The sequence below is a fragment of the Hibiscus syriacus genome, unplaced genomic scaffold, assembly GCF_006381635.1.
Source record: "Hibiscus syriacus cultivar Baekdansim isolate YM2019G1 unplaced genomic scaffold, ASM638163v2 tig00001120_pilon, whole genome shotgun sequence".
NCBI classification, from domain to species: Eukaryota; Viridiplantae; Streptophyta; class Magnoliopsida; order Malvales; family Malvaceae; genus Hibiscus; species Hibiscus syriacus.
In genome coordinates this window covers 1184837-1326765 of record NW_024061845.1, presented here as the reverse complement: position 1 = coordinate 1326765, position 141929 = coordinate 1184837, and the positions used below count along the sequence as shown (strand labels likewise).

General features: G+C 35.7%; 15 protein-coding genes, 1 long non-coding RNA gene, 1 other non-coding gene and 8 pseudogenes across 21 annotated transcripts; 10 read left to right on the top strand and 15 right to left on the bottom strand.

Annotated features, from left to right (window-relative positions):
- The first annotated feature begins 11430 nt into the window (after positions 1-11430).
- On the top strand, positions 11431-13192 carry LOC120122458 (F-box/kelch-repeat protein At3g23880-like). The gene is made up of 2 exons (XM_039141601.1): positions 11431-12905; positions 13020-13192. Exon 1 carries the CDS (start codon positions 11572-11574, stop codon positions 12838-12840), a length of 1269 nt encoding a protein of 422 aa, XP_038997532.1. The 5' UTR covers positions 11431-11571; the 3' UTR covers positions 12841-12905; positions 13020-13192.
- A 131-nt stretch (positions 13193-13323) lies between these two features.
- On the bottom strand, positions 13324-16416 carry LOC120122429 (H/ACA ribonucleoprotein complex non-core subunit NAF1-like). 2 transcript variants are annotated; one of them, XM_039141569.1, is made up of 4 exons: positions 15703-16416; positions 15451-15561; positions 14759-14836; positions 13324-14615 (listed from the first exon to the last, which is right to left on the bottom strand). In XM_039141569.1, the coding sequence occupies exons 1-4, from the start codon at positions 16252-16254 to the stop codon at positions 13434-13436; spliced, it is 1923 nt and encodes a 640-aa protein (XP_038997500.1). In that variant the 5' UTR covers positions 16255-16416; the 3' UTR covers positions 13324-13433. The 2 variants fall into 2 exon arrangements, with proteins under 2 accessions (XP_038997500.1, XP_038997493.1); XM_039141562.1 differs by having other exon boundaries at positions 15451-16416.
- Positions 16417-19095: 2679 nt separating this feature from the next.
- Positions 19096-21551, bottom strand: LOC120122443 (monodehydroascorbate reductase, seedling isozyme-like). The gene is made up of 2 exons (XM_039141578.1): positions 21277-21551; positions 19096-20840 (listed from the first exon to the last, which is right to left on the bottom strand). The coding sequence occupies exon 2, from the start codon at positions 20817-20819 to the stop codon at positions 19143-19145; it is 1677 nt and encodes a 558-aa protein (XP_038997509.1). The 5' UTR covers positions 20820-20840; positions 21277-21551; the 3' UTR covers positions 19096-19142.
- A 244-nt stretch (positions 21552-21795) lies between these two features.
- LOC120122466 lies at positions 21796-22738 on the bottom strand. Its single transcript, XM_039141610.1, has 3 exons — positions 22382-22738; positions 22038-22194; positions 21796-21998 (listed from the first exon to the last, which is right to left on the bottom strand). Exons 1-3 carry the CDS (start codon positions 22674-22676, stop codon positions 21923-21925), a joined length of 528 nt encoding a protein of 175 aa, XP_038997541.1. The 5' UTR covers positions 22677-22738; the 3' UTR covers positions 21796-21922.
- A 1704-nt stretch (positions 22739-24442) lies between these two features.
- Positions 24443-25918, bottom strand: LOC120122484. The gene is made up of 4 exons (XR_005516087.1): positions 25845-25918; positions 25104-25357; positions 24900-24975; positions 24443-24543 (listed from the first exon to the last, which is right to left on the bottom strand). It is a non-coding gene; the product is annotated as an uncharacterized LOC120122484 (long non-coding RNA).
- Positions 25919-26805: 887 nt separating this feature from the next.
- LOC120122450 lies at positions 26806-31037 on the top strand (annotated as a pseudogene).
- A 429-nt stretch (positions 31038-31466) lies between these two features.
- On the bottom strand, positions 31467-34820 carry LOC120122476 (cytochrome c-type biogenesis ccda-like chloroplastic protein). The gene is made up of 12 exons (XM_039141621.1): positions 34663-34820; positions 34490-34588; positions 34294-34349; positions 33929-34059; positions 33757-33842; positions 33619-33650; positions 32865-33026; positions 32368-32440; positions 32176-32264; positions 31962-32054; positions 31819-31865; positions 31467-31680 (listed from the first exon to the last, which is right to left on the bottom strand). Exons 1-12 carry the CDS (start codon positions 34751-34753, stop codon positions 31608-31610), a joined length of 1032 nt encoding a protein of 343 aa, XP_038997552.1. The 5' UTR covers positions 34754-34820; the 3' UTR covers positions 31467-31607.
- Positions 34821-35194: 374 nt separating this feature from the next.
- On the top strand, positions 35195-46097 carry LOC120122421 (annotated as a pseudogene).
- Positions 46098-60219: 14122 nt separating this feature from the next.
- Positions 60220-60845, bottom strand: LOC120120847 (dynein light chain 2, cytoplasmic). The gene is made up of 2 exons (XM_039140380.1): positions 60633-60845; positions 60220-60518 (listed from the first exon to the last, which is right to left on the bottom strand). Exons 1-2 carry the CDS (start codon positions 60768-60770, stop codon positions 60372-60374), a joined length of 285 nt encoding a protein of 94 aa, XP_038996311.1. The 5' UTR covers positions 60771-60845; the 3' UTR covers positions 60220-60371.
- Positions 60846-62632: 1787 nt separating this feature from the next.
- Positions 62633-62714, bottom strand: TRNAS-AGA. Its single transcript has one exon. It is a non-coding gene; the product is annotated as a tRNA-Ser (tRNA).
- Positions 62715-62889: 175 nt separating this feature from the next.
- LOC120122410 (universal stress protein PHOS32-like) lies at positions 62890-65428 on the top strand. 2 transcript variants are annotated; one of them, XM_039141543.1, is made up of 3 exons: positions 62890-63729; positions 65232-65274; positions 65383-65428. In XM_039141543.1, the coding sequence occupies exons 1-2, from the start codon at positions 63066-63068 to the stop codon at positions 65237-65239; spliced, it is 672 nt and encodes a 223-aa protein (XP_038997474.1). In that variant the 5' UTR covers positions 62890-63065; the 3' UTR covers positions 65240-65274; positions 65383-65428. The 2 variants fall into 2 exon arrangements, with proteins under 2 accessions (XP_038997474.1, XP_038997464.1); XM_039141533.1 differs by lacking the exon at positions 65383-65428 and having other exon boundaries at positions 62891-63729; positions 65232-65375.
- A 935-nt stretch (positions 65429-66363) lies between these two features.
- On the bottom strand, positions 66364-69939 carry LOC120122383 (G-type lectin S-receptor-like serine/threonine-protein kinase At4g27290). The gene is made up of 7 exons (XM_039141506.1): positions 68550-69939; positions 68297-68425; positions 67868-68031; positions 67462-67672; positions 67113-67350; positions 66850-67000; positions 66364-66758 (listed from the first exon to the last, which is right to left on the bottom strand). Exons 1-7 carry the CDS (start codon positions 69817-69819, stop codon positions 66450-66452), a joined length of 2472 nt encoding a protein of 823 aa, XP_038997437.1. The 5' UTR covers positions 69820-69939; the 3' UTR covers positions 66364-66449.
- Positions 69940-73164: 3225 nt separating this feature from the next.
- LOC120122400 lies at positions 73165-74853 on the top strand. The gene is made up of 4 exons (XM_039141522.1): positions 73165-73638; positions 73962-74127; positions 74362-74455; positions 74527-74853. Exons 1-4 carry the CDS (start codon positions 73259-73261, stop codon positions 74826-74828), a joined length of 942 nt encoding a protein of 313 aa, XP_038997453.1. The 5' UTR covers positions 73165-73258; the 3' UTR covers positions 74829-74853.
- A 556-nt stretch (positions 74854-75409) lies between these two features.
- On the bottom strand, positions 75410-77256 carry LOC120120466 (annotated as a pseudogene).
- Positions 77257-77773: 517 nt separating this feature from the next.
- On the bottom strand, positions 77774-80862 carry LOC120120458 (annotated as a pseudogene).
- A 6373-nt stretch (positions 80863-87235) lies between these two features.
- LOC120122391 ((+)-delta-cadinene synthase isozyme A-like) lies at positions 87236-89632 on the bottom strand. Its single transcript, XM_039141511.1, has 7 exons — positions 89382-89632; positions 89026-89296; positions 88527-88899; positions 88186-88404; positions 87966-88104; positions 87635-87883; positions 87236-87549 (listed from the first exon to the last, which is right to left on the bottom strand). The coding sequence occupies exons 1-7, from the start codon at positions 89511-89513 to the stop codon at positions 87256-87258; spliced, it is 1677 nt and encodes a 558-aa protein (XP_038997442.1). The 5' UTR covers positions 89514-89632; the 3' UTR covers positions 87236-87255.
- A 2866-nt stretch (positions 89633-92498) lies between these two features.
- On the bottom strand, positions 92499-94383 carry LOC120122373 (annotated as a pseudogene).
- Positions 94384-99147: 4764 nt separating this feature from the next.
- Positions 99148-100401, top strand: LOC120122363 (annotated as a pseudogene).
- Positions 100402-101679: 1278 nt separating this feature from the next.
- LOC120120448 (formin-like protein 5) lies at positions 101680-106152 on the top strand. Its single transcript, XM_039140083.1, has 8 exons — positions 101680-101856; positions 102489-103149; positions 103232-103748; positions 103830-104023; positions 104248-104483; positions 104572-105443; positions 105552-105562; positions 105599-106152. The coding sequence occupies exons 1-8, from the start codon at positions 101680-101682 to the stop codon at positions 106150-106152; spliced, it is 3222 nt and encodes a 1073-aa protein (XP_038996014.1).
- Positions 106153-107008: 856 nt separating this feature from the next.
- On the top strand, positions 107009-108450 carry LOC120122352 (21.7 kDa class VI heat shock protein-like). The gene is made up of 2 exons (XM_039141488.1): positions 107009-107584; positions 107981-108450. The coding sequence occupies exons 1-2, from the start codon at positions 107278-107280 to the stop codon at positions 108199-108201; spliced, it is 528 nt and encodes a 175-aa protein (XP_038997419.1). The 5' UTR covers positions 107009-107277; the 3' UTR covers positions 108202-108450.
- A 67-nt stretch (positions 108451-108517) lies between these two features.
- Positions 108518-109768, bottom strand: LOC120122333 (photosynthetic NDH subunit of lumenal location 3, chloroplastic-like). Of its 3 annotated transcripts, none has more exons than XM_039141480.1 (3): positions 109386-109768; positions 108978-109272; positions 108518-108804 (listed from the first exon to the last, which is right to left on the bottom strand). In XM_039141480.1, the coding sequence occupies exons 1-3, from the start codon at positions 109669-109671 to the stop codon at positions 108708-108710; spliced, it is 678 nt and encodes a 225-aa protein (XP_038997411.1). In that variant the 5' UTR covers positions 109672-109768; the 3' UTR covers positions 108518-108707. The 3 variants fall into 3 exon arrangements, with proteins under 3 accessions (XP_038997411.1, XP_038997405.1, XP_038997415.1); XM_039141474.1 differs by having other exon boundaries at positions 108978-109275; positions 109386-109767; XM_039141484.1 differs by having other exon boundaries at positions 108518-108795; positions 108986-109275; positions 109386-109767.
- A 741-nt stretch (positions 109769-110509) lies between these two features.
- LOC120122322 lies at positions 110510-113274 on the bottom strand (annotated as a pseudogene).
- An 834-nt stretch (positions 113275-114108) lies between these two features.
- On the bottom strand, positions 114109-130508 carry LOC120120436 (annotated as a pseudogene).
- A 1727-nt stretch (positions 130509-132235) lies between these two features.
- Positions 132236-136898, top strand: LOC120122291 (putative multidrug resistance protein). The gene is made up of 7 exons (XM_039141448.1): positions 132236-132709; positions 132786-132840; positions 132926-133113; positions 133201-133658; positions 133749-134289; positions 134376-136333; positions 136423-136898. The coding sequence occupies exons 1-7, from the start codon at positions 132527-132529 to the stop codon at positions 136805-136807; spliced, it is 3768 nt and encodes a 1255-aa protein (XP_038997379.1). The 5' UTR covers positions 132236-132526; the 3' UTR covers positions 136808-136898.
- Positions 136899-137758: 860 nt separating this feature from the next.
- On the top strand, positions 137759-139540 carry LOC120122301 (polyubiquitin). Its single transcript, XM_039141459.1, has 2 exons — positions 137759-137808; positions 138470-139540. Exon 2 carries the CDS (start codon positions 138470-138472, stop codon positions 139385-139387), a length of 918 nt encoding a protein of 305 aa, XP_038997390.1. The 5' UTR covers positions 137759-137808; the 3' UTR covers positions 139388-139540.
- Positions 139541-141929: the final 2389 nt, after the last annotated feature.

Here is a 141929-nt window from a genome sequence, read left to right as displayed (position 1 = left end):
ATACCCAAAGAATCAAAACTAAGCTTAAAACTCCAGAATTAACCAACTAAAATTAAACTTACCTTTGCCTTGCTCTCCCACGTATGAAGAAGAAGAAAGGAGCAGAGAACTCTGGATACTTCTCCAATTTCCCACGTTTATATTACCTTAAAAAAATTATAAAAATATTTCTGGTCAAATGACCATAATACCCTTAATTTCCTTTAATAATTACCAAATAACCTTCAATATATATTCAAATAATCATTGAATTCTTTCCTTCTTCTACTTTAGTCACCAAATTCTGAAACTTTACAATTTGGTCACTAACCCGGTATTGCGGATATTACATGCACCGAGCTTGAAATGAGGAGCAAGAGGTGTACTAACTGGTTTTGACTTCTCATTCATGCCAAAACGTTTTAGTACCTTCCTCAGATATTCTTTCTGAGACAAACAAAGCCTCCCCAATTTCTTATCCCTTGATATGTAACACCCTCAGACCCGTACCCGACTCGATTACGAGTCTGAGGTGTCACATTTACTTTTCAAACTTTGACTCTTGACCAAAATTCAAAGAAAATTTAAAACTTTCATTAAATAAAAGTGATTTATCTACATAAATTGACCAAAATAACCAAAATCGATCAGAGCATATTCAACTCAATCACTTAGTACATGCCAATTGTATTCAAATTAACCAAACACATTTAATTCATCTATTTTCTGATATGAAATTTTGTAAGGGAAATGCTGACTTGTCTTGTTCTTCTTCGCTTCTCTTCTCGCTTCTGTAACCTACGTGTGAAACAATCACACGCTAAGTCTATGACTTAGTGAGGCAACTAAACATATAATGCAAACTTTAACTAATAATCATACATAAACAATTACTACTATCATTCATACCATTCATACACTTTTACAGGTAACAAATACATATATCCACATATGTCATTATTATTCATATCTCTTATCTCAAGTTTCTATGATCTCTTATATTTATATCATTTATCTTGTAAACTTGTTACTATATCATCATGTAAATCAATTACAATCATTCACATATACTTTAACATATACTCATATATGTTCTATCATAAAACACATACACAGAAGCAACTATATCATCATCTTCATGCTTATCACTATCATTGATTCTGTAATTACCATTTGTACAATCATATATCACACATAACATTTTACAAGGAAACAAACATATCATCATATCAAGTTTATTAATATTATCTCTTTATTAGCCCATGTACAATGTGAGAACTATATATATGTGAGTCTATAGAGGTTGTGCACAAATGCTGTCACCACAGCTTGTATAAATGCACCGAAGTGCCGCGTAGAAATAGACCGTAGTGCCACGTAGAATTGCACCGAAGTTCCATATAAAATGTCACTAAGGACCACGTAGAAAATTCCTTAAGAATCATATACATATACAAATGATCAAGTATGTGTCTCAAAAGACATCACACATGTTCCAAGGAATACATATATGTCCCGAATGACCGCGTAGACCCTCGACTCTTGGCATGCCAACTATACCCCTAGCTCTCATTACACATAACATGGGCATTATTATTTAAGTCATTTCATATTCACACATTCATAACACTTATCTCTTATCGCATGTCTGATCTCTTATAATCATGTAATCACATAGCTCATGTCATTTCTTGTAAAATCATATATATCATGTAAGACATATCAGACATGTACACACAAATCACTTCCATATAATTCACATGATTTATTATCTCATAGATCATATCATATTTTCATACAATTTCACAAATCATTGTCATATATGGATATCACATTTGTACTTAATAATATAGATAATGTTATATAGCACTAAAATCCCACAGTTCCTATTTCGTAGCTTATATATATTGTTCTTATATCTTTTTATAGACATATAAACACCTAGATCATAAATCCCTAATTTATTGTACATAATCATATCATCGTTTATATTCATAACACCTAGCTCATATTTTGTTCTCTTATGCTTACATAGATCCTATAACGTATATTGTAGCATACTAACATATATCACTGATATAAATTCATTTATATATAAATTTATTATATTCTCTTAATTCAAGTTTACATTACTCTTATAACATTTTCCTATGACTTCATAGATCTTTACCATGTAATTTCTATATCATAGCTCATCTAAGCACATTAATCTTTCTCATACAACTTATCTCTCATATGATTATCATTATTTACATACAGATCTCCTAATTAATATTCTATTTTCATATTGTCCTATAAATCAATGCTAGTTAGTTTATCTCACTTTTCATTTAATACTATAAGTAAATTATAATAGTTTCCATAAACTTGACTCATGTAATTTATGTTTTTCTATTATATCTTCATCTAAACATATACTTACATGTTCATGATCACTTAACTTATTTTCTTTCTATGGTTATCACATACAACATTTACTATTATACATGATTCGTGACCTTATAACTTATTTCACATATTCATACAGCTCATAAGGTTCACATATAGTTACATATTTCGTTATCATATAACCCATATCATATAAATTCATACCTCATAACATATAATATGAACAAAGCATATACACATAATACAAACTTAATCATGCTTTTATTCATGCAAACCTAAAATATTGGAAACAAACTTATCACAAGTCTAATTTCCATATAATAATATGCACAATCTAATAATATGCACTCACCTTGGCCTCACTAAGTTCCAATCCACTTTTATAATTTCATTTCTTTTGATCGAATATTAGCTTGAGGATCGTTCCGGACCTTGTTCGTGTTCGATATATACATAATCATACATTGATACATATCAGTATTCCATTGATATACTCTAATCTATCATTTCTTAGACCAAAATAAATGTCTATTTCAATTTCCCTTGAAGTGCATCGATGCATTCTACAATGTATCGATGCATCCCTTAACATGTGCATCGATGCACTCCTTATGCATCGATGCATTAATTGCATTCGATGTTTCCATTTTTAAGGGGTGCATCGATGCACTTCTTGTGCATCGATACACACTGAACAATTTTTGGAAATTTACCCTTGATGCATCGGTGCACATTGAATGTGTATCGATGCACATAGCCCAGAATTCATTTTTAAGCCCGAAAATCCACTCAAATCAACTCAAATACTTCATCTTTCATCCCCTTTCATGTTCTTAATTCATATACACATCCTTAAACCAATTTATATTCATATAAGCCATCTTTAACTTCAAAATCTTATCCTCCTTATAAAATTCAAGAATCGTACTCAATTTCTAACATGTTCCAAATCCAATTTTATTACTTCATATCTCTTAATTAAATTGATGAAAAGTCAAATTTAACTTCCAATTCAAGTTATGAACTCTATTCCAAGATTTCTTCTAAGAACCTCAAATCTTTAATCCCTCCTAACTCCATCATACTTTGATTTTAAGATAACTTAAGCTTTCCTTAAGCTTAGTTATCATCTAATAATAAAAAACCAATCTTAAATTTAACCAAAAACCCAATAATCAGAAAAATCATATTTGGTTCTTGGTTTTCACGCGTGAAGGAAGAAGAAAGATGAAGAGAACTCTGGAACTTCTTTTCCCTCTTCCCTCTTGGTTTCCTTATCTTATAAGGGAAAATAAAAAATCTTTCATGTCAAATGATCATTTTACCCTTTACTTAATCTAATAATTACTAACAACTTTTATGATTTATTTCCAAATAAATCATTGAACTAATCCATTGTTCTACTCTAGTCACCAAATTCTGAAACTTTACAATTTGATCACTAACCCGATATTGAGGATATTACATTATATCTCCATGCCTATAATCTTCTTTGCTTCACCAAGATACTTCATCTCAAACTCCCTGTTCAATTGAGTCTTTAGTTTCGCAATTTCTGTCTGACTCCTGGAAGCTATCAGCATATCATCAACATAAAGAAGAAGATATATATATATGATCCATCTTGTAGGTTGCGTAAATATACACAATGATCATATTTTCTTCTTGTGTACTTCTGCCCTATCATAAACTTGTCAAATCGCTTGTACCACTGCCTTGGAGATTGCTTCAATCAGTACAGCGTTTTTTCTAATTTGTACACCATCTCTTCTTTTTCAGCAACTTTGAATCCATCTGCTGAGTCATGTAGATTTCCTCATCCAAGTCTCCATGTAAAAATGCAGTTTTTACATCCATCTGAACTAGTTCTAAATTCAACTGCGCTACCAAAGCCAACAAAATTCTAATGGAGGAATGTTTTACAACTGGAGAAAATACTAATGTTTTACAACTGGAGAAAATACTTCATTATAATCAACTCCCTCCGTTTGAGCGTAGCCTTTAGCAACCAATCTTGCTTTGTAGCGGATGTTATTCTTGTCAGGAAATCCATCTTTCTTTGCATATACCTACTTGCACTCAATTGCCTTCTTTCTCTTCGGAAGACTAACTAGTTTCCATGTCTGATTCTTTTGAAGGGATTACATTTCTTCATTCATGGTGATCCTCCACTTTTTATGTTCTGAACTTTGGACTGCTTCATTAAAGTGGCATGAACGTCATCAATTGCAATTGGTGATGCAAAAGAGACCATATCAGCATAACGAGCAGGTTGTCTAATGGTCATATTTCCCTTTCTGAGTGCAATTGATTCATGTTGCTGTGGAGGTTCTTGGGTCTGAACCTCTTCTTCATCTGACTCTTCTTCTACCATAAGAGAGTCAACATCAGTTTCTTTACTGGCTGGGACAATTTTGCCTCCTTCAAACTCCACCTGTTTTGGAGTTCCATCTGTCTGTTCCAATTTTTCTGAAGTCACCTCTCTCAACATGGTAGATTCATCAAAGGTAACATCCCTGCTGAAGATTATTTTCTTTGTTTCTGGACACCAAAGACGATAGCCTTTTACACCAGAGGTGATCCCCATAAAGATCGCATTCTTTGCTCTTGGATCCAGCTTTGACTCCTTAACATGGTAGTATGCAGTGGAACCAAACACATTTAAGGAATCATAATCTGTAGCAGGATCTCCAAACTATTTCTCTAATGGTGTTTTACCACCAATAGCAGTCGATGGTAAGCGGTTGACAAGGTGACAAGCATAGACCAAAGCCTCAGCCCAAAATTCTTTGCCTAACCCAGCATTAGACAACATACACCGAACCTTCTCCACTAATGTCCGGTTCATACGCTCTGCCACCCCATTCTGTTGTGGTGTATATCTGATAGTGAAGTGCCTGACAATACCTTCTTCTTCACAGACTTTCAGAAATAGATAATTTTTGTACTCTCCACCATTGTCTGTAAGGAGACGTTTGATTTTTATGCCTGTTTGAGTCTCTACCATCTTTTTCCATTTAAGGAAAAATCCTAGCACCTCATCCTTTGTCTTCATTGTATACACTCAAACTCTCCGGGAAAAATCATCAACAAATGTGACATAATAGTGTGTTCCTCCCAATGATGTTGTCTTGGAAAGCCCCCATACATTTGAATGAACATAATCCAAAATACCTTTAGTATCATGGATTGTTGTTCCAAATTTCACCCTCGTCTTTTTCTCTTTGATGCAATGCTCACAAAAACTAATTTGCAATCCCGAGCACCCTTCAATAATCCTTGATCTATCAACAATTTCAAGGATTTTTCACCAACATGCCCCAAACACATATGCCATAACCTGGTTGCTTCTGACTCATGTTCATCAGTATAAGCAGCCACTACTGTTGTCACAAAAATTATACTACCTAGAAAGTAATACACATTGTTTCTTTTCCGGATTCCCTTCATTGTCACCAGTGCACCAGAGATAATCCTCATAATCCCATGTTTTGCCCTCATTTCTAAACCTTTTGACTCTAAGGTTCCCACAGAGATGAGGTTTCTCATTAAATCTAGTACATAATGGACACCTGTTAAGGTTTTGATTGATCCATCCTGATTCCTCAAGCGAATTGAACCAATCCCAAGTGTGTCAAGAGGGTAATTATTTACTGTGTATACAATTCCACTTTTTAGTTCTTTAAAATCAAAGAACCATTCTCTATTGGGGGTCATATGATTGCTACAAGCTGAATCTAATAGCCATGAACTGGAACAACTGGTTGATGGCGTAACAGCGAATGCAAAATATGAATCTGCATCATCATACTCGACCACATTTGACTCTGAGACAGCCTTTCCCCTTTCAGGTTTGCCTTCATTCTTTAGCCTGGGACATTCTTTCTTCTAGTGCCCTTTTTCTTTACAAAAGGCACATTCATCTTTGCTCAATATGGACTTTGACTTCTATCTCCCTCTCCTTCCTTTATTCTGACTCTTCGAACGGCCTCTAACAACTAGAGCTTCTGCTTCGACACTTGTGCTTTCTTGTTTGTCTTTCTTTCTCAATTCATAACTATACAAGGCAGTTGTTACTTCACTGAGAGACACATCAACCTTCCCATAAAGTAGAGTAGTTTCAAGATACTCAAACTCATCAGGAAGTGATCCCATCAACATTAGAGCCAAATTTTCGTCTTCAAAAGTCACGTCCATATTCATCAGATCAGTCACCATCTGATTAAAGCTAGTAATGTGATCATTCATAGTGGTACCTGGTAATAGTTGAAGCAGAACAATCTCTTTTTCATGTAGAGCTTGTTCTGACCGCTTTTCTTCAAAAATTTCTCCTCCGGTGCCTTCCACAATTTACTTGCAGAAGTTTTCTTAGAAAATGCATACTTCTGCTCTCTAGAAAGACACGATCGAATAGTACCACATGTCAATCTATTGATCCTCTTCCATTCTTTCTCCTCAACATCATCCGGTTCCTCTCCTTCAATAGCAATGTTTAGACCCTGCTGAAATAGGGCATCTAGAACCTCACTTTGCCACATGCCGAAATGACTGGTTCTATAAAAAATCTCCACTGCAAATCTAACATTTGTCACAGTATTTCTTGCCAAAATTGAAGATGAAGAAGTTGTTGATGACGATTTGGATACTTTTTGTGTCGTTTGCCATTTCTGCTACAAATTCTATTTAATAGCTGTCAATGCGGAATGTTAATTAGCAAAAGGAAATTTTTTTCTGATGTGGAAAATCAGCCTAAGCCGCAACCACAGAGCATACTAAAATAAACCAAGAGCTCTTATGCTAATTGTTGTGGAAGACGGGTTAATTTCCACCGATAATAATAATTTCACCTTGAAAACTATATCTAGGTGACTAGTGTGAAAGTAATTAATAGGACAATAATTAACAACAACTATACCTGATAATAGCTATTAAATAGACATAAAAGAGAACACCAAAATTTAACGATGTTAGGCCAAAATTATGCCTACGTCCTCGAACACTACTAAAATAATATTTCACTAATAGAGGAAATATTACAAAGAGAGAGAAAGAGTACAAATAGCCTTTAATATAGAAGAAAACTTATATTTGTGAGATGCTAAACTAAGGAGGAGGAGGGCTCTATTTATAACAAAAGAATTTCCCCTCCTCCTTATACAAAACCAATGTGGGATTCAAAATTTGCAAAAAAAAAAAACAACAGTAAACACTTATAAACTTCAAAAATCGACATCGAAGCACTAGGGACACACATTTTTGTTAACGTTATCCATTCATGAATCTATTACTGCACTCGTAGCAGGTATTACAAAGAGAGAGAAAGATACAATAGCCTAATATAGAAGAAAACTATTTGTGAGATGCTAAACTAAGGGGAGGAGGGCTCTATTTATAACAAAAGAATTTCCCCTCCTCCTTATACAAAACCAATGTGGGATTCAAAATTTGCAAAAAAAAAAAACACAGTAAACACTTATAAACTTCAAAAATCGACATCGAAGCACTAGGGACACACATTTTTGTTAACGTTATCCATTCATGAATCTATTACTGCACTCGTAGCAGGTTGCTGCAATAGAAGAGCTAAACATAAATTCAAGCTTCGGATGATATTCTTATACTCAATGGGACTAAAATAGGTAGATTTCATGATTTCATATATACACTCGACATAAATCAAACCTTCAACAGGATTTGCCAAAAATCAATTTGGTGGAGCCTTCATGCTTCTTCCAAAGTTGTATCAATTAAGAAATTAATATTAATAATACCCCTTGGTGAATCCAATAACTTGTTTAGCTCCAACAAATGGTGAAAAAGATATCAACTCTATGAGGAAACGTCGCCTCCGCTACTGCTATTTTCATTCACATTCAAAAATTCCTAAAAAAAAACTAAATCCCTAAATTGTAAATACCAGAAAAACTTATGGTTCATGTCGGAGCTAAATTTCTTCTCTTCACTAGCTTCGTGACAAGCTCTTGACTCGTTCTGGTGTTCTAACCGAACGAAGCATTTCCTTATCCAACCAGTTTCGATGAGCCGAGCTAACTTGACGCAGTGTTGACCGCCAGTGACTTGAAACTCGCCGTTTTGGGTCCAGAACCCGGCGAGAAAAAATTCAAAAAAAAAACTTTATTCTTCCTTTAAAGAAAGCTTTTCCAGACCACCTTGATCACTCGTTCCAACAACAATCGCAACAAGTGGTGAAAGAAGAAAAATATATTAAAAATGGGTAAATTAGAACTGTGTCCCTAAATTACTTTAAATTTATAAAATGATCCCTAAATAGTCTTTTATCTAAAGTTCAAGGGTTAAAGTAAAAAATTAAACCCTTTTACTAATGCACCACATCATCAAACTAATGGAAATTAACATTTCAGTGATCACATCTTAATTAAAATAAAACGAAAGTCACTATGTATTATGTTTTTTGAATCTAGTGACCATAAATTTATAAAACTCAAATAAAAGTGATCAAATATGTAGTTTACCCTTAAAAGAATGATTACGATTTGGGATATAAACCGGAAAATGGATAAATGATGGCAAAGCTGATTTCAACCCAAACATTGAGAGCAGATACAGCCATGAACTGTGGACCACATACAAGTTTAACCAAGCCAAATGTGTCGTATGATTTCGGTAACAGGATTAATTACAAGATAACCAGAAAAACTAAATTGCAAATAAAGAAGAAGAGGCGAGGAATCTGCCTCAATGTCGCGAAATAATTTGGCTTGCAGCCTTTCCGTGACCTCAATTATTTGCACGGTTCGTATTTGTTACCTTTATTTTAGGGTTTAGCCCCTGCTTTACAATAATCAAGTTGAAATTTTATTATGAATTTCTGATATATATACACATGCTAGTATAAATTTAAGTATAGATCACATCATATTAGGCGAATGTTTTATTTTGAATCAAAAATATATTATTGAATTATAAATTTATATAACTGTAACATTAAATGTCAAATTTAATTATATTAAATCATTGTTAAATGTAAACAACCAAACAGGGAATTATATAACTGTAACATTAAATGTCAAATTTAATTATATAACTGTAACAATATATTAATGTTAACGATAGTTTTCGTCAATATAATAATTAGGTAAAGACATTGATTTGATATTTAAAATAATATTGTTTTTAATTAATAAATTATTTAATTTGTGTTTTAATTTTGTCACTAATATTTTAAAATATTTCAATTTTAGGCATTATTATTTTTTTATCGATCAATTGTCACCCATCATTAGTCATCATTTGTGACAATATCAATATGAAGACGTTCATATTTCATTCTATTTTCTTTCTTAGTGGACTGATTTTTCACGAAACTTACTCAAAACTGACAATAAAAATTCTTCTAAAGATTTAACGTGCTAATATTTTGATATCCTCCGATGATGATAATTTTTTTTAATTAATCATTGGTATCCGATCTATTGTCCAACTAATCTATATCGGGTACTGCAGAGGCGAGGGCAACCCTCCCAACTCAGTTTGCTCTTTTTTTAATTAATCATTGTTATCCGATCTATTGTTCGACTAATCCTGATCGGATACTGCAGAGGTGAAGACGACCCTCCCAGCCCAATTTATTCCATTCGCAAACGTCAGGGTTCAAACCTCTGATATTGCTTAAGAAATCTAATGTCTCGTTCCACTAGACCAGTTGATTGTTGGTAAGATGATGATAATTTTAATGCATGTTGTTCGCCTTCTTAAAATAATACTTATCAACATTTAGATTACTGAATAAACATTTCAAACATCTCAAATTTAAAAAAGTTCCCAAGTCCAATTTTATTTTATCTTATAGTTTTTGTTTAATTGTAAGAGTTTTAAATATATTTTGAAAAAATCTAAATAAAGACAGTGATATAAGATAATAAGACGAATTTTAAGTATTTAGTGTGATCGTAAAAGGTGTCACGGAGTGTCAATTTATGTGACGACTAAAAATGGAAGAAGAAAATATAATTTTGATGAAGATTATTATAAGATGAAATAGAACATTATTATTTTTGAACTTCCACGTTAACACATATTAATACCATGTCACCATAAAAATATCAATTCATTTGATAGTTACAAAATTAAATGATATAATTATATGTAAAATTAAAATTTGATGTTACAATTATATTCATTTATAGCTTAATAATATTTTCAATACAAAAATAGAAATCTTAGTAATAAATGATATAATTCATCTTCTAAATAAAACCTCTAAATATTCAAAACCAAAATTAACTACAACTTTCAACTAAATTACATGTGAACCTAAATTTTAAAAAACTAGATAAAGTTTACACATAATAAAATTTAAATATATCTAAACTCAAAATAAAATTATATTTACGAGTAAACTTTAAATCAAATTTAATTATATTAAATTAAAGTCTTATGAAATAATAATCAATTGATTTAATGAAAATTTTTATAGTATTCGACCATAGTTAATTAATCAGTAAATCAAATATTTATGATTATATGAGTATGAAGAAATTCAAGGCGAGGATTAATATTTTTATTGTCAAAGTTTAAAGAATGTCATAATAAGATTGGACAATACAATAAATTTTGGAATTCTCTTATATAAATCAATGCATTTTCCTATTTCTTTTATTTTTCTTGTTCATATTCTTATTCATGATATTGAAATTAGGATTTAGAAAAATCTTATTTAAATATCTTAAATTATGTTTTTAAAATAAATTACTGATCAATGATAATCTAACGCGATTTAATAGTAACATTTCAGTATTTAAATGTATTAGATTATTTTTAAAACGATAATATTAGTGATATTTTATTACTTTTAAAATTTTAACATAAAAAATTTACAAATATTTTTATGATAACTTATATAATTTATTCTTTTAAAAAGATAATAGTGAATGGTTTAGAAAAAAACCGTGGGACCAAAAACGATTTAGAGATTCGAAATAATATTTCCTTAATTAAATCGCAGGGCATTGGATATAAATTTAAATTTTATTTATAAATAATTATTATTTTGGCCAGATATTTAGAAGGCAATTAAATGAATAGGACTTGGGAGAGACGTGAAGCAACGATATTATCCATGGAAGAAACGAGAAAAACAGAGCTACCATTTCCTCCCGATCCAAACAATCCGCAACAAAGAAAACACAAAATCAGCCAGTGAAGAAATCTGATCCCGAAAAGATGTCTGGACAAGCAGCGTTTCCAGGCCATATCACTGAAGAAATCTTACTCGAGATCTTCAACAGACTTCCAGCCAAATCCCTGGGGAAATGCATGTGCGTTTCCAAAGCCTGGAATTTTCTCATCAAGAACCCATTTTTCATTTCCAGCCATGCCCGCCATCACTCAAAGCTTCGTTGCAGGAATAACAACAAAAATCTCTTCTTTGTCATGACTGCCCGCCATCAAGTGGAATACTCGTTGCACTTCGATGACCAAGATTTCAGTAAGTACACCCAGTTAGAATACATGCCATTTGATAACCATCACTTTGTTGTTGGTTCTTGCAATGGGTTGCTCTGTTTGATAGACTTTCAGTTTGGTTTCGATATCGTCTTCACCCTCTGCAACCCAATTATTAAAAAGTCCATTACGCTCCCAAAACCATGTTTGCGTCACTTGCCATATAAAATTTCCGTTGGGTTTGGATTTGATTCTGTGAAAAATGACTATAAACTTCTGAAAATCACCAAGGAAAATGTATTGGACAAATTTGTTGAGGTTGAGCTTTACTCGTTCAACAGGAATTCTTGGCGAACTTTAGCTCCGCTAAGATATGGTCTTTATTCTGATGATTTCATGGTTTTTGTGAATGGAATTGTTCATTGGATTGCTTATGAAAGAGTGGAAGATCAAGGGGTTTATAGGTGTAAGTTTTTAATTATGGGGTTTGATATGAAGGATGATGTTTTCAAAGAGATTATGTTGCCTGGGAATTTGAGGAATTTGCCCAACCAGTCAGAGATATACGTAATTCCATATGAAGAATTATCATCAATTGCTGTTATTGAGTTGGGGTGTTTACATACTCAGTGTAATATATGGGTGATGAAGAAATATGGTGTTGTAGAAACTTGGACTAAGATGTTCAGTATTGGGAATCCAGGCCCTGAGCCAATGCCAAGGGTTCTGGGGTTTGTGAAAAATGGGGATTTGATATTGGGAGCTTATAATAATCTGCAACTGGTTTCCCTTGATCCTGAGAGAAGTGAGCTTGGTTATTTTGGAATTCAAGGAACACGCTCTTATGTTTCTACTTTCATGGAGTGCCTAGTGTTGCTTGATCAAGTAAATGGAGATGATATGACTGAGAATGATGTAAAGTCTGCGAGTAACGCTAAGCATTCGATTGAAAGTGCAGCTGATGGTTTTACCAAACTTGCTACCAATGGTGAAACAACCAATGATTCGAGTGATGTCGAAGGATGGAGAAGCAATGAACTCTTTTGAGTATGGGAGAAGGATTACGGCTTAGAACAATGCTGTCTTGTTCATTATCTTGTACATGTGACCCTGTAATCTCAGAGCATTTTACTGAATTTCATTTCAGCATTCCTGGTTATACAGGTATTTGTCTGACATGCTCTATTTTGATTCAATTTTATTTATTTTCCAATGTACAATTTCAGGAAAATGAAGAATCAAGCCTGTGTGTATTGAGGTGCTGAAGCATAAAGAAGACGTTGATTATTGTACATGGATATCTTTATTCAATTATGTTGAGTACTAAAATGATGAGACATATCTTGATGTTTGTTATATGCTTGAAACTACAAATGGGATGATCATTATTGTTTCCTCAGCCTCTCTCTTTTTCTGATTTCAACATTTTTGTTGTTATTGTTGGTTTCTGAGTACACGAACACGTCACCTTTAATAGATATGAAAGAATTGCGAACTCAAACTTGAATAGGCTTGACTAACAATCAGGAATATTCAATGCTAATCACCTTAAATATCTTATATTGCAACATCCAACAAAAAGTTACACACCAAACATATAGTTTTACCTATATCAAGGAACTCTAGAAGGCCCATTTCTCTTAAGATCGCCGATGACCTCTTCCGCCACGGCCACGGCCTCGGCCTCGATGATAAGGTTTTCTTCCACGACTAGATGGTGCACCCATGTTGAAGTTCTGGGATGATTCAAAGTTGCCTTGAACACCATTGGGTTGCAAATTACAGTTCCCATCTACTGTAGGTCCATTTGTTATAATACCTTGTAATGCACTAAGGAGTTGTTGGGCCTGCATACCCGTTCCAAATGGGCTTTGGTTAAAGCCATTTTGACCGGCAATCTCGAGCCAAGGTGCAGAGACCGATCTAGCAAATAAGCTTGACTGGCCACTAGGTAAGACGACCATATTAGGTAGTGTACTCAAACTCGGGTCAAATTGCTGCTGCTGATATAGCATCATGTTTGGCATAGATATTGCAGGGTTTGGCAAAGGAATAGGCCGCTGTGGATGATTCTGTGAGAGCATTGACATCCCTTCTGCAGAAAACATGTTCGGAAAATTTGTATTCTGTGGATGCTGGCCTGGCATTCCATTATTCCAAACTCCATTTGAAGGTGCAACAATACCAGAAGACGATGGCATGACAGAAAACGGTGGGATAAAGCCGGATCCGCCAACAAAATTCTGTTGTCCCACGACAGACGATGAAGAATTATGATTGACCAAAGATCCCGAGACTCTGGAGATATTATGTTGACCCCGATTAGGTGGAAGTTGACCCATTGCTGTTGTTGAAGTTTGCTGGGCTGAGTTCCTATTGGTTTTCCAAGCTCCATTCTTACTTCTAACTTTCTTCTTATTGCTTTTCTGGTTTCCCACTCTCTGGTCATTCATACTTCTCTTTGTCATTTTTTGCATCCTCTTGTACTCTGCCTCTTTTTCATCATCCGAAAATTCAGGATCATCCGACAACTCCTCATCATTCTCACCAGATGCATCATATCCTTTCTTGTGAAGATTCTTGTCATTGAGAACATGATTAGCAAATTCGGTAACAAAAGAGATAGAAATGCCTTCATGGATTCCAGCAGGGACATCACTCTCGGAATTATACCGTACTATATAGTATGGGTTTTTTACAGGTCCAAAGATTTCATCCACAAATCCAAGTGGAGATCTGTTCATGGTTATCCAAAGAACCGAACCTTCGTTCAGAGGGTTGTGCCGATCTCTTCCTTCAACAATAACTTTGGTACCAACCATCTGTATCAGTTAAAGGAACAAAATTAGACTTAACTCTGCAGAAAAAAGTGGCCAAGCTCTGAAACATAAAGAAATTTGAATAAACTTTAAGGTTTGGCCTTTGTAGTTTGCACTTTGCAATAGACGCTCCAGCTTGAGCTTACCGACAAAATAACTCCAACAGACAGCATTTGGTGATGGGGTTGTAGTTCAACATCCAGTGGTGGAACTGGGGGGAGAACCTGCCAAATTTAATAGCGTTTACTCGGAATATTTTTTTCAAAACTAACTCAGGCATCATGCCTTGCCGAAATTTTAACTTCAGTGATAGCTATTTTGGTCATATGGTTCAGAACTACAGAGAGCATGCAAGAGAAGTCAAGGGATAGGTTTCCATGGCCCAGAACAGAGTGCACTGAAAAGCCTGATCTCTGGCAAGCAAGAATCACAATGCAATAAAGTTCAACGTTTTGACGGAATATATATCTCTCATTTTTGATGACTTAAACTCCAAAATTAACCAAATAAGGCTCCAATTGTAGACAAGATTAACGTAAGATTACAACGTGAAGGTATATGAATGCACAGATTCGCTTTGAGACAGCCTCGAGTAATTTGAGTGGATATGACATTGTTTCATTACAAACTTAAATCTTCCATCTTACAGAGCCAAAATCAATGACTTTCACATACTAAAGCTTCACTTGGAAATATTAGACACCATGCAGAAACACGAGACAATCATACAAACATGATACAAATACACAAATATCTAAAAATCAAGAAAACAATTACTACTAAAAGATCAAAATTTATATAAAGATAACATACATAATCAAAAACTACAATTTGTTACCTCAGCTTCATTCTTAGATCTGATGGGACCTTTTGAAGCACCAGCATCCTCATCATCATGATCAACTTCCTCAAGTTCAATATCTAACGCACTAAGGATTTCGTCTGTTTCCTCCTCCTCCTCCTCTTCATCATCATCGGTTCCATCAACGGCCACCTCTTCATCACTATCTAGAATCTCACCTTCTTCAAGTTCATCTACACCATCCACCATTTTAGCCTCCATCTTCACCTTTTCTTCTTCATCCTCTTCGTCGTCGTCGTCGTCATCACTGCTACTACTCGAAGATGACGACGAAGAGCTTTCGCTGTTGGACTCTGAACTACTACTCCCACTCTCTAATCCATCATCCAAACTGACCTTCTCAATCACTTCCTCAATAGGTAAAGTCGGATTCCCTTCTGGTTTAAACTCCTCTTCTTCCACCTCCACTGTACAGCCTGATTCACCTCGCACCGGCTCAGACCCACAAACAGTTGGCTTGAACACATAAAAATCTTCTGGCTTTGACTCCTCAATAGAGAAACCCAACTCCACTTCTGGTTTTGACTCGTCTTCTTCTACCTTCACTGTACGGCCTGACTCACCAGCAACAGGCGCATACCCATCAACAATTGGCTTGAACCCATCAAAATCTGGCTCAGACCCATTAACGCCAAGGCCGCTAACATGGGTTTTCTCAAAGTTAGCTTCTTTACCAATCTCCATAATGCTCTCAATATCTTCAAATTCACTCTCTTCTAACTTAATCCCATCTAAATTTGGGTAACCATCAAACCACTCATTTAAATTGCCGCTGAGCATTAAATTAAAATTTAGAAGAAAATAAACCCAAATCCTTGATTTTTCGGCTTTTTGAATGGAAAACAGGTAAACCCAAGACTGACTTTTCTTTTTTGGTTCAAGAAACCCAAGAATGATACGGAGGAGGAAAGAAAGTAAGAGCGGGTGCTAGGGTTTACTTTAGGGTTTAGGAGACAATATATTTCCAAAACGGCGTCGTTATATGATATAGTAGATTTAAAAATATAAAAATATAAAAATAAAAACGATGGGAAGAGGCGAATATAGAAATTATTTTATTCTTATATCACCATTTTAAAAAATAAATTTTATAATTAATTATTTATCAAGATAACATTTTTTTATTAAAACTTATAAAAAGAATCGTAAAATATATGTTTAGAATCCTAACTATCACTTTTGTTCTGTTATAATTATTTAACTATTTTTTATAAATCATACTTAATGTTATATTTTGATTTTATTTTAGTGACATACTGTTAAAAAAATCAATAGAACAATTAACATGATATTTTTTATTTTTTTAATGATGACATGATATTACTTCATGGTGAAACATCAGTGTCACTATTAATTTTCTAACAAATTATTAAAATGAAATCAAAACAAAACATTAAATATGATTTTAAAAAATAATTAAATCACTAAAACAAAATAAAAGTGATAACCGATATACTAAACATATAATTTACGTTAAAAAGAACGAAGGTTGGAGTAATGTGGCAATATGGTATGCATCAGGGACGGATGGTGATGGCAGCATTGGATTCTTCAAAATTTTAAGAAATTTCTATTAAGATTATAAGTTATAAAATATTCAGTTTGACCCTATATTTTTTTAAGTTATCATTAAACCCATAAAACTTTTTACAATTCTTTATTAGGCTTACAGAATAAAATTTAAACATGATAAAAAAAAAAGGAAAATTGATTATCTTATAAGATTATGAGAAGTGAAACAAGATACAAAAGTAAAAATTTCAGGATATAAATACAAAGATTAAATTACATTACTTGATAGTATAGGTTAATAAATCATGTCACTGTTGATCCAAACCAAATAAAACAAGAGGAAGAAGTTTCCACAGTCTCAGAAGCAAATGTCTGGACAACAGTAACAACACACGCCCCTACAACTGCATAAAACCAAAAATAAATAAATCCAGTTTATATATCGTAATGAATCTGAAACAAAGAGTAATCACAATCCACTCCAAAATCCAGCGCCTCTGTTCTCGGATTTCCCCGCAGCGTGAGTGGTCGGATAATCTGCTACGCAATTAGGATTTGGTGGTGTTGGGATTATATGAGTATCTGCTATCATCCCAATGAAGACGGACACAATATTTAATGTTAAGAGACAAATTTATAAAATTTTGAGAATAAAAATAGATTATCAATAAAAAATATAGGAAAGTTCAAAAATTTTAGGACCATCTACTCTCCCTCAATTCAGCCATGTTGTCAATTCAATACACAATTTAAGAAAAATGATAATTGAACAAAGAAGAAGCTTACCTTTAGTATGGTTTTGATCATATGGAACCATGTCGGAACTTGGCCTGGATTGATCTTGATTCATAGTTGAAAACAAAGGAAAGAGATGAAGTAAAGATCCCTAGATAACTATCACATGAACTTAAACAAAGGGTCAAGGGGTTAATATAAAGATGCGAGTAAGTGGAGTAGTTATAAATTTACCATGGTATTTACTTTACTCACAATTGAGTTTCTCACTTGCTCTGTATTCTCATCATGTATAACTGCTCAAACAAAGACAGATTTGGTGTTCTTTATATTATCATCTCTGACCTATCGGTGTTTGTTCAAAAAGAAACTCTCGATGACTTTGTGTTCTTTAACTTTCTTACGTTAAAAGTGTCCAATCAGAATCGATTGAACTGAGAAATCGAAGATATATGTTCGGTCTAATGCTTTTGTTTGTTTATGATTTTACCACCTACTTTTGTCTTGTAACGATCTGTTTTTTGTTCATCCGCCTTCTTATCCTTTCATCTCGTTGATAGAACGTAGGTTCAAATTGTTTATTTCATCGGAATTGATGGTATGATTAGGGGTATTGTAAATGAACAAAATATTCAAAAAGTTGTTCGTGAAATGTTCGTATAATGTTCGTTTATGTTTATATGTTAAGCTAAATAAATGAGTATGAACAAAATTTTTATGTTTATTTAATAAACAAATGAATAAGAACATATGTGTGTTCGATTCGTTTATGTTAATGAACAAACTCATTTATTGACTCAAATCATTTAACAAAATCATGTATCTGCTCCGCTGCTAAATACAGTCTAAATTGGCTATCAGCGCCTTTGCATTTTTGTGTACTCTGTTAGACTGAAATCTGATGCATAGTAATGCTCCATGAGTGGAAAGAATATCATGTCCTCTCTGGTGCAGGTACATAAACCGAATTAGGTAGGTTATTCTTCATTCAATTTTCAAATGTCGCAAATTCTTTCTTGGTCAAATTGGCTGCAAATTCAGGGATCCATTGGTCCATTATGTAGGTATGGTGGTTTTTGGTTATGGTTGAATGTCATACACATTCCCAGGTACACTAAAACTTAGATATGTTGTATAGAGTAAGGTTTTCATCTTTGGGGCCAATATATATGTTTCTTCACATATCTATATGTTGTATCAATTTTTGTGTTCATGATCATGAACTGTGGTCATCCTATCCGATTGTATATATGTGTTATTGGATTATATACACTCAAATAAAGTAGTTGAATTGAAAGCAACTTTTGGAAACATTGCAATCAATCCATAACACAAATATTATACAAGCCAGGAACTGTATATAGGTCAAATTACAATGACAACCTTGAATTTTGTCCCACTAAAAACAAATCATAAACATTTTAAAACTTGCTGGCAAATAAAAGCCCTTCTTTTTTAAGTTGATCCAAGTTCTCAACTGGGCATTTGAGTCTTGAAACTTTAGCAAGAGCCTTGTTTTCTTCAGGAGTCCCACCTTCAAGGAAAGCTCCAACAACCTTTCCATCTTTGATCCAGTAAGATCCAAACTTCGGCTTTGGTGATAATGAATTGTTGTCTCCGAAAAACACGGTTTCACCAACATTGTCTCCATAGAACTGCCACGAAAGTTCGAAGGATCGAGAGTAAAAGTATGGAAGATAATCATACTCTTCAAGTTCTGTACCTGTTTCATTTGCCTTAATAGCCTTCACGGCTTGTTCAGCCGATTTCCGGGCATGGTCGACATGTTCGACTCTCCTTGATTCGTTGTATAGTTTCATGGGGAAAGTGGCTACATCTCCGACTGCATATACACCAGGCACGCTTGTTTTGAAGAATCCATCAGTTTTAATCCCGCCTTTCTCTTCTTCAAGCTGTCCCTTGAATAATGTTGTCAAGGGTCTTGCTCCAACACCAACGACAACAATGTCGGCTTCGACCACCCTGCCATCCTTGAGCTTCACTCCCTTAACTTCTCCATTTACATTAGCATTGAAGCCAATCGCAACAGTTCCTTTGATGATTTTGATCCCTTTATTTTCATAGTAACTTTCATAGAATGCAGCAATTGTAGGGGTGAAAAGCCTAGGCATGCACCAGGGCTCAGGGTAAACCATCGTAACATGGAAATCGTTGATTCTCATAGCTGCTGCAACTTCAAGACCAATGTACCCTCCTCCGACAATCACAACCTTTCCATTTTGATTCATTTTAATCGTTTCAACAAGCTTATTGGCATCTTCGAGTTCTCTCAGATAGAAGATGTTCTTGGCATCAGCTCCTTCTACCTTGAAATCTGTCAACCTTATTACAGTGGAACCTGTTGCAATTATCAACCTCTGAAACTTAAAAATTTCTCCAGCCGCACTTATGAGAGTCTTCAAACCAAGATTTACTTTAACAATTTCGGTTCCGAGGATCAATTGAATTCCTTTTTCTTTATACCAATCAGGAGGTAATCTTTCACCTCCACTTCCAACACAGACATAGAATCCAGGCAGTCTTGCAGCTGCCTTTGGATTCAGATTCAGATATCCCTTGCTCAAAGCAGGACGTTCATAAGGTGCCACCGCCTCTTTCGAAATAATCGCCAATTGGCCCGGCTTAAGGCCTTGCCTATTGAACTCCCTAGCTGCATACCCTGCTGCAACTCCGCCACCAATAATTATGTACTTGAATGACTTTAGCATACCAAGAAATGCTTTGCCTTTTCTGAGAAAAGCCTTGAGTTCCACGACCTTTTCCTCAACCGGCTTTCCGAGGAACACCCGCGAAAGAAACTTCTTTTCTCCGGACTTTTGTTCGATGACTTCAGTTTCGTTTTTGATCCTTCGAACGTCATCCAACCAGATTTTCACTTCTTCTGTCTGCATTGTCCCACCATGAATCTCTGCACTTATTCTTAGTTCAGTATCTTCCGTAACAGTATTCAACTCTTTCAACAGTTTTTTCAGAATCTTCACATTTTCATCTAAATTTCTGTTGAAGTTCAAGCATCTTTCAATGGGAGCAAATATTAACTTTGCAGTTCCAATAACTAAGTTGGACAAAGAAGCCATTGACGTGTATCTGATGAAAACCTGAATTGAATAGAAAGCACATCTAATGTTTAGTTTTTTTTTTAAATATTCAAAGTTTAGAACATGTTTCTAAGTTGAACAGATCAGGAAAAAGTATTTAAAACAAATTGACAATGAAAAGACGAGTTACATTCTTATCTGTCTGTATCATGTTTCTGCATTTTTACCATACAATGTTACTCGGATTCAAGTGTGAGTGTCGGATGTAAGTATGTTCATTTCTTTCTAATGGTTTTTCTTAAGATTTTTTTCGTGTACCTAAAAAGGTCATATCTTCATAGCCATGTCTTAATATACATCATACATGGAGACTTCGAGAAAAATTAAATCAGAACAGTATAGAGAAAAAACATAGATTAAAATAGAGTATGGATTGTTCTAGAAGATAAACCAAAAAATAAATTTCCAAGCAATAGTTTAGAAGAATGGCAATTACCTGTTACTTTTTGATAATGTTTCAGATTGTCAGTAGAGAAAAACACCAGGAAAAAAATAGCAAAGATAATAAACTGCACCTGTGAAGAGAGGAGAAGGGTAGAGATTTATGATGATTCCTGCTAAAAACTTTGCTTCTTTTGCAAGAAAAGTCGAGAATGAAGCAAACTAAAAATCATTGAGGCAAAGTATCAGATGCAAGATTCATGAATAAAAGGAAAAGAATTGCAATTACAGAAACCAAAGGATCAATGAAGATGATGCTTGGATTCGGTTGTGAGTTTCGGATGTGTATATTCACTTTTTTTTTATCCCAATATCTACATGTACCTAACCTTAAGAGGTGCCGTCCAGCAAGTTTGGGATTTCATCTGAGCTAACTCGTTGAAGGAAACATAGAAAACAACTAGTAGAACAAACATCTTGTATAACTTGGTAGAATAAAACTTTGTTATTATCTGCAAACATGTGTATATCATACTTGAAAGTGAAACACTGGTTTTTTCTTATGCCTACGCTTGAACAAAGGCATTAGAACATTCACAAACATTGTCATCCATGACTCAGTTCATACAGCATAAAACATGTCTTGTAATTTAAACAAACATGTGTGGATCATACTTGACATTCTTCCATCATTTCAACCTCTAGAAATGGCTACGGATGAATTCCTTCATCCAGTGAACTTGATCCTTCCCTTCGGGTTTCACAGAAGCTTCAACTGTGGTTCGAGACTTCATCTATTCAGCTTGTTCCGCTGCTTGCTCGCGCAGAACATTGACTTCTTTCTCCAGTTTGCTTACTGTGGCTTCCAGTGTGTTCAACTCTTCATCATGTTTCTTGGACTTGTTCTCACTTTTTAACTTCTTATCATCACTACTTATGGACTTTGAGACAATTTTATAAGTTGGATATGCACCTGCAAACATAGTAAAAATGCTAAAATACACATTGTGCAAGACAATATTACTTGGACTCCAGTGTTCGACACGCATACGTTCAATCATTTATCAAGATTCCTTGCATTTGAAAAGTTCTTAAAGGATCATATATTATATCCACAATGAATGATACAGCATATGTAAGTATGTGTTTATGTTGATTACCAGGGATGGATTTAAGGCCCTCAATGGTAGCCTTCTTGGCAACATCAGTAGCTACCCTGGAGATTTTGGATCGGGTTTCGGGATCAGACAAGTGATGGTTCACCTTTTGCAGTGCATCGACCGAGACCTCCTTGCCCTTGGTGATGGCGGCCGAACCATGATGGTTCACCTTTTGAAGTGCATCAGCTGAGACCTCCTTGCTCTTTGTGACCACTGCAGAACCATGCGTGTAAGAGCTCTGCAAAAGGCCCTTCACAGAGTCCATTGACCCAGAGATGAAGTCCCATATACCCATTTTCTAGATGTTTTCCTTTGTCTTTGTGCAGCAATAGGTTGAAGAAGAATAAAGCAGGCAAAAAGGAAGAATGAAGGAAGTTGCCTTTATTATATTCATGGTACGAGACTAGTAGGGTATGTATATACATTATTTGGTCAAACTTGCTGCTAGACCCATCTCCCAATTATTTCATTGCTTATTTTTATATGATTTTCATTTTAATTAGATTTCAAGATAGTTTTTTTTACAAAAAAAATAAATCAAGTGTAGGATCAGATGATTTTGGAGCACATCTCTTTCCAAAATGTTTTAGAACGACCTCTTTTAACCTTATAATTATTTTTATATATTTTATTTAGAATTTCAAAACAATTATACATCTTACTAACATATTTTTAATTATTTAATCTTCTAAAACTTTAATATAATACATATGAAATTTTAAATAATATAAATCTTGAGAGTTTTGGTGTTAAACCTATGATACTTGGACTTGAATGTCGTTGGACTGTTATGTAAGTATATACCTCGAGAAGCTAACAGACTAGCCGATAAGCTAGCTAATCTTGGACGCCACACTAGCTTGGGGCTCACGGTGCTTCAACAATCGCCTCATGATGCTCAAAGTATAATCAACTCTGATCAGTCTGGCTTGAGAGGCTGTAGTAACCACTGCTAGTGCAGTGCTAATCTTTGTAACCAAAAATTAAAAATAAACATATTTATATATAATTGTCTGCATATGTATGGAATAGAAAAACGAAGAATCCAAACAACAGAGATATAAAGAAAGGAATTGCATTCATTAGTGCTCTAAACGTTTCGTTTCCCTGCTTCTTTAAGTGCGTATATTTGGATTGCATTTGCTGCAGTGGTTCTAAAGCATTAAATGGAAGGAAATTGAACTGCAGCTGCTTGCTTTTGCACCAGAAACCAAATCATGGTTTAGGGAATCTGTGTGGAATTCACCGCTTAAGTGAAGGGTTTTTATGTAGTGGTAAACTAAACTTGCTTCAACTTTTTTTTAAAATCGATAAATTATTAATTTAATTTAAATTTTTAGTTCAAATTTCGAATTTAAATTATGATGTGTAAGATTCAAATAATAAAAAATTAAAACGACATTATTTTAATTTTTAACTAAATAATTTTGACATCTTTGAAGATTTAATCTCTAATTTCATCGTTTCTTCAATTTTTTCTCCCTTTTAAATCCATTGTTAATTAAATTTGAATCACAAGTTCCTCAATTAAGATGAAATATCCATGTAACTTTACTTCCTTTTTTTTTTTCCTAATAACAAATTTCTTATTTTTTAAAATCAGTCCTTCAACTTTACCTTTATTCAATTTGATCCTCTAACAACTCTTCGCCAATTCTTTCTTCCCTCAATACTTTGTGATCAATATCCTTTCTTTAGAAAATAACACTATAAATAATATAAATTCGACTAGAAAAACTTTCAAATAATGTTTATATAATAAAATTATACTCGTAAACTCGATTAACTAGAAACTACTCGACTCGATCGAATATTAACACCTATTTTTATAACATAGAAAGATGCCGATATCATTGCAAGGTTAAACCCTTTTCTTAACCCGAGCCCATGTCCAGCCTAAAGAAGAAAATTGCATTTAGAAAAGAGCCTATAATCTTCCCGACTCAACATGGCATGAGAAATCTGAAGTAATTAAGATTTTCCATTCTTTAGTTCGTACTACATGGTATACTGAAAAGCTTGTGATCAGATGATTTACAAGACATATCTGCAAAGCCTTAGACAATAGACTATGAGATACCTTTTACACAGTGCAAGACATTCAGATAGAGGTTTTAGCCCGACAAATCCTTGTTCAACACTTTGACATAATGTTAATCAACCTGCAATATGAACAATTTCAGAGAGTGACATCATTAGCAAAATGCATCTAACATCCACTGGCATGAGAATTAGTTTGCTATAATTCGCTAACCGATGCGGATTAATTGGTAACTTACAAACAAGTTATGATGTATCATGTAATTAGCATTACCCTGTGTGAATTAAACACAGGCTTACAAAAATGTCGCAAGGCAATGCATGATAAGATGTAATGAGAAGTACTGTATGCAGATTAACCCGTAACTTAATCGAATCCCACCCTTAATTCTACATAAGCTTGCACTAATCATCTCAAAACATAAGGAATAAAAACCATCCTTATTGTCACAGAAGATATTGAGTTCAAAAGCTTTACCATTGTGACGACAAGCCATTCATAAAGACATCCCAGAAAAGAGCAAATCCAACTCCTCTTCTTGTGAAGCAGTTCTCTAGCATAAACAAAAAGGCAATAAACCATGAAACCCATCTCTCTTATACAAAAAGCAATTCTTCAACTCAACTTTAGATTTTTTGAGTATCAATACTAAAACCAATAAAGCCACCATATCTTGATTACCTGAATGGACAACAGTTGAAGAATTTTATTAAGAACTCGCATGTGATGTGTAACATAAGAACTGGTCGCAGGAAGCCGGTTCATCCTTTTCATTTCTTCGTGAATCGCCGCAGTCTTCCCTTCGTACCCCATTTGATTCCATTGAGCTCTGGGATTAATAGTCCCAGCCTCACCCATGGTTTGATCATTAACTTGACCAGTTCCCTTAAATTGTTCGAAACTTCCCATGATGAACAAAAACTAAACAAGCCAACCTACACATTAGGGTTTTAAGTCACAGCAAAAACTTACACGATTCTGAACTCGGATTTAACAAGGTGGTTAATTTAAAAAGTTATATAGCCCAATCCCCAGATTGCAGTCTTTGCAAAAGAAGAAAAAAAATCCAATTTCTTAAGAAATCAAGAAAACTACAGAAAAATAATCAGTTAATGTGAAATATATGTTAGTCATTCTTCTGGATCATTCATATAATTGAAAATAATTTCTAAAAAAGGGGGAAACCGAACCAATGAAACAAATTTAAAGTACCCTATTACACAGGTGTTAAAGCATAATTTGCAAACTTTCTTGTAAAACGTAACTCCAAATTCATTTCAAATACTCAACAATTAGTCCTAAATTGGAAGCAAAGTTTAATTAATTTTCATTTGAATATAAAAATATAGTAGAAATTGCAAAAAATGAAGAATAAATAAATAAAACTTTCGAAGAAAAAGAGTAGGAAGAAAGGGGACTTACAGATGTATCTCAAAGAGGCAGCTTTGGCGATGCGGGGAGCGTGATTCCGTGAAATAACTATAGCTGTAAATGGGTTGGGCCGAATTGAAATATGATATTAAAATATTTTCAAGCCCGTTTGAATCAAGTGGAATACATAAGGAAAAATGGAAGATGAATAACCTAAGCTAAGGTTCGGTAGAATATTGTTATTCTTAAAGATTAAGGAGTTTGAATATCAGTGATTGTAAAGGAGATTGAAAGTTTATTATTATATTGTTGAGAGTATTTAGACTTGATATTACTTTGTAATCATTTTTAACTTAATAAAAAATATAAAAAAAAAACCTGTAGTTAATATTTTATTTAAAAAGTTAACTTTTTTATTTACACACCGGTCATCAATTTAATAACATTCAAAGTTTTAATGATTAAAATTTAATAAAATGATGATATAAACTATTCAAAATTATATTTTTTAAACATAATAATTAAAAGTATAAAATAATAAATGATCATTTCGATAGTTTATCCATAAAAAGTTTACTAAATTTAAGGTACGAGGTAACGGTAATATTAAAACTCCGCGGCGCCAAACAAACCGACAACTATTGACACGCGCGTCAACAAATGAAAGAGAAAATATAGGGCCCCAAAAATTCGAAAGCGAAACCCCCCCCCCCTCCCGAAAATTAATAGTAATAAATCAGATATAAAACTAAAGAAGTCAAACCTAACGGAGACTATTTTTCATTTTTTCTAAAATATTTTATTTTCTTCTGAATCGCATAATTCAAAACTGAGAGAACAGAAACCAAAAGAGGGGGGGGGGGAAGCAGGAGAGAAAGAGAGGCCTAGAAAAAGACCTAATTGACCTTATCTTTCTTTCGATATTATCCTTTCTTCTTCGTCTTGCGACCCTTCGTAATCGTCTCTCGCGCCATAGATTTTTTTTTTCTGTTTCATTTTGATTTCTTTACACATGAACGAGAAGGCCCACGTTTCCAGGGAACTCAAAACATCAGAAGGTGATCGTAAGTTTATCCCCCCCCCTTTTTTTGCATTCTTGATTTATGTCTTAATTCCGATTTTTAATCACATTTTCATTTTGTTCCTTGTGTTTTAGCTTCGTACTGATTTGATCTGTGTTTGTCATATCGTTTTTCTTGTTGCTTTGCACCTGATTTCTTTAATTCCTCTGAATTTGTTCGTCATTTGATTTACGTTTCATTTTAAGGGATTTGATTCGAATGGGATTTCGAATGGAGAATACGAGCTGATTTAAGACATTCTTTTATATGTATGAAATGGTGATTACATTCATTGAGATCAATGGAATTTCATCACTAAAAGTTGCATTTTAAATAACATCATATATTTAATGGTTTGCTATTTTGGATATCTAAACTTGAGTTTCCTCAATTAATTAAAATTTTGCCTAATTATGCATTTCCTCTCTAATACCTTTGACAAGTTTGGTGATTATAAATGATTTGTTCGTATATTTAAAACTTTTGAAGGATTGATTTTTGGACCTTAGGAACGGTTTTATGCGATCTTCTTATATGGGAATGAGTCCTATATTTAAGTCGTGGAGGGTGTTAAATTTCTCTATATTCTTTGTATCATATGTATATACGTACACATACATACACATACATTCTCCTGAATTTTCAATTCTTGTGCATATATGTTAACCTATATGGTAATATGGTATGATAGACTTGTTTAATGAGTGATTTTGGTTGTTGCATACTTGGTGACCGGTTAGCCTTTTATCTTATCTGGATTCAAGTTCTTATCTTTTGATCTCATATGTAGATTCTGGAAGGTCTTCTAAAAAGTCCAGAGAATAGGGCATGTGCTGACTGCAAATCCAAGTACGTAAAATGAAAATCACAAAAGAAGATTTGCATATCACTAGCAAATAAGGGAGTACCTAAAATAAAAACTGTCTTAATAAAATGGAGCTTTTGCACATCACAATAGCAACTAAGGGAGTACCTAAAATAAAATCTGTCTTAATAAAGTGGAGTTTTCTGTATAAATTTGGTCATGAGTTGGGGGTGATATCATTCTATTGTCTCATTTCACTGCAGAGGTCCGAGATGGGCTAGTGTGAATTTAGGTGTCTTTATATGCATGCAATGTTCTGGGATCCACAGAAGTCTTGGCGTACACATATCAAAGGTGATTTTCTTGCCTCTTGAGTCAAATTCATATTTCATCTCTTCCCGACTCAAAAAATTTATTGAATTGCTGCCATTGTCTATACTTTCATGCTTCTATCTTGGAAACAAAACCTGTTCCCTTTGGAAATGTATCGGACATATTTTTATTTCTTATGCGTAAGAATGCGAAGGATTAGATTGGTTTGGAATTTACTTTTTAAAGTCACAGATTGTTTGACTTCTTAACAAGCCAAGCTTATGTTTCCCTGGTCCATATTTGCATCTTACTGTCTCTTGCTGCAGGTTCGATCTGCTACCCTTGACACATGGCTGCCTGAGCAGATTGCTTTTATTCAATGTAAGCTTTTATGTTTGGCCATGTATCTGTATTCTGATTTATATAGGTTTTATGTTAAGATGGAGTGGAGCCTACTAATATGACAATGGCTTTTCTTATTTATACAGCGATGGGAAATGAGAAGGCAAACAGTTACTGGGAAGCTGAATTGCCCCCTAATTACGACAGAGTTGGAATTGAGAACTTCATCCGTGCAAAGTAGACACTGTTTTTTCTTTTAGTATTTAGTTTTTGTAAAGAGCTTTTGTATTATTCAAATTTTGTTGTGTATTTTTGTAGATTCGATGAAAAGAGGCGGGTTCCTAAAAATCGGAGATCCAAATCACCATCTAGAATGTTGGATGAAAGGGCTCCTTCATATGGCCAGGGACCAACAGAAAAAAGTGGCCATGGACATCTTAAAAATTCTGATAATTCATTTGAGGAAAGGACCATTCAAGCATCTAGCAGAAACAAAAATCTTCCTGCAACAAAAATTAGTCTTCCTGTTCCTCCTAAGGGATCGAATCCGGTATTAAGTTCTTTTGCTGGTTATGTGCTCATTTCTAACACTTCTAGAAAACCATAGTTATGTTTCTTCATCTATTTTATGCAAATAGCTTAGTAGGGTTAGAGTGAAAAGATCTGAGAAAAAAACGGCGGACAAAAATATTGCAAACAAATTGTCTGAATTAGAACTGTGGTCTTGAAATTGCTTTCTTGCTTCTCCTTATGTTGTATTTCTTCTAGTAATTTACCTTAATAATCTAAAAAAAATACTTTCATAATGTTGTGCTGATCTAACAGGTTACACCTGTCCGAGAGCCTGAAATTGTTGTTGTGGCACCAGCTGAGGCAACAACTACTCCTCCCACTGTAACGCCCCCTAAATTTGAATTTGCTACTGACCTTTTCAATATGATGTCCATTGATGATGCTCCAAGTGAAAATGCTTCTGGTTCTGGAGCAGCTTCTACTGATGATAGTGATTGGGCATGTTTCCAGTGTATGCCCTAAAATTTCCCCATAATTTTTGTTATTGGCATCACCTTACATTTTTGTTTATTATCTTGTTAACATGCTTTCTGCCAAGTGACAACCACCTGGATATTGAAAATGATGGTGGTAGTAATTTATTATTCCTGTTAATTTTGTGACGTGATAACTTCTAGCCTCTGTGGACACTTCTGCAACCAACAAAAATGATCCACCAAAAGCTGTTGAGAAGAATGGCCAGTTTGCTACTGGAGTTGAGAATTTATTTAATGATTCACCTCCAATAACAACCAACCAAGTCCAAGAGAAGCCACAAAAAGATGTAAAAAATGATATTATGAGCCTTTTTGAAAAGGTATATCTTCATCATTTGCTTGTTGGAGCTAATTAAGATTATTCCTTAACATTTCTCGTATGTTATTTGTTTAAACATTTTTAAAAAAAAACTTCTTTAGTGGGGTCTTATGTTGTTTGTTTCACGGTTTCAATCGATTCCAGTCCAAAACAGTACAGCCGTATGCAATGCATCACCATCAACAACAACAACTAGCATTGCTATCACATCAACAGTCTCTTCTGATGGCTGCTGCAGCTAAATCTGCTCCCGGAAACACTCAACAGTCACCATCCAATGACGCAATCATACCCACTCAACAACTAGCTTTGCTAGCACAGAAAAACTCCCTTCACATGGCTGTTGCAGCTAAAGCCGCTCCTGGAAATACTCAACAGCCTTCGTCTACCACCACAAGCATACCCACTCAACAACAACTAGCCTTGTTAGCACATCAGCAATCCCTTCTCATGGCTGCTGCAGCTAGAGCTGCTCCTGGAGATACGCAACAGCCTCCATCCACCAGTACAAGCATTTCCACTCCAGCTTGGCCAAATATTGGCTATCAAATGCCTTGAGTTATGATGCCAGTTGGTGCACAGGCTGATTTGCAGAAACTTATGCAGGTGGACTCCATAGTATAGTTGCAAAAGTTTCTTTAAAGAAATATAGCTAGCAAGTTCATCATTTTTTTAATTGCTTTAGACAATGCAGATGGGACAGACACAAGTGGGAAACAATGTTGTATCATCCAGGTACATATTTAATCTCTTTATTCTCGATTTTGTGTTTACATTGCAATGAGTTTGGGGTTTGTTATGCAATACTCTTAATATCCATATGGTTTTAAAGGCAGCACTAAGTTTCTAATTGTATTCCTAGAACCGAACGGCATGAATGTGCTGCACACATAAGTTGTTCCATGATCCTAACTTTTGGCAATTCTTCTCTTGCAGCTTTTATGCATTGGGGCAAAGTTTACCCCAACAAGTGGTACTACAACTAATGGAGCAAGCAAGCCTCAATCGGCTTCCCCAGTTTCATCGATGAACTCTCCACAAACAGGAAAGGATTATGAGTTTTCATCATTGACACAAGGTTTGTTCACAAAACGCTGAGTTGAGACTTGAGACAACCAGGTGATGATTGTTTGCTTCCGTCATACAAAACCTAAAAAAAGAAGTTATTTTACTGAAAAATACCTCTTCCCGGGGGAGGGGGATTTGTAAACTCTCTGTAGATACAGCAATTTCAGTTTTATTTTATTATTTCATTTCACCATATTTGGGTGATGGCTGCATTTGCATGTGAATAGATGTTTGACAAGCATTTAATAAATATACAAGTTGAGATTGAATTGTATTAATCATTCTCGTCCTAACATGTTTCTTTTGAACAACATTATTTGCCGAGTTTTGTCGGTATGAATCTTAACTATTTGTTGGTATGAATCTTAACTATTTGTTTAATAAATTTTCAATCTTTCATATCAAATAAAGCCTTATAGATGTTAATCGAAATAAAGTTGATCCTTACAACTTTCAGTCAATATCCCATTCTTAAGCATACCACCCACATATTTAAGACAATTGGATGAGTGAAAATTGATGGTTAAGATTGACTCCTTGTGTTTTCTTCTAGTGAATATTTTATCATTTCTTACTGTTAATCTTAGCCATTTAATTTCACTCATCCAACGATTCTAAATCTGTGTAAAACTAAAAAGAGTTTTACATTGTGTAACAGGATCATATCAATACATATATTCATGTTATATAGATGCCATTTATCTATTTTTGTAAAAGAGAAATTTAAGCTCATTATAAAATCAAGATATCTGTAAAAGAGAGAGAACAGGAAATGCTGGCAACATACAACATTTACTTATATTTGTCTACGTTTCAATTTTACCTTCTTTTTATCTTACCACGGAGAATAGCATTCCTTTACATGGCCATTGTAACTGGGAATAGCCTATCCAAGAACGTATATACACCCCCACCGAGTAGAAGAGCGCCACTGTGAAAGAAATCAAGTTTTAACCATCTCCCACACAGCAAATATGGGAAATCTAAGAGCAATTACCGCAAAAAAAATACACGCAGATGCTTCACTGTAGCGGAATAATATTACTTAACAAAGTGGCTAAGAGTTTACCTTACTGGGTTGATCCATGCAAAGAACTTCCTGAATGATAGCAGACTCTGCCATATAATTAGTTATGAAGTTTGAACAACAGATTTATGTCAATAACAAAATGCCAACAGGATTCAGTTCTGAACAAATGGTTTTGTGCATACCTGCAATGCTCCGGCAAAAGAAGCAGCAAGAAGTAGAGGAGCAATGTAGCCGGTTGTGTATGTCAAGAGTAAGCTGCCTCCTATTAGCGGATCCTGTTATACAGTTGTAATAAATTATTATTGGATTTATGCCAAATTAAGAGATTCATTCTTCTATAGACTCGAAGGTGTATTCATTTGAACAGCTATTCAGTCTCTTTATCTTTGAGTTTACCTTGGATGTGGCTACGTATCCCAGCACTGGTGTGCTGCAAGGTGAAGCAGCTAATGCAAATGTAAGCCCGGCTAAATATGCTTGCACACCTAAAATATAAAAACAAATTTGAAATTTACATCTTCTAAACGTTTTATGGATTCATGCATATAATTAATTTTATTCAGTAGAGGAAAATTATCAAGTCTTTACCTGATGGGAAGTTGGCAGCTGCAGCACGGGGATCAAAATTGTTGAAGAAAGAGGGAAGTTGTAACTCGAGGACCTGTAATGTTAGTTTGTAGCATAAGAAGAATAATCAGATTGTAAATGTCTAGAGCAGGAAACTCTGATATATGGTTGAATAGCTGTTCTCCACAGTATTTGAAGCCATCTAAAGTTGTAAATGTGTAATTCAGACAGAAACAATAAGACATGCGATGATACCGATAACTTGTAAGATCCCAGCAGTGGCAAAATTATTAGAAAACAAGGACAAAAGCATGGATGGGAATACGAGGGGCAGAAACATGGAATTTCATACACACCAAGAAAATATGTGAACTTCAAAGGCAGAAGTGTAAGAATTCCTTCCATGCAAACAAGAGAAACTATATGATCGATGACAAATATTAAATACTATCGATGGAATATTTAACCCGAAAAAAAAGCTGCAAAAATCAAATAACATTAGTAGCTTGATTGAATACCTCAAGTAGATTTAGACCCATAATAACAGCCAAACCAGAAGCAGCCAATGGCAACCCTTGCCCTATCTGTCCATATGCCTTCCCAGCAAAGGAGGCTCCTACACCGAGGAGTGCTAAAGTAGTCGCTAATCCTAGTGAGAAAGCCACCGAATTTGCAATGACCTGACCATAAAAGTACCCGAGTCATTTTAGAATGAACACTTGTTACATCCATGATTGCATTTGTAATTGTCTCTCACATGTAAGAGAGAAAGGACCCATATATGTTTCAATCGGATTTAGCCTATATTAGACTCGGATGTGAGTGTTTGATATGGGTTATGTGAGTGTTGTTCCATGTATTTGAAAGTTCTTTGGAGAACCATATTCTTATACCCATGTCTCGTGTCTAGTCAGATATGGGTGTCAAACATAGATACTTCAAGAAAAAAGAAGAGTTGGAGCGACATAGATTTACCTGCACAGACATGGTACACATGCTATACTAGCTATTATGGACAAGTTCAGAAGATGAATGGTCAGCTACAATAAGAAACTTAACTAAAATGTAAAGAAAATAAGGAACAGGCTGCATCAGCACTGCTGAGAACTCATCCTGAAAGTTTACTTGTTTCAATTTTCTATTGATGGGAGCTAGCAGTTACACTTACAAATACTTCTGTACAAGTTTTGATGCTTCAATGAAGAACAAAAGGTTCTATCGGGAAATATAATAAATGCAGTAAAGAAGATGAACCACGTAGCATCCTATTACCTCGGTTCTGCCCTTGCCAGAACCAAATGCTCCTGGAAGGTTCGAATCAGATTGAAAAGATCAGCATCAAGCAAGAGAAGGAAATGCAAGAAAGTAACAGAACAGTTGACATTTAGGGATAGTACACGTTCTACTTACCAATGTATCCAAGCGTCAATGGTAGAACACTTAGTGTACATGGAGAAAGGCTTGTTACAAGGCCAGCCCCAAAAATCACAGCCAAACTGCAAAAGCCAAAAAATAAATATACATGTTATAGACATCAACTACCAAATAGCTACAGATTCTAAGGGGGAAACAAGGAAAAAACCTAGTCAAACTTAGTGCTGATAACTGGCCCTGAACAGCTTCATTAGCTTGCTGGCCAGCTGAATAGAGTAGACCTCCAAACCAATCTCCAGGACTTCCATCAGCCAAAGTATAAAGTGAAGCAACTCCTTCCTGCTTCCAAGGAAAATAATTCAAGCTTCTTAGACCCACAGAAGTGATATGACCCGCCAAGGATCTTCCAAAACAGAACCTATTTGTGCGCACAAACCGAAATACCCGAATCCGATTGACATAGCAGGAGAAGACCAATTTAATCAAACAAAAGTTGAATGAAGTTTCAAGACACTACATCCAAGGAAATTGAACTTTGCGAAGATAACAAATAGAAGAAAACATTAAGCTCACCAAAATATTATCTTCAGTTAAAACCTTTGCAGAGTCAATTGCGACCAAGTTTGCCACTAAAAAAACAGATATGAAAACTCAAAATATTATAAACAAAAACCAGCACTTTTGAAGTAACTTACAACTGAGTTAACTATTAGCAAAATCATAATTTAAGATCAAAAGCATTTATTCTAATGGGAGAGACAGTGGTTACCTGCTATAGTATTTACAAGAGCAGTTAATTTCAAAGATTCAAAATCTTTGCAAAGATCCTCACTTTCTGTCGGTTTATTAATTGTCATAGTATATTTACCTGAAAAAATTAAATAAAAAAAATTAGAGCATAATTTCAACAAAGTAAACTACTAGTAATTGTTTTGAACTCGCCATAGCTGGTTCTTGGGTGATTTTCACGGCTTGAGATTTTGGAGAAATTAGAGAAGAAAGAGTTGATGATGTGGTTGAGAACTAAAGTCATCTTCAACAGAACAATCTCTGTTTGGATGCAGACACAATTTGGTGGTGATTTTGAATTTGCGCAGGCTTTTTTCTTTCTTTCTGGGGTACCAAACATATATATATATTTATGATATTACGAATTTAATTGGACTGACGATATATTGATATTACGAATTAAGTAGAAATAAAACAATATTTGAATAAATTCAATATTTTGTTTTCTAAATATAATAATTTTTTAAAGATTTTTTTTTGATAAGTCGCGGCATTTCTTTTCTTTTTTAGCAAATTCTAATCCCCTCATGTTTCGATTTCCGTTGTTTTTTCAACAAAATCGGACACGTTTCAGTCATTTATGTTGTTCTCCGTTCATTTCTTTTTTAATTTCACCTCAAAAATGTTCTAATTTTTTCTGGCTTTCACAATGCGCGTTTAGCAAAGAAATTGAACATGAATTTCTAAAACAATCGCTTCTTTCTCCGTTGATTGTAGGTGTTTTCCCCCCTTCCAGAAGTGATGTTCTCGTTTGCGAAAAGTTCGCTAGAGGAAATGCTGGAATCTCTCCGGCAACGAGACGATGGCAAAAAGCCCAAAGACCAGCCCCCGGCATTACCTTCCCGGCCGCCGTCCAGAGCGAGGGTTATCTCGGGACGCTGGACTACTCAGCCTACTTTTAATGCCGATGGCGAAAACGGTGGCATTGATGAAAAAGCGAAAAAGAATACAATTTGGGGCAACAAAAGGACGAAAGACGTGAATGCGGATTCACCCTATTACTTGGAGGACACTGATAATATTGGGTATTTTATTGAGAAAGTAAGTATTAAGTGGAAATTAGTAATTTTTTAAAATTTTCTATTGATGAATCTAGGAAGTATTCAAATTAATCTATTGAAAAAAAATAAATTAATTAATATAACGAATCATATTTTATTATTTTAATTTAATTTTTAAATATTTTTAAATTAAATAAAATTTAAATCGAATTAAATTAGTTTGTTCAGGTAGGAGAACATGTTAAAACTTTATTTTATTGTTTTTTAATTAATTTGAGGAGTATTTGTTTAAAGATAAATATTAATCTTCAATGCTCGTACCTTTAATATTCAATGTCAAAAGATTGAAAATTAAATAATTTCTAACAAACCAAGAAAGGCGATGGAAGGGATGGTATTTAGATTTTTAAATAGTTTCTAAGAATTTTATATATTTTTATTTTTTTATATAATTTTTATAAATTACTTGGAATTTTTATAATTTTTTGAAGATTTTTTTAATTTTTTGTTGAGAGTGACAAATTTGTATAATTTAAAACTGTAAGGGACCTAAATGATATTTATAGAAATTTATAATTCGGTTTATTCAAATTTTTTTAAATGGCAAATTTAATTCGAGTTTATACTTGAAAACCCGAATAATTCGATTAACTCGAAATTCAACTAGAATTTTGCATATGTCTCATTCGAAGCTTTAGATAAAGCTGTTAACTTCCCACAAGGCCACAACACTTTTGTAGAACAATGTCAAAATATTTAAATTAACAAAACCACATTGTTTCAATGTACTTTTCCAAATTAATTTTCAACCCAATAACAATAAAGAACTAAGCTTTAGTTTGCTTTAATCAACTTTTTTTAGTTTGCTTAGGAAGAGCTCTCTTTAGCTCTTGCAATGTTAGGTTTGATATATGATATATCCATGAAAAGTTATGTTTGCTTTGCTTTTCTGGGGTTGATAGTAGGTCAATTATTGTGTTCTTTTTTTTTTCCTATAGTATATATTATTTCTTGGGGGTGTTTTTGATGATATGGGTTTAGGATTGTCATAGTAAATCTATTTATGAGGGAGGATTTGGTTTCAGAAACTTCGTGTTTGGTGCCGGCAATCCCGTGGGGTTTGGGCACCTGGAATTATAGAAGCTACATCAGGGGAAGAATCATTTGTCTCCCTTGGCAATGAAACTGTAAGTTTCATGATTTCTGAAATTGTTCATTAGTCTCGACCTTCCTTTTTGTTTGTTGGTGTATGATTTATACTATATCATTGTTATAGGTTGCAAAAGTCTCTACCAGCCACATGTTTCCTGCAAACCCAGAAATTCTGGATGGTGTGGATGATCTTATGCATCTTAGTTATTTGAATGAGCCCTCAGTTCTTCACAATCTTAAGTGCAGATATTATCAGGATATGATATATGTAAGCGGGATATAAACCTTGGTCATGTACTTATTAATGATGATATCTCTACTGCCACGCTTCATTTAACAAATTTCTCTGTGTAGAGTAAAGCAGGTGCAATTTTGATTGCAGTCAACCCATTTAAAGATGTTGAAATTTATGGGAAGGATTTTGTCACGGCTTATAAACAGAAAGCTACCGACAGCCCTCATGTTTTTGCTATAGCAGACACTGCTTATAATGAGATGATGAATGGTGATGAAATCATTCTCTCCCTCTTTTCATTTGTTAAAGTTACAATAAACAAGTGAGAAATTGCTCATGGTGTTACAACAACTTGTTTCTGACTTTCTCGTAATCTTTATAATTAACATTTTGCAGGTGGAGTAAATCAATCTCTGATCATAAGGTTAGTTGGATGTTCAATATTTTCAGTTATATATATGATAACGTAATATTACTGTTTTTCATAGTTTTTGTTTTGTGAACTGTAGAATTACATAATATAAATTTATCCTGTAGTGGGGAATATGGAGCTGGGAAAACCGAGACAGCAAAAATTTGCAATGCAGTACCTGGTTTCTGTTGGAGGTGTCAATGATGAGATAGAGTCTCAACTCCTCCAGGCAAGTTGTATACTTGAAGCATTTGGGAATGCTAAGACATCTAGGAATGACAACGCTAGCAGATTTGTGAGTTCTTTCCCTTATTTATTTTAAACTTGTTCTCTGCTGAAGGTAGATATGTATAGATTACGTCTCATCGCTGAAGAATCTTTATTGACCTCAGTGAAGGAGTTTCTACTTTGGTTTAAGTATTTCATATTTGTTATAGCTCAGAAAGCGCAACTTATTAATTACTCTGTTATGCTAAAATGATGCAGGGGAAACTTGTGGAAATTCATTTTACTGAAGTGGGGGAGATATCCGGTGCGAAGATTCAAACTTGTAAGCATGTTGAAAAAGAAAAGATTGCTGTTATTACTTAATACATTGTAGTAATAAATAATATTAGATAATCTTGGTGACTGATCGATTTTTGTGTTAATGTTCATTCGCACAACAATACTTGTGCATAGTTCTTCTGGAAAAGGTGACTTCCCGACTCCATTAAACTTCATATTAATTTTTTCACTGTTATCACTAATAATATCTGATGTGAATGTTTTTTGATGTTACCCTTGAGCAGACGAGAGTAGTTGAGCTGGAAACTGCTGAAAGGTCTTTCCATATTTTTTATCAGCTTTGTGCTGGTGCTCCACAATCTCTAAGGGGTACTATTTCATTTTACTGCGTTTTACAACTCATGCAAGTTCAGAATAGGTTGTGAGTGTCTATAACATTGACTCTCCCCTATATCATCTACATGGAACTGTGCTAGTATGCTTGCACCTGTTATCTCTTGAAGCTGTAGAACTTTTAAAGGATGGAATCATACAATCTAAATCTCAAGGTTGCTCAAGTTATTCTTTCCACATGGCCTTTTTATTCACTAGATCGAACCAATTAAATGCTATGGGTGCTGTATCTATTTTAGAAGGCCAGAACCCCTTAACATCTCCTTTAAACAAGACATGAATACATCATAACATCTACAACTTTGCAACTCATTAACTTGAATAGGTGTAATTTACTTAGGATCTTTTGAATCGTGTGTTTGCAGAGAAACTGTATCTTAAAAAGGCTGACGAGTACAACTATCTGGCCCAGAGTGACTGCTTGGTGATTAAAGATGTTGATGATGCTCAGGAATTCCAAAAGCTTACGGTAACTCAGAAGATTAGATTTTAATTGTACCATCCAGAGTACGGGCATTCCTGTTCCAAATCATTCCTAACTCATTGGCTTTTAAGCCATATTTTCTCCATTTCTGTAGGAAGCCTTGGACCTCGTTCAAATTTCCAAAGAAGAGAAAGACCAAATGTTTAAAATGCTTGCTGCAGTGTTATGGCTGGGAAATATATCATTTCAATTAATTGACAAAGAAAATCATGTGGAGGCATCTAATGATGAAGGTAATATAATGAGTGTTTTGCTTTGCATAATGGTAATCTTTATAAAAAGAAAAAAATTGCATTTGATATTGTATTTACATCTAGGATTTTTCTGTTTCTTTTCTCGTAGCTGAGAGAGAGGGGAGAGAGAGAGAGAGGATTCTTTCTTTGTTGTAGCATTTTTCAGGGAACTGAAAGCGTTGCATGGTTTTATGAGGGTGATGTCTCATTAGCAAGGTGGTGGTACATAAAATGAAGAACAAAATTGCCTGGTAGTCAATGCACATGGCAATTTGTTTTATTACTTACAGTGGAGTCAAGAAGCTCCTACTTTAGAAGCTGGACTAGTTTATTAATTTTAACTTTAAGATGTGGAGATTCATTGTCTCCTAAGCATTTTCTGCTAACCTGTGCAATGAATATGGTCCAACCTTATAGCTTGCTACGTTTGATGACTTTTAAGTGTCCTATTTTTGACTAAGAATCCTCCATGTATTTTCACTACTGTTATGTTATAATTATTACCAAGTAACATATCTCAGACCATTTGGAATTCTGTTCAAAACTCATCATACGCAATAAAATACAATTTAAAAAAAATGTATGTGAAAATTAAGGGGTTGCTTCTTGGTTCCTTGCGAAGAATAAAGGGGTGCATATTTTTAAAGACTCTCTTATTTCAGACCCGTCCTTAGGGGACGATTATTCCACCCTTTCTAATATGATTGTGACTAATATTCCTTGGATCCCTCCTCCTATGGGTTTTGTGAAAATTAATGTTGATGCTGCTACGACTAAAGATTGGAAAAAGAGTGGTTTAGGAGGAATTTTAAAAGATTCCTCTGGAACTACCCTAGGGTCTTTCAAGGAGCCTGCAGGTCCGGGGCCTCCAACATTTATGGAGTTAAAAGCTATTCAAAAGGGGCTAATATTCTATGCTGATTTTCAAGGGAGGTTAAAGGAAAGATTGATTATTGAAAGTGACAGTAAAATGGCCGTGGATTGGGTTAAGGGGGTTGAATTCTGTCCGGTTGTTTATGCTTATTTGGTTAGAGACATTGTTCACTGGCTTAATATGTTCGATGGTATGGTCAGATGGGTAAGCAGGACAGCTAACTTAGAGGCTGATGCCTTAGCTAAAGAAGGAATTGGTTGATTTTGTTGATGCATAGGGGTAACAAGGTTGTCTTGTACATGACCTGTTTGTGTTGTAATCTCCTTAGAAGGATGTATCTTATGTATATTATTGTTGTATTCAATAAAATCCTAAGGCGCTCTTTTCCTCCTTCCGATGGGTAAGGAGCTTATCTATAAGCTCCTTTAATCAGGAGGGAGGTTTTTAATGAGGCCTGAATTTCTTATCAAAAAAAAAATGTATGTGCTGTAAAGACCTTATAATATGTTATCTTCGTCATCACTAGTTTTGTGCTTTCTAATTTTACTTTTTGCTGCATCCGTTATAGCCAAATCTTTAATTAGCTTTTTTTTGTTGAAAATAAGAGAATGCTTGTTAACATGTTATGTTTATCCTTGTTGAAGACTTGGATATTTATGTGAGATGCTATTTTTTATTACTCGTTGCAGCTTTAATTATTACAGCCAGGCTGCTGGGTTGCGCATCGCACGATCTGAACCAAGCTTTATCTACCCATAAAGCCCATGCTGACAAGGGTAGTATTGTTAGAAAGTTTACATTGCAGCAGGTTTGTCCTGTATTTGGTTAACAAAAATATTCTTCCTCCATCCTTTATATTTGCTGTGATGCACTTGTTGAAAATATTATAATTCATAAATTAACTTGTAATTTAGGCCGGTGATGCAAGAGATGCTATGGCAAAATGGATCTATGCTTGCTTGTTTGACAGGCTTGTGGAACAAATAAACAAATTACTTGACTTTGGCAAACACCACGATGGCAAGTCCATAAGCATCCTTGATATTTATGGGTTTGAATCATTTAAGGCAAGTACATTTTAGTTAGCTCTTTAGAGTATATCTTTTTAAGTTTTTCCAGCTGATTATTTTTCGTCTTCTCATCTTCAGAAGAATGGCTTTGAGCAGCTTTGCATAAACTATGCGAATGAGAGGTTGCAACAACACTTCAACCGGCACCTGCTTAAGCTTGAGCAAGAGGTTAGAAACTTTTATTTGTACAGTATCTGATTTTTGTATTGTTCTGTTGAAACAAGACCTCTATGCTCTTAAGCTAGGATTCCATTACTCTGCCCTCATTTAGTTGGCATACAGATTATTTTCAAAAGCCAAAATTATGTATATTCTTGTTCTCAGCTGTCTATTATTTTTTTTATCTCTGAATTTGATTTACCTGTAAATTTGTTTTACCAACTTCCTGTTGTTAAGGGTCTTTTCTTTTCAAATTTCAGGAGTATGAGTTGGATGGGATTGATGGGGTTAAAGTTGATTTTGTAGACAACCAAGACTGTTTGGACTTATTTGAGAAGGTAATATGAAGGTTGATTCGTTTTTATTTGCCATCATTGTTCATTTGGTATTCTTTGGATTGTGTAGCATGTGGATCTTGCATATATAGTTGTCTTTCTACTTAGAAATTGAGCTTGGTCTTGCCAAAGTATGCTTTTTTTTTTCTAGTGCTAATGCTGGCTGAAACTTTTATTTCCTTTCCATATCTTGATGTGGTGAAAGCAAAATGTTTGTGAGCAATCTGTCAGTTTTCTCCTTGCTAATCATTTTGCAGAAACCGATAGGGCTACTTTCCTTACTGGATGAGGAATCGAATTCCCCTGATGCAAATGATTCAGCCCTTGCTAATAAGTTGAAGCAGCAGCTGAGTGGTAATTCTTGCTTCAAAGGAGATAAAGGCCGAGCCTTTGGTGTTCGCCATTTTGCAGGAGAGGTTAGTTACTTTCTTTTGTGAACAATCAGAGATCTTTTCAAGATTTTCCTTCTACTCAATATCAAAGGAAAATGATCAAGAAAGTACAAAATATCCTATTTTTAATGTGGATTATTTTATATTCTGTTTCTAGTTATCTTTTGTTAACAAAAATATTTTATTTATTTATTAAGAAAAGAAAAGGAGAATTGGAAACTAAACAAATTAGTTCTGACATACTTGAACGTGGTCAGAACATTGGGTAGATGTCGGTCATTCGCAATCGTAACAGCTTTAATACAAGTGTTTTTTTTCTCTCCAGGATCTATAATTTGTAAGTTGATTTAAATTTTTCTTGCTGCAGTCAAACTTCAATCGAGATTTAATAGAAACCCTTATTAATTGCATTTTGGTTTAGCAATGACTGAAATTGCAAACTTCTTTGTAGACTATTGTTTATTTTCCCTATTCTGAATTAGATTGTCTATTTATGGCCTTAGCTTTAGATGCAAGTGTATCTATTTTAACCATGTAGCGTTAGAACAATTATTTGAATCGAGTAAGGGAGCTTGCTTTTTTGTCTCTTAAAAATTAACTTGATATTTTAGTATCTCACTCGAACCATAAGATGCAACTAAGAAAGTCCAATTTTTGGCGAGGTCGAATTTGTTTGGGAAGATGCATAATGCTTGTATGGTACTGTGCAAGGCATAGAATGTATTATTGATTTTCAGAGTTCTTCCAGGTATTCTATGATACAAATGGCTTTATGAAGAAGAACCAAGATACACTGAACACTGAGTTAATCGAACTACTATCATCATGTGAGGGCCAATTGCCCCAAACATTTGCCATTAAAATGCTTAATCAATATCTGAACCCAGATGCTCCAAAGCTAGGTGTCGGTACACAGTTGAAGGTAAGTTTACTTCCTTAATAGTTCTGATCCAAGTTCATCCATGGTTGTAATGTAATTCAAGCTAATCAATTAAACTACAAATCCTTTTGCATGATATCCATTCTTTTTTGAAGAAGCTTTCTTACATTAGTCCTCAGTATAAAGCATAAAAGATTTGCCAGTCCCATGAATGAAGTTATAATTTATTTATTGAGTTCTTTGGTTCTTGCATGTTTTATTGTTCATCATTGATGTGTGAGTTTTGCTTTGAAATCCTTTACATTCCTTTGGCTAAGGTGGGTCCCAATAGAGATTAGGAATTTACTGCACAACCAGATCTACTTGTTACTAAAGGCATGCTTGTTTTGATGATTTTCTTCCATAAATGCAGGGTCAACTCTTAAAACTAATGCACCAGTTGGAGAATACGAAACCTCACTTTGTTTGCTGCATAAAACCAAATCGCAAGCAGCTCCCTAGCCTGTATGATGAGGATCTTGTCTTACAGCAGCTTAGATGTTGTGGAATTCTTGAAGTTGTTAGAATATCTAGATCTGGATATCCTGCTCGAATGACACATGAGAAATTTGCGGAAAGGTAAACTCTAAAGCCTCCTTTAGTTGTGGGCTTGTGGCTTCTTTTTAAAGTTTTATTATTCCCTCGAATTAGTTCCCCATAATTCTTCTCGTAATATGAGTTTAGGTACGGTTCCCTACTGTTGGAGACTAATGTATCTCAGGATCCATTAAGTATTTCAGTTGCCGTTCTGAAACAATTTAATGTCCTCCCTGAAATGCATCAAATTGGCTACACCAAACTCTATCTTCGAGTCGGGCAGGTAAGTTGTTTTTCTTATAGCTCTTTTGAGTTTTAGCTGTAATTTTCAACCTTGATGTCTCTTTCTCCAAACACTTTCAGGACCTATGTGACACTGTAGATAATTGCAAGAGTCAACCAAATCGAGTTTTGGTTTATTCATATCAAGAGCTTGTAACTGGACTTCATATGAGGCCAGCACTTTATTCTAGCCTAGCTTACTAGCTTTTCTACTACACTTGAGGTTGGAGATATGACTTTCTCTTACTATGGTTAAAACCATGTTAGCCAAGTTAGTCTTTGTAAAAATCACTGAGAACCCTTTTTCAAGTGGGGCCTAGTAACCCGGTATATATACATATTGCTATACCAACCAGGTTTATATTTTACTGTAGATGGATCAGTGTTGCGTATAAATGCTTGAAATATTTCTTACTGCTTAGAGTTGAATCTTCATGTTAATATGCTGAGTATTGGAGAATGGATATACAAAGCTATTTCATTTTGTTTATGGTTATCTTATATAATAGTTTCTTTGATGCTGTTATGTCCGGCTGGGTTGCAGATTGGGGCGTTGGAGGATAGGAGAAAACAGGCACTGCCAACAGGTGTTACAAAAACCATTGCTTGTTTTATAACATTGTTTCACGAAGTTAGCTGATCATTCTGCATGAGATTTTAGATTTGGTCTATAAGCATCTTTATCTTTGAGGCACCTTTTTACACTTAGGCTTGAAACTGTATATTTACTTGTGTTTATACCTTAGGTTTATTCCCTTCTCAGATCACAGGCACCTATGTTTTGGTAAATTACATTTCTTTTTATTATCTACTGGATGTTTCCTTTGCTATGCAGTTGCTGATGGTGAAATCCAAGGGAATTACTCTAATGAGTCAAGAAGCTACTCAGCATCTACAAAGGAGGAGGCAAGTAGCTACTCGGGATCTACAAATGAGGGGGCAAGTAGCTACTCGGCATCTGGTTCTCAATTACTTGACGAGCAGTTGACAGCAATCATAGAATTACAATCTGGTAAATTCTGTGTGCTAGCTAAATCTGTGGGATCTGTAATCTGTAGTTTTCTTGTTTATCATCATTGTTTTTTACTGTTACAGAAATCCGTGGATCTTTGGTCCGGAAACATCTCAGTAACTTGCATGCTTTGAGACAGTTGAGATCTAGACGATCAATGTCTGGAAAAAATTCTAAAGTGAAGGTATCTTCTTCAGTTCTTCTCGTAACACGATAACATTACCTTGAAGATGACACATCTACTTAGTTGCATGCCTCCAAACATGTTTCACTTCAATAATTTGTTTATGTTTTCTGTTGAGAAATTCCAAAAGACTTGAAATGTGGTCCTCTTTTCTGGGTTCTCCAGGACGTACCAAATGAGCAGCCTTCAGCAATGGCCGATCTTCAAAAAAGGGTTCTCGATGTGGAAGCGACTTTGGGGCAAAAGGAACAGGAAAATGCCACGCTGCGGGAACAATTACAACAGTATGATGAGGCCAAGATGCAAAAAGAACTGGAAAATGCCACATTACGGGAACAATTACAACAGAATGAGGCCAAGATGCAAAAAGAACTGGAAAATGCCACATTACGGGAACAATCACAACAGAATGAGGCCAAGATGCAAAAAGAACAGGAAAGTGCCGCATTACGGGAACAATTACAACAGTGCGAGGTGAAGATGCAAAATGAACAGGAAAAGAAGAAAAAAATGGAGGAGACGTTGCAAAAGCAAATTGCATCCTTGCAAGTGAGTTTGTGTGCTTGTAGATAAATATAACTAAATTATAGGCTGTTTTAAGTAAGAAATTACAATTACAATTGATAACCTTCAACATAGATCCAACAGACAAATGCATCTATAATAATTTAATGATGTTTATTGATTTCAATTGCATTATTTGCAGGAAAGTCTTGCTGCAGCCAAAAAGAGTGATGCCTCTGATGGTCAGCTACGAAGAAGCGATAATGATTCCAAAGATAATGTGTCCGTACAACCTCAAGCTCCTGGTGGAAATAAACCTGATGCCGGGGGCAGAGAAAGTGGTTTGAGCGGTATGGCGAAGGAATTTGAGCAGCAGAAACAAACTTTTGAAGATGATATGAATTCTAACGTGAATTCTTACGAAGAACTACGGAAATTAAAGCACAGGTTCAGGGCATGGAAGAAAGATTACAAGATGAGATTAAGGGAAATGAAGGCAAAACACCCAAAGCAAGGACATAAAGAGTCGGACAAATCACGAAAAAAATGGTGGCCGAAGCGAGGTAAAGTGCTACAGATGCAGACTTGCAATAAACCAACATCATGATAGACCGTCCAAGCATGGGGGGCTTCCATTCTCTGGTACAGTTTCGTACAATTTTACGGCAGCAAATATAAACTTTCTATAGTCCCTGGACAAGCAAGACGTTTGTATCTGTATATCTACCAAATTTTGCTTGATGGTGGAAGGATTGGTAACGTGCATAGACAGATAGGAATTTGTTGAGTTGAGACTGGTTTCTTCTTCGGATAGTTCGGTTTAGGTTGTGTAAATTCTTCTGTTGTAAAGTGATGTAAAATCCAACTTTGAAGTCCCTTGTATTCAGATGAAATGAAAAATGTTAATATTATGAATGTGTTTATGGATGAATATATATATATATATATATATATGAAAATAATACGAAAATGACATGAACACATGGACTCCCAGCTTTTAAGGCAATTTTTACCTAGGTATGAAAATCTTATATAAATTTATATATAACGTATTGTCAACACACCTTTTCGTCCTACTATGATTCAAACTCCTAAAAATAAGATAGAATTTTGCTACGATTCAAACTCCTAAAAATATGATAGAGTTCTACTATGATTTAAACTCCTAAATATAGGATCCACAAGCACTATAAATAGCCATTGTAACTCACTATTGTAACACAGGATTTACAGACAAAATACAGAGGAAAGCACGGAAAATACAAATGCAAAACTATTGTAAACGATTCGAAAAAGAAATAAAAGGTAGCATTTTTTTTATTCGTTCATTTCTCGCATGTGCACGTTATTTTTCTTGAGATTTAGTTCGAATAATCTAAAACTTGGGTTGCGCCGACGACCAAAAATGGGTGGGGTTTCGAAGTTTCGAACCTAGATCTACCCCGAGGCGTGTTCATTTTTTATCCCCCTAATGCGCAATATCGATGTTAATTGTCTTTCAAATTTGATCACGATCTTTATTTTTCTTTATATTAATCCTTTTATTTATTGTATATATATTTTTATTTATTTATTATTTACATTATTGTCATTATATAAATATATATACATATGTTTTTTTAAATGATTTTCAATTGATTTTTTTTACACTATATATTATTATTATTATATATACATATATTTTTTTTATATTCATTTGGTTATTTTTTAATACTATATTTATTATATATATATATATTGTAATTATCTTTATTTAGTTTTTTTACTTTATCATTATACGTATATATGTATGTTTTTAATAGTTTATTAATAAGCCAATTATCATTATATGTATACTTTTATATTTGGTTTATATATTTATTTATTTTTTATTTTGATTTTTTTATTTGTTTATATTATATTGTATTTTCATATTATTATCATTATTGTTATAATTATTATTTTTCTATTTTACTCATTTATATATATATATATTTCATTTATTTATTTATTTATTTATTTTTCTTTTTATTTTATTTTATTTACTTATTTTTATTCTTCATTTTTTTCATTTATTCATTTTTTCCCTCTAACACATCTTATGACTTTTTAAGGGCATTTTTGTCAATTAATCAGAGGTAAGTAATTCATGATCAAATTTTACCTTTTAATTTAAAATTACAATTTTCTTAATTAAGACAACTGGAAATTACGTAGTACCGAAAGGGAGGTTCAAGGGTGTTAATACTTCCTTGACCGTAACTGACTCCCGAGCCCGACATATTTCTGGTAAGACGTAGATCAGGTAAGAAATAGGGTATCCGATCAATCCATTTGTTTTAAATAAATGATCGGTGGCGACTCCAATCCACATTTTTCAAGTCGAAGCCCAATTCCGGGGCCCAATCGAAAGACAATTGCGACAGCTTGGCGACTCCACTGGGGAAACAGGTAAGTGAGTCAGGCTAAGGTAATTTCCAGTTGTCTTTTTAACGAAAATGGTAAGTTTAAATTTTAAGGTAACATTTCGATCCTTATTTCTTACTTTTGATTATATTTTTTCGAGTAAATAGTTGAACTGACCGTTTTCTCAATGATTTCAGCCTTCCAAACTTTTTCATCTAAAGGCTCTATACCCGAGCTCCGAACCCGTTTTAAGTGGGGGTGAAAGCGACGCCTTCGTGTGAATTTATTCATCGTATGGGCCTAGCAAGTAACCTTCGGGATTCATATACCTTATGTCTTCGTGTGAATTTATTCTCCGTATGGGCATAAGGGAATGTATCCTCACGAGTTTAACTTAGTCCACTCAAGCTTGTAATGGGCTTAGGACTAAGGGTATTGTAAGTCGAAGGGGGCACCAACAAGGAGAACTCGGGTACCTTTTTTTTAGAACCTAAACCGAGAGACTATGGAGAAATAGAGCCTACCCTAAAACATCATTTCAAACCCTAGGATGCCAGAATTATTTCATGCTTTATTTTCTGTTCAAAGCATGTGAACTAGACAAATATGCGGTTAGGATTTGTTTGAAATTAGCATGCGGGATAGAGATCATGTCCGAGTAGGAATACAAAGCATGTTCGGGTAGATATCATGTGGGGTAGAATTTTTCATTTTATTATTTTGATTTACCTTACTAACTCTTTTCATTTTTTTCTTTTATTTTATTTACATCATATGCATCATTTAAAAGAGGTGTTGATCCACCAAAAACGTGTTTGTTAAATATGAATAATCTGTATTAATGGATAAAGGGGTTGTAATACAAGAGATGAAAATGCAGAGGACAGTCTACGGGGCGACTATGTGTCACATTCAATCCAGAAGACGTGGTGCCCGCAATCAAAGAATATGTCACTTTGCTACATTGTAAAGGACTCCGAATGGACTGGAATTTACACCGAGCACACTAAAGTCAAATTTTTGAGAGGCAAAGGTTGCAAGGGCAAGACGAGGAAAAAGTTACTGACCCGAAGATTCCTTTCGAAAACTACGAGAACAAGATGAATTCCAGAAACAAGTCGATAATCTTCAGATTGAGGACTTCAATGACACTTTCGTTATAAACAAGCTTGACATAGAGTGAAATTCGGAGATGCAGTCATTTGATACCTTTTTTAGGGCAAACAGCTTGTCACTTGCACATTTTGGCCAAAGGAGCCTGAACGGTTCGACATGGTATTCAACTGATGACAGACGAAGGCAGAAGACTAGTCAACGTGTCAGAAGCTGTTAGGATATTTTTGTCTCTTAAAAGATAAAACACTTTTGTTCCCATTAAGGATTATTCATAATAACAGACATGTTTTCAGATCAATGCCTCGAACATCTCATGCATTTTTTTAAATTTTGCAACTACATTTTATTTTTAAGCATTTCCATAAACATGAAATTTCTTCATGGAGGATTCGATGAAGTGGTTTTAACCACATGACACCACGTGGAAGCAAGATTTTAACAATTAAAAGAAAATTTGAAATCAATACAGTATGAGCTTGATCAGCTGGTTGTATGACTAAGCCTGCCAGGATGATCTAAGAAAAGAGTCCACATATCTTAAGGGCTACGATGTTGAAGTTGTTTGTAGTTGCCACATAGGATGCTCCAAACATTCCTCTGAGAACTATAAGGCGCTGAAGCGCAAGATCCAAAATCTGATGGATTCAGGGGTATGGACAGTCGAAGAAGGGGACATGGCATATACCATTTGCACTTAGAGGATTGTTTTGTTTGAACACGTCTATGATCTTTCATGTTTTCTTAATCTGTTAAACGATTGAATTTATGCTACTTTCTAAAGTGAAGCAATTGAACAAATTTTAATCTTTAGTTCTTCGAATATTAAATGAATTAAAGATTCTTTTAATTCTTCAAGAATTATAGATTTTTTGGCAAGATTAGACCTTTCTTACCCTGTCTCAAACCCCAAAATAAAATACCTTGATTCTTTGCCCAAAATAACTCTTGGTCATTACCAAAAGACAAAATTTTGACATTACCTCCTTTTGAAATTCTTGAACATTGTCTTTATCTTTTTGATACACCCATACCTTTCTTTGAGTCAATAAGATCACACCACTGTCTTTTTTAGACTCAAAAATAGCCTTTTTTACCATTAAAACTCAAGGAATTGAGTTGTTCATTTGAACATGAGCACTCTTCTAAGACACAATTTGGGGCATCTCGCCGGGAGCCTGAACATTGAGACATGTTGGGAGCAAGAAGCAGAAAAAACAATTTATTCGAAATAATTCTATCATGCATTAATTACACTGTTTTCATGTGAATAGAATTAATCCTGAAAATCTATCCCCCTGGGGATACCTTTTCTGTGAGGACTTCCATGTATAAAATGATGAACGGTTTTCTTTCTTTATCCCTTCACAACAGGAGAAAAAATATATCCCTTGTGTTCCCTTTTGAGCCTGTAGTATTTTTCTTCTGATTCAACCCTAACCAAGGATCACCCTCCACACTGGGGGGCAAGGTGGAGAAAATCCGCTCATATGAGTGAAGACATTGATTCAGATGAGATACCGAAAGGTGAACCAAACGCCAAGTGCGAAGATTCAATCAGAACAAAAAGGGCAAAAAGAAAAAAAGAAAAGAAGCAAAAAAGGAAAAACAAAAGAACAAAAAGAAAGAACAAAAATCGAAAGAAAAAGGGACAAAAAACACATGCAAAGATTCCCTAAAGACAAATGGCACATCAAGCTTCAAACTATGAGATCGATCAAGCACAATCATTCTCGAATCTCTGAATCACTTCACTCGAAGATCATGGAACATACAGAGAAACACATATGAGCAGATCCAAATTAAGCAAGACAGGATTGAAGGCATCAGAATGAATTGATCCTTGGTTCAACACCCTGAAACACTTGTTTGGGCCTATTTATCCTTTTCTTTTATAACCACGAACCCTGGCTTATATTACGTGCCTTAAAAGTCCCTTCTAATTATACATGGATTTCTAAACAGAAGAGACTATCTTCAGATTTCATCCCGCCCATCAGGACTAATCGTTATTTGCAAAAAACAGTATAATTAATGCATGATAGAGAAAAATAAAAAAGGGGGGTTCAAGACGTAAATTCTGAATGACGTCTTGAAACCAAAGGAGGATTCGAGTTGAAAACCTGAAAAGGCGGCTCGAATATAAAAATTGTGCAACTGAGGCGATCATACAAATTCCTTGATACGGCATCACACAACCCGAGTGTGACCACGAAGGTTGGGAGTCAGAGAACACTTCCAGTAGAGGAGCATGCAAGCTACCCCATCAAACCGTTGAGCATCAAATGGTAAACCTATGAGCAATGTCAAACCTTTGAGCATCAAATGCCAAACCTTTGAATAAAACATAATAACCTGAGATTTTTTTTTATCATTTCCTTACTTAACCACTTCCCAAAAATAGCTTTGATCTTGGCACTTGTCAAATAGCTATAATTCATTGAAGGATTAACAGTATAATTAATTCTTTGATATCCGATGAACTCTAGTTTATGATTCGTCTCAATTGTAAAACTGTGAAAGTGACAATATTTTCAAAACTTTGGATCAAACATTTTTCAAAACTCTTTTAATTGATATTTTCATAACTTTGAAAATAAAAGAGAAAGAAAAACATTTTTTTCAAACAAGACAGTCTCTCTAGAGTGGATCTTGGTAAATGACATGTGACTTTTAAACACAAAACTCATGCTCAGAATCAATGCTGAAGCAAGAAATGAGGAACATTTGGGGCATCTTTGAAGATTCAACATCAAATATTGGGGCATTTTTGGATATTGGGGCATCATTTGGGGATTGAACATCCTAATGCAAATTATCAGACCTTTTTCAGGAGATAAAATATAACAAATTCATGTTACATGCATCTTATGCATACATTTTAGAGCATCATATTTATCATTTTCCACATACATAAATTTTTGCAGCTTTTAGAGTCAAGTTTCGACTTCAAGACGAAGGATACTCGATTCAAAAGCACCTTTAAAGATTCTTGTTGGTTGCTTAACTCAGCAGCAAGAAGCTACACTTCGACCAACTCGACAGATTGAAAGTTTCTCTCGAACTCACAATTTGCTCGAGAGTAGATTTCAACTTCACAACGAAGGATATCTAGCTCGAAGCCAAACATCCAAGATTTCAAATCCACGACGGAGGATATCGTGCCACTCAAGACAACACAAGTTCAACTTCACAACGAAGGGACAGTTGGTTGTCAACAATAATTTTCCAATTTCGGAGCCAATTTCAACTTCAAGGATATTGGACTCCAGACAACGCAAGTTCAACTTCACGACGAAGGGACCGTTGGTTGTCAATAAACAATTTCCCAATTTCAGAGCCAATTTCAACTTCACAGCGAAGGATATTGGACTCCAGACAACGCAAGTTCAACTTCACGATGAAGAGACCGCTGGTTGTCAATAAACAACTTCTCAATTTAAACTTCACAACGAAGGATATTGGACTCCAGACAACGCAAGTTCAACTTCACGACGAAGGGACCGCTGGTTGTCAACAAACAACTTCTCAATTTCAGAGCCAATTTCAACTTCACAACGAAGGATATTGCACTCCAGACAACGCAAGTTCAACTTCACGACGAAGGGACCACTGGTTGTCAACAAACAATTTCCCAATTTCAGAGCCAATTTCAACTTCACAGCGAAGGATATTTGACTCAAGACAACGCAAGTTCAACTTCACGACGAAGGGACCACTGGTTGTCAATAAACAATTTCTCAATTTCAGAGCCAATTTCAACTTCACAGCGAAGGATATTGGACTCCAGACAACGCAAGTTCAACTTCACGACGAAGGGACCGCTGGTTGTCAACAAACAACTTCTCAATTTTAGAGCCAATTTCAACTTCACAACGAAGGATATTGGACTCTAGACAACGCAAGTTCAACTTCACGACGAAGGGACTGCTGGTTGTCAATAAACAATTTCCCAATTTCAGAGCCAATTTCAACTTCACAGCCTAGGATATTGGACTCAAGACAACGCAAGTTCAACTTCACGACGAAGGGACCACTGGTTGTCAATAAACAACTTCCCAATTTCAGAGCCAATTTCAACTTCTCAGCGAAGGATCTTGGACCCAAGACAGTACAACCTCAACTTCACGACGAAGGGGCAGCTGATTGTCAACAAAATTTCATTCAGAGTCAATTTCAACTTCACAACGAAGGATATTGGACTCGAGACAACACAAGTTCAACTTCACAATGAAGGAACGGCTGGTTGTCAACAAATAATTTCCCGGTTCCAGAGCCAATTTCAACTTCACGACGGAGGATATTGGACTCAGAACAATGCTACTTACTTGGATTTCAACTTCACAACGAAGGATATCAAATTTCAGGCTCAACTTCACGACGAAGGGGCCACCCGCGGTTTCAACTTCACGACGAAGGGAATCGTGCACACAAGCATCATCCATCTTTAGATTGGATTTCAACTTCACGACGAAGGATATCCAACTCAAAGAAGGAGTATCTGTCAATAAAGACCTTCGAGTTCGACTACGCTCAGCTCCAAGGCACATCATTTACAGCATAACTCAAGGCTAGAATAGTTATCTGCCATCAAAATTGTCGAGTTCGATTCCATTCAGCTCGATGACACATCAATCGCACTACTTTCCGGTTGCAGTCGAGGTTTTCAAGTCGAGAAGAGGACCTGGGTTAACCGTGCTTTGTGACAAGCAACCATTTTCAAGCAAAAGCTATCTTTCAATGAAGATTTCTGAGTTCGATTCCGATCCAAGGTCTTTAAACCGAGAAGAAGACCGAAGGGCAACGAGAAGCCACGTGCTGATTCAAATTCCGAATTACGGCTTCAATTTTATATCATTTCAAGATGAACTCGGCTTCACGACGGAGGAGTCATCCGTAACTCAATTCGACAAGGAGTTATTGAAACATCAAAGTCAATTTTCAACTCCACCGAACGAAAAGTGTATCTTTTAATCTTTGCCCTATCCCCGTTACACGACTATGGGCAAAGAGGGGTAGCTGTCAACACACTTTTTCGTCCTACTAGGATTCAAACTCCTAAAAATAGGATAAAATTTTGCTAGGATTCAAACTCCTAAAAATATGATAGAGTTCTACTATGATTTAAACTCCTAAAAATATAATCCACAAACACTATAAATAGCCATTGTAACTCACTATTGTAACACAGGATTTACAGACAAAATACAGAGGAAAGCACGGAAAATACAAATGCAAAACTATTGTAAACGATTCGAAAAATAAATAAAAGGTAGCATTTTTTTTATTCGTTCATTTCTCGCATGTGCACGTTATTTTTCTTGAGATTTGGTTCGAATAATTCAAAACGTGGGTTGCGCCGACGACCAAAAATTGGTGGGGTTTCAAAGTTTCGAACCTAGATCTACCCCGAGGCGTGTTCATTTTTTATTCCCCTAATGCGCAATATCGATGTTAATTGTCTTTCAAATTTGGCCTCAATCTTTATTTTTCTTTATATTAGTTCTTTTATTTATTGTATAGATATTTTTATTTATTTATTATTTACATTATTGTCATTATATAAATATATATACGTATATTTTTTTAAATGATTTTCAATTAATTTTTTTACACTATATATATATATATATATATATATATATATATATATATATTTATATATATATTTATTATTTTTTATATATATATATTATATATATATATATATATATATATTTTTTTTTTTATTTTACTTATATTATACTATATATATATATATTGTAATTATCTTTATTTATTTTTTTACTTTATCATTATACATATATGTATGTTTTTAATAGTTATATTAATAAGCTAATTATTTATATTTATATTTTTTATATTTTTATTATTTTTTTTTTTTTTTTTTTTTTATTTTTTATTATTATATTTTTTTCTATTTTATTTATTTATATATATATATATATATATATATATATATATATTTAAATATTTCATTTATTTATTTATTTATTTATTTTTCCTTTCCTTTTATTTATTTTATTTATTTTTATTCTTCATTTTTTTCATTTATTCATTTTTTTCCTCTAACACATCTTATGACTTTTTAAGGGCATTTTCGTTAATTAATCAGAGGAAAGTAATTCATGATCAAATTTTACCTTTTAATTTAAAATTACAATTTTCTTAATTAAGACAACTGGAAATTACGTAGTACCGAAAGGGCGGTTCAAGGGTGCTAATACTTCCTTGACCGTAACCGACTCCCGAGCCCGATATATTTCTGGTAAGACGCAGATCAGGTAAGAAATAGGGTATCCGATCAATTCATTTGTTTTAAATAAATGATCGATAGCGACTCCAATCTACATTTTTCAAGTCGAAGCCCAATTCTGGGGCCCAACCGAATGACAATTGCGACTAGTATTATAAGAATCTTTTAAGAAAGAGAAAATAACTTCAGTGACCAAAAATCCCAGATAATATACGATTTTGACCAACTTTTTTTGGATTTGCGAAAATGACCAACAAAATCGCAATGCGATCTCTAATTCGCATTGCGATCTCCACTATCGCAAATTCGCGTTGCATTTCGCGTTGCGATAGTTGGAAATCGCGTTGCGATTTTCCATTTTGCGTTGTGATAGTTGAAAATCGCGTTGCGATGTTCCATTTCGCGTTGCGATAGTTGAAAATCGCGTTGCGATTTTTCGCGTTGCGATTTTCCATTTCGCGTTGCTATAGTTGAAAATCGCGTTGCGATTTTTCATTTCGCATTGCGATAGTGTACAATGTCGTTGCGATTTTCCAAATTCGTTGCGATAGTCTATAGTTGTTGTTGCGAAAGTCTAGCGATTTTCTAAATTCGTTGCGATAGTTAAAAAAAAAGATTTTGTTTCTTAAGAATTTTCTCTAAACAGATAGTATCCGCGCGGACGTGTCGAAGACACGTATTACCACGACCACGACCACGACCACGACCACGACCACGACCCGAGACGGACCGACGGCGGCGGCGCGCGAGAGTCCCCCTTGTTCTCTATCACTCAACAAGGAAGTGGGAAAGCCAAGCCTTAAATACCATTCCCAATAGTGTTTCCAATACTATGTGGGATTTGAGCATTACCAACACTTGTTCCCAATACTATGTGGGATTGAGCCTTAAATAGTGATATTATTTTTGAATGTTTTGCTTAAAATTGCAATAATCGCGATTGATTGTAGATTGACTTTTAATTATGACATATTTAATCGTATAATACTAATGCAATTGGTTACTGATTCAGCTGTTTTAAGGTGCATGATTGTTAATTGTTTCCTGAATAATCACATTGTATTGGAAACAAGTGTTGGTAATGCTCAATCCCACATAGTATTGGAGACACTATTGAGGATGGTATTTAAGGCTTGGCTTTCCCACTTCCTTGTTGAGTGATAGAGAACAGGGGGGACTCTCGAGCGCCGCCGCCGCCGTCTCGTCTCGTCTCGGGTCGGGTCGTGTCGTGTCGTGGTCGTGGTCGTGGTCGTGGTAATACGTGTCTTCGACACGTCCGCGGATACTATCTTTTTAGAGAAAATTCTTAAGAAACAAAATCTTTTTTTTTAACTATCACAACGAATTTTCGCAACGAATTTGGAAAATCGCAACGATAACTGTAGACTATCGCAACGAATTTGGAAAATCGCAACGACAACTGTAGACTATCGCAACGAATTTGGAAAATCGCAACGACAACTGTAGACTATCGCAACGCGAACTGGAAAATCGCAACGCGAAATGAAAAATCGCAACGCGAAATGGAAAATCGCAACGCGATTTTCAACTATCGCAACGCGAAATGGAAAATCGCAACGTGATTTTCAACTATCGCAACGCGAACTGGAAAATCGCAACGCGAAATGGAAAATCGCAACGCGAATTGGAAAATCGCAACGCGAATTTGCGATAGTGGAGATCGCAATGCGAATTAGAGATCGCATTGAGATTTTGTTGGTCATTTTCGCAAATCCAAAAAAAGTTGATCAAAATCGTATATTATCTGAGATTTTTAATCACTGAGGTTATTTTCTCTTTAAGAAAATATAATTATGAAGTGACAAAGTGAAAATCTCAACAATTCATCACCGTATTGCATTTAATCACAGATAGAGTTTAAATCGTCACGGTTTTGTCATTCACATGAAAAAAGTAACCATCCCGTAACATTAGCCAACTTCGCTCCAACATTTTTAAAATCTCTCAACGGTCGAATCATTAGAGATGGCTGACGCGCCGTCCCATAGCCAAAACACCATCATTAAATTAACCTTAATTCCTCAAGACCCAAGTCATCACCATCCAATGTTTCCAAATCTCAATCCAACGGCCAGAAATCAACCCTTAAGAATTTTATTCTCATAGAAAACGGCATCTCAGTCTCTCTTCCCATTACTCTGCTATACAGAGAAGAAGCCAAGGAGCCAAAACCCTAAAAAAGAAATGGAAAATTTAGAGCCTTTAATTCACCTTTGTTTGATAATTGATTACAAATGAAAAACCCATTTTGTTCTCTAAGGAGATTCAAGTACAGAGGGAAAGAAAAAAAGAAAATGGCTTTCAAGAATCAAAAAGATCACTGGGCATTTCTGGTAATAAATTAACACCCTTTTAGTTTTATTCTGGTTGCGTTTTCTTGGTTTCCATTAATGGATTTGTTTTCCTTGTGATTGGAAATATTTTAAATTTTGTTTTCTTGTTGCTATTTTTCATTGTTCTTTTATTGGTTTTTATTCAATTCCTTAATGTATATATTTTTAATCTTAATTTCTAGATTTTTTCTAGTGACTTTAAGTTGGTTACAATCTTGATGAATAAAGTTTTTGGGGTTTCTTTGGATTGGTGAAACGAGATACCTTTGATTAAGGGAAAAGGGTATGTTTGTTTGCTGGGAAAATATAGGGAACATGAAAACAGAAGGTTTTATATCTAAAAAATGTTAGATTTTTTTAACTTTTCCATCTCAAAATATGCAAAAAATTATTATTTTCCTTATTATTTTTTTTATTATTGAATTATGTAGGAAGAAATCGAAGCACCATTGTGGGTGGATCTTACTTCAGAAATAAAGCTCAATAGCCAAGACGTGAGTTTCAGCCTTGTTATGGGTTTTCTAAGAAATTTGATTTATAAATACATGTTAACAACTTAATTAAAATCTGATTTATTTATATTTTTTCACATCGCAGTGATGACGGATGGTTTCAAACAAGTCATCTGTAAGTGTCCGTTCGTTACTCAATTACTGTTTGAATGCTATGGAATTAGAGTTAATGACATTAGGTTTTAGATTAAATTAAGTTAATGTGAGATTTCAGGTTCCACCAATGCTCTTCTAGCCAGTTAAAATCAACATTTTCATGTTCTGGTGAGAAAGGGGTAACCTTAGGGTCGGACTTGGAAGGCTCATCATCATCACCAACACTTCCACAGTCGGTTTCGAGATCAAGATGCAAGCACTTCAGGAGCAAGATATGGAAGGGGAAGTCTTCAGGGTTTGAGGAGGGAATTAAACCTAAACTTAGCTTTATAAATTCGAAAGGGGCATCTAGATCGAAAACAAGTTTGGTTTCTGAAATAACTGAGAACGCCAAAGGAAAAAATGAAAAACCTGTTAGCTTCATAACCGATACCAGAAGCATAGTTACCTCGGAGAGCATTCAACAACAGCAGCAGCAGCAGTTCTTTGAGGTATCAAGTCGAGGTTTCTGTCAAACAAGTGAGCTTTTAACCTCGGTGAGGATTAGTCTTAGGAAAAGTTTTATTACAAGACCAGCATCAAGGGTTGAGATTAATGCTGATAGGAGTAATAGGACGGAATCAACAGACCGTAAATCTTCCTCCGGCAAGTCTAGAGTGGGATCATCTTCATTTTCTGCCTATGAAGCTAAGAGGTCAACTGTTACGAGACCAGCATCAAGGGTTGAGATTAATGATGATAGGAGTAATAGGACGGAATCAACAGACCGTAAATCTTCCTCCAGCAAGTCTAGCGTGGGATCATCTTCATTTTCTGGTTATGAAGCTAAGAGGTCAACTGTTTCATGGATAAAGAGAAAAGAACAAACCCCAGATAGCAGAAATGTGGCACGAATGACTGAAGCTGTCAAGAACAAAGTGAAACTTTCTAGCATGCACAATAAATCAAATGTTATAGGTAAAGAAGGAGATTGTAATTCTAGGACAGGCGGGTTAGTGACTGTTTCAAAGCAAACTTGGGAGGAAGCCATAAAAACAAAGGTATGATGCACTTGGTACCTTCAGAAACAATAGTGTGCCTTTGTCTGCATTTGTGCTTTTAGTTCACAATAGTGTTTTAAACATAGACTGAATACAGGACAAAAACATAAGAGTTTGCATAACTTAAGGTTTATTGGGATAGATTTCCTTTATCTGATGCAGAATCTTTCTCAACTGATTTACAAATGTCTAGAAGTCACCTTAAGACAAAAAATAACATCGTATCATGTTGAAGAACTCAAAATTAGTGTACCTTTTTCAGGCTATTTCTCAGACACATCGTTCCAAACTTTCACTGCTAAACAAAGTCGATGAACAAAAGTCACTTGCTGCTGGTGCTACAAAAGCTAGAGAGACGGTGGGAGTTGGCAACAAAGTGATAGGTACTGGCAAAGAAAATAATAGAGGTAAAATTCATCCGAGCCATAAAAGCAGTAGAAAAGGCAAGGATGCTGAAGGCATGGTTGCGGGTAGAAAAGGGACTGCTAAGGGTACATCTATGAAGGGTGGCAAAACCAGAATGATTGTTCCAAAGGTACTTATCATGGTTGTCAATAATATGGTTACATGTTTAGATTTTTATCTGCTCTTTTAGATAGCCCATCTATACTTTGAAACCATCTTAAACTTTACAGTAGATTTGATTGTAGTAGTTGGATCATTACTGGGAATAAACAGATTCCCAATCCTAAACTGCTTCTTGAAGGGAATTTTTGCCATTGTTATCTGATCCAGTATCTTATTTTATGTATATGATCTTTTTTCCACAGCAAGGAAGAATTGGTAATCAAAGGGAAGGGAAGAATTCCACTAATTTGATTCTAAAGGTTCATTTTCGATGAGAGAAGAGGTCCGAATATAATGTACTCTCTTCTTGTAATCATGGGAACACCCCTTTTGTGCCACATTTCTGTGGTAAATCTTGGTTCTCATGGCTTATGCGAATGCGCATTTTCACTGGTCATATCTTTCTCTCGTATGCAGCTCCAAAGAATACAAGATTCCTTACCAAATTTCTCTCAGTTTTTGAAACAAGCTTTCAGTTCTCGTATGCAAGTATCGGACACGGATACTTTAGAAAAAAATGAAAATCTGAATATAGAAGTATGAGCATAAATTGTTTTAGGTTAATTCCATCTGTATACCTGAAGTATCCTAATACACCTCTAGTTCACTACCCTTGGAATTATAGTGTCGGACATGGGTATGTTGGATATCTATCTTTCTATACATTTGGAGGTTTTTGAAGAATTATATCAACATATCTAAGACTGAATATATTTCGGGCACAAATATCGAACACGATTACTTTAAGGAAAATAATGAGTTGGAACAACAGTAGAAGACTAAAGTTGGTACAACACTACAACGTTACAAGAAGTGGAGAAATCTAAATCAGCAAACCGGTTTTCCTCATCAGCCTAAGGAGCAGCAGAACCTCGGAAAAGTAAAACCGCAAGGCTGCCGACAGAGAAATAAATGAAACAGCCCGAACAATGCGTCACAAATGAACCAAAATCAGTTCCGACAATGCATTGCCACCCCGGTCCGTGTGTTCTGTCAAATTCCTGCAACAAATACAAATGCCTTCATTAATAAGATTGCAGATTGCATCAGATCATGGAATGGAATAGGTTCAGCCTGCTATGGAGTATCGAACCTATTGATTCTTATTATTTTACCTTCTTGATGAAGCAAGCAATGTCGGTGGACTCTGTGACGTCTAAGAAATCGAGGGCTTTAGCATCTAAATCAAGAGCATCATGCTGCATGGCTTGAAGCATATCGGTCTCTTCGATCACTGCCTTGCCTTCTAGCATGGCTGATATAATATGCAACAGAGTGATTCACAGAAGTTTTGAGGTGATAACAGTGAAGCCTTGTACTGTGGATTAAGTAGAAATAAAGTGGTGGGTGGATATTGTGTTTCAGGTTTGGCTAATGCCGGTGTGTCAACCACGTCAGGGATTTCGATGCTTGTGATAACCAAAGGCTGAATTTCGTTTAATTATCCGTACCTAATATTTGTATTTAATTTATATTCCGATTTAGATATAATGATGTCAAATATTTTTTAAATATACAAAAAAAGTCTTTTTAAAAAATAACATATATACTTGCAAAAGCAAACCTAATGAACCCTTTTGAATTATAACTACAATCGTTTTCATTTCTTCAATGTTAGGTACAGTAAATATTAACTACGAAGGAAGTTAAAATTACAATAAATCTCAGTAAATTTTGAGAAAGCAAGGTAAAGGAATATTAGAAGGACAAAGAATCTTCAACTTCAGAATCTTGTGGTTAAGTAGAACCTTACAAAACATGTTGAATTTCATAAAAATAAAACGTGGAAAAAATGTTGAAGAGTAGTCCAAGGATATTTTCTAATATGAATTGTTTCGACTGTTTCTGTTTTTAATATTTAAATTTAAATTTAAATTCGAATTCTAATATAATTTATTAATCATTTTTAAAATAAATAATTAATGTGATAAGCTAAATGGGAGAATAATGTTTACAATATTAAATTTAGATTAGGACAGTTTAATAATAAATGTTTATTTAAATTTAATTATCAATTATTTGATATTTTATTACTTTTATAGATAATATGTCAAATCTATTAACTCTTGATCCGAATATAAGTAAATTTAACCAAAACTTTGAACTCTTTAATTATTATTAATAATAGGATCAAAACAATGCCATTTAATCATGGTCTTTGATTTCTAAAAAAAGAACCATGAAACTTACATTAAAACTTAATTGTGTTAGGACCCCATGAATTTAGTTCCATGACTTTTTTCATAGACTTCTCGGACTTCTTCTTCTCTTCTCTCATTTTACTGGACATTGCCTTCACCGTTGCCGGTGACTTCTCCGAGCGTGCCTCGGACCTCAAACACGGCGAGGGTTTACTAAGGTTGTTCTTGGCAAGCCTTAGGGTGTAATTACATCTGCAATTTCCTTGGTCCTTGAGTGCCTCAACTGCATAAATTGATGCTGCCACAATCCAAGTTCTCTTTGGTGCACTCATTGCTTTTCTTGCAAGAAAAATAACTTGTTTTGTCCGGGGAGAGATTGGACTGTGGCTAGCAAGAGAGAGGAGATGTTTTTGTTTAACTATGTTTTTTTATTAAAAAGGGATTGATCTAATTTAAATGGCTTTGGTGACTAAATTTAGATTTACTTAATACATAATAATGAAAGATCATTGAACAATTGGTTGGTTGGTGTTAATTGCTAATAGTTGTGATTTGCCTTTATTTACTTCATCCAATCCGAATTTGGCAAAAGACCCTCGGACTCGATTTTCTTGGTTTCTTCAACCTTTGACTTACACTTCACCTTGCTTGAAGATTCATCAATCTCCACTGAAGTTAAGCCAACTGCATTATCCTTCTGGCATTTTGCAGAAGGATATTTCACAACTATTTCAAGAAGCTGATCAATCACTTGAGCAAGACTGGTCGGAATCTTTTTGTGGCCTTTGGAATACCAACATGTTCCATCATGTGTATTTTACCTTCAAAATTATATAGTTTTAAATAACAGTAAAAATGTTGACCTATTTTTTTATTATAAAATAAAACAAATTAAGAGTTTTAATGATCATTTTGTAAAAATTATAAACTTTGACAGGAAAAGAAGAGAAGGAAATTAAGAGGAAAGTTAAAAACGTGGACGGCAGGATTCGAACCTGCGCGGGCAGAGCCCACATGATTTCTAGTCATGCCCGATAACCACTCCGGCACGTCCACAAGCTGTCGAACTAGATTTAAATATTTAATTCTTAAAACAAATCTAACTCATTGAAGAGATCTTGGGCTACTCAAGAACAAAACACCTTCGGAAACCCAAACCCAAAGCTCCAGTATTTTGGGGCCGGGGGGGGGGGGGGGGGGAATGGTTCCAATTCCATATTCCTTTCCCATGGATGATGACAAGTGAGAACTCGTTTCACTTTGCTTTTGTCGACTTTGTCTTGTCTCCACTTCCCATTCTTCAAACTCAAGTTCTTCACCCTTGTTCTTCCACTTTCGTCTCCAAAACTATCTAAAACACTCCTTTCAGCTTAAAGCCCTCTCCTTGTGTTGTTTTGACCAAAGAAAATGAATCCTACAGATAACAGTGATCATCCTCAGCTTCCAACAATCAAGATCCACCACCCCTCTTCCCCTCACCACCCAACCTCCGCCGCAATTCCCACCCCAACTGTCGGTACCCGGCGTAAGATCGGGGTAGCCGTTGACCTCTCCAATGAGTCTGCTTTTGCCGTGCGTTGGGCCGTGCAGAACTACCTCAGACCCGGGGATGCTGTCCTCCTCCTCCACGTTTCGCCCACATCAGTACTCTTCGGAGCTGACTGGGGTCCACTTCCTCAAACCCCGCAAAACCCAGCAACCCCACAGTCCCAGCAGCAACTCGAAGACGATTTCGATGCCTTCACGGCGTCAAAGGCGGCGGATTTGGCCAAACCCTTGAAAGAAGCCGGGATTCACTTCAAAATTCATATAGTGAAAGATCACGATATGAGGGAACGATTGTGTCTTGAGGTGGAGAGGCTGGGGTTGAGTGCTGTTATAATGGGGAGTAGAGGGTTTGGAGCTGAGAAAAGAGGGAGTGATGGGAGATTGGGAAGTGTTAGCGATTATTGTGTGCATCATTGTGTCTGTCCTGTGATTGTTGTTAGGTATCCTGATGATAAAGATGCTGTGAATGGCGTGCCTGTGGTTACGGTTAAGCCGGCTGAGGTGGAGGGGAAAGATGACAAAGGTTAATTATTTTTTTGGGGTCTTTTATTTTGTTTCAGTTTGATAGGAAATTTTGGATATTTGCACTTCTGTCAATGCTTAATTTGGATGGATTGAGAAGTTCTTTTAGCAAAGATGACTTGCATCATGTGAACCAGATAACTAATCCCGGCATACTTTGTTCTTGGTTTTCAAATACTGTTGATTTCTTGGCAGTGATCATCTTAGTGTTTTTTCCTGGTTAATGTGTTTGGTATTGTTTTAGATGAAGATTAGGTGCACAGCAGCATAATATGATGGATATGACAGATGACATGTAGTGAGAAAGGTCTTAGTTTGTTGTTGTTATGGCCATAGGTTGGTCTTTTCTTGGTAAAGTTTGGCAAGTTTTTGTTTAATTTGATTGGTTTCAGAGATTTTGTTACATTAGCTGATAACTAGGCCATGGTGGTAGTATACGTGGTGGGAAAGTTTTAGTTCCATCCGTGTTTTTGTAGCTTATAAGTATTTAGCCTGATTCTTCCTATTAGATCTTTAGTGATGGGAATCTTTCTTCCGTGGGTAAGATTAGTTTTGCAAACTTGAATATTGTTGCAGGTTGCAACTTAACTGAAAATATGGATAATTTGCAGAAAAGGAGATGGCTGGTTGACAAAAAACTAATGAAATAAGGATAGAATGTGGAATGTGGCTATTTTTATAATTGCTAACTCGGTATAATACAAGTGAGCCGTGCATAAATGTTCTGAAGATATATGGTAGCAATGTTATTGTGTTTATATCGAGTAACTAAATGTGCTTAAATACTTAATTGAAATAGTTCTTTCTTTGAGTTTCGTGATGGATGTTATGTTGTCAAGTTTTCGTAGCTAATTGGAATGGGAAGCTGTGATTGGTAATGATGATTTAATGGAAGAAGACGATATATAGTATTGGAAATGGAATGATTGGTTGGAGCTAAAAAGGACTATCAGAAAGATTTTTGTATGGAAGACCCCCAATAGTTTCATAGATCATGGTTACATTAGCTGGGATAATATGGGAAGATAAAACGTTTCAGTATGCTTTTCTCTCTTGATTCAATATATTTTACTTCACGAAACAACATTAGGGTGTTTGATCTGCTAGAGTGGATAAGTTATAGAAATATTGGGCTCCAGTTCGGGAAGTAAATTGGGACTGAAAAGGTAAGTCCAGATGCTGAATGGCATGCCTCAATTGGGAAAAGAAACTTGCAGTTTGGGGGAAGTTATATATCAATTGATCATACACAATTGTCTCCTTGCTTTATTTGTTTATTTAAGGCCACTGGTTGTGAAAAAGAAGACTTCGAATGAAAAATATCTCTCTGTGGTTTCCACGTGAAAGCATCTTGAATTACTAAACATGATCTTGCCTGTCATGAAATTCATACCATGTTCCAGTAGGAAAGCTTCCCGAGTTTCTTTCCTGTACTTCGGTCTATTTATGAAGTTTGTACGATATTGTTGAACACTATTGCTTAAAATGCTTCTTTCCTTGCAGATGCTTAGCAAGTTGACAGGAAATTCGGCTTTATACTATCAAGGTATTTGGTGTTGAAAATATCTTAAATAATGTCATATTTGTTTTTCTTTTAAAAATAGAGTCTGTAATCTAATCGCATTATCTTGCTTTTCTTGTGTTGTTGCAATAGGATAGAGAAGGCTCCCATTGCGAGACGAAGAGAAGTCGTCAAAATGCATGGTTTTTTTTTATAGAAGCAAAATGCATGGTTAAAATTGATCCTATGTTTTTCTCCTCCTTTCTTCTCATCTGTGTTTAAGTCTATACACTGACGTGGTTATTGTATGTTTGACGAGGTTCTTGATTTCCATTTTAATGGCACTTGAGGCGATTACGTTTTACTGCAATATGATATACTATAAGATGATCTTGGTGTCAACATTTGGCTTCAGTTTTGTGAGCTATTCATGTTTGCTTTGATGCCATATTGCACTGCAGCAATATGAACATTTACCATGAGTTTCCTTTTGAGTGTTTGTTTCCAACATTTGTGTCTAATAATATGCCAAATATGTGTATTGATTTTACCCTTATTGAGATCACATGCACGACTCTCACTTTTAAGTCCGAATAATACCATCGACGAGTGTGTCTGAATATAAAATCAGAACAAGTTTTTGGATCTGTGATAGGAAATGATCGACATGCATTGCCAGAAATAGATGCACAAGAACCTGTGCATGACACACGCACACAAAGAAACTAAAGGAAAGCAAAAACCAACATTGAAAAGTTAGCACTTTTAATTTCATCTTGCTTTACATTCTGAAAGAGGATTATGTTCATTCAGAGGACCAAAATCATAGTTAATTATCTCATTTAATTAGCAATACAACTTAGTAAGTTACTATTCCATTTAGTTTAATAATTCACTTGTACGAGAATGATTCTGTTCATTCAAACATGACAGTATTAAGAGAAAAAGAAAGCAATGGATCATCAGAACTCAGCATCAGCACAACATTGACATGTTTGGTCTATCTTCTGCACTCGGTGCACAAACAACAGATAGACGTTAATAGATTGAATAATTCAAGTTTTGGGTTTTATTTTAACTGGTTGCGCTACCAAGAGATACAAGACGTTAAAAAACATATGAAAAGAAACTAGATTGTTTCAATGACTTAATACAATCAATTCCAAGGAGTTCATCAAGTCAAGCAAAACCAACATTGAAAAGTTAGCATTTCTTTTCTTTTATCTTGATTCCGACAGTCTAATGGTGAAATCATTAGACGATAAGAGTTTTTGGGTGTTCGATGAAGAAGATGTGGATTCAATGACATCGCGTTCAGTGAAAAAACCTGGTTGTTTAGGGTTCGGCAATGGCCCTTGACTTCCCAACATCAGTACTACACTAGCCATGTTCGGTCTATCCTCCGGGCTTTGTTGCACGCATAACAGGCCAACGTGGATTGATCTCAACATTTCAGATGGATTACAAGTTTCCCTCGCTGTTGATGCCATCAACTCCATGGATTTTCCTTCACCAAACAGTCTCCATGCCTACATATTCACCAAACAAGCACTTAATCAAACATGATACGTTCGTTATTTCTGGTTTAAATCCTTGATTTTGAGTTTGACAAAGACTTACATGGCCAAGAAGATTAAGATGATGATCTGGATGGCAGAAACCTCTGTTACGCTTTCCAGTTACTATTTCGAGCACCAATACGCCATAGCTGAAGACATCAGATTTAATGGAGTATAGTCCATCAATTGCATACTCTGGAGCCATGTAACCACTGCAGATAGTTAAAAAATTAATGTCAAACCTTGAACAAACATTTCAAAGACAATAGCATGAACTGACTGAATTAAAGCTTGGGTCGTTTCGGAATTCGGATTTTTACTTACTATGTTCCCACAACTTTCTTTGTGTTTGCCTCGGTTTCCTTTTCTCCAAAACTTCTAGCCAATCCAAAGTCTGAAATTTTGGGGTTCATTTCATAGTCTAATAAAACATTACCAGCTTTCAAATCTCTATGTATTATTCTCTGTCTTGAATCTTGATGGAGATACAGCAGACCACGAGCAATCCCATTGATAATGTTATATCGTGTAGGCCAATCTAGTGGCTTGCTCTGAGTTTCATCTGTTCAGATTATTTTCACACAAAAGTCAGCCATAGACATGTTCATCGTGATTACGAGCACAGTGAATGTTATCAATCTCGATGGAAGCAGTTCGGATCAGAAACTCGTACCGGAAATAAAGAAGTCGAGGCTTTTGTTCGGCATAAATTCATAGATCAAGATCTTTTCATCGGCATGTATGCAGCATCCTAAAAGCTTCACTAAGTTTCGATGCTGAAGTTTTGCAATGTGCATGACTTCATTTTTGAACTCTTCAAGTCCTCCTCCAGAGCTTCTCAATAGCCTCTTTACTGCAATTTCTCGCCCATCCTTCAACAACCCCTGCAAAATTGCATAACTTATTCATCATTGGAAGCCAGATATCATGTTGAAATAATCATATCCGATATTAAGATATTTGTATCCGATATTTATACCGAATCTTAAGTATAATAAATAACACTGACCCCAAAACAATACAAGTAACATGTTCATCCCTGTAACATAGATAACATGGAGTTTGAACAAGATTGCTACCTTATAGACGGATCCAAAACCGCCTTGTCCAAGTTTATTCTTGATCGAAAAGTTATCAGTTGCAAGAACAATTGTGGCTAAATCAAATGATGTTAACTCGAACTCTTCGTTCTGATTTTTAACACCGAGGCCACTTTCAGGAATAAATGTGGATGTGGTCAATCCTGTAAAGTAGAAGTTGGAGAAAATGTAAAGGATATATACTCATATCTCCATATCCATGTCTTATTATGCATCGAACATTAGTGTCTTGTATTTCAAGAAAACTGAAACCGACCGAGCAACATAAAATTCCAACTTTTGGTGTAGTTAAACAAATGAAATTTCTATCCTACAAGGTATGTAGAAATGCCAACAGTTATTAGAAGAAAAAAACACAAATGGAAGTGTTAAACAGTGGATTTGTGAGAGCTGTGGTGCAGTATATACCAGGGTTTTCATGGCGTCTCTTCCTCCAAATATATAAGATCAAGGTTAATCCAAAGATCAACACTGCTGCAGATAACATTGAGATGAATGCAACCCAAATTCTTTCCTTGTCCTTGGATTTTGTGCTCTCTATTTCATCGAAATCATACCAGAAATCTTCGAGTTAGAAATCATTAAAGAGAAAAGATACTCGAATTCAACTTACTCGATAGCTCGAGGTGTCAAGCATCAAGGAGAGAAGAAATTTCCATACCTAGTTCTGATGCAGCCATCCTTAAATATAAATCTTGTCCATTTTCACTGAATTGTTGAATGTCAACCAGATCAACAAACCAAAGCATGCACCCACTTCCTCCATCTCTAATATCCAAATTGGAATATGCAGTACAAGAACAATTTCTAGTACACAAATTCTTACACTCATCAAGATTTATACTGTAACTAAACCATGACTGTCTCGAATCCGGTAACTTCACGTTCGAATACTTCAAAAACCGATCACTCGAGCAGTTCAATGTGGTTCTTCTAACACAACCGTGAGACCAGTTTTGAGTGTCCCAATCCTTCTGAAACTTCGGCACAAATCCTTTCAGACAACTGCATTTTACACTGTTACTTGCATTGCAGCTGCCATATGCACCACATAGTCCATAACTGTCACAAGGGTCCATTTGAACCGTGACGAAAACTTGCCAACTTTGGGTTCGATCGGTCCATGTTAGCCGCTCCCAAAGTCCGTCATGGCTCAACACCATCCTCGAAAGAACCGAGCTATTATGAAGCACATAGGTGTCATACACTTCCTTGTCATTGATCACAACAGAAACTGTGAAGAACTTGTTCGGTTTTAGCTCAGGTGTGCCGCTAAACCGTATACCGTTCCAAGGACCAGGCCGGAACCGGATGACGGAACCTTCTCGAAGTATAAGTTCCGGAAAACCTCCGACTTCGAACCGATATGTAAAATTACCTGGAGCAGGATCATCAGGAGTTCTCCAGGATGACAGGGGTCGATCCAGGCCTCTGACTAAGTCCCTCCCAAGCTTCATCCCTTGAAGCAATGTATCACATGGATAGTCAAAGCTTTGCCACAAGAAATTCTCCGGATTTCTCTCATTTTCGTCTTTCACGACCAAGTTTCCTGAATCGAACAGCTTTGCAGACGGATTCCGAGCCGGTCTCGATATGTTTGAACGCCAAATGGTGGTTCCATTATGAATCTGAAGGATTAAAATCCCTTGACTGGTGAGTTTCAAAACAGCTGATGAATCATTGAGGGGGGATTCTCGGTTGGCTACCCATACTGCAGTTTTGAGTGGTATTTGTTTGTACCAAATTCCCAGGTACTTGTTCTTGGTTGAATTACTTGGACTGAAGAACCCTAGCTCAAATCTTCCACCGGCTGAAACTATAGTGTCGCCATCTTTAAGTATTTCAGTTGCATTCAAGGTGTCCACTGCTGTGGATATAGTAAGATTAGCAAATAAAAAGGAGCAAAGAAGAAGAATGGCAAAGACTTCCATTGATATAATGAAGAACTAGACGCTTGAAAGCTGTTTCCTTTTCATCTCAAGTAAATAACTTCCATAGCTAATGAAACCACTCTGGAACTAGAATTCCAACCTTAAACCAATTAAATGTTGTCACCTTTGATTTTTTTTTTCTATGAAAAATATGTTTGTTGACAGTACCATACTAAGAAACAAGAGTTGAATTAAAGAAAAAATATACTTGGATTTTTATTTATTCTGCAGATAATTTTTTTTCCTGCATCAAGCAAGTGGTCCAGTTTTTCTGATATAAGACAGAACTCCATAGTGAAATTCTGATCAATGGCATTGTTGAATATTGGTTTATGATTAAAATAGATTATAAAGAAAATTGAAAATGAGTGGACAAATATTTCTACGGTTCACTTGACCTGTTCAACAAGTAATTCATTCTTTGCATCTGCATTTTCATCTATTGGCTGCATTTTATCAATTGGTTTTTCCCTTATTTTTCACCGAAGAAAAAAACCCTTAAAACAAATAATGTGGTCTACATTAATATCCAAGGAAAAGAAAAGAAAAATAAAATTGAATATAAGGACAACCACCTAAAACCTAACATCACAATAAAGTTTGCAAATGGTTAGGGTTTTTAATAACCACGGCCACCACCACCACCTCAACTACCCTCATTTATGCCTTCCTAATATATTTGACTCTGTTTATATTTGGGGTTTACTTAACATTTAAAGGTACTGATTATGAATTATTCAATCGCAAAATTTAGATAATTTTAAAATATTTCTAAAAAAATGAATATGTCTAAATAAATAAAATCTTTAAAATGTATAATATTTTTTGAAATTTCAACTTGAAAGGGACTGATGGAAAGAAAAGTCGGAATTTATGGAGCCCGGGATGTAACTTTTCCCCTAACCGCACGGAATACATTGATGAGCAATAAATAAACATCTGTAATCCAACCATACAAGTCAATGAAGTAGGACTTTTCTTAGTGGCAACACCTTTTCATGCTGAGGAAAAATGAACATATCAATATCAAACAAGTCATGTAATATAAGAAACTTAGCCCTTCCTGTAATACCAAACAAGTCACGAATATACATTATTTCTTTTACAAAAATTATCATATATTTAGAGGATTTGTTCGATATTTATATTCTAGCATGGAAAGACCTATGCTAAGAGCATTGTAGAATATTCGGCATGTTCGTCTGTCTTCTGCATTTTGTTGCACACATAATAGACCTATGTGAATCGATAGTACAATTTCATGCGGGTTTTCGGTTCTGCAACCAGTTCCATCGATTTCCCTTCTATTAATAACCTCCATGCCTATGCAACTAAAGTCAAATGTAAGAATTTAACATTTGCATTTGAGAAAGTTTGTAGTGTGACACTTACATGGTCAACAAGGTTAAGATGATGATCAGGATGAAAGAATCCCGCGTCTCGTTTCGCAATTATGATCTCTAGTAGTAAAACATCGAAGCTAAAAACATTAGATTTGATCAAGTATATTCCGGACACATGTAACCACTGCAGGAAACACATTTCGGGTTAAGTGGAGCATGCAAAGATGAACTTCTAGCAGATAGATTAATAGACACAGAGAGCTCAAATGCAGTTCTGGTTACAGCAAACAATCCAACACGTTCCAAATGAAACTATTATAATCTGTTGTTACCTTGTGGACAGATCAAACACCACCTTCTCCGAGTTTTTTGTTCGGAGAAAAGTTATCTGTTGCACGAGAAGTTGTTGCCAAATCGAATAATGGCAACTCAAGAATACTTAATTAAAGGCCAGTCATTGAGCCTACAAAACCCTGTAGTGAATATACACCATACATTAGTGAAACCAGGGATTCAAGTCGCAGTCGTATTTTCGGTCATGTCATGTTTACCACGATTGTGGCCATAGCGGGTATATCGGAAGGCAGTGCTACCGCTATTTCACGGGCGCTATCGCGATCGCAGACCGCTATTTAAAACCCTGAGTGAATCCTCAAGCAAGAACAAATGGGGGAGTTATTAGGATTGCAGACACCATTTGCGCCACACAATCCGAAACTGTCCATTTGAAATCTTGTTTTGAATGATTATGCACCCACCGTCGGGTTTTGATTAGTCCATTTGAAATGCCTCAAATCTGACTAATCACTAATCTTGTAAGAAATGAGCTATGCTGAAGAACATGATGTTAGAATCAAAACATAATAAATATGAAATCAAATCCAATATCTAATCGTATTAAATTATCAAGAACAATATATTAAATTTGTAAAATCGTACCTAAAAGTTGGAAATTTACTAGAAAGTTGAGATCTATAGATTGGCTAGAAGATTGAGATATTTCAAGAAAATATATTTATCTTAAATATAAAATCTTTGATGGAATAAGAAAAAATACAAATTATAATATCTACATTTTAATTTGATGATATTTTAATAGCTATGACATATGTAAGTGTAACATAATTAATCATTTAACTTTTGTGTCATACATTATAATAATATTGTATATTATACATATAAGCCCATGATTATAGATTATATATACATAGCATACTTCGTTTTCATTGGAATGAAATCGCACCGAGGAGCCTTCTTTCAGAACCAAGTCTGGAAATCTAGTCCGAATGTGAAGTTTCCTGGAGCAGGGTCATCATAACTTGATGATAGATACTAATATTGGCCCGTAACAAAGTCGTTCCCCAGCTTCATGCCTGGTAGAACTGTAAAGTGAATAGACTTATGATAATGAAGTCAAAAACCATAAGGACTTAACTGTAAAAAAGGCATTTTCGTGGGACCTTCCTAAAAAATTTATGTCTATTATTTCTTTCAATTTAAATGAATATAAAATAATATTTATTTGAAAGATTTTTAATTAATTCGCAATAAATTTTGTGTTTAAATTGACGATTATACCCCTATCTAAGGTTCCTGGAAACCTTGGAATGGCCATCAGTTCCAAAACCCTGAACTGACCCGATTTGATATGCCTCCTTTCCATTCCAGTCTTCAATCGACCCAACTTTTCCACCCCCTGTTTTTTTTTTAAGAATATTACTGTTGATATAGTAAACTTTTAATGTTATATAATTTTTTGAAAAATAGATACATTTAAATCCAAAAAGTATATATTTATTCAAGCAGCAAATGTATATAATTAATGGAAGTTTTGTTATGAAAGATGATTTATTAACATACTTCTTATATTTTTAATATTATATATAATTGTTTTACAAAAATTAATAATTTTTTAAACACAAAATTATTTTTAAAAACTATTATTATTTAAGTGCCAAATTTTAGTAAATAAAAAAGTTTTTAAAATTATTTATTTAAATAGCCGATGTCTTTGAATAACTAAATGTTATCCATAGTTTCTTAATTTCTCCGAAATCTTATTCCTATTTTTTAATTTTTTTCTTCGAATTACCAAAATGGGCGGAGGAGTAATGAGGGCGGCAGCGAAGGTCGCAGGGGCCGGTATTGTTAACACCGGCCTTCGTGGCGGTGTTCAGGTGGCTCCGTCGTCTGCGGAGTACTCTGTCATGCGTGTCGCTGCTTCTCGCTCGGTTTCTTCAGGAATTTCTGTTTCTGGCGGGGGGGTTTATTCGGCTTCTGACTTGACGGCGTCGGTCAATCAGATGGCATCATGGGAGATGGTGGACGATTGGGAGTTTGCGGGCGGTATTGAAGAGGAGGTGCCCACCGCCATCTCCGGCGGAGGAAAGTCGATTGCTCGGGTGTTGTTTGGCGGTGTTCCAACCCTTGAGGAGGCTAAAGAAGCCACTACTGATTTGAAAGATGCATTGGATAAGTAAAGATCATTATTTTGAGAAAATTTTCTTCATTGGATCCATTTATTCAATACAAGATCCATCTTTACGAAATTTGAAATTAATTATTCTTTATACGATTAATCATTACTTTTCTTTGATTAAGACGTTACATTTCATGAAAAATTTGAAATTATAACGTGGGAAACATCATTTTCAAGAACCCCAGACTAGAAAACTTGAATCTTCTAAGTTATGGACTGGATTTTATTACTTTAAGATCATTGATGTTCCAATTACATCATTGAGTTTCATGATCTGTTAGATAATATTGTTTTGTGGTATCGTGTTTTTCTTTTTCCAGGGCTTATCTATCATCTCCAAATTGGACCGATGATGCTCATTCGTCCCGGTCGTCAATGCTTTCAGAGGAGACTAAAGATTGCACTGCATATGATGTTAAAGCCACTTTAGCACCAAAGCCTGCTGTTCAGGCATTCAAATTACTCAATGAAAGCCCTGCAGTTCAGGTTCTCGTTTAACTCTTTCGATTTTTTGTCATGTTTTCTTTATTATGACGAAACCATTAGAGGAATTTCCTCTAAAAATGTTGGATTCTTGTGACATGAGCTATCTCAGTCCTCAGATTACAGAATGTTCATAATGTTGTTATGTTCTGCAAAAGTACTTGGGAGGTTTAGTTGGGAACCTTTATCTTTCGATTATTTTGTGGAAGTATAACTTTGTTGTTGGTTTTGGTTCAGTCTATGGTTGCATCGATTGCTGCGGATCCAAATGTATGGAATGCTGTACTGCACAATCCGGCTTACATGGACTTCATCCGGTCACATAAGACCGGTGAGAATTTTACGTATATATCTGATGCTTCTCTTACTCTTTTTCCATGAATTTATAAGAATGTGTTGCAGGTTATGCATTTGGATCCCCTGGGGGTTGTGAATCTTCTTCAGTAAAGATCGAAGAATATTTCAATGCAAATCAACCCCAAGAAGTCGGGAATCCATTTTTGGATTTTGTAGAGAACTTCAAGACTAGTGTGGTTGAGATGGCTAATAAAGCAACCGAATTCCTGCAGAACCTCTTTACTTTACCCTCTGCTGGAATGGAGAAAGGAAATGCGGGATCAAACTATTTCGAGAAGACGATCGGAGCTAGCCTGATGGGATTGGCCGTGATGGTTATTATGGTTGTGCTTCTTAAACGAGTCTAGATCAGAAGAGTGTATTCTCATTTTAATGGTGTACTGCTATTAAGTTGCCATGGATCAATGGCTGGTTAATAATAAATGGATTTAGCTCCCATGTAAATTATAAATAAATTCTGATTTAAATATTCCTAACATTACAATACCACATCATTACCATCGATTCAAATTTAGACATTTTAAATATTACAAAATCCAATCCTATTGGCATTCATAGCTTGTCACTAATATTACAATAATTATCTCTTCTTTCTCATTTTTATTGAATAAAAATAAAATAATTGAAAAATATATCGATTAATATTATAATAATTACTTTTAAATATATAAAATTATGATCTCATATTAAAAAATTATATTTTAAATTAATTTAACTATCCTTAATTGAAACCTTAAAACTTGTACTAAATGTACATCTAAAACAATGAAAACGGGAAATTGGTAGCAATTGAAAAATGGAAGTTTGTAATGCTTATTGTCAATTCCATATACAACATGCCTTATGTAACACACATCTAAACAGGCAATATTAATGGGTTTCGATGCCGATGTTAACTCATCACGCTGAGATTCAGTCCATTGTTTCTTTAACCTTCCTATAATTTTTCCAACCAAAATTACAAATCAAGAGGCAATTTCTCAGAAACTTCATGGTGAAACCAATGGCTTACAACAACAATTTGTAAACAACCGATGGAGCCCCGGAAAGAAAAATTAAATATCAATCATGATTTTCTTTCGTCTGGATTAAATATCAATCATTTAATAAATTAAATAGCTTTACAATGCTAAAAAATGTCATGAAGATAACAATCAGTGTCAAAAATCGAAAAAAAAAAGATAGATAAAAGAGGTAAAAAAAATACAGTAAATATAGTTTCAAGTAACCCACCAAACAATCCACATAACCCGAACACCAGAAACGGAAGAACCCGACCCAAAACCACCACCAACGGTGACAAAATGGCCCCCATTTGAGCGGCCTGAGTGGCACTTCCAAGGGCTGTGTTTCTCACCACCGTGGGGAGAAGCTCAGCCGTATAAATAAACAACAGATTGTAAGTTGCAGCCATCCCAAATATTCCCAAAACCCCACAACACAATTTGATCACTTTCCAAATTCCAACGTTTCCCACTAAACACCCCGTTAAACAGAATATAGCACTCACCCATTGTGCCCCAACTGGCAATGGCTTCCTCCCGAATCTATCCAATAAAACTGCTGTTATTATGAACGCAAGCATTTCAGCCACGGCATTGAGAAGGACACTTAGGTGAAGATTTGTCTCTAGGTTTACAACATTCAAGCTAAGGCAATAGTACACACCCGAGCAAGTGAAGTTGATCGCCACCGCTACGAATAGTCGAAAACGGGTGATCGGATTACATCCACGACGGGGCCGGATTCTTCCTTGAAACAATTATCATTCGGAGTGTCATTAACTTCATCGTCTAGTGCTAGGATTGCTCCCTCGGGGAGATTATTTCCATTAGAGTTGGCTATAGCCTGCATGATCTTCATTGCTTCATTCATTTCGCCTCGAACAAGGTACCATTGCGGCGACTAGGAAATGAACGGAATAACAAGGAGGAGGAAAAGGATAGAGGGGATTGAGGCGGCGACATAAAGAGTACGCCATGTAGGAAAAACGTAAGCAATGCCGGTTGGAAAGAAACAGAATGTGGTCATTCCAGCAGCACTGCGCTTGGTTGGACCGACTGGTTCGGTGGCTAATTCAAAGGAGCAGAGCCCGACTCCACCGGTGCTGAACCCTGTTAGGAACCTGAGAACCAAACATGTGATGTAGTCTGGGGCTAATGATGTTAGGCAACCAAAGATGGCACTTAAGATGCAAACTACTCTTAATGAACCTTTTCTTCCCAGGTCCAAGTCTGATAAACGACCAAATACTCATGCACCTGAATTTTTTTATGTACCAAAAATTGAATTTAATCATGGAATTAGTGGTTTATACATGATAATTTAAGAATTTATATCCGATTTTTCCGTTTCGCGTGTGATATAACAGAGTACCAAGAATTCGGAAAGAAAAATAATGGGTGTAAACATGCTACCAATCATGCAGCCAGTGAAAAACAAGGCTTGAACGAGCCCAATTTTATACTTCTCCCCACAAACCAACCCCCACTGAGCCACGGTTGAGCTTTCCGAACCACCCTCCCATTCCCAAGACCCTGGTTCGAGCCCACAAACACTTGTAACCTTCTCGTCGCACCCTGACCTTACCCTTTTACGCACCGCCAAGCAGGTTCCCGGTCGGCAAATATCATAACCATGGTGTGTAAAGCTTCCAACGCCCATGCTAGGCTCGTTAAAACAAAGAGTCGCAATTGCCATGGCCCGAATTCTCCGCAATATACATCTAACATGTCGTCTACACAAAGCTTCTCCGGTTCGGATCCGGATTCCCATTTAGGTATCTTGTTCGGTTGGAGTAAAGGTGACTCCAACGTGAAGCCAGGGTCGGGACATCCAACAACGGCACCCCGTCTTGGCACCCTTGATTAGTTTCATAGCAATGTTTGTCTCATAGAAACCATTCACACAAACGACAGATAATGAACAAAAGGCAATTTGTCCTTTTATTATCACTATTTAAGGACAGGACTAAAACAGCAATTGTATTATATAACCAAAGGGACCAAAGGACCTGCTTACCATTATTTAAGGATCAAGGAAAATACTTTCTAAAAGAATTAAAAATTTATATGAAAAAGTACATTTTTAAAAATAAAAACGCAAAAAATATTTTTACTTTTTACTTTGACAAATACTGCAAAATAAAGAAAAATGGCTAACAGAGAATTTTATTGCACTAAAAAGAGGCAAAGTACGAAGAACATTGATTTCTTTATTCCTTTGTACATAAAAGAAAAAAAAAAGTTATAAATTTATACTTTTATTTTCAATTAAGTACAAACTTTATTGATAGAAAATCATGTGGAGAAGAGAGGCCAATTTTTCAATGTTAAAAGTGGGATTGGACCGATCAACAAAGAAGTGATCCCTCCTTTAGCCGCTTTCCCAACATGCGTGTAACCATCGCCTTCCCTGTAAAGCACATCCATAACCCTCGCAAGGTTCAGACTCCGGCAAAGAACCGGTGTCGGCATTTCCGTCGGTTTCAAGAACTCTTCGTTTACGTCTTTCCACGAACTCTCTATGTGTTTGTTGAATTCATCGTATGCTTCTTGCGCTGTCACGCTGTACTGTTCCATGTAACACTCGATGGCCGAGCAATCGTCTTCTCTCCTGTGGTTGAACTGCACCCATTTGGAACATGTCTTCATTTAGCAAATGCATACCCCAAAAGTTTAGAATTTCGGAATGTGGGTATAGTAAGTATACCTTGTGTTCAGCAATGTCGTCCATGAACCTGCAAATAATGGTGGAAGCTTTGATGATCTTAGGGTCATTGGCCGCCCATTTGAAGGTCTCCGGGGTTACAACATCGCCCATCCCGACGAACGCCGTGATAGCAAGCATGGCATAGCCGGACGTCGGCAATGCATTATCTCTAAACTCCTCGAATGTTGGTTTATAGTTTAGATGCGTCCATTTCGCCTCCAGAAGGTAAGCTTGAGCAAGGCGTATCATCTGAGGGTTGAGAGCATCAAGTTCACACTGTTATTATCAAACGTTTCAGATATTTTTCATTCATGATCCTATTGTTACGTACCGCTTTTCTTGCGTACTCGACTCGGTATTGTCTCTCTTGTGCTACTAATAATTGTTCCATTTCTTCATAAACATCCAACAATGCCTTGTAGCTTATTTTCATGTACTCCGGCAATTGATCCATGCATTTAAGATCCCACCTGAAACACAATTTTAGGGTTAATTTCAAAGCCGTGACTTCATAAGATCAATGCTAAAAGATATTATTCAACAAAGCTAACCTTTCAATTGCATCTGTATAGGGAATGAGTTCATCATAAGTTGCAAATGAATCATATGTGTCGTCCACAATTGAAGCCATTGCTATGACTTTTGTCAAAAACTTTCTCCCAAGAGAGTATTGAGGTTCAAAGTAAACTCCCATAATCCAAAAATACCCTTCAACCACTCTGTCTCTTGCAAATGGCAACTTTCTTGTAAAGTCTAAATCCTTCCACCACCTTCAAAAAAATCATAAGAAAAACTGGGTTTTAATTCATTTGTAAGAAGAAGAAAAAAACCTAAGCAAAAACAATATGATTTATTAGTTAGGCTTCATAGCTTTAAATCTCGCAAAACTTACCTACAGATCTCACTTAGCTCTTTCCTATGCAAAAGTTGCAACATGTTGAAATCGATCTTTGCAAACTGAAGCAGTGCTTTGTTATGGGATTCGATATCTTGGTACCCTTCGGATTGACTGTTTTAAGGCATGGTCGACCTGTTCCGACAAAGGATGGTCTAAAGTTGGTAATGCGAGTGTAAGTTGAGAAGTGGTGAAAGAAATGGCTTCATCAAGTATATCTTCCCCATGGACCCTCATATAGGAAGCTTCGTAAAGTTCCAACAATCGCACATCGCTCGTCAGTGATGTCTTGAAATTCCCTTCCAGGTCCTTGAACTTGTTGAATGACTCTGACCCCAAGTCATCATCAATACATCAATACCTATATTTCGAAGTTTTTTTATGGAAAATGATAAATTACGGTTCAATAATCTTAAAAGTATGAAAGTTTAAGACTAAATTACCGCAGGAAACATGGAAGCCATGCCCTCTAAGTTATCGGAATCGAAGAGCTATGGTGTAGAGATCAAACTCGACATCATTGCTCCTCGTGTCATTGTAAATCTTCTCAACTTCATCTTCAATCTCTTTCTCAAAATGATAACTCACACCCAATCTTTGAACTGCATCAATGAAGGGCAGCTTTTGGTTCAAATCATCATGGGTTCCACAATCATCTTCCTCACTTGTTCTTTCAATTCTTCAAATTGTAATTTAGTTGCATCATCAATATCCTGCTCAAGTTGGACAATTAAATCTCAGGAATAAAACTTAAAGATCAATGCAGGGACGGAGCTCCCTTAGGCCCAAGGGGCCCAGCCCTTATTAAATTTATATATTCGATATAATTTTAGTTTAATAATATTTTGGTTCATGTAAAAATAAATATATAAAAAATATAAATATTTTTTAAATATTTATTCAAGTAGAGGTCGAACTAAAGAATGATAAGTCTGTGTTCTCAAATTTTTGGCTAATTATAATTTAAGTCATTGTAAGTTTAAATATTAGACAAATTAGAAGTTGTCTTTTGAGTTTTGATTTTTTTTTTAATTTAGGGTGAATACAAGGTAATACATATACAAAGAATGTCAACTATTTGACACTGGACGATCATACCCCTACATACGTGCTTAAACTCGGGATCTCAATGATAAAAACAATCCCTTAATCACTAAGGTCGTTTGGTTCATGCTGAATTTCAAGTTTAAATACCTAATAAGTCTTTATATTTTTCTTAAATAATATAATATTTCGATCGTACCAATATTTAATTCTGGCTCTGTCCTGTCTGTTGAATCAAAATAGAGTAAAAACTCTAATTGATCGAGAAGAAGAAGAAAAAACTCTTTAGAATAATCTCACAAAATTGCAAAAGGGAAGAACTCTTAAGAAAGCTTTCAAATGCTTATAATTAAGCTTTGATTGTTGGATGATAAAACTCAAATACAAGTAGGGTATTTATAGGTTACAAGAAACAATCTAAACCACTTATTAAAATAAGCACTAAATAATCTAAACCATTGAAATTAAAACATGAGAAAAATACTTAATTTTCACCTAACTAAATTGATGTAAGCAATAACATCAAAACTAAATTGATGTAAGCAATGACATCAAATTAATTTAGGTGTGAACTTATTTAGGCTAATATTGAATTTTCAACACTCCCCCTCAATGTTAGCCTCCATTCTTTGAATCACGCCATGCTGACGACGGAAATGTTCAAACTTTCCAACACTCAAGCTTTTTGTAAACAAGTCAGCAATTTGATCATCTGTCTTGATTTGCCTCATGTTAATCTCTTATTGCAAAACTTTTTCCCTAACAAAGTGGTAATGTACTTCCACATGTTTAGTTCTTGCATGAAAGACATGATTCTCCGCCAGCCGAATTGCCGATTGGTTGTCACAATACAACGAAATTGCATAATCTACTGGTTGATGTAGATTATTCATCAACTGTATCAACTATGTACTCTCTTGAGCTGTCATTGCTGCTACTCGATACTCAGCTTCATTGGTTGACAATGATACCGTTGGTTATCTTTTGCTACACCAAGAAATTGTTTCGGAGCCAAGCTTAAACACATATCCAGTTGTTGATCTCCTGGTGTCATGATCTCCTGCATAATCAGCATCACAATAACCAACTAACTTGCAGTCTTCACCTTTCTTGTACAAAATACCATAGTCAATTGTATTCTTCACATATCTCAGTATTCGTCGAACTGCTTCCAAATGAGGCTTCTTTGGATTTTGTATATACCGACTCATCACACCAACTGCATAAGAAATGTCAGGTCGGGTCAAGGTTAAGTAGATTAGACTACCTACCAATTGTCGATACATTGTTGCATCTTCCAAATCTTTTCCTTCATGTGCACACATTTTGATATTTGGTTCCATTGGCATTGAAGTTGACTTGCATTCGAGCATTCCAAACCTCTTCAACAAATCTTTAGCATATTTCTGCTGACATAGAAATATTCCTTCGTGTGTGCATTCAACCTCTAGATTAAGGAAGTGCTTAAGTTGTCCAAGTTCCTTCATCTGGAAACGAACTGATAAATTCTCATTCGTCTGAAGAATTTCTGCTTCATCATCACTGGTTATGATTAAGTCATCCACGTACACTAGCGCGATAGCTAGCTTACCTTCATTGGCTTTGACAAACAAGCTAGAATCTGCAGGTGTTACTGAATAACCACTTTTCGTTAGAAATTCAGCAATCTTACCATACCACGCCCTAGGTGCTTGTTTCAATCCTTAGAATGCTTTTCGCAGCTTACACACATATTCAGGATGATCTTGACTCTGAAAACCCATTGGTTGGGTCATGTAGATCTCTCGATCTAGTTCTCCATGAAGAAAAGCATTCTTCACATCCATCTGCTACAAGTTCCAGTCTTTGTTGGCTGCAAGTGCAAGTAAGGCTCGTACGGTTGTAAGTTTCGCCACTGGACTAAATGTTTCATCATAGTCTAGTCCATACTGTTGAGAGAAACCACGAGCTACCAATCGCGCTTTGTACCTCTCGATTGACCCATCTGGACGGCGCTTTATCTTGTAAACCCATTTGCAAGATATGGGTTTCACATCTTTTATCTTTGGTACAATATCCCAAGTTTGATTTTGCTGAAGTGTATCGATCTCTTCTTTCATAGCTGTCATCCACTCAGAACTCTTCGATGCTTCTTCGAACGTCTCAGGCTCCGTTGCTTCTTCAATTATGGCTGCATTGACATATTTGGGATTTGGCCTTCGTATTCTTATTGACCTTCGAAATTGAGATTGTGGAATTGATTCTTCTGTTTCACTAGGCCCACCTTCTTCGTTTGGTTATTGATACACGCCAGTTTGCCAAGGATTCTAAGTCACTCTTTGTTGGACATCATCGCCATTTTGATCTTCTGATTCATCTGAACTTGTTTGGAGTTGAACAACATGCTCCCCCATCTTTTGTTGTAGTTTGTCTCCAAATTCTCTCGAATCTGGCAACACCTCCTTCTCTGAGGACCACCAAGAAGATGCTTCATCAAATACCACATTTCGTGACGTATATCATCTTCCACTAATTGGATCACAACATTTTCACCCCTTTCTCTGGCTGTCATATCCCACAAAGATACATCTAACAGATTTCTTGTCAAATTTACTCCGTAAATGATCAGGAACAAACACAAAACATACACAGCCAAATACTCAAAAGTAGCTAACTGTATGTTTTATGTTCCATAGTTTCTCAAAGGGTGAAACAAATCCTAACCTTGGTTGAGGAAGTCTGTTGATCACAAAGGCTGCAGTCATCATTGCTTCAGCCCAAAACCTTCCAGGTACATTCTTTGCATGTAGCATACTTCGACAAATTTCTGCAAGATGCCGGTTTTTTCTTTCCGCTACACCATTCTGTTGTGGCGTGTTGGCACAAGTGTACTGATGATGTATTCAACATTCCCTTAGGTATAGAGAGAACTCGTTTGATCTATATTCTCCTCCGTTGTCTGTGCGCAAGCAACATATATTCTTTCCCACTTCTCCTTCAGCTGATTCTCTGAACTCTTTAAACTTTGAGAAAGTATCAGATTTTTCTTTCATAAAGAAAACCCACACATACCTGGAGAAGTCATCAATGAATGTTACCATGTACCGCATACCGCTAATTGATTGTTGCTTAACCGGTCCGAACACATCAGAGTGAACCAACTCCAACGGTTCTTTTGCTTTAAACTTCGACTCGTCATATGGTAATTGGTGTACTTTACCATACTGGCATCTAGGGATGGCAAAAAACCCCGAACCCGACGGGGAAAACCGAAAACCGAATTAAACAGGTCGGGTTCGAGGATGATAAACGGGGACGGGGAAAACCCATTTATTTTAAACGGGGACGGGGACAGGGACGAGTTTGGTAATCCCCGCCCCGATTACCCGACCCGATTACCCGCCCCGATACCCGACCCGATAAATATTAAAAACAATTATTTATATATATAATATTAATAAATTTAATTTAAATAAAAAATATATATTTATATATTTAATTTAAAAATATATATATATATATATATACTCGGCCCAATACCCGGCCCAATACCCGTTTAAATAACCGTTTATGCTAAACGGGGATACCCGTTTCCCCGCGGTTTTCCCCGATTACCCGACGGGGATCCCCGTTTAAATCCTCGTAGTTTTTTAAACGAGGATGGGTACCGGTTTTTTAAACGGGGACGGGGACGGGGGGACCAATACCCGGCCCGAACCCGGCCCGTTGCCATCCCTACTGGCATCCCGCACAGACCGTGTCTGTTCTCACGTCTAGTTGAGGAAGTCCCTTAAGCATCAACTTTTTCACCATCACACTTAGGTTGGAATAGCTAACGTGACCTAACCGCATGTGCCATAGATATGATGTCTCATTTTTCCTTGTCCTGTCTACATATGCAGACTCTGCTGACATCACGTAAATTGATTCCAAACGTCGTCCCTTCATTGTTGGTGTTTCTGAGATTTTGACGTCACAATAAACCTTCACGTCTTGGGGACCAAATAAGACATAATGGCCTGATGATGTTAATTGAGCCACAGATAGCAAATTTTTCTTCATTCCTGGGACATGGTAAACATCTTGGAGTTGCACCTGGTTAGTATTATATCGAGGCGTAACTATTGTCTTACCGATGTGAGTTATCGGTAACCTTGAGTTGTCAACTGTCACCACCACACGACCTCCATTATACTCAGACAGGTTTTGTAACTTCTGTTTGTCACCCGTCATATGATTTGAGCAGCCAGAATCTACGATCCAATCATTCTTGTAGTCAATCCGTTCTGGTGTTGTTACCGTGAGAGCTAATTTTTCTTCCTCCGTAGCAAATAACGCTTCAGTATCCCAACCATCTTCACTATTCTCCTTCGAACAAGAAGTGGCAGTATTACTTTCAACGGGCTTTTTCTTGGTCCAACAGTCTTTTGTCACGTGACTCATCTTCCCGCAGTTATAACACTTGCCATCGAACTTTCTACTATTACCGCGATTCTTGGATGCTCCCCCTGAATGAGGGCCTCCCTTTCCTTGGTAATTTTTCACCTTGTCACCATCCTTTTTAGATCCACTGCCAATATACCGCTGAAAAGTGCCTCTGTTTTTGCTGGTGTAAAGCGCTTCCTCTTCACCCTTCAGCGAGACTCATCCCATTTGCTTGGCCATGGCTTCTTGACCTGCAAGAAAATTTTCGAACTCAACAAGCGATGGCTGTGTCGGCCATCCTTGTACAGCGGCAACAAACCCTCGATATTCGGGTCTCAAAACCATGGACAATTATTCTTTTTATCCTGGCTTCCCCAATAGCAGCTGTCGGATCTAATTCTGAAATTTCGCGACATATCGACTTCACCTTGTGAAAGTATTGGGCAACCGCCATGTCGCGTTGCGCCATTGATAGAAGTTCATTCTCGAGAAGTTGCAATTTTGTATCGTTCCTCTTCGAAAAGAGTGTAACAAAAGTGTCCCATGCTTCCTTTGGTGTTTTAGCATCCCGAATGTGCTCCAACATTTCTTCTTCAATTGTGGTCTTTAAAGCAAACATTGCTTTGCCTGCTTTAATTTTCCACTTTCGCAAGATTCCATTGGCATCTTCTGTCGCCGGTTGTGTGTAACTTCACCACCACCGACAACCTCCCAAAGGTCTTGACCTTATAAGTATGACTCCATACATGTTGCCCACGTGTTGTAGTTTTTGTTGTTGAGCTTCTTGATCCCTCCAACTACTTGAAGATCACCCATCTTAACGGCAAGGCTTTGACTAAACCGAACAAGCTTGAGTAACAAACGTTCAGAGTACTAAATTACTCTAAACACAAATAAGCTCCACAAGGTTTGTAATAACCCCGACAATAACTCAAGAAATATTTTCTGATATGGAAGATCAGTTAAAAACTGCAGCCACAGAGCATACTCAGAATTTCAAGAGACCTTAAAAAAGTGGCTTGGATACCAATTGTTGAATCAAAATAGAGTAAAAACTCTAATTGATCGAGAATAAGAAAAAAAAAACTCTTTAGAATAATCTCACAAAATTGCAAAAGGGAAGAACTCTTAAGAAAGCTTTCAAATGCTTATAATTAAGCTTTGATTGTTGGATGATAAAACTCAAATACAAGTAGGGTATTTATAGGTTACAAGAAACAATCTAAACCACTCATTAAAATAAGCACTAAATAATCTAAACCATTGAAATTAAAACATGAGAAAAATACTTAATTTTCACCTAACTAAATTGATGTAAGCAATGACATCAAAATTAAATTGATGTAAGCAATGACATCAAATTAATTTAGGTGTAAACTCATTTAGGTTAATATTGAATTTTCAACACTGTAAACATGTCACCCCAAATGTCCGGATAAAAGTCTGCCTAGGGCCGGTTTTCGGTGTCAGACGGAATGACGGGGAGGGGGAAGCAGGGACTTGTGAAAATTGTGTTGAAGCCATTATCAAAGATGTCTTGAAGGAAATGAGTATGGTTTTCGGAAGCAAATAACACAAATATTAGTTTGCTGCCTTTGCCTTCTGGTATAAGGTTAAAAAGAGATTTCGGATGAGACCAAGTATGCAATTGTTGCATTTATTTATAGATAGAAGATTGGTCATTGAAGTCAAAAAAGACAACATAAATTGAAGATATTTTTACTATATTGGAAGTATAAAATATGCAAATATATTGAGAAAAATCCTTCATTTTCTTTCTACTTTCTCTCCTTCAACGTTGGTGGCTCTAAAACATTATTTTAATATATATTAGTTTGACAGAAGTTGAGTTATGAGAAGATTACTTAGCAGTCTTTCTGACTAATATTGCTGATGTAGTAATTTGTTGAATTTTCTCGGGAAACAAACAATGAAAAGTTGGTCAAGCCTTCAAAATATAAAGTAATATATATATCCTGCAGAAGATGACAAATATGTGGAATTAGATTTTATAGTATTTAAAATACTAACATATTAAATAAATCCATCATTTGCTCTAACTATTTCGCTGTATCATTCAATAGGTACTTATATTTAAATAATCAAATTATTTAATATATAATTCAATTAAATACAATTTATATTTAAATAATCAAATTATTTAATATATTCGACTCTAATTTAAATAATTAAATCATTTAATCCAAAAATGTTACTATGGTCTAAATCTTTCGGTGCGATGTGCACGTGTGAGGGTTATGTTCATCAATATTAACAAAGAATAAATAAAAGATAATATATAAATCAACATCGCTCTTTTCACGTCGTATTTAACTTTATATTCTTTAACATTTTTAACAACCTTCACCAACATAAAATCAATTGAGACATCTATAGTGAGAGTCCATAAATCCACATATCTATGTGTTTAAGAATTGTTTATGAACCATTCGTATTACGTTCGTTTTATAATCTATATAAACGAGCATGAACGAATTTTTGAAGTTCATTTAATAAATGAACGAACAAAAATAGATGTTCAGGAGTAAACTCGTTTATTCAATTATCATTTTCTTTTTACTTTTTATTTTTCATTCCTTTGTACACAAAAGGAAAACATATATAAAAGAAGGTTATGAATTTATACTTTTCTTTCCAAACAAGTACAAACTTTATTGATAGAAAATCATGTGGAGAAGAGAGGCCAATTTTTTCAATATTCAAAGTGGGATCGGATCGATCAACAAAGAAGTTATCCCTCCTTTAGCCGCTTTTCCAACATGCGTGTAACCATCGCCTTCCCTGTAAAGCACATCCATAACCCTCGCAAGGTTCAGACTCCGGCAAAGAACCGGTGTCGGCATTTCCGTCGGTTTCAAGAACTCTTCGTTTACGTCTTTCCACGAACTCTCTATGTGTTTGTTGAATTCATCGTATGCTTCTTGCGCTGTCACGCTGTACTGTTCCATGTAACACTCGATGGCCGAGCAATCGTCTTCTCTCCTGTGGTTGAACTGCACCCATTTGGAACATGTCTTCATTTAGCAAATGCATACCCCAAAAGTTTAGAATTTCGGAATGTGGGTATAGTAAGTATACCTTGTGTTCAGCAATGTCGTCCATGAACCTGCAAATAATGGTGGAAGCTTTGATGATCTTAGGGTCATTGGCCGCCCATTTGAAGGTCTCCGGGGTTACAACATCGCCCATCCCGACGAACGCCGTGATAGCAAGCATGGCATAGCCGGACGTCGGCAATGCATTATCTCTAAACTCCTCGAATGTTGGTTTATAGTTTAGATGCGTCCATTTCGCCTCCAGAAGGTAAGCTTGAGCAAGGCGTATCATCTGAGGGTTGAGAGCATCAAGTTCACACTGTTATTATCAAACGTTTCAGATATTTTTCATTCATGATCCTATTGTTACGTACCGCTTTTCTTGCGTACTCGACTCGGTATTGTCTCTCTTGTGCTACTAATAATTGTTCCATTTCTTCATAAACATCCAACAATGCCTTGTAGCTTATTTTCATGTACTCCGGCAATTGATCCATGCATTTAAGATCCCACCTGAAACACAATTTTAGGGTTAATTTCAAAGCCGTGACTTCATAAGATCAATGCTAAAAGATATTATTCAACAAAGCTAACCTTTCAATTGCATCTGTATAGGGAATGAGTTCATCATAAGTTGCAAATGAATCATATGTGTCGTCCACAATTGAAGCCATTGCTATGACTTTTGTCAAAAACTTTCTCCCAAGAGAGTATTGAGGTTCAAAGTAAACTCCCATAATCCAAAAATACCCTTCAACCACTCTGTCTCTTGCAAATGGCAACTTTCTTGTAAAGTCTAAATCCTTCCACCACCTTCAAAAAAATCATAAGAAAAACTGGGTTTTAATTCATTTGTAAGAAGAAGAAAAAAACCTAAGCAAAAACAATATGATTTATTAGTTAGGCTTCATAGCTTTAAATCTCGCAAAACTTACCTACAGATCTCACTTAGCTCTTTCCTATGCAAAAGTTGCAACATGTTGAAATCGATCTTTGCAAACTGAAGCAATGCTTTGTTATGGGATTCAATATCTTGGTAAATGGAAATGAATTTCCGGGCCTCGACCCTCGGCAGGCCCCTTTGGATCGACTGCTTTAAGGCATGATCGACCTGTTCCGACAAAGGATGGTCTAAAGTTGGTAATGCGAGTGTAAGTTGAGCTGTGGTGAAAGAAATGGCTTCGTCAAGTATATCTTCCCCATGGATCCTCATATAGGAAGCTTCGTAAAGTTCCAACAATCCTCGCACATCGCTAGTCAGTGATGCCTTGAAATTCCCTTCCTCATCCTTGAACTTGTTGAATGACTCTGCTCCATCACCCCAGGTCATCATCAATACATCAATACTTATATTTTGAAGTTTTTTTTTTTTATGGAAAATGATAAATTACGGTTCAATAATCTTAAAAGTATGAAAGTTTAAGACTAAATTACCGCAGGAAACACGGTAGCCATGCCCTCTAAGTAATCGGAATCGGAGAGCTGTGGTGTAGAGATCATACTCAACATCATTGCTCTTCATGTCATGGTAAATCTTCTCAACTTCATCTTCAATCTCTTTCTCAAAATGATAACTCACACCCAATCTTTGAACTGCATCAATGAAGGGCAGCTTTTGGTTCAAATCATCAGTGGGTTCCACAATCATCTTCCTCACTTGTTCTTTCAATTCTTCGAATCGTGATTCAGTTGCAGCATCAATATCCTGCTCAAGTAGGACAATTAAATCTCGGAAACAAAATTCAATTATGGATAAAAAATTGCAAAAAGACGAAAAGATTGTGTATTACCATATTGGGACATTGGATGAACATATCACCCCAAATGCCGGGATGAAAATCAGCCTTGGGACGGTTTTCGGTGTCGGACGGAATGACGGGAAGGGATGAAGCAGGGACTTGTGAAACCTGTGTTGAAGCCATTATCAAAGATGTCTTGAAGGAAATGAGTAGGGTTTTTGGAAAGCAAATAACACAAATATTAGTTTGCTGCCTTTGCCTACTGTTTTAAGGTTAAAAACAGATATTTGGGATGAGACCAAGTATGCAATTGTTTCATGTATTTATAGATAGAAGATTGATCATTGAAGTCAAAAAAGACAACGTAAATTGAAGATATTATTACCATATTTGAAGTAGAAAATATGCAATCATACCGAGAAAAGTCCTTCATTTTCTTTCTACTTTCTCTCCTTCAATATTGATGCCTCTAAAACATTATTTTAATATATATATAGTTTGACAGAATTTGAGCCATGACTCATGAGTAGATTACTTAGCAGTCTTTCTGACTAAACTTGCTGATGTAGTAATTTGTTGAGCTTTCTCGGGAAACAAACAATGAAAAGTTGGTGAAGGCTTTAAATTATAGACCAATATATGCATCCATGTAGAAGATGACAAATATGTGGAATTAGATTTTGTAGTATTTAAAATACTACAATTGAATAATTCAAACCTTTTGCTCACTCTTTTCAGTATTGTTTAGAGACAGTCAATTTTGACCCAATTTAAAAATAATTCAATTAATTAATCTCGATTCAAATTTGATTATTTCTACCCTATAATTTTGTACAAAATAGAAAATGGTGGACATGCTAAATGAATTGAACTTTAATTTATCTTTTAATTTAAAAATAATTCAATTAATTAATCTCGATTCAAATTTGATTATTTCTAACCTATAATTAGTCACCACTCGCCACAACTTTTTTATATTTGTTTAATATATAGCGGATTAAAATAAAGTAAGCAGACATTTATTCTTTCTAAAAAATATATTAATTAATTTTATGCTAGTAATTATTAACAATTTTAATATATCTTATTTAAAACATTTTTATTTCTAATATAAATTTTAATATATTAATAATTTATTCATATAATTATATCGTATTATTTATTAAAAATTAGGGTAAAATACACAAATGATCTTCAACTATATGGTGTTGCTTTGTTAAGTCTCCGACTATTAAAAATTATAAAATGGTCTATCAACTATAGAGCACTGCTTTGTTGAGTCATTTGATTAAAAGTTACAAAATGATCACCCGATTATTCAAATGTTCCAAACTTATCATTTTTATTAAAAAATTGACGGTATTCTGAGTTGGACATTAATATGTTGATTGGGATATAACAAAATCATATTTTAATGATATATAATGTAATCGTTGTTGCTTTCAAGCACAAGCTCGATGGCATAATGTTTCAACTATTGTCTCAATGACATAATATAAACAAAAAGTCGATCCAAACAATATAACTAAAACGGTTATGGGATCAGATTTTATCTTATCTCAGTCAACATATTAACTTCCAGCTCAAACGGCCATCAATGTTTTAATGAAAAATGATGAGTTTGGAACAAATGAATAGTCGGTTGACCATTTTGAAACTTTTAAGAGTCTTATAACTTAAAAAAAACACTGTTCTATAATCGATAACTTTTAATAAGTGAAGACTCAACAAAATAATATCCTAATTGGAGATCATTTATATACTCTAATCTAAAAAGTGTCCCAAAAATTGCCCTAAAGTGTAGAAAATGGTACCAATCTAAATGGCCAATTAATTCAAAAAACCCAAACACGTGCGCTCGCTCGACAGCCTTTCTTGAGCCAAACCATTCAAACAATACTGCTATATATAATAATAATTTGTTTTATGCTTGTAATTTACTTTAAAATATTGGGTATTCGTATAAATTTTATTATTTTTATTATAGAAATTTTAATTTATTTTTTATTTTTATTTTACCTTTTTATAGTACGAATCAAAATGATTTTGGTGCTAAAAAAATTATTGTTATTTCTTAATATATAAGCATTTAATATCAAACGACTGAGAGTAATCTTTAAACAAATATTATAGTGTATTTATCTCAAATTAATAATAACAAAAAATCTTTTCATTTATAATCCGGAATTATAAATTCTCGCAACAGCTGTTTTGGCCAAAATACTAGAACACGATATTTTGTTAAGGCATGTATTAGATACTGTTGGTGTAGTGGACAATTTTGAATTTCCCCCAAAAACATAACTTTTTTCTTTAGAAAATTATCCAATGAAAATCGTTTCATATGCAAAAAAATAATTAAATATTAAAATCTTGACAGGACGATATATGTATTGGCTTTAAATTTTTGTGTTACATCTCATTATTATGATCCTAATATGTTTATTATTCGTGATATTTATATTTATGATAAATTTTTATATTTAATTTTAAGAGAGTCGTTATATATAAAGAAATTATTATATACAACAAATTTTCAGAAAAAAATTTAAAGGATCATTCTTTAAACAGCAATTCCAATGGGTGATCCTCGACCCGAAACAGCCAAACAGTCTACAACAACATTCTGATCACGGCTAATATGCTTCACGACAGTGTTCCAATCTCTATCACGTAAATTATGAAGAGCATCAACCAAGACACTCCCTTTTAACGCATCGGATAAATTGTTGTAAATCTTTACAACCTCAATGTTATCTGTCTCAAGTTACTTATGTTGCTTGGTAGTTGAGTAAAGACATATAAATGATCATCTGAAATAACTTCAAGTTTTACTGTGAAATTGATAGTCGTATTGACTTCTCAATCACCTACGTCTTGAAATACAATGAGGCAAGGAAAAGCGACGAGAGAAGTTTAACAGCGCTGTCTATAAATAAAAAATATATTTTTCTTTTCTTTTGTACTTATTTCGTTGCAAACTAAAAATTATATATTTATTTAACATAAAATAAAGTAAATTTTTTTGAGAGAATAAAAATAATACAATAAAAGTTGCGAGATATCTACAAAACAGAGAGTAGTGATTGCAAAATGGTATTGAGAAATCATCAGAAAATGCCTCTTTCTGTATCATAAGATGGTTGTGCAGCATCATTCAACATACAATGTCATCGTCCATTGCTATACCAAAGAACAAATTTATGTATATATCTAACATATTTGTAAAAAAATGAAGTGATTATTTCTACATTACCTTTGTATGTATCTCGGTTTTAGCAACGCCAAGCCGAAGCCGATATAAGGTTCCGTTCCTTCCATCCCAACAACATAGCACCATCCTTCTCCGACAGTGTATAATGTTTAGAGTAGCACCTCAGCAGGCTTCTGATCACCGAATTGACGTAAGAGCTCAAAGGGTATTGTCGAAATCTGGCCATTGTTAACCTGGACTTCCATTTCCCGAAGAGCTCATGGCGCTCCACTCTCTCTTTTCCCTCGCAAGCGATGATGTTGACAATATCCCGGGCCAGGCAGTGCTGCTCCACGTTGATTCTCTCTTTGCCGTCCCTTGGAAGTGTCTCGTCGATGGACTCGAACATTGCTAGGTAGTACTCTAGAGTCTAGATGAACCTGGGGACGAAAGGGGCTGTGTTTGTGTTTGATTCTTGCTCTACCAATGTGGTAACCTTGGGAGAAAGTGACTTCACCAATCGTAGAAGCCCGTCCCTAGGGTTGTTCACATCGACACTCTCGTCAGGAGTGTGATGGAGCTGCAGCGGGAAGTTGACAGCCAGAGCCTCCCCCGGCCTGATACTAAGCATGTCCCTTGTGATTTCTGGGGCCAAAACTGGCACTCCATGAAACTCAAATGATATATTGAACTGTTCAGATAGTGCTGACAGACGCCTTCCAACAGCTTCCAATCCACTACCACGAGCATACTTTGAAACAGGATCATCTATTCCGGTAATCCGGACATGAGGAGCTCCACCCGGTCTGGCTGCAAGTGCTTGCAAGAGGGTCACCCCTTGAGTTCCCTGAGCAATCTGGAAATCAATAATGTGAATGCGATCTTCAGTTCTACATGCTTCAGCAATGGCCCCATTAGCTGCCAAGTAACCGAACTTCAAGTACGGGCAAATTTCATACAGGATATGCATGTAGGAAAGCAAGTCCCTGCCTTCTGGTTCCCTGCAACGAAGAGCACGATATATGTTAGAACCTGATGCTTCCTTCCTTGCAACCAACCCTTCCACCATGTAAGCACCAAGACGTTGGATCGGTTCTCCACATATAGACACAGCATCCTTGGTCTTTTCTATCAACTTTTCAAATTCATCCATATTGTTTTCGGAAAGTGCTTTAGCACATGCAATCAACAACTGTTTCAGATTGCCTGGCGGACTACAATGTGAAGACAAATCAGCTATTGCTTTCTGACGTTTCTCGTCATGAACAACTTCAGTTGACGGTCGATGCCTAGAGACAAATGATGTCTGAGGCTGAAGCACCAGAGATCCTCGGCGCTCCTGTTCCATGACCTAGATCGTGGGACTGTTTTCTTTGGCCTACTACTTTCTCCATAGGAAACACTTGGGGTCGTTACTTCTTCATCCCCTTCAGGTACCATGAGTGCAGTCTCTAATTCCTGCAAACCGTATGTTGTTTTGTGGCAGGAGTTTGCATCTTGTGTATAAGAAGTTCCACCAGAGTAGATTGGTAAGTTTTTGCTCCTGCAGTTTACAGAGGGACTCGACGGATTGAAATAAGTGTTAGATTCAGGTGAAGAGTTACAAGAAGGGGTGAGTCCCGAGAGATTCTTGGTGAAACTATGCCGCTCCTGGTTGTCACTCAAAGCAGTATTGGTATTACAATCAAATTGAGTCAAAAAAGGCGAGTTTGGTGAGTTTCCTATGTCGGATTTTAAATAACTAAACAGCCTATTAGGTATTGAAGGAATAATTGAATAAGATATTGAATTGGATAACCTTGCACTGGTCACACCGTATGATCCTGAAAGCTGGTGTGAATCCATGCTATGGGTTTGGCCTCAGTATCCGAACATGATGAAGAGGCCACAGAAAATATATCGGAAACATAGAAATGGATTGTCTAACCGCCTTTGTCACAACGACTACAACAAACTTCAAAGCTATTGTAGAAGTTAAAATTTGACCTGGAAAAACAAAGGAAAGTTAAGTTCTACGTGTTTGCATTTGCAGGTCCGAAATCAATCAATCTTTAATGGACAGTACAGATATTCTATCATAATCTGTAATTTCTTGGCACACAATCAAACCGCAAATATTAAACAGTAATCTTGTATGTTGACAGCTATATGCATATTCAAAACAGTTACATAACTAACTAGTTAAAGAAGTTTCTCAGAAGTCCTAGTATAGAATCAACTTATGATTTCTTGGAAGGAAGCTTGATCAATGTCAAAACTCCGTCTCATTACATAAGACGGTTCAAAAACGACTACTCATTGACACAACCAAGAAAGAAGAAATGCAAGACGGCAAAACCATATATCCTTGAAGTATAACTCTACATAAGTTTCCTAAACAACAACAACAACCAACTTCTAAACCTATAACTAGGATTAAGCGTTTAATCAATTCGGTTTATTAGGCTTTAATACTATTCCGAACAGACTGAAGCAAACCTAGAAGCTAAACAAAATATTCCTAAAATCGAAACTACCCGAACCAACATAAATCATATACTCATGAAGTCATTGTAACTCACAAGGGTATAAGGCCCCTGTAACTGAAGAATTTGATGCAGTGTGTTTTGAGTTGGCAATAACTTTCTATTTTTCTGAACTAAATCAAATTTCAGTATAAGAATCCTAAGATCTCCCAAATTCAAACATCAGACATCTGCTTGAAAAGCTGCAACATATAGCAATTACAATAAATACAAAACAAAGTGAAATCCTGGCTCAACAATACCAAAGTATCCGCCATATTTCCTAATCAAACTGGAAGCTTAAAGCAATTCTTTCTTTTCATATATATAATTAAGTTGCCAAAACAAGAGAGCTAAATTTAGTATAAGTAACCCTGAAAGAGAAAATCTTTGATAATCTTTTCAACTGAAAACTAACCAAGCTTCTCACAAAACAAATACTTTCTAAGCACTTAAAGCTCAAAAGCTTTTAAATTCATAAATAAAAGCACTAAAACCCAGCTACTTTTTTCATCTAATACTAACCACATGAAAACCCACAAAAATATAAATCTATCAATAATAATCAATTAATAACCAAAGAACTCAAAGGAAACATAAAAAAATCAATTTAACGGTAAATTTATCAAGTTTACCTGGAAATTCTTGCTTCTTATGGATCAAATAACAAAACCCAAAGCTCCAAATAAGGCGATTTTTCTTCTCCTTACACTTCAAAACTAGGAATTTTTCAAAAGAAAATCAAATTTTGAAATCGAAAGACAAAGCAGGTTAGAGATTCTTATATTTATAGGAGGGAAACAACGAAGGTTGCAACGGAAATTTTTGACGGTGAATTTAACGATAACTGATTTTTAAACAGTTTAAGTCCTTGAGGAGTAGGGATGGCAACGGGCCGGGTTCGGGCCGGGTATTGGTCCCCCCGTCCCCGTCCCCGTTTAAAAAATCGGTACCCGTCCCCGTTTAAAAAACCACGGGGATTTAAACGGGGATCCCCGTCGGGTAATCGGGGAAAACCGCGGGGAAACGGGTATCCCCGTTTAGCATAAACGGTTATTTAAACGGGTATTGGGCCGGGTATTGGGTCGGGTATTGGGCCGAGAATCGGGTCGGGTATATATATATATTTAAATTAAATATATAAATATATATTTTTTATTTAAATTAAATTTATTAATATTATATATATATATAAATAATTATTTTTAATATTTATCGGGTCGGGTATCGGGGCGGGTAATCGGGGCGGGTAATCGGGTAATCGGGGCGGGGATTACCAAACCCGTCCCCGTCCCCGTCCCCATTTAAAATAAATGGGTTTTCCCCGTCCCCGTCCCCGTCCCCGTTTATCATCCCCGAACCCGACCCGTTTAATTCGGTTTTCGGTTTTCCCCGTCGGGTTCGGGTTTTTTTGCCATCCCTATTGAGGAGGTCGTTTTTGTACTGCGGATGATAACGACGTTAAACCAAACTAACGGCCGCCGACCATGCATCCACGTTCGACAGCATTCTCCGAGATTTCCTTTTTTATTTATATAATTATTCTTTTTTTTAATGCGTGTAAGAAGACAATGGCTGTCCCACGCGCCTCCATAGACTGTGTCAAGTAAACTCCGTCGGCCCTTCCTCACCTCGCATATTTATTAGTGATCTCGTTAAGTTAATTGTGTTTCTATAAACACTGATTGAAAACTATTTCAAGATTTTTCTCTTGAAATATTTTTAAATTATTCCTTTATTTTTAAATCTAATAAAAATTTGATTTATGCAATATTTTAAAAAAAATTAAAGTTCAATAAATTAATCGACAACTGTGTCATACATGTGACGTTTGAATAAAAATCAGTTGAATTTGACAGCCTTGGACAAATGGCAGTGCAGAATCAAAGGTCTAGACACGTGGCTAAGGAACGCATGTACCATTTAGCATTTGACTGATTTAATATGACGTGACATTCTTATATTTAAGTAATCATCCCATGTTTAATTGACCATTTATTTCATTCCATAAAGATAATAAAATATTTTCCAAAAATGGAAAACAATCTTCACTAATTCACTATGTGTTTTTATGGGAAATTATTTAATTCTGATCAGTCAATAGGGTATTAAATTTATTTCTTAAAAAAATAAAAAGCCCAAAAGACCGATAAAAAATATTAAAAATTATTAAAAAAAATTATTAAAAAAATCATAAAAGGAGATGAAATCGTGTCACAAAGATAAAATTATTAAAAATTTAAAAATAATGAAAATAAAATTATGATATAAAAATAATAGAAAAATAATGAATTTCGGCAATTGAAGGTTAATTTTAAAATTAAAACCGCCGTCAATTAACGAAATTAAAAACAAAAATCTTAAGAAAAAACAATAACTTTATTTTATATTTTTAATAAAATGATAAATTTCATCAGATGAATTTCATGTCATATTTATATTTTCTTCTTTTCTCCGTAACTTTTTGTATCGTATTTTTTTTATCCCTTTTTACTAAAATTGGGTAATTAAATTAAAAAAAAAACTTTAACCACTAAAATAAAAGTGAGAATAAATTTAAGCGATGAAATTTACAATCACTATAAATTAAATTAATCTTTTGAGAATATTAGAAAAAAAAATCAACTTTTCTTTATTAACCAATAATAATCATAGGAAATATTAGGAATTTATGAATCGACATTCTCAACTCAAACCAAGCCCATGTGTAAACTAATATTGGGCTAATACCTTTATTAACGAACAGGATGAGGAAATAAACTTGTGGAAATAAATGTTGTATACTTTCTTCCATTAGAGCTAGGGTATGTACTATGTTCTTTGTGATTGTTATTTAATATATTTACACGAAATTCTGTAGAAAATTTATTTGCTTATTTGTTAATAAACCTTTTGATGATAGCTTTATCGAAATGAAACGTAAAATTTTATATTAGACAACAGATTTTTAAAATTTTGAATGGGATGAATTTATAAAATTTTAGATGTTTAAAATAGATTTTAAAAGAAAATATATAGAAAAATATAAAATATATAATAAATTAAAAATTTTCAGATGGCGATTGTCTCCACCCTCCTCCCCCAGTCCATCCCTAAGAACATGTATTATTGATTTAATAAATAATCCTTTATTTCAAAAATATTGGTGTATATATACTTATAAGAGTATGCTATTGTCATTTCTCGTAGTTAGTTGATTTTTGGTTTTCAAAAGAAGAAATTTATAGATAAACGCGCAACTAACGTACATGGAGTCCCTTACAAGGTCTAATATAACATATTGAATTGATAAGATCTCTCTTTAACATATTCTCTTTATGACTTAAAAACTTGATCTTGTTTTAAGTATGATGCTTATATGACAAGCAGGAGTTTAATAGAGCAACCACCATTCTGTATTAAGTGTGTCAATTGTGTTCTCATAAATGACCTTATATGAGGGACATTGTGCAAATACTGACACGAATCCTTAAAATAAAACACATAAAAAAGCATTAAAAGTCTTTACTCCGAGTCACTACAAGTGATATTCGGGTTAACTTAGAGTAAAGAAAAATTAAAATTCTGATAATTGTACATCGAAGAGATGAGTTTATAAACAACACAATTGACTCTATTTATTAATGTGTTGAATTTAATGGTTTGATCTTTGTGTTTGTAACATGTAGTCCGGGTGTAAAGAAAAAGCCATGTTTAGTTTCAGAATTTGAGTTTTCTTTTGATGGTGTAATTTGGTGTAATATAGTATTGGTTGATATTCTACATATAGTTTAAGGATTCAATTAAAATATTTTGTAATTATAGGAATCAATTTAAATTTAGATTATAATTTAAGGATGTATGTTATAATTAGTGGAAAGGATTAATAAAAAGTTGCTCAGACTTTACTTCGTTCCAATAAAATCCCAAATCAAAAGAGAAAAACGAAAACTGATTTTCCCTCAAATTTTAACCAACTAAAATCTGCAAAAGCAAAAATGCCGAGCGGTGTTCGGTTTAAATTGGAGCCGTTCATTTCTTCACAATCCTACGGTTTATCCTTCTCGATCCGTGCCCTCTCTTTCCATTGGCTAGTACATTTACGTTCTCCACTATATATAAACCTAAACAACCATATACTGTCACTTAGATCTCTCATTCTCCTTCCCAAGCGTTCAACCTTTTCATTTTCATATATATAATTTTGGGAAGTTCATAGTTTTCGTTGCGAGTCTAAAATGGCTGGTCGGGGCAAGACTCTTGGATCCGGGGCGTCAAAGAAGGCGACATCGAGGAGTAGCAAGGCCGGGCTTCAGTTTCCGGTGGGTCGTATAGCTCGGTTCCTTAAGGCTGGGAAATATGCCGAACGTGTCGGAGCTGGAGCTCCGGTTTATCTCGCCGCTGTTCTTGAATATCTTGCGGCTGAGGTACAATCACTCCCCCCCCAAATTTGGGTTTAATTTGTTTTAAATTCTTAGTGATTAATAGGTATGTTTTTTTAAATTGTTTATCTGGTTTTAACCTAATTTGGGTTTCCTTTAATATCTGAGAAAAAAGTACTATTTTATTCAAATTTTGTTGTTGTGATAACTATGCAGCATTTTTTGGGAGTCGTCATTTTCAAAAGAATATGGATCTATGTTCTAAATTAGGGGTTTCATAAAATGCTTATAAATTTTGCATTTTAATTTTCGGATCTGTGCTTTATATCTTTAAACTTAACGCCTTTCATTTTACTGGAGCTAATTATAAGTTAGGGTTTATTTCCATACAAAGGTTTGCTACTCTTTCTCGAAGTTAGATTTTTGCGAAAAATTGATACTTTTAATTACAAAAATCAGAATAAATTAGTGAATTATCGGCGTTTTCTCTTTTCGTAATTTTAGTAATCATTGTATGCTTGTTTCAGGTTCTTGAGCTTGCCGGAAACGCAGCCAGAGACAACAAGAAAACCCGAATTGTGCCTCGTCATATCCAACTCGCTGTTAGGAACGACGAAGAGCTGAGTAAACTTCTCGGAGATGTAACGATTGCCAATGGAGGTGTGATGCCCAACATCCACAACCTCCTCCTCCCCCAAGAAAACCGGAGGCGCCTCGAAGGCAGCTGGCGGTGATGATGACTAGATCTAGATTGATTAGTTTAGTTCCCGAAAGGTGGCAAGTTCCCCCTTTTGCTTTGCATCGATGTGATTCTAAGATTGAACAGGTCCGAATTCTAGCTTTGGTTGTCCTCATTAGTTGAAGGAGAAAGAAAGGTGTTTTAATGTCTTTTGTGGAATTGTAGTTTGTTCACAGTGTCTTAGTTTAGTAGGTAGTTTAGTTTTTTTTTGTTCAATGTGAATATAATCTACTAATAAATCATTATCTCCTACTTGCTTAGTAGAAGAGTTGTGACCCCTTTTTTTTGTTAATGACATGAATGCAATATGAATTGTCCGTTCAGTTCAGTTGATAGAGTTCAGTTGATAGAGTGTAAGGCTCTTAACCTTGTAGTCAGGATCGAGTCCTATGGTGGACAATTCATAATTTTGATTGCCGGAAGTCTTCCACGAAAGTTGTTGTCAATCGGCGTTGGGGTAATCTACTATTCTACCTCTCTTTATCTCATTACACATGGGATAAGGTCAGTTTAACATGAATGCAATATATATATATATATATATATAGATAGATGCAAACGTGAATGTAATATTTCAATTTGTCTTCCTTCTTCATGTTGATAATTTTATGATAATTTTAGGAAGTGTTTAACAAAATTAAAATCTTATTTGTTGCCGAAAATATGATATTTGGATGACCCGTTGAATTTTATATTGTTGATATACAGTTACAAAAAATGCATAATAAGATATATATTATTTTTTTAAAATCTATAATATCTCATATTTGATCAGAATATGTTGAGAGAGAAAATCAATAGTTAAAAAAAGAAAAATCCTATGAAATCAACAAGTAGTAATTTGCAAAGAAGAATAACCTGTCGTAACGAATCCTTACTGACTTTTAAATCCCAAAATGTCTTCTTCAAAATGCATTTTTGCCCCTTTTCATACCCACGAAAATCAAGATAAAAATAAAATCCCCAACAAACCAAGAACGCACTAAAAATAAAATTAATAGCAGGGAACCTTCACCTTGGAAACTTTGTATTTTATCCGTTGATTCTAAGATCAAATTAACGGCAAGACTATCCTGATCAACTTTCTTTTTCCATGCATTATTACAGCCGATGTATATACGTTTCTTTTCCTTGAATGAGTTGTCATTGATGGGATCTGGTCATATAATGATGGATCCTATCTTTGCTCTTTTTTCTTCGAATTTTATGATCTTTGAATTACCAATTCAAATGGCCGGCAAAATTAAAAAGAAAAGATTTTGAGCTATTGTTTTTGTTTTTAAACCAAAATATGATCCTGATCCCATTTCCTTTTGGTTTCGCTTGGTGTGTGGAGTTCTGATTCCAAGTCTCATTATTTCATCAAGTTTTGGAGGAAAATCTGCTTATTTTTATAGCAGATTTTTAAGGTTTCCGTTTGAGGGACAATTGAATTGTTGGTGCTAAACATTACAAGGAACTGAGCTTTTTGCTGATAGAAATTTGAAGGGTTTTTAATTGTGTTGGTGGTGGGGGTTCTGTTTATCGATGAGATGAAAAGCAAGTGTTTGTGATGATGCTGATGATACAAGGACAAATGGGCTTCCACCCAAGAATAAAATGTCGGGGGTTTTTGGTAGTTCTGCTTTTTGTATCATTTGCTGTCAGCTTAGATTTCACTAAGGATGAAGAAGAAGAATGTCTTAACCACTTATTAGATCCAGCAACCGGGCAGATTGATGATAATGTGGTAAAGGAGATTGCTCTACTTGTTTGCTCTTATCTTCAATCAACTTGTCTACTATAAACTCACTGCACGTAAACAGTTTGGCTATGCGATTGGTTTAGTTTGCTTTAATGTCCATTGAATGCAATTGGTTTTGTTTGAATAATGTTTTGTTCATGGATAGGAATCAATTGTGGATTTCTTTATTTAAAAAAAAAAATACTTGATGTTCATTGAAACAGTGCTTAAGCCTTTTGTTGTTGGTGTGGAAATGGTTGACAGCACCTTTTATTGTTTAGATGTATAATGTAGTTTCAGTAACTTCCCTATTGATTACCCATTAGTTATGTTTAACTGGAAGAGGCATTACATGTTCGAACTACTGGAATTGTCTTGGAGCATGCTTCATATCGTTTTTAAGGCCTGCTATTACCATTTTCTGATGGCAGTGGCATTGAATATTGATAACATAATTAGGGAAAATGTCTTTTAGGCAATGAAAATCTTAATTCATAATGATAAAGCTTGTAATTTGCACCGTGAATATGTTAGGACATTAACATGCTTGTCGTTTCTGTTTGTTGCAGAAGCAACAACTAAGTCCTCCTTCCCTTTGTTCCAGCATTGTTTGATCTTATAAAGTTGTTTACATACAGGCTGAGCTGTTATGGACGAGTTGCAAACAATATCTGAAGGAAGCTTATGAAGATCCCAAGTTACATCTTTCGGACGAAACACGAAGAAGAGCCAATGATATCTATAAAAGAAGTCACTCATTAGCCAAAGAAAGTTTTCAGAAATTGATTAACGTTCTCCGTCCCCAGTTAAAGCGATCTCTTTCCGTCTGCATAAGAAAGAATAAACTTCTATTCCAAGAAACTGGAAAAGACAGTGGCTTCAAGACTTGTTATCCCCCTTATTCTGAGTCATTGATCCGCTGGTGTGAGGTTTCTAGGAGTGGTTTAACTAGTCAGAGCTTTGCAGTAGACTCTGTCTCGAACTCACGCCGATCTTCGGCTCCAGCCCCCTCTCTTTCGTATGAATCTCCTGATTCTAGTACAGATCTATCGCTAAGTGTCAAATTATCAACTTCTCAACTAACTATACATAAGAAACAAACTGAAGCTGTTGCTATAGAAGAAGAATTAGAAGAGGAAGAGGAAGACCATACAATAATTTTTATTGCTTGTGTCGCCACTGCAGTAGTAACGTCTCTTATTGCATTAGTGGTACTATTTATCTGCTGTCGTAATGATTCTGGATCTACATTAAATGATGAGAGCCCCCTTCTCAGTTTGAGGAGTGATGCCTCAGGTGGTGTAGAAATTCCCTTTGCAACATGCTGTTGCCTTCTAGAAGTTTTGTCAAATCTTTTATGGGAAGTTCCTTTTTTTTCCAGGTTCTTCTCTTGCCGCTGGATCTAGTCAAGAATCAAGCTTACAGAAAAATGCTTCAACTAATGGCATTGAATCTGATGCTCTACAAAACTCCTTGGATGGAAATGCATCAGATGGAAATGTCGCCAATGCCTTACCTGAATCTTCTGAGACACCACCAGACAATGCCGGTTTGCAATTACCGTTGCCTCCAGGAAGGGCTGCTCCAGGTGGATTACCTCCTGGAAAAGATGCTCCTCAACCTCCTGCCCCACCAGCTAATGCTCCTCCTCCACCACCACCTCCCTCTGCAGGCCCTCGACCTCCTCCTCCACCTGCACCTCCAGGTGCTAAACCAGGTCCTCCACCACCTCCTCCTCCAAAAGGTGGTGCTGGTGCTCCTCCACCACCTCCTCCAAAGGTGTGCTGGTGTGGCTCAGGGGAGGCTAAAGCCAAACTGAAGCCATTTTTTTGGGATAAAGTTGCAAATACCCCTGAGCAAGGACAGGTGTGGAATCAGATTAAAGCGGGATCATTCCAGTATGTAACTATTCTGTTCTTGTTTCCTTTTACTCTTGATGCCAATGGATCAGTATGGGATACTTGGTATTAAATTTGCAGGTTCAATGAGGAGAAGATAGAAACACTGTTTGGGTATACACCCGTTGAGAAGAGCAAGAGTGATAAAAAGGAGCCAACCAAGAAGGAACCTCTGTTTATTCAACTCCTAGATCCCAAGAAAGCACAAAACTTATCAATCCTTTTGAAGGCATTGAATGTGACATCAGAAGAAGTTTCTGATGCACTTGTTGAAGGTGCTTTCTTCCACCTTATTTATCCTTTAAAAGAATGTGCTTCTGAGAAACATATGTGCAGGTTTCCGAATCAAGAGCTTAAACAGACTTTATGTTCTTGATCAATCATGTGTTTGATTGGCGTTATGCTGTTAACCATCTTGCAATTTCATTGTTATTTGGAAAAGTATTACTAATGTGTTCAGTTTTCAATCTCGATATTCTAACCAGTTCTCTGAAATCAGCAAATGAGCTCCCCACTGAGCTTCTCCAAAATTTATTGAAGATGGCACCGACAGAAGAGGAAGAACTCAAACTTAGACTGTTCACTGGTACAATGACTCAACTGGGGCCTGCTGAGCGGTTCCTGAAAGTCTTGGTTGACATCCCTCATGCTTATAAAAAGATGGAAACACTGCTGTTTATGTGCACTCTTCATGATGATCTTACCGCTACTAGAGAATCCTTTCAAACATTAGAGGTGGGTCATTATATTTTAAACTGTATGACTTGCATGATAAATATGGTTTGATAATTCATACAAAGTATGCCTTTCCTGTTTTTTTCAGTCTGCTTGCAAGGAACTTAAAAGCAGCCGTCTTTTCTTCAAGCTCTTAGAAGCTGTCCTTAAAACCGGAAATCGCATGAATGACGGGACATTCCGTGGCGGTGCACAAGCTTTCAAACTTGACACACTTTTGAAGTTATCAGATGTCAAAGGAATAGATGGTAAGACAACACTATTGCACTTTGTGGTTCAAGAAATAACACGCACTGAAGGTTTGAGAGCTGCCCGGGTTGCAAGAGAAAGCAAAAGTTTTAGTAGCATAAAATCCGAAGATCTTCTTGAGGATGCTTCCCCCGATGAAGAAGAGCATTACCGCAGCCTTGGTCTCCAGAAGGTTTTCAATCTGAGTAATGAGCTTGAATATGTCAAGAAAGCTGCTGCTCTTGATGCTGAAAACATAACAGCAACTGTTGACAGAATTGGACAAACAATGGTGAAAGCACGTAATTTCTTGAACACGGAGATGAAGCATAGCGACGAAAAAAGTGGTTTTCACGACACACTAAAGAGTTTTGTGCATAATGCTGAGCCGGATGTCATGTCGTTGCTTGAGGAGGAGAAGAAAGTAATGGATTTAGTGAAGAGCACCGGCGATTACTTTCATGGTAATGTGAAAAAGGATGAGGGCTTGCGATTGTTTTCCATTGTTCGAGATTTTTTGGTTATTTTGGATAAGGTGTGCAAAGAGGTTAAAAATTGCCCTATTAAGCCACCACCTAAAAAGCAGGGGTCCAATGTATCATCTACCTCTGAGTCTCGTGCTGCACCACCTTCTCCTGATCCTCGTGCCACACCACCTTTTCCTGATCCTCGTGGCGCACCACCTTCACCTGATCCTCGTGGCGCACCACCTTTTCTGAGGAGGAGAAGAAAGTAATGGATTTAGTGAAGAGCACCGGCGATACTTTCATGGTAATGTGAAAAAGGATGAGGGCTTGCGATTGTTTTCCATTGTTCGAGATTTTTGGTTATTTGGATAAGGTGTGCAAGAGGTAAAATTGCCCTATTAAGCCACCACTAAAAAGCAGGGGTCCAATGTATCTACCTCTGTGCTCGTGCTGCACCACCTTCTCCTGATCCTCGTGCCACACCACCTTTTCCTGATCCTCGTGGCGCACCACCTTCACCTGATCCTCGTGGCGCACCACCTTTTCCTGATCCTCGTGCCACACCACCTTTTCCTGATCCTCGTGCCGAACCACCTTCACCTGATCCTCATGCTACACCACCTTCTCCTGATCCTCCTGTAGCACCACCTTTTCCTGATCCTCGTGCCGCACCACCTTCTCCTGATCCTCCTGCCGCAACACCTTTTCCAGATCCTCGTGCCGAATCACCTTCTCCAGATCCTCTTGCCGAACCACCTTCTCCAGGTCCTCTTGCCGAACCACCTTCGCCTTCCCCTGGACCTCCTGCTGCACCACCGCCTCCTTCTCCTGGTCCTCGTGCTGCACCGCTGCTTTCTCGTCCTCCTGCTGCACTACCACCACGTCCTGATCCTTGTCAGAAGCTTGCTAATGCAATTTCTCAGCAAAGGGTGGATGATTCTAGTTCTGATTCGAGTTCAGATGAGAATAGTTAATATTTGTTCATTCGGAAAAGGTACGATGTTCTTACCTTTTTCAAGCAAATATTTACCTTGCCACATTATATACTGAAACTTAGTACTGAGACAATATATGTCAGAAGAATATTTAACAGGGTAGTGTTGTTAGAATCCACCTTACCTTGGAGGGAAGAAAATTTCGGTATATGATTCTTTATCAAGTGAATGATAATACCATTTTCTTCCCTTCTTGACACAACATCAACCGCTGCGCCCCGCTTCGGATTACTTAAAACCCCGCTTGGTAGGACTGAAAGATGGAAAGGGATTGACATAAAAAGTTTTAATTTAATGGCTGAATCAAAATTGTAAGATAATAATATGAATTTCAACTATTAATTAAAATTCTTTCTATTCTATTTAATGTTTACTTATTGCTGCGTTTTTGTCTGGGATGGCTGAAACATGCAAACCAGGAGATCAGATAATCTTTATATATTCATTGAAGGAACTGCAACATAAGGGCAATGAATAAAAAACCAACGAACTATCAAATGATTCAGAGATTGAGCATCTAACTCAAGGAAATGCATTGTTTATGTGGCTTATATCCCAATATGCAAAGCGGCTGCTGCATTTCCACAGCTAAAAATTCAAGCATCTATGAAGGAAAAGGAAGATAACAATTCTTCTATTTTAGGAAAAGCAGCTCTAAGAGATGCCAAAAACCACTAAGCAGCTGGCATCCATTAGATTGAAAGAAGTACTTTTAAGTTGCTTCGGTTTTCATATTCTTCGGTGTTCGACATATATTCAGAAATAAGTAGAGAGATGTAATATTTTACGTCGAATCTAGATAAAAAAATATTCTTTTCACACACCTTTAATTTAGAAAATCACAGTGCAATATCAAATATGGATACTTTAGGACAAATGAAGAGTCAAAGTTTCTTCTCATCGGTGCTCAATTTCCAGAAGAGAATGATTCCGTTTCTTTCTTTTTTTACTTTACACTCTTCAAAATGTTCCCTGGGAATCTGTCCACTGCTTTATCAAAAAGACTCTCATTCAGACTATAAGATGCCAAATTCTCACTAAACTCTCTCGCAGGATAACTCTGAAAATCATAGTTTTTTTGTTGTTTGGTTTTGTAGTCTTTCAATGACTAGTTGTCTTAAACTTGAAGTTCAAACAGAAGATCAACCCCCTCACAAATGGTGTGTTTCATTAGCCGAAGACAAATTCAAGAGGCTACTCTCCCAGGGAAATCCAACATTGCATAAGGTATTTGGGGAAGGATCATTGCTTAGTCCACTTTTGTTTGAAAAATTCTTTGATCCATCAGATGCTTTTCCACTGTGGGACTTTGAATCAGATAGCTTATTATCAAATCTAAGGAACTCCAGCAAGAGCTCGGTTGATTGGTTTCAGACAGACCAGGCATATGTTCTTAAAGCAAAACTTCCAGGTAAGTGTTCTTTTCCAAGCACCCTTTTAAGAATTCCAAACATTGAATACAAATTTAATGTTCATAAAGGTAGACATGAACCCTAAGTTGGAAGCTGTGCGTGCCTTGTAAAACAAGGAACCTCGTTTACAGAACAGTTTTGGTTCCAGAAACAGGAAAAATAAGGTGGAGATAGTGATGGAGAATCCTTTGAAAGAGTTGATATTATGGCATCACGTAGGTTTAGTAGTTTATTTTTTTAGCCTGGCCGGTGATGTTTTATTGGTCATAAAGATAGATATGAACCCTAATTGGCTTGTAAAACAAGGAACATTGTGTTTCAAGGGATTTCATAGGTTTAGTGGTTGTTTATCTTTTTCCAGACTGATCAAATGATGTTTTGATGGATTAAACCAGGAATAGGGAAAACGAATAACGTACAAATCCGTGTTGAAAAGGGAAAAATTGTTGAAATCTTTGGCCAACTAAAGCTGCTGCAAAGGGAATCTCAGAAAAAAGATTGGAGAAGCGGAAATTGGTGGGAATATGGATACGTAAGGAGGCTTGAACTACCAGAAGATGCAGATTGGAGAAGAATAGAGACATACCTAAGTAACGATGTGGTTCTCGAGATCTGAATTCCTCGAACTCCTTTGCATTTTGATACTTCTGCTGATGGAGTTGGCAAAAAATCTGAATGAATGTGAAACAAATTGACGCAGAAAAACGCTAAGAACATGATGATCTGGGCATGATGAAAACTTTTTATATGATATTGCAACATGAGATAGACCCTGCAAGAATATGTGTAGTCAGAAACATTTTTTCCAGATAGAAGAAGCAATGCCTGGTTGATTATCTGCAATTCAGACCTGGATTCTTGTTTCCTTTGTTACTTGGACTCAGGTATGTATCGGACACATTGGGAAAATATGTATCGGACATGATTACTTTAACAAAAATAGAATATTGGGATAACATGGTAATCTACTGAAATTGATTCCTGTCATCAAATTGAAATCAGACACAATCATCTTTGTTTTTCCCGTTTCATAAATGCTAATGTACTCAAGGACAAGTTCCCTGCATCAATGTTAAGCATATAGAATTTTCCCAATATTTGATAAAGAAAAATGCTGCATATTTAGGCCATTCGATCCATGACCTCTTGGAGAATAACTTTTGTGTCTCGATAACATGATTCGGTCTGGGGAAAATTACGCATCTTCGAGCTGCCAACAAAATCGGAAAGCGTTTACAATCTTAGCCTGATATTAAACGTTCATTTTTCTGCAAAGATTGATTCAGAGATTGATTCTTTTACCTTTTCAAAACTGTCAAAGATTGATTCTTTTGCAATCTTAGCCTGATATTAAACGTTCATTTTTCTGCAAAGATTGATTCAGAGATTGATTCTTTTACCTTTTCAAAACTGTCAAATAATCTGTTGGCCAAAGTAATGAGTGGTTGCTTATCATCCACTGCTGCTGCAGAGATAAGTTTGTCGAAATCATAGTACATAACGGTAGATTTAAGTCTCAAATACTTCTTAACATAATTCAAAGTGTCTGGTCCAATCAAATCCGCCATTGCAGGCAGATCAAATGCATATTTCTTGAGCCTATACATCCGGTTCTTGGTGTTAAGATTAGCCACATATACTCCCGTCTTGATGAAAGATCGAGTTCCGGTCTCCGGGTTCGTAATATCTTCAGTCATTGGAGGAAAAAAACGGAATCACATTGCAATTCATATCAGAGAACTGTTGTATTGCAAGCAATGAACACCAGCAAGAATGAGCAAATGGTCTAAGAAAGCTTACTATTTTCGACTGAAGGGACGGACAAAAGATCGGTAATCCAATAACCGTTATCTTCAGCGAGGGAGATACCATTGCTAGAAGTTCCAACAAGAGCAATGGAGGCAAGGGCCAATGCCGTCCTTCTTGTAGTTTGTAGTGGTAGTTGTTCATGAAAGTTTGAAGTGTTCTTGTCGAGAAACCCGATGATTTTCGATGTTTTTCGGGTTCTTTGGAGGGTGGGAAGCTTTGGGATCGTGGGAAGGGTATCAAGGATTCCATTTAAGCTGGCTAAATGCGGCAATTTCATGAAGAATTTGAGGATTGAAGAAGAGTAGCAGTGTTAAGTTGGAGATAAGAGTAAGGTTTCTTTGTGTTTCAGTTTATATCCGTTGAAGCACTAGAAACTACTGACCACCAGAAGGATATCCAATTTTAAGGATAGTTTTGTCACTTTAGCGCCAATTATTCAATAAATTTAAGGGTGTGTTTGGTTGGGGATGTGAGATTCTCATAGAAATGGAATCTACATTCCCTCGTTTTGGGTATATTACCGGGAATGTCATTTCTTCCCTTTTCTTAGATATTGTTGGATTACCGGCGTTTTGGACTAAAATGCCTTTAATTTTTGTTCTTTCAAAAATATCCTTATTCTGTCATTGAATAATACAAATTCTACGAATGTTAAATTACAAATTTATCTTTAAATTATTTTAGATTTACAAAAAAAAAATTAAAATTAAAATTTTATATGAAGTTTAGGGGTTAAAATAAAATTTTATCCTTTCATTAAACCTTTTTATATTTTCAATTTTGTAAAAAAATTATATAAATTTTATGAATTTAATTTTTTTAAAGAAAATATATAAATATTTTTCAACTTGTTAAAAAAACAAATATATAATAAGGACAATTTGGTCAAATATACATTCTAATAATCCTATTTCTTGGTAATATTTTATTCTCACTAGTAATCTTACATTCCGTGAACCAAACGTACCCTAGGGTAAACTATTAAAATGGTACTTTTTGTTTTAACTTTTCGTCACTGATTTTAAATTTTTTGTTTTGGTCATTTATATTATTGATTTATTATATTTTGATCATTTATATTATTGATTTATTATATTTTGGTCACTACAAACATGTACTTGGCCCCTCTTTTGAAAATCTGTATTGAAGGCCATGAATGTGTTCCTCATATACAAACATGTATTTTCGTCATCATTACATCTCACTGAAATCTCTCAAAACCCCTCGTTTTCACGGTGCCCGAATGTGACAACCCTTGATGAATTTATCCGAGAAATTAATGTACTTAGCCCACAATGGTCGAAGTTGAGGGAAAGCAATGTCAAGCCAAGGCTTAGCTCTGCCATTGAAATGGATAACGCCAGCCGTCTCGGCATCGGATAAAGTTGTATTCTCTTGGTAACCCAATCCCAACATGTGCCAAAACGGATCGATAACTCGAACTTGACCACGGAATGCTATCAGTCCGGGTGGTAATGTTCCCAGCTGCCATAAACTCAGGTCCGATTTCAAGTTCTGCAGCACCAATTGAATTACTCAGGTCACCATAGTGCCGTCACATGCAAGCTAGATGAATGATTAATGAGCTTACCTGTTCGAGCCAATGATAATATGTGCGAGTAATGTTCGACTTCCTCCAAGCCTTGAGGTCGAATATGTTCATACCGTAAGCCCATGCACATTCATTAGGATCAAAACTGTTTGCAATCAGAGGATGTGAGAAGTTGAGATAGCTCTTGAATCTCTTCGACATCACTAATGAATCTTCTCCTCTACATGTCTCCACTGCTCCATTTACTTTCCATTTCATGTCGACGTCCCACAGAGGCGAAAGATCGGTTTGTATCACGATATCATCGTCCAAGAAGACTACCTTGTTCAGGCTGGGAAACAGCTGGAAAAACAGAAACGGAGCTTAAGAAAATGTCGGGATACAATACGAGTACGTGTCTTGTACATGAATTGTGTATTACCTCGGGTAAATGTATGCGAATGTGGTTCATCATGGAGTTGTATTTAGGACTAAGTGCTTGTAGTTTTGCCGCAATGACTTGAGGCTTCTCGGTGTTATTTGCTACTATTGCTGATGAGCCCCCTCTGAACTTGGACCTTACTCGTTGATCTTTTTCCATGGCTTCCAGAACGGGAATCTTTCCTTTCGAAAGCCAATCGAACTGATGCAATGCCTTGACCTCAATGACAGCAGGAGCTAATGAATGCAACGAGAACCAGGCCCGCATCGGGGCGTACGTTTTCCTATCGGTTATTACGTGTAGCACGAAATTTTGAGGGGCGCAAAGCGTTTTTAACAAGGGATGTTGCGACAACCGAGGCGGCGAGCACATTGTCAGACGCCAAGACGAAGTGGAAGTAAGAGTTGTCGATGAGGGCGGGGACGAGCTCGGCCGAGGGGAGCTGGAGGCGAGCAGCGGCATTGTTAGAGTGTTCATTGGCTAGCTTTAGTGCTAGGCAATGCAACTGTTTTGGTATGCAGCTTGATGCTACGTGTCGGTACAAATATTCTTGGATTTTGGCTTTTCTCGCTCTTTGTTCAAGGAGAAGTACCTGAAAAAATATATGTCAAATTATTTATGAGCTATAGTTGGTGATTCGAAAATCTATTTCACTATTAAATAATAATAAAATATTAGAGATACTAAATTTTAAAACAAAATACACTAATGATCATTGATTTTAAGATGTTTTATTTTAGTTATCAAAAATAAAAATATTCATTAATTACTGTCGTTAAAAAGATTATTTTTTGATAAATGAACTACAAAGTCATTAATGATAATTAACGTGACATGTTCATATATCAACGTAGACTGAGTTAGCCTGCTCACATATCGTTTTCTAATAAATTAATTTCACATATAGGTATACTGACTCAGATGGTGTTGGCATTTGAGCATGCCTTAGGTGTCATTAATGTTTTAACAATCTAGTGGTCGAAATTTTTTTCTTTAATGACAATAGTTCTAATAAAAAAAATCAATTTTGGTGACCAAAATAAAAAATACTGTAAAATTTTAGTTATCATGAACTTAGTTTACCCTTAATATTAATTAAATATAAAAAATATTGATAGATTAATTAGGTAAACTCATTTAAAATAATCAACCTAAAATTTGGACCGTATAACTTATCGAATCACACGGTTAGTTCAACCTTTATACAACTCTAGATTCAATGTTATCTAACAGTTACCATTTGTCTGAGCTTTAGAGCAAAGGATTTAGCATCAGATCTGCTTTCTTTGATTTGAGCCATGAAATCTTGTAATGTCTGTGGTAAATCAGATTTCCCTTGTACTTCATCTTCCCCTACTGGTTCATCTAATATTCGGTATATCACCTCTGGAACCTTCACATATAAAACCCACAATACATTTAACGAAAATAAGAGAAATATTTAATGAAATAACTAGAGCACATGAATTTACATGCGACTGAATCCTCCTTCCCAAGATCTTTGGCCCTATTCTTTTTCCCAAGCAACCTGCCATAAATATAATGTTTGGTTATTTAGCATGTCATATAACACGAAAAATATAATTGTAAAAGAAAAAGATAATTACCGATGTTGGAGCACTTGGAATGATCACCATCAATGGCATCAACAGTGGACAAAACAAAGGTGAATCGAACAAGGAAAGCGAAGAAGAGAAGCGAATAAAAAAGCATTCGATAGGAAGCCCACCGTGGACCAACTCTGACTTTGATGAATTCTCTTACATCTTTCCCCGGCATCAACGTTACATGTCTTAAACTCGGTGACACATGCAGCTGCATTGCTCTATATTTCTTCTCTTCTCACACAGTTTTTAGAGGTGAGAAGAACTGAGAAAGGAAAGAACCCAAGGGGGAAATGGGTGTAAAAATGGAGGGTTTTGAAAGGCTGTGTTTTTTTATGGAACTGTGGCTTTCACTAATTACCTAACATTGCTAGGAAGCAGGAGGGTTTCTCTAGAAGTTCATTTTAAAAAAAAAAAAAAAAGGTTGTTGGAGAGAAAAGGACATGGGACTTTGTTATTGTTGAGTTGGGAGGTTTTCGCTTGGTTTTGAAGCTGAGAAGGTGAGAGATCAGAGTTATAAAATATAGTAACAATAAAGGGAATTATTTGTTTGGTGTTACTTAGCTTTGCCTCCACATGAAGGCATATGTAAATGCATGTAAAGGGAGCCTTCATTGGAGAAAACTTTAAGCATGGAGCTTATATATAATTAGTAAAGTATCCATCGACATGATAGAAATTATACTTCAAAGCTAGTATGAAAGTTATGTTTAACTACAATTTGAATATATGAATGAAAGCCTGAAAACTGTAACATCACCTTAAATGTCAAAAGAAAGCTCTATAAATCAACATCAGCTGGTCAAAGGGAAATCATTATATCTTGTAAAGCAATCATAAGAAATAATGACAATTTGATTATATTTAAGTTTCTGTTACGCCAATTTCTTATTGGTTTGAAGCTGATATATCGCCTAATTTGTATTGGATCTGAAAAACATGGAATGGTTCCAAGTAGGGTACCTAGGCAAAATAATCTTATGAACTTTGGTATAACATTCATCAGGAACCATAATGGATAGGAGTATATGTCCAACATGATTAGATTGCTATGGATTTGGAAGGTCGTTAATGGATCATATCCAACAGGTCGATGAGGCCAATGCATTAGATTCAAGACATCAACTTTGGGCCGAAACTTCCCATAAAATGGAAAGTCAAGACAAAGCAGTTTAACATGTCTGTGTTTTTCTGCTAGTTTCCTACATAATAGCACTCGATTAACAGCAGCATGTTTAAAAAAGCTTTGATAATGTTGTTCCGGCTGACTTAGTGGGGAATGATTAGTTGGTCTGGACAGCATCCCATCGCCATATCGTCCCGTCCTCACAGCAACTAAGAATGGTGCTGCAACAATCAAAATCAAAACAAATGTTTGTTATGTGCATAAAATAAAGAGAAAATAATCTCAGTGACCAAAAATATCTTATAATATATGATTTTAATCAACTTTTTTTGGATTTGCCAAAATGACCAACTAAATCGTAATGCGATCGATAATTCGCAACGCGATCTCCGGTATCGCAAATCAGTTTTTAGATTCGCAACGCGATTCTGACTATCGCATTGCGATTTCCCAAATTCGCAATGCGAACACGTAAATCGCAACGCGAATTTGGAAAATCGCAATGCGATTACGTAAATAGCAATGCGTTTACATAGCGCCATTCGTATTAACGCGTATTTTTTTTTCAAATTCCAAACACGAATATATTAATATATCGGAACACTAAACCGTCCACAGTATATCCCGTAATCGCAACTCATAACCTAAAACCCTAAATCACAACTAAGTCTCATCTCCATCTCTCACTCTCTAAGGCGACATCCGTCCCCATCTCCGACGAAATCAGTCCCCACGACGATATCAGTCTCCATCTCCAGCGAAATCATTCACGGTCAGAAATGGAAAATCAACCAAATCAACCACCGAGGGTTAGTTTTTTTAATTATTTTTATTTTGAAATTTTTGCATTATTATTAGGTTTTTCATATTGAAATTGATGATAAATTTACTGTTGTTTTCAATAATAGATTAACCATTTCACTTAGATTGCTTATTATATTCATTCGATTGCTGCCAATACTGCTAAATTGTTTAGTCTTTAACCCTGTGAAGTTAGTATTTGTCTTTGTTTTGTCTTTTGGTTGAAGTAATGCAATCCATTCAAGTTTATTTCAATTTTAGTATTTGAAACCGAGAATGACTATCGCAATGCGATTCTGTCGTTGCGATTTTCATTTCGCGTTGCGATAGTCATTTTCGTGTTGCGATTTAAAGTTTCAGAAACTATTCTTCTTCTATAAATTGAAACTTGAATGAATTGCATTACTTTAAACAAAAAACAAATACTAAATTCACAGTGTTGCAAATTTAAGTTTGAAGAATAAACTAATACTCTTTATGTTTATTGTTCATATCTTCACAGTGTAGTTTTTGGTATATCTAAATTGGTATGTTTATTGTTTTTGCAGAACTTTTATTTGGCTCAATTGACCTTAAGAAATAAAGTAAGCCTGGCCAAAGCAATTGCGTCGAAGCTTTTACCTGCACAAAGAAAAATATTTGAGGATACTTGCTTCGGGCCATGGCTGAAAGTACAACATCCGGGTGGAGATGCTATGTTGACCCATCTGTTTCTTCAAACCATGACTAGAGACTATAAAACGTCGTGATGAAGAGATATGGTTTGATTTTCCACCGGCGTATACGTGTTTTGGGCGGGAGGAGTTTTGCTTAATTACCGGTCTACGCTTCGGACACGATGATGTAGATCGGTACATTAGACATATTACCCGCCTATCATGGTTTTCCCGGGTTTTTCCTGAGCTGTCAACGGAGAAGTCGAATTTACACGTGGAAGACTTGACAAGATTATTGAATAAGAAAGATGGTTTTACTCGGATGGATGAAGTCGATGTTGTTCGAGTATGCCTTCTAATACTTTTGCAAGCCGGCTTTTTAGGAAGAGAGGCCCGACAATCTATTCCTAATGATCTAATTAAATTGGTAGAGGACCTAAATGCATGGAACCTGTTTCTGTGGGGTTCGTATCTATGGAGAGCTACATGGAATAAGTTGTCGTCTGCCTTTAATGATCGGAAAAGTTTGCGTGGCGATGGTTTCAAATACACTTTGTCAGGCTTTATTTGGGCCTTTAAGGTAATAATTTTTATATAATGTTTCCAAAATTATAATTAATTCTTTAACAATTACTAATGTTTGTTATTATATTGTTTGTAGATTTGGATATTTGAGGCCTTTCCCGCCATGCAGACATATGCATTAAAAACTTCTAATGATATTCCTAGGGCTATTTCCTGGAAGAGGAAACGATCCTTGCAGCAATGGGAAGATTTACTACCGTATACTACAATAAATAATGTAAGTTAACACAAATACTACCATATGTTTATAAACAAGTTATTACTAGTACACGTTTAACTTTGTTTGAGCTTTTATATTGTTAGGAGGCCAACACTCCATTACAGAGGCTGACACCCACGGAAGCTGATCTTGCCACTGATTGGTGGCAAGCTAGTAAACTTTATTTTGATGGCACGGATGATGAGCAGCCACCACTTCGAGAGCCATCACCTCACCCAGAGCCATCACCTGATCGACCCGAATATACACCTCCACAACGAGAGTCATCACCTATTCTGTCACGTCATCGAACCTCTTCTCCACCATCACCTCATGATAGGCGACCGGCAAAGATGCCGCGACGTTTATCTCCCTGTTCTCCACCTCCACGGGATGAGTTAGGGGAGTTACGTAATGAGGTCAATGCCTTGCGTGAGGAGGTCGGTACTTTACGCGATGACAATGGTGCATGGCGTGTTGAGGTGTCTACTTTACGTGGTGAGGTAGCAGCTCTACGTGAGATTGTAGCATCGTTGCAGAACGAGGTTCATACTCTACGCAACGAGGTAAGTTTAATATTTTTCATATTTAACTTGATGATAAATTTACTCGTAATTTCACTTAGATTGCTTAGTAAATTCATTTGGTTGCTGCCAATACTGTTTAACTGTTTATTCTTTAACCCTGTGAAGTTAGTATTTGTTTTTGGTTATCTTTTGGTTGAAGTAATGCAATCCATTCAAGTTTCAATTTGCAGAAGAAGAATAGTTTACTATCGCAATGCGAAAATGACTATCGCAATGAGAGAATCGCAATGCGAAAATGACTATCGCAATGAGAGAATCGCAATGCGAAAATGACTATCGCAACGAAAGAATCGCAATGCGAAATGAAAATCGCATTGCGATTCTCTCGTTGCGATAGTCAAATTCACATTGCGATAGTCAAATTCACATTGCGATAGTCATTTTCGCATTGCGATAGTCATTTTTGCGTTGCGATTTTGTTGTTGCGATTTTCATTTCGCATTGCGATTCTCTCGTTGCGATAGTCATTTTTGCGTTGCGATTTTAAGTTTCAGATTCTATTCTTCTTCTGCAAATTGAAACTTGAATGAATTGCATTACTTCAACCAAAAGACAAATACTAACTTCACAGTGTTGAAAATTTAAGTTTCAAGAATAAACTACTACTCTTTATGTTGTCATTGAACCTGCACTAAACCTATATGTTGTCCTTTTAAATGTTTATATAAGTGCTTACTTCTGGAATGTTATCTGATGCATTTTGTGAACAATGATATAATAATGACTTGGGTGAATACCGTGCAAGTTTGAAATATATTTGTCTTTGTTTTCACTGTTTAATATCATGTCTGTTTATTTACTGATTTATGTATTAATTTATTTTTAGCGGCCCGCTAAGGTGGATGCTCTACGTCGAGTTTTTCTTGCAAGACGGAGTTCATGCATCAGACGTCGTGCACATGCCATTACGTCTCCGTTCACCCCAATAGTGCGAAGAATCTGTAAGAAAAAGCCCGACTCACCTGTCATCGTTTAAGAGGCCTCCCCTATCGTTCAAGAGGCCCTTATCATCCCTAAAGAGTCCCCTCCCACTGTTCAAGAGGCCACTGTCATCGTTGAAGAGGTCCCTCCCAACATTCTAGATCCCGATTCACACGGCGTAATATATCGAATTATTGAGAAGCCCCATCACGTGCCGGACATGATGGATGACTGTTGGCTTTCGTATAAGTTACCGGCCAGTACCATTCCGACAGATGAAGTGGAGAGGAAACAACTACCAGAAACAATTTTGGATAATACCCTTTGGGCTAAGACCGCAGTTGCTTTTTATCTATATGAGCGGAGCCAAGGGTGTTACGTTGACATATACAAACTCAACGATGATATGCATTTGTTGATTGAACGGTCTTGGTAGGGTGTATTATTAGGGGTTGAAGACAACGACTATTTCGATGAGGGGTAAGTCTTATATTTCTTCTTATATTTTAGTTTGATTAATTTTTTTAAAAATTTATGTAATTCACTAATATATTTCTTTTTTTTGTAAAACATCATATTGATGCATGGGTGACACGTCTTCTAATTGTAAGGAAATTGAAGAAAAATATAAAAAAAAACGCGATATAAAATTATGCCGACGTCTTTTCACGTAGTTCACTTGAAGAATCAACGACAGGAATCATATGTGTTGGCTAATGGACAAGCTAAACTTTATCCTGCATGGTGGGAGGTCTATAAGGTTAGTATATTTGTTTAAATATTTTAAAGGTGTTCATAAATAAGTGCGCAATTTGAATTATTACATTTCGATGCAGGTGTTTATCCCTGTTTTGGACCGTACTCATTGGCTTCTCGTCGAGCTTCAGCTCCCATCCCTAAAGACAATAGTATATGACATCATGATAAATTACATATCATTGTCTGATTTGAGAGATATTATTAAGGGATGGAGCTCTCATTTGGCTAAATTCTTGGATGCAATTAATTATTGGACTAAGTCTGGAAACAAGAAGCCAAAGAAGTTCAATGTTACAGTTATCAGAGACGAGACCGCGCCACAACAAACGAAGGAAGCCAGAGGGGATTGTGGTCCTATCGTATGCATGTGCTTGGAGCGTTTGACGACAGGAAGTACACATTTTCTACCTCCCACCGATAGAGATAGAGGTGCAGTAGGCTTATGGTTTCAGCATTTTATGGCTAGAGCGATATATGCGAGACGCTGCCTACCTGCATCCGCGTTATGAAAGTGTTCATAAACAATTTGTAAGTCAAATGCAAGTGTTGTTAAACATATATACTCTTTTTGGTTTGAAAATGTTTGGTTAAGTAGCTAGAATTCAATAATTTGCTGTTTGTAGGTTTTAGATGTGTAGAAAGTGTTGTTGATTCAATGTTTGGTTTCTGCAGGTTAATCCTGAAGTGAGCTGCGTGAAATGGATGTATGGGTGCAAAAGTTGATTTCATTATTATTTTTTGATTGTTTAATTGATTTGTAAAAGATGATTTGTAAATGTTGATTTGTTTAATTGATGTGTACATAATATTTGTGTTTGTTTAATTGATTGAAATGTAATTGTTGATTTGTTGATTTCAATCTGCATTATGTTGAATGCAAAACAGACTATCGCAACGCGGAAATGACTATCGCAACGAGAGAATCGCATTGCGATTTTCATTTCGCATTGCGATTCTCTCATTGTGATAGTCATTTCCGCGTTGCGATTGTCAATTCCGCGTTGCGATAGTCATTTCCGTGTTGCAATAGTCATGTTCGTGTTGCGATAGTCAAATGAATGTCTAATAAGTGATAACAACTGAACATATCATAGCAATGTTCAAACTCGTGTTACTAATACATGCCTAACTGAAAATGTTAAAAGTTTACACATAATATACACATAATACAACGTTTGCATTTAAAAATCACCTAAGTTAACAGTCCCAAAAGGTAAAGCCGGTTGTGATTGGGATTTTGATGAGGATCCATATTTTGGTAGAGGAAAAGATGATTGCGATGGCACTGGTGATCCACATGTCAACCTTGTATGACCACTTTCCTTGCACCGACTACATGTCGATCTCTTCTTCTCTTCACCCTTAGACGGTATACGATCGTGACTTTTTGGTCGGCCAGGTAGCCTTCTGTCTATGGCTGGTGGCAAAACTGTTTGTAATTCATCTGGTATGTCCCACTCAGAAGGATGTGAAATAGGGTAGACAATCTCGCCATAAGTATGTCGATATACTTCTGTAGTGTAGCAATCCATAGCGTATGCGCTTGAATCATCTTGGTTTAGATGAAGATAAACTTTTATAACATGGCCACACGGATAACCAGATGTTTGCCATTTCATACAACTACACGTCTTTGCATTTAGATCGACAAGCCCATTTAAGTTATTATCTAGTACTTCAAACAAAGTGTTTGAACATGGTTCAACTCTCCATGACGTTGACTTCACAACACGTTTCGTTATCTTTTTTTTCCATGGTATAACACGATGTTCCAATGTTCCTGTAAATTTAAATAAATAATAGTTAGTAAAATATATGATAAGTTACGAATTTAAAGAAATAATACCTGCATGGTTTCTTTTCTTGTAGTACCACTGTTGAATAGAGGCTCGAAAAAACTCCATTAATATAGTAATGGGTAATTTCCGGGAATGACGACTTAGAGCGTTGATTGATTCTGCACTATTAGACGTCATGAAACCATATCTTGCTCCAAGTTGATGTACTCTTGACCATCTTTCAAACCCGATATCTTCTAGTGTTTGAGCACACTGAGGCAAAACACGTCTTAAACAGTTTATATGCTTATTAAAATCAACTTCCCGATAAGCTTTTACAGCCTTCTAGTATGTTCATTTGTGATTTTTTATACCAGCATACCTTGATTTTAGATTTCTATACAAATGAACACCACAAAGTCCATGAAAAGCATCTAGGAAACACCTTCTAACAGCATTGTCAATTGAGTTTGCCCTATCGGATATGATTGTCAGATTGCTAATATGACATATGCAATCCCTAAGATGACCCATAAACCATGTCCATGAATCAGAGGTTTCAGATTTGCCAACCCCGTAAGCTATTGGCAGTATCCCATTGTTAGCATCCATGGCTACTGCTAATAAGTTTACTCCAAGGTATTGACCTTTTAAATGTGCTCCGTCAACTATAATAACTGGGCGCATGCAATTAATAAACGGACGAATCTACAAAATCATATACACAAGAAATATAATCATTTAAATGTGAAATGCATGTAACTAACAAAAATGAGTCAACAAAATTATATTGATTTACTAACCGTAGCACCAATGGCGATAAACAACAACTCAAAGCGTCCATCTCTATCTGTTTTGATATGAGTTACCGACCCAGGATTTTTCAGCTTTAAATTGTGACAATAAACCGGTAGTTGGGCAAACGATGCTTCTGGCGACCCCCTCAACAATTCCAAGGCATAACATTTGGCTCTCCAAGCTTGAGAATATGAGATACTAATCTTGAACCGAGCATTCATGTCAGTCATAATTTCATGTCCCCGATATACCCTGCCATTCAAAAACATTAACTCAGCCAGAAAACCACCCAACACCTTTTTGTTTGCCTGTCTATGGTGAGGAAAAACTTGAGTTCTTGAACATGTATGTTTATCAATAAAAGTCCTAACTTGAAACATTTCACAATCTTTTATCCTCTTTGCAATCATACGCCACGTACAGTTTTTGTCAATCATACACCTTGTTTTGAAACGATCTTTGCTTGATTTGTTAACTTTTAGTTGATAGCCATCTTCCACACATTTCGTATACAAAGCTATCTTCAAGTCTTCCTTTGTATCTAAACAATCATCTTTCTTGATACGAATAATTTTTGTGTAACAATCAACTGCTATCTTTACCAACTCTTCTTCTGGTATCTGAAGTAATTCTGGCATATTCCAGTTATACTCCCGTGGCATTTTCTTCGGGGACTTTTCTTTGGGGATTTCTTCTTTTTCTTTTTCTTCTCCAGTGTTATATGAATTACAGAATGGATGTTCAATATGTTCATTTACAGTCGTAACTTCCTCCTCATTATCATCAACAACATCTTCCTTGGTAACGGCTGTTTCATCATCAAAATTCAGGTATTGACCAATATCAAAATCATTACACGCAGGGTCTGTTTCATCTTCTGAAAAATCATCAAAATCCGAGTATTTACCAAGATCAAAGTCTGGGTATTGACCAAGATCAAATTTCGAATACTGACTAGTACTCACAATTTTTTCTGTTGGCTCATCATCGTCTAACTGGTCAATACGAAAACCGAAATTTGGTGCTGAAAGTTGATTGGGATTTGGATTAGGGAAAGGTTGTGGGTTTTGAGATTGTGTTTGGTATTAGAAATGTGGTGAAACAATATTTTCTTGGTGATGAAATTGTGGTGGAACCATTAAATTTTGAGCACCATAAACTGGGGTTGAAAAACTTAGTTGATTACTACCCGCTACTGACCCAACTTCACTACTTCTAGGTTCAACAACATACAATGTAACAGCATCACTTGAAACACTAATGTAAGCAATGAATCGTTCAACATCTTCATTGTCGGTTAATAAATAAACTTTACCATTTCTCTGATAAGATAGCCTAAATCCACTTAGGGGCTCTAAATTCAATTTATTTGCAACACGTAACATTAGAGTTTCATAAGTTAACTTTTTTAATGAAAGTTTTAGTTGAAGATTCATGGGTAAAGACATATATTGTAAAACACTATGAACATTCTCCCATGACCCTCCAAAACACAAATCTATCCAAACATGATCAATATTAGATGATTTCATTATTGTAAATTAATTTACTAAACAAACGAGCTGCGAAACTAAAACATGTTGCTGGATGGGGAATGATGTCGTTGGATATAGGAACGGATGTCACCGGAGAGAGTGATAGATGGAGATGGAATGAGTTGCGATTTAGGGATTTAGGTTATGAGTTGTTGCTGCTGCGTAGTTATATACCCAAAACATTTGTGTTGCGAAACTAAAACCTGTTGCGAATTCAGAAATCGAGTTGCAAATTTGAAATTCAGTATTGCGATAGTCAGAATCTCGTTGCGATTTACAGATTCGCATTGCGATTTACGTATTCGCATTGCGATTTACGTAATCGCATTGCGATTTTCCAAATTCGCGTTGCGAAATCGCAATGCGATTACGTATTCGCATTGCGAATTAGGAAAATCGCAACGCGAATTTGGGAAATCACAATGCGATAGTCATAATCGCGTTGCGAATCTGGAAACTGATTTGTGATACCGGAGATCGCGTTGCGAATTATCGATCGCATTGCGATTTAGTTGGTCATTTTGGCAAATCCAAAAAAAGTTGGTTAAAATCGTATATTATAAGGCATTTTTGGTCACTGAGTTTATTTTCTCTAAAATAAAAGGGGAATATAATCATGTTTCATTGATAAAAGCAACATCCAAAATCAGAGCAGTAATTACCTTCCGTCAAAGGACATTGCAGTCTGTCTAATTGGTAAGGGTGTTCAAATCCAATCTGATACAAAAAAATAACCGAAAATCTATCCAAAAATCCGATAATCGAAAAAAATCGAAACTGATTTAGTGTGTTTGGTTTTTATTTTTAAAAAACCGATCGGTTCGGTTTTGGTTTGAAAATCTGAAACCGATCCAAACCGATCCGATAGTTGGCTATCTCCCTGGCAGAACGACACCGTTTCCCAATTTACTCCGCCTCTTCTCCTCCTCCTCGAGCACAACCCCTCACTCACAACCCAACTTTTCTTGAGAAAGGAGAGGAGAATATCTCAAGACAGCTTTTTTTTCATTCGGGGTTTCTAGCATAATCCTTCAGACGAAATGCTTCTTAGAAAATAGTACGCCTGCCTGCTTACTGTTCTTATCTCGAAGGAAAATCGTGCAAGGTACTATTTCTTTGTTTCTTACACTAAAACTTGCTATGATTTTTGGGGTTTTATTTGTTATTTGTTTTGATATAAGCATGAAAAACCATATGAAAGCCATTTTTAATCGTTTTTATGCAAGAACCTGCACCATCATCTTCATAATTGAACGAATGGCTGCAGGAAATTTCCAGATCCATGTTAGTATTTCATTCACTCGTGGGATTTTACTCTAAATTTATAAAATATGTTTTTCTGCATGCTCCTGCAATCTTTTCTTCTGGCAGCAGATGTTGAGGATTTATGGTTTTTTTATTGATCCCCATGTTGGACATGTAATCTTTACCTCTTCCGTTCCGGAACACCATGGTCAAGGTCAAGTATCTTTTAAGCGTACCTTAGGATTTAAGGTGGAAATGTAGCCTCTGCCTTTCCTGAACAGTAATGTTGAGTTGTGGATTAACTGATTAAGCCAACATTAACACAGTAATATTGTAAGTGATGAGTTTGAAAACCATATTAGTGTATTGAATGTTGAAACCCCCTACCTGATTCGGCTATGCCCAAATTTGTGCTAGCTTATAAGTGATGATTAATGCTGATCTTTCTTTTATAGCCGCCTGGAAATGCAATGCGCAATGCTCAATGCATAAAATTCACCTCTTCTATAGGCCATTTCTGTCTCTGATTCCAACATTCTTTATCTAGCCTACACATGTACAATGTTACAAAGTAATAAATATAGACCTCTGTTTCTGTTCAACCCATCATAAAAATAATCCACACAACAACAGGAAAAGAGGGACAACTAGATAGCAATTTGCTTGGGAGAGAGGTTCCATTCCATTTCAGTGTTAAATCTATAATGAAGTAGTGTAATTAGTAACCAAGTCTATAACATACTTAAAGATAAATTATCAGCCCGTTAGATGTAATATAATAATACTATACCAAACTAAACTACATCCATGAAATGGTTGACGGTGGAACAGCTGCAAGGCAATGTCCACTTTTTCATTAAGGCCCAGCAGAATCACATTGCTTTTTTATTCGGTACAGTATCAAAGGAACACCAAACTGAAAAAAAAAACTAGGATTAGGACGAAGTATTGGGTTATAGACTTTTTTATTCTCTCTAATAAGGATGATGGTAATAATAAATAACCAAGTCAATTAAGAAAATATTTGGTCGTCTTTGTTGATGATATGCTTTACTGAATTAGTGTCTTTATTGATATAGTTTATATTGTCTCCATGCTACTGGTTCCTACTAATCACTGCATTTGCTTAGAAATTCTGGTTGCAATTGGTCCCTACTTGATTGCACATGTATCAGTGTGTTCTATTTCATTAGTTAGCATGTGCCTTACAAATATTATCATCACACTATTTCTGATTGGTTGACTTACAAAATATTTGATGCTTGAAAGTGCTTTAAAGTTTCAAAAGGCGTTTAAGAGATTGGGGGAAAAATGTGTTGAATATGTATTGTTGCAAGGTGATATTCCAAATAATAAAGATTGGGAAACTACAAGATGCCTTGTTAAATTCTTGAAGATTTTTTTTGATATAACTGAAAAAGTTTCATGTACAAAATATGTTACCTCTTCCCAATATTTCAATAAACATGTTTTGGCTTTGATTACATTAAAAAAATGATAGAAAGTGGTGATCTAATGCTTGGAATGATGGCTGAAAAAATGAAAGTTAAATATGATAAGTATTGGGAGAATGTGAAAAATATGAATATGTTATTTTTGTTGATGTGGTGCTTGATCCTCGTAATAAGTTTCGCTTTGTTGAGTGGGGAATGAACAAGATTTATGATAAAGATATTGCTGAATTTATGAGTCAAAATGTGAAAGAGGAATTGTATGAAATGTTTGAGAAGTATAGGTTTTTTGCTAATCAAGGGCAACTTGAAACTTGTGTTCAATTATCTTATGAAAAAAGAACGATAAACATTGATTCAATTGATGATGAACTTGCTGTTGAGTTTGAAAAAGACATGGATTTTCGTAAGAATTTGAATACAAATGAAGTAGACTTGTATCTCACGGAAGCATTGGAGAAGAAAAGCAATCCTAATTTTGACATTTTGAATTGGTGGAAAGTGAACTCTACCAAATATCTCATTCTTGGTCCATTAGCTAGAGATGTTTTGGCCATACCTGTGTCTATTGTTGCTTCAGAGTCTGCTTTTAGCACAAGAGGTAGAGTGCTTAACTGTTATAGGAGCTCTCTTACACCAAAGACCGTTGAGGCTTTGATTTGCACCCAAAATTGGTGTCGATCCTCTCCAATATCAACTAATGTTGAAGAGCTCGTGGAGGATTTAGAAAAGCTTGAGCTAGGTATTTTTATTGTACCTCATAATAGTGTATTTATTTTTGACTTATCATACTAATTGATTATATTTTAAATATTTGTAGATCTTGCCCCCTAATCACTCGACTAAATGAAGAGCAATCTGATGCGGTGTCTGATTAGTTGTTGATTTGGTTTCTTATTTTTAATTGGTTGTTTTTCTTAATAATACTTATATTGATTATTATTTTTAATTGGATGTCTTTCTTTAAACATGCAGTGGACTTTGGATCATGTTGTCTGGAACTGTTTGATATCATGTTGTTGTTTGGAGCTGTTTTGGATCATGTTGTTTTGAATGTGCTGACAGTGTTATTGTTTTGGAATCTGTTGGAGTCTATTGTATTTTTTTGCTTTATCTAAACCGTGATTTGTTACAACATAGATGCTTGTAGGGTTATTGTTATGGAATGTTCTGAATTTGAGCAATTGCACAATTTTTAATAGTGTATTTGGGGTTTAAAATTTGAACAATATGTTGGTTTACTTTTACTCTTTATCAAACAATGTAAGATCTTGCCAATGGTAATTTGATTCTTCCGAACATGTATGTTTTTGTGCAATTCATCTTGCTGAGTGTGGTATTTGTTTTCTGCAGTGAGTTTCAACTCATTCATGAGTTATGCTTATATGTACTATCAGCTTCTCAGAGAACAGAGCTTATACAGGCTACGCTATCTACATTTAAAGCTTGGATTAAAAAATAATAATGTACTGACAGTGTTGTTGCTTTGAATTATTTTGAAAAATTAGAATCCAAAAACCGCACAAATCCAGACCGAATCAAGCCGCACTTAATTGGATTAGATCGGATCGGAATTTTTTTTAGAAACATCCAAACCGATCTAAACCGCAAACATTTATACTTTCAGATCGGATGAATTTTTAGCCAAAACCCGATCCAAACCGACCGCGAACACCCCTACTAATTGGAGACTTCGACTGTGCGTGAGATAATCTAACCAGAAAGACAAAAAAGAAATACAAAAGACCTTTAATACATATATAAAGGAAGAATATCCTTTCATTTCCAATAAGAGCAAATCAAGCAAACCAGGCAATGAGAACAGGAGGGCTACTTTGCAGTTCCCAGACAAAAATCTTGCCTTCTCTATTCCCTGCCACATCCGAAAATACATATAAATGAGTACAAGCTCTAACAAAAATATTAAGCTTACCAAAATGCACAGTTTGTTTGGGAGATCAAAAGATAAAAAGCGAGTAATAATCAAATAGGTGATAAGGATAGTTGTAACCGAAAAAGCAATATACCATAATTGCTAATATTATTTACATAAAAAAGGGCGTTTGGCCTTCCATATTACCTATAGCAGCAGAATTGTAATGAAAGTCGCAAGAAAATTTGATGAAACCAAATGTCACACTCTGGGACAGGGTACTTTAGAAGAATGTCAACTGTACCCTAAACAAGAATCTTGAAGGTCTTCATCGTAGTAGAAGTTGAGAGTTTCCCCAAAGATATATATCCGTAACAAGAAAAATAAAGAGAAATCTCGAAGTTCAAACCTCTGCGGGAGATTGCTCCTTTGTCTTTGGTTCCCATAGCACAATTTCGTTGTCAACACTCTGTAATTACACCACACAGTAACTTATATCACCCCATGTGACATGAAATTCATATATTACTCTCGACTCTCCAAGGGAACATATTATTGGACATGGACATGAGGATATGACCCTTCAAAGATCCTTCAAAAACATGGAAAACTTTTTAAAAGCTGAACATATCCATGCTGGACATATACCCATGTCCAACACTCACACCAGAGTGCAAGTAACACGGAAAATTTCCAGCTTATGACAAAACAGCATAAATGAAGATTTAGAATAACAAGCCCTAGGAAAGTTTCACAAGAAAACCTCAATTCGAACATTCTGCCAGTAAGTATAGAAGTTCTAACTTAAGAAAGAAAGTTCATAAATATTGTATCTCTAACAATGTAACTTGATTTCTAAAGGAAGATAAGATGCCATCTAAAGTATAAACGATATTCATCTTAGATCCGAATTTCAAGTACCCAAGCATGAACTTCAAAAATGAGGGAAACATAATGTTAAACAACAGTTAAAGTAAGACAATTGAACGCAACCTATAGCTTATACTACTTAGGCAAGTCATGTCCGCAAAGGCTGCATAATTATACTAAACAAAAATAGCTCAAGTTACTCAACAACGATGAAGCAATGCTTACTAAATCAAATTTGAGCTCCTTATGAAAGATGATATAACAACATATAGAGAATATAGTTTACCTTTGACAGAATGAAATCGCCAAGCCACCGATTACAGTCCACGTAATTTGAATGAATTGAAGCTAAGAACACCTGAAAACAATAGATGTAACCATTAAAATATTTGAGCAACAGTCATGATTTACATAGAGAAGAAGAAACAGCAGCTACTCACAGGGAATTGTACATATTTTGTTGGGAAGATCCGTCCATGTGAATGATTTCTCGACATAAGTCCAGAACTCTGTAGAAAGATTATAAACATGATAGAAAGGACTGAATGCCTAAATCAGTGTTTACTTGATGCTAATTCTAGCATGAAATCACTTGTTCGACAATCATAACATCACTCAATTTGTTTAGTGCTAGATAATATCAAACATCAGATCCAACCATTCCAGCTTACCCCAGAACCCCCAAAATCAAGGTCCTAGGCAACACATAACCAGTCTTTTACCGATAAAAACCATGGACGTCCCATAGTTTTACCTCTAATGCTCCAATTATATCAGAAAATTTTGTTTGCTGCCACCAAAATCAACAAGAACAACAGAAATCCACAGTGATGACTTTCATAACCATACCACCTTTCATTAACCAAATCTTAACAGTGTTGACCATCCCACAACTTGCAATTCGATAAATGTCTGAAGGATGGAAATCCTACAATAGCAATCATAACCATCAGAATATGATTGGTGGAAAATATGGAAGTAGAAAACATAACAAATATTAAAAGCATGGTTCCATTCCATTCTCCCAAGGGTAAGACAACTATAGATAGGATAAGTTGATATTCTCAGCACCTACCACACCCAAAACTTCATTGCGGTGACCCCTGGCTCCAGCAAATATCAGAATGCATATTCCAGTATGGATATTCCTCAATCTAACAGATTCATCCTGATCTAGCTTCAAACATTAGCCGTTTGATAAAGAAAACAGTTATCAAGTAAATGTTTTGATGCTTACTTTACTTGCAGTTACTATAAGTGATGTTTTCAATGGGTGAGTTCTAATTTCATTTATTGAGTCACCATGTCCAACAAAACTCTGCATACACACGTCCATGCAACGGAATGAAAACAACTATGTATAGTATAACAATATCAATTTTCAACAATGTTGAATGGACATAAGAATACCAGTGTAGAAGGACTCATCCTTCTGATCTACAAAGCACATCGAATGACGCAGTTATTCAAAAATATAACTTCAAAGGAGGAAATAAATACAATGCAAGTGTTGTTTCTTACATCTTCATCTACATAAGATTGTAAAACAGCTACAACACCGCCTTCTAGGCATTGGTATATGGTCACCTGTAAACAAAAGGCCAAGTTAACATTCATAACATCAATTCAATAGATGAATGAAGGTAGAAAAACAAAGAAAACTAGTAAAGTTTGGAAAGTACATCATAAAAAAAAATCGAAACTACAAATAAAATAACAAAAATATCAAAAGGGTTAATTCATCCATAAAAATTAGTCTGAAAGAAATGGTTTTTCCCAGGTAAGAGAGACTGCTATTAGCTAATATAATAGATGAATGAAGGTAGAAAAACAAAGAAAACTAGTAAAGATTGGAAAGTTTCTACATCATAATAAAAATCGAAACTACAAATAAAATAACAAAAATATCAAAAGGGTTAATTCATCCATAAAAATTAGTCTGAAAGAAATGGTTTTCCCAGGTAAAAGAGACTGCTATTAGCTAATTTAAAGCTTCGGATATTAAAGTGAACAATTAAAGCTTCTCAAACACAAGGCAAAAAGGGGTCTTTTGCTTAGCAAATTGAAGCAAAAAAATGAAGTAAAATCTTGCATTTGAACAGGTTAAAAACAAAATAAAAGAAACACATTAATTCACAGGGAAAAGGGTACCCAGAATGACAAAGATTACCCGATTACCACCGACGGTAGCAAAGACGTTGAAGTAACGAGAGTCGATGAAGTTGAAAACGACGGCGTATAAAGGACGTTTGCCCTCTTGGAGTCGATTAGTGACTCTGTATTAACTCTTCTTAGATGAAGTTAACGATCCTCATCCCACCACCGGTTCTAGCCCTATCGCCGTCTTTGCCATTGCCGCTTACCAATTTTATTTCCCACAATCCAAAATTCAAGGTTTTAGTTCCTAGTCAGTTGCTTTTCCATGTTTAACATTGAGCTTTTATAAATAGGTACAGGTGATAAAAAGAATACATCAAAATGAAATATATATATATATATATATATTAATAATTAAAATTGTGATTAAATTACATTAATTTAATTCAAAATTGTTAAATTATATCACTTTAAATTATAATTAAATTTTTTATAATTTTTTATATTTTTTAAATAATTAATTAAAAGTTTATTTATATTTAATAAAATTTATATATAAATTCCCTAACACTTCATCAGTAATTATTAATATTGTACATGTGGTAAAATTTAATTTACAATAAAATAAAATTGTTTATTTTTCTAAATAATTTCACCCAACAATTTGATTTATTAATTATTTAAAATAATACTGATAATACCATTTCCAAAATCCCCTCAAATTAAAAAAAATATAGTGTTAAATCTCAACATTAAATTTTTTTTAAAACAAATACATCAAACTAAATAATGGAACAAATAAAATAAAATAAGAATATTTTGTTTTTCTAAATAATTAAGTTTATGATGAACATTTTATTATTTACTTGATCATACTACTTATGTGTTGTTTACATCTTCGTGTAGTTCTATGGTACGACAATCTAATTTAAAGCTACAAAACAATGTATATGCGCGACTTAAAAAGTGATAAAAAGTATTATATTTTAGGTTGGATGCAAGTTAAAATGTTATATTTATCTTAATATTTTCGGTTCAACCTAAAATGTTACAAAAAAGATGACATTTTCGATTGTCAATTGAAAGTGTTATGAAGAAAATATCATTTTAAATGCAACCAAAAATATTAAGAAAAATATAACATTTTATGTTGCAAAAAAACCAACATTTGCGATTGCATTCATTTCTACCATTTATTAGTCTTAAATTCAGTTGTCGTTCTTTAAACGTTATCTCTTAAATATACTGAAAAGAAACTCTTAAAATGAAATAAGAATATTTTGTTTTTCTAAACAATTAAGTATAAGATAAAAATGGTGAAAATAAGAATGGATTCAAAGGAGATTAAGATAGTCGTCTTTAAAATTTTAAAAATCGTGATTAACGTAACATTTTGTGTCCCGTTTTGATTGAATTGTAGTGTGGAATACGAGACTCTGAGTGAGCGGGTTGAACAGGCAAAAGCTAGGTGCAGGGAAGGCAAGCCATTCTTGTGGCGAATTCTTTTTGAAGAACAATTATATCAACACATCAAACTATTCAAAAATAATAATTTTATATTTTATAAAAAATTTTATTAAAATATATTCCATCTGCCAACGAGGCTCTCTGTCCAAATTTATGTGGCAAATCCTGAATGGCCTGCCGCTTTATTAAATTGAAGATGTAGATTTTGCTTTAACTTTTACTAGACCAAAGATAGAAGCATCAAAAAAGAATCAATGGAGGTGAAAGATTCAATGTGTTTGTACTTGGGCTATTTCAATGCTTGACTAAACCTCGACTAAGACAATGGAAAGATGTGAAGAATTTTGCTTTTGTTTATTTGGATCAACGTTTCTTAAGGCATAAAATGTGAAAAACAAAGCCTGATCTTCAGAATATAAAATACCTGTGGTTGGCCAATCAAAACAAAGCTGTATCGCAGGCTGTATTCGTGACATATAAATACCCGAATTCGACACTTACACTCGAATCCAATACACCATTCGACAACTGAATGGTTGGAATTATTGAAACCAACATTCATTCTGCTGTCAAAAGATGCTCAAGGCCGGCCAATTTAAAAGCAAATTTAATCAATTCAATTTGTCATCGGCATAAAAACTGTAATAAAGTATGACAACAAGGTAGATTCTGCCTGCGAATAGATTGTGGATGACTGTACACAGTCCGGTATATAAAACTCATATAGGCTTCATCCATTAGAGTTGATGAAAAGTAAACAAAAATCAAAACACAGGGTCTCATTTCTGCTGAACAGAAGCATCAGTAATGGCTGCCAAAGATGGCATGTTTCAATGCGCCGACCGCATCGACAAGCTGTTGATGTTCTTCGGAACTTTGGGTAGTATTGGAGATGGATTGCAGTACCCTCTTACAATGCTTGTTCTTAGCAAAGTGATCAATGATTATGGAGATCCCAATTTCAACTTGTCTAATGATACTGTGGATGAGGTATGTGCCACTAACTTATCATTGCAACAAACACTTTAGTTCCTGATAATTAATTACTATAAATTATGTTCTGCAGTATGCAGTTAGGCTGCTCTATGTTGCGATCGTTGTTGGAGTTTCCGCCTTTGTTGGTAAGTTCAATTATGATAACTGGTGCAGAACCTTTTCAAGAATCATTTGTTCCATTTGACTGAATGTCATTTTATATGTATACAGAAGGGGTTTGTTGGACACGAACCGCAGAGAGGCAGACTTCCCGAATAAGGACCGAATACTTGAAATCGGTCCTCAGACAGGATGTTGCTTTCTTTGACACTCAGGAAACCGGAGCCTCCACAACGTTCCAAGTCGTGTCGACGATATCAGCTGATGCCAATGCAATCCAAGTTGCAATATGTGACAAGGTCTAGAATCAATTAGTACCCTTCTTCCATTTGATCTTGTTGCATACAAAACTGATTCAATTGTTTCCCCATGTTTCCTTCATGTAGATCCCGAATTGCCTCATGTTTCTCTCGACCATGTTCTTCTGCCTCATTGTCTCCTTCATACTGTCATGGAGACTTACCTTAGCCGCGATCCCTTTGACACTGTTCTTCATCATTCCTGGACTGTTATTCGGGAAAATGATGATGGATGTGATAATGAAGATGATTGAATCTTATGGTGTTGCTGGTGGGATTGCAGAGCAAGCAATTTCCTCCATAAGAACTGTATATTCATATGTAGCTGAGAATCAAACAATTGAGAAGTTCAGCCAAGCACTTGAAAAGACTTTGGAATTGGGAATAAAGCAAGGCTTTGCAAAGGGCTTGTTGATGGGAAGCATGGGAAGCATTTATTTAGGATGGGCGTTTCAGGCATGGATTGGGACTTATTTGGTCACCGAGAAAGGCGAAAAAGGCGGTTCGATTTTTGTAGCCGGAATCAATGTCATAATGGGAGGATTGTAAGTAACATTCTTCATGATGATGTACTTCATTTTCTTATATCCTGATTGAACTTGTTAATTCATTTTCATTTCGGTTCGACATTGCAGGAGTGTGTTAGGTGCATTACCAAATTTAACTGGCATCACTGAGGCAACCGTTGCTGCTACTAGGATTTTCGAGATGATTAACCGGACTCCTTCAATTGATGCAGATGATAGGAAAGGAAAGGCTTTGTCATATGTAAGAGGAGAGATTGAATTTAAGGACATACATTTTGCCTATCCGTCTAGGTCTGATTCACCTGTCTTGCAAGATTTGAATCTTAGAATTCCAGCCGGTAAGTCTGTCGGTCTCGTCGGAGGCAGTGGTTCGGGAAAGTCCACAACTATTGCTTTGCTTCAAAGATTTTATGATCCTACTGAAGGAGAGGTTCTCTTGGATGGATACAAAATAAGTAGACTTCAGCTGAAATGGTTGAGATCTCAAATGGGACTTGTTAGTCAAGAGCCTGTACTCTTTGCAACATCCATAAAAGAAAATATATTGTTCGGGAAAGAAGGAGCATCGATGGAAGATGTAATAAACGCAGCTAAGGCGGCTAATGCACATGACTTCATTGTCAAGTTACCGGAGGGATACGAAACTCATGTAAGCTAACTTCTAATCTCTCAACCAGAAAACTGTTTTTTGAATTGTTATACCTGGTTATAACATGAAAACTGTGTGGAATGCAGGTTGGTCAGTTCGGATTTCAGATGTCTGGTGGCCAGAAGCAGCGAATCGCCATAGCAAGGGCTTTGATCCGGGACCCTAAAATCTTGCTTCTCGATGAAGCTACAAGTGCATTGGATGCACAAGCTGAAAGGATAGTGCAGGAGGCGATTGATAAGGCATCTGTAGGGAGGACAACCATCATCATTGCTCATCGCTTATTGACAATCAGGAATGCAAATCTGATTGTGGTTCTTCAAGGTGGTCGAGTAATTGAATCAGGGTCCCATGATGAATTAATGCAAACGAATGGAAGAGAAGGTGGAGAATACTACCAGATGGTACAGTTGCAGAAAATGGCATTGCAAAGCGAAGCTTCTGATGATTCAGACTACAAAACCGAAGGAAGAAAACGCCACAGGTTGCAAGTTGCTCAAAGTCCGATGAGTTATAGATCAAGTGTTCCGAGCACTCCAGCATTGAGCCCTTTCAGCCCAGGTCTATCTGTGGGAACACCCTATTCCTACACCATCCAATTTGATCCTGATGATGGCAGTGACAATGAAGACTTCAACCAAGTAGCTCATCCTACTCCATCGCAGTGGCGTCTGTTGGAAATGAATGCACCAGAATGGGGCAGAGCCTTGATTGGGAGTATGGCTGCAATTGGCTCAGGAGCAGTTCAGCCTATAAATGCGTACTGCGTCGGATTACTTATATCTATTTACTTCCGCACCGACAAATCCGAAATCAAGTCAAGATCCAGAACTTTGTCCTTCGTTTTCTTAGGCATAGCTGCTCTTAACTTCACATCAAGTCTCCTCCAACACTACAATTTCGCAGTCATGGGAGAGAAGTTAACAAAAAGGGTAAGGGAGAAGTTCTTGGAGAAGCTGATGACTTTCGAGATTGGTTGGTTTGATGAAGAGGAAAACACAAGTGCAGCCATTTGCACAAGATTGGCTACCGAGGCCAACATGGTTCGTTCCCTTGTTGGGGACCGAATGTCATTGCTGGTTCAAGCCATTTTCGGGTCCATTTTCGCATACGTGCTAGCAATTATACTTAGCTGGAGGTTATCTATTGTGATGATCGCAGTTCAACCATTAGTCGTTGGAAGCTTTTATGCAAGGAGCATCTTGATGAAGAGTATGTCGGGGAAGGCGCAAAAAGCACAGAAGGAAGGAAGCCAACTAGCAAGTGAAGCAGTGGTGAACCATAGAACTATCACTGCCTTTTCATCTCAGAAAAGAATATTGGGGCTTTTCAAGGAAACATTGAAAGGTCCGAAAAAGGAAAGTGTCCGACATTCATGGCTTTCCGGTTTAGGCCTCTTTAGCTCTCAGTTTTTCAACACAGCCTCTACAGCATTAGCTTACTGGTATGGTGGGAGATTATTGACACAAGAATTAATATCATCAGAGCACCTCTTTCAAGCATTCTTGGTGTTGCTATTTACTGCTTATGTCATTGCCGAAGCTGGAAGTATGACCAATGATTTATCGAAAGGAAACAGTGCGGTCCGATCAGTTTTTGCGATCCTAGATAGGAAAAGTGAGATTGATCCGGATTATACATGGGGTCTAGAGATTAAAAAGTCGATTAAGGGACGAATAGAACTGAAAAATGTGTTCTTTGCATACCCAACCAGATCTGACCAAATGATCTTTAAGGGTCTAAACCTTAGAATTGAAGCAGGGAGGACAGTGGCACTGGTGGGACAAAGTGGTTCTGGAAAATCTACCATTATCGGACTTATCGAGAGATTTTACGATCCGACCAAGGGCTCCGTTTTCATCGATGCACAGGACATAAAGAACTATAATGTGAGAATGCTGCGAACACATATTGCACTTGTCAGTCAAGAGCCAACCCTGTTTGCAGGAACGATCCGTGAAAACATCGCCTACGGGAAAACGAATGCTAAAGAATCCGAGATTAGAAAAGCTGCGAAGCTCGCCAATGCTCATGAATTCATAAGGTATGTCAACTGCATAGTTCATACTTTTGTAGTTCGTTTTGGAGTTTTATTAGCCAATGAAAATCCCATTTTCGTGTTGTGATTTGCAGCGGTATGAAGGATGGCTACGACACCAATTGTGGAGAAAGAGGTGTTCAGCTATCAGGTGGTCAAAAACAACGAATCGCACTTGCACGAGCCATACTGAAGAACCCCTCGATTCTCCTACTGGATGAGGCGACCAGTGCACTCGATAGCGTGTCGGAAAACTTGGTTCAAGAAGCACTTGAGAAGATGATGGTCAACAGAACATGCGTAGTCGTCGCTCACCGGCTGTCGACCATTCAAAAAGCCGATTACATCGCTGTTATCAAGAACGGAAAAGTTGTGGAACATGGTTCACATAATGAACTGGTTTCCTTGGGTCGCGGTGGAGCATATTATTCACTCATAAAACTACAGGGTGGTGGGACTTCTCCGTATAGGCAAACATGATATTAGAGGTTGAAGTCAAATAAATCAGTCATTCACTAGTTTTGCATATGTGAACAAAGATTTCGGTGATTGATTTGCATCGATATGTAGACATTTATGATTTACATTCCAATATATTATCATATGTGAGAAATCCATGTAATTTATTACTAATAATGAGAAATGATTCAAAGTGGAATAAAGAAGCTCAAAAAAAAAAAAACAACATAAATAAACACTCATTTCTATACAATTCAATACAAATTAATGAATCACACATTGTTGGTTACTATAAGCTATATTACTAATATTCAAGTGAGTATCAAATACGAATATATATTTATTTTTTTAGAAATTTTGAATCTAATGAATTAATTTATTTTTATTTATTTTGTTTTTATAATTTATAAATAAATATAATTATTAGAATAGTTTAAAAGATTATTAATTATCAATTATTTCCATTTTAGCTTATCTTACCCAATTTCTTATTTTTGCTCTATTCTATTCAAAACTAATATCTACATATTTATTTATTAAAAAAATATCTACACATTTATATTTATTTTTTATATAAGATGTGTATATTGTGTCGTTGAGACTTTGACATCTTCAATGCCTAAATAGTGAATACCTAACTTCTTTTAATCGATGCAAGAATCATCAAATATTTGGTGTACGTGTAAATATAATAATGGGATAAAGGAAAAGACTAATTCAATTTAAATCTGTTCATTTTGACGTCATCCGTGCGCGTGTTTTGAACTCTCCATGCGTGTTCGGTTGGAATCTCCTAACAAATTATCTACCACTCCACGACAAGAACCCTATCGTAATCCTAGCGTGCAGGCCAAATTAATACCAAAGGACATAAGTATGACACGTGGACCGATAATTATTTGATCTCAAGCCCTTTTTCGTCATTTGACGTCCGAACTCCGCTTATAAATTAAGGCGATAGGTCCTTGTAAATCTCGTTTCAAATTTAATCGATTCCAGCACGCTGCGATTTTTTTTTCAAGGTAATTAAAGTCTATTTTTTTTATTGCTTCAATTTTCATTCTTGGTTTCCTTTCTAGTAGATTTCTTTTAATCAGTTTAGTTCTTGAATTATTTCTAAGAGTTTTTTTTAATTAAGGCTAGGGGTTTTACTCTGTTATTGATTTTAGGGTTTCCTTATGATTCAATCGCAGATTGTAACTGTATTTCATGATTCTGTTTTTTTTATTTTGATTATTCTTGACTGGATTATTTCTTGGCATCTCCTGTGTAAATGTTCATGAACCTTCTGAATCATATTTATGAACTTCTCCTTTTCAATTTTAGGTTTTATTTATATTCAATTGCAGAACATAAACCTATCTTCGATATATTTGAATTGGCGTGTAGATTTTGTTTGTCGATTTAAATTTGCAATCTTTAATTTACTTTTCTTCAATTAATTTTATGGCTTGGTTGTTACTATTTAAAAAGTTGGGGTTTAGTAATCGTAACAAGATGAATAATATTAGCTAGTGGAATCGTGATTTGTTAGAACCAAGATTTTGTATGTCATTTTAGAAAAGATCTATTAAATTTGCCCTGTTTGGTTGGGATGTGGTTATATATATTACACACACACAGGCCTGCTATTTTCTTATAGTTTATTTGAACTTATTTGTGTTTAATTTTGATTCAATATAGATGCAAATTTTCGTTAAAACACTCACTGGTAAGACCATCACCCTCGAGGTGGAAAGTTCTGATACCATCGACAATGTAAAGGCCAAGATTCAAGACAAGGAAGGAATCCCACCAGACCAACAGAGATTGATCTTTGCTGGTAAACAGCTGGAGGATGGCCGTACTCTTGCCGACTATAACATCCAGAAGGAATCCACACTCCACTTGGTCCTTCGTTTGAGAGGTGGAATGCAAATTTTTGTTAAGACCCTCACAGGAAAGACCATCACATTGGAGGTGGAGAGTTCAGATACCATTGACAATGTCAAGGCTAAGATTCAGGACAAGGAGGGTATCCCCCCAGACCAGCAGAGGTTGATCTTTGCTGGTAAGCAACTCGAGGATGGCCGCACCTTGGCTGATTACAACATCCAAAAGGAATCCACACTCCACTTGGTCCTTCGATTGAGGGGTGGTATGCAAATATTCGTCAAGACCCTCACGGGAAAGACCATTACATTGGAGGTGGAGAGTTCAGATACCATTGACAATGTCAAGGCTAAGATTCAGGACAAGGAGGGTATCCCCCCAGACCAGCAGAGGTTGATCTTTGCTGGTAAGCAACTCGAGGATGGCCGCACCTTGGCTGATTACAACATCCAGAAGGAGTCCACCCTCCACTTGGTGCTTCGCCTTCGTGGTGGGATGCAGATTTTTGTGAAGACCCTGACTGGAAAGACCATCACCCTGGAAGTCGAGAGCTCGGACACGATTGATAATGTTAAGGCTAAGATCCAGGATAAGGAGGGAATCCCCCCAGACCAGCAGAGGCTGATCTTTGCTGGGAAGCAACTTGAAGATGGGAGGACCCTTGCAGACTACAACATCCAGAAGGAATCAACTTTGCACCTTGTCCTTCGCCTCCGTGGTGGCTTTTAAGTATGCAATTATGAAGTGGAATCCAATATCAGTCCAGTTATGTTTCTCGCGTCTTTAGTGGTTTATGTTGATGGTTTCTATGCTTATGTGAGCTTACTGCTATGCAGTGGCAGCTTATAAGTTTAATAAATTTCTTAAAGAACTTTCATAGTTGTTGCTTATGGTTTAAGATCTCTAGTACGATGTCGTTGGATAAATTTGGTTGAGTAAGGAGCTTCACATTTCAAAAAATAAGAAAAAAAATAAAAATATTGAAACTCTTAAAACAAAGTTTCAATTTTGTTAAGTAATATAATTATATATGCACTTGATATTTGTCAATATATTAAGCAATTTTAGAATATAAACACAAAACTTATAAAATATCAATATTAAAATTTTTAAAACTTATTTTTCTTAGCATTTGATTTTAAACCTTTATTTTTGGGTAGGGCGAGCATAATAAACGGTACTGTTTCAAACAATTTTATTTGCCTGTAAGTATTTTTTTAAGTGTTTAAGTAATGCCTAATCAAGCTTGTTTGGATCAAAGCTGTTAAAGGTCCTTAACGTGTATTTGCATTCGACAAACCATAATTTTAGTGAATTTTTATTTTATTTTTCTAAAGGAGTACAAGCTGTCTCCTGCGATACGAGCTTTAACAAGTCTGTTGGGATTCAAAGAACAACCCTTCTCTTACAGGTGAGTCGCGAGACAGTACAACCTAATAATCTGCAATTGAGTTTTTCTTTTTCCTAACAAGTTGGAATCTAATCTTTCATTCTGGATCTATCACTTTTCAGATGGTCTGTATGAATTTCAACATGATGATAATTAAGTCTCCAAGAGTTGAGTCAAGAGATCATGAATTGTCCAAAGCTTCGCTTGTAATATCAGGCAATCACCTAATATTTATAGAAAAACTAAAGAGTCGTTTCTCTTTATCACTACGAATAACGCCTCTCGCAATAACCACGCTATCGTTAAAACGAACGGCTCCATTCGCATTTACTTTAACCCATCCTTTTAAAGGTCGTTGCCTTGAAGTATGGTTTATGTTGCGATTAACAGTCTTCCGGAGATGCTGCCTGCCAAGAAAATCTCCTCTACAAAATTCTTGCTTTTCACAAGGATATAATCATACTCAATAAAATTACCATCGAATAACTTAAAATTCCGCAGCTTCCAAAGATCTCAACAAGCGATATGAAAGAAAATATTCCATTTATCAATGCTGATAGATTGACTTTCATCATTATGCAAATTATTTCATATCTACGCATTAAACGGTTTTTTCATGAGCTGCCTATCTTCTCCCGATGGATCAAGTTAACACATAAACTTCGAGCACTAGTACAGTGGCGAAAAACATGATCCACATCCTCATCTCCCTTCTTACAAATACCGCAAGTACTTTCCGTGGATTTAATATATAAAAAGGTAAACTACTCGGTTAGTATCTAAACTTTTACTTTTGATCCGATTTAGTAACTGAGTTTTCAATTATTTTAAAATCGTATCTAATGTTTAGTTTTTATTTCATTTTAATACCATACAGTTACAAATTTAATGATAGTGCTAACGTGGTATTTTTTTAATAATTTTTTATTAGTATTTAATCAAAGTTTTTTCAATTAATGAGGTGGTGACGCGTGTCTACTGGGGGGGGGGGAAAGAGGCACTCAACCATATGCATGGGGCAGAACATTGGTTTCTAAATGTCAAAGTATATATTTAACTTATACTAAGTTGTCACTATAAAATGAAAGGAAATGGTTAGATATATGATTCAAACTTAGGACATCTCCCAAAATATTCAATTATTAAATCAAATTAAGAATTAATTTATCACATATCAAACTTATTATTTAATTTATTTTAATTTAAAATTAAATAATTTCTTATTTTAATTTAAGACAATTAAATAATTATTTATATATTTTATAAAATCAATATTAGTTTATTGATTTTGTAAAATCAATATTAAGTGAAACATATACAAAGCAAATTACCAATATAGGTCTCGTTACAAAACTTATCTAGACCTACACGGAGGAAAAAGAGTGTGCCATATCAATAAAAATAGTACAAATCAGCATGGAAAGATTGAAGAACAAATGACACCAATATTCACAGTCTCAAAAAAAATTCAATCACTGAGATCATAAGAGCTGGCGATCCACTTCTGCGACTATTGACCCTGTAATCAACTCGAAACCCCAAACTAAAACTGAACTTAAATACAACCAATGAAGCACGCAGTGGCTGCACCGATCAGTTCAAAACACCAAAATTACCAAGCGGATTTCTATAAAAATTGAACACTGAAGAAATAAAAAGCGGCCAATTGGATTTTGCCCAAAAACCGGTCCTAAGTAAAGCCAACTCATATATACGATCCATACTATATCTGGTTTTTTTAAAAACTCCATCGTTCCGACAAAGCCAAATGATCCATATAAAACCCAAAAGAATCAAGTCTCGGATGGGTTTCGCTATTCTTTTGGTTTTTTGAGAGAACCATATTTCCAACAGAGATTTTAGAGTATCAGGGATAACAAG

Excerpts from the sequence above, each read along its gene's own strand:
- LOC120122458 (XM_039141601.1), top strand. The coding sequence starts at position 11,572 with ATGTCTGGACAAGCAGCGTTTCCAGGCCATATCACTGAAGAAATCTTA.
- LOC120122429 (XM_039141562.1), bottom strand. The coding sequence starts at position 16,254 with ATGCTCAGCGGCAATTTAAATGAGTGGTTTGATGGTTACCCAAATTTA. Across the intron at positions 14,837-15,450 it reads GATCTAAGAATGAAGCTGAG|GTTCTCCCCCCAGTTCCACC; the intron begins GTAACAAATTGT and ends TAAATTTGGCAG. Across the intron at positions 14,616-14,758 it reads CTGTTGGAGTTATTTTGTCG|ATGGTTGGTACCAAAGTTAT; the intron begins GTAAGCTCAAGC and ends TAACTGATACAG.
- LOC120122443 (XM_039141578.1), bottom strand. The coding sequence starts at position 20,819 with ATGGCTTCTTTGTCCAACTTAGTTATTGGAACTGCAAAGTTAATATTT.
- LOC120122466 (XM_039141610.1), bottom strand. The coding sequence starts at position 22,676 with ATGGGTATATGGGACTTCATCTCTGGGTCAATGGACTCTGTGAAGGGC. Across the intron at positions 22,195-22,381 it reads GGGCCTTAAATCCATCCCTG|GTGCATATCCAACTTATAAA; the intron begins GTAATCAACATA and ends CTATGTTTGCAG. Across the intron at positions 21,999-22,037 it reads GTCAATGTTCTGCGCGAGCA|AGTTGAAGCTTCTGTGAAAC; the intron begins AGCAGCGGAACA and ends GTCTCGAACCAC.
- LOC120122476 (XM_039141621.1), bottom strand. The coding sequence starts at position 34,753 with ATGACTTTAGTTCTCAACCACATCATCAACTCTTTCTTCTCTAATTTC. Across the intron at positions 33,843-33,928 it reads TCAGCACTAAGTTTGACTAG|TTTGGCTGTGATTTTTGGGG; the intron begins GTTTTTTCCTTG and ends TGGCTTTTGCAG. Across the intron at positions 31,866-31,961 it reads CTTTTGCCGGAGCATTGCAG|AGTCTGCTATCATTCAGGAA; the intron begins GTATGCACAAAA and ends ATTATATGGCAG.
- LOC120120847 (XM_039140380.1), bottom strand. The coding sequence starts at position 60,770 with ATGCTAGAAGGCAAGGCAGTGATCGAAGAGACCGATATGCTTCAAGCC. Across the intron at positions 60,519-60,632 it reads TTGCTTGCTTCATCAAGAAG|GAATTTGACAGAACACACGG; the intron begins GTAAAATAATAA and ends TATTTGTTGCAG.
- LOC120122410 (XM_039141543.1), top strand. The coding sequence starts at position 63,066 with ATGAATCCTACAGATAACAGTGATCATCCTCAGCTTCCAACAATCAAG.
- LOC120122383 (XM_039141506.1), bottom strand. The coding sequence starts at position 69,819 with ATGGAAGTCTTTGCCATTCTTCTTCTTTGCTCCTTTTTATTTGCTAAT. Across the intron at positions 67,673-67,867 it reads GTTTTGGATCCGTCTATAAG|GGGTTGTTGAAGGATGGGCG; the intron begins GTAGCAATCTTG and ends GCAATTTTGCAG. Across the intron at positions 67,001-67,112 it reads AAGAAAGTTGTGGGAACATA|TGGTTACATGGCTCCAGAGT; the intron begins GTAAGTAAAAAT and ends AACTATCTGCAG.
- LOC120122400 (XM_039141522.1), top strand. The coding sequence starts at position 73,259 with ATGGGCGGAGGAGTAATGAGGGCGGCAGCGAAGGTCGCAGGGGCCGGT. Across the intron at positions 73,639-73,961 it reads TTGAAAGATGCATTGGATAA|GGCTTATCTATCATCTCCAA; the intron begins GTAAAGATCATT and ends TTCTTTTTCCAG. Across the intron at positions 74,456-74,526 it reads CATCCGGTCACATAAGACCG|GTTATGCATTTGGATCCCCT; the intron begins GTGAGAATTTTA and ends AATGTGTTGCAG.
- LOC120122391 (XM_039141511.1), bottom strand. The coding sequence starts at position 89,513 with ATGGCTTCAACACAGGTTTCACAAGTCCCTGCTTCATCCCTTCCCGTC. Across the intron at positions 88,405-88,526 it reads GAGCTAAGTGAGATCTGTAG|GTGGTGGAAGGATTTAGACT; the intron begins GTAAGTTTTGCG and ends ATTTTTTTGAAG. Across the intron at positions 87,884-87,965 it reads TCGAGTACGCAAGAAAAGCG|ATGATACGCCTTGCTCAAGC; the intron begins GTACGTAACAAT and ends CTCAACCCTCAG.
- LOC120120448 (XM_039140083.1), top strand. The coding sequence starts at position 101,680 with ATGATGCTGATGATACAAGGACAAATGGGCTTCCACCCAAGAATAAAA. Across the intron at positions 103,749-103,829 it reads ATTAAAGCGGGATCATTCCA|GTTCAATGAGGAGAAGATAG; the intron begins GTATGTAACTAT and ends TTAAATTTGCAG. Across the intron at positions 104,484-104,571 it reads AATCCTTTCAAACATTAGAG|TCTGCTTGCAAGGAACTTAA; the intron begins GTGGGTCATTAT and ends TGTTTTTTTCAG.
- LOC120122352 (XM_039141488.1), top strand. The coding sequence starts at position 107,278 with ATGACTAGTTGTCTTAAACTTGAAGTTCAAACAGAAGATCAACCCCCT. Across the intron at positions 107,585-107,980 it reads TCTTAAAGCAAAACTTCCAG|GAATAGGGAAAACGAATAAC; the intron begins GTAAGTGTTCTT and ends GGATTAAACCAG.
- LOC120122333 (XM_039141474.1), bottom strand. The coding sequence starts at position 109,671 with ATGAAATTGCCGCATTTAGCCAGCTTAAATGGAATCCTTGATACCCTT. Across the intron at positions 109,276-109,385 it reads CGTCCCTTCAGTCGAAAATA|AAGATATTACGAACCCGGAG; the intron begins GTAAGCTTTCTT and ends CTCCAATGACTG. Across the intron at positions 108,805-108,977 it reads AGTTTTGAAAAGGTAAAAGA|TGTTGGCAGCTCGAAGATGC; the intron begins ATCAATCTCTGA and ends GCTTTCCGATTT.
- LOC120122291 (XM_039141448.1), top strand. The coding sequence starts at position 132,527 with ATGGCTGCCAAAGATGGCATGTTTCAATGCGCCGACCGCATCGACAAG. Across the intron at positions 132,710-132,785 it reads CTAATGATACTGTGGATGAG|TATGCAGTTAGGCTGCTCTA; the intron begins GTATGTGCCACT and ends TATGTTCTGCAG. Across the intron at positions 133,659-133,748 it reads AATGTCATAATGGGAGGATT|GAGTGTGTTAGGTGCATTAC; the intron begins GTAAGTAACATT and ends TCGACATTGCAG.
- LOC120122301 (XM_039141459.1), top strand. The coding sequence starts at position 138,470 with ATGCAAATTTTCGTTAAAACACTCACTGGTAAGACCATCACCCTCGAG.